At 42.8% G+C, this 138,834-nt stretch overlaps 8 protein-coding genes, 1 non-coding gene and 1 pseudogene across 11 annotated transcripts; 6 read left to right on the plus strand and 4 right to left on the minus strand.

Annotated features, from left to right (window-relative positions):
• Window positions 1-2,019: 2,019 nt before the first annotated feature.
• On the plus strand, window positions 2,020-14,170 carry LOC139380772 (serine/threonine-protein kinase Nek5-like). The gene is made up of 20 exons (XM_071123786.1): window positions 2,020-2,153; window positions 2,294-2,390; window positions 2,487-2,584; window positions 2,839-2,922; window positions 3,040-3,110; window positions 3,309-3,395; window positions 4,416-4,470; window positions 4,604-4,804; window positions 5,401-5,494; window positions 9,852-9,967; window positions 10,129-10,379; window positions 10,498-10,576; window positions 10,721-10,837; window positions 10,930-11,010; window positions 11,207-11,314; window positions 11,433-11,636; window positions 11,779-11,995; window positions 12,665-12,793; window positions 13,041-13,179; window positions 13,286-14,170. Exons 1-20 carry the CDS (start codon window positions 2,025-2,027, stop codon window positions 13,614-13,616), a joined length of 2,688 nt encoding a protein of 895 aa, XP_070979887.1. The 5' UTR covers window positions 2,020-2,024; the 3' UTR covers window positions 13,617-14,170.
• Window positions 14,171-14,325: 155 nt separating this feature from the next.
• LOC139380774 (GDP-Man:Man(3)GlcNAc(2)-PP-Dol alpha-1,2-mannosyltransferase-like) lies at window positions 14,326-16,920 on the minus strand (annotated as a pseudogene).
• A 13,292-nt stretch (window positions 16,921-30,212) lies between these two features.
• On the plus strand, window positions 30,213-49,480 carry LOC139380776 (plastin-2). Its single transcript, XM_071123790.1, has 16 exons — window positions 30,213-30,365; window positions 32,890-32,966; window positions 33,141-33,301; window positions 33,445-33,568; window positions 33,867-33,999; window positions 34,102-34,183; window positions 34,323-34,488; window positions 34,670-34,812; window positions 34,918-35,013; window positions 37,749-37,944; window positions 38,059-38,137; window positions 38,226-38,340; window positions 48,370-48,503; window positions 48,644-48,764; window positions 48,932-49,056; window positions 49,181-49,480. The coding sequence occupies exons 2-16, from the start codon at window positions 32,900-32,902 to the stop codon at window positions 49,311-49,313; spliced, it is 1,875 nt and encodes a 624-aa protein (XP_070979891.1). The 5' UTR covers window positions 30,213-30,365; window positions 32,890-32,899; the 3' UTR covers window positions 49,314-49,480.
• A 167-nt stretch (window positions 49,481-49,647) lies between these two features.
• On the minus strand, window positions 49,648-53,922 carry LOC139380777 (CCR4-NOT transcription complex subunit 11). 2 transcript variants are annotated; one of them, XM_071123792.1, is made up of 7 exons: window positions 53,144-53,922; window positions 52,832-52,996; window positions 52,463-52,615; window positions 51,205-51,407; window positions 50,881-51,083; window positions 50,660-50,756; window positions 49,648-50,410 (listed from the first exon to the last, which is right to left on the minus strand). In XM_071123792.1, exons 1-7 carry the CDS (start codon window positions 53,460-53,462, stop codon window positions 50,213-50,215), a joined length of 1,338 nt encoding a protein of 445 aa, XP_070979893.1. In that variant the 5' UTR covers window positions 53,463-53,922; the 3' UTR covers window positions 49,648-50,212. The 2 variants fall into 2 exon arrangements, with proteins under 2 accessions (XP_070979893.1, XP_070979892.1); XM_071123791.1 differs by having other exon boundaries at window positions 51,193-51,407.
• A 246-nt stretch (window positions 53,923-54,168) lies between these two features.
• On the plus strand, window positions 54,169-58,004 carry LOC139380778 (large ribosomal subunit protein eL31). The gene is made up of 5 exons (XM_071123793.1): window positions 54,169-54,209; window positions 55,009-55,115; window positions 56,445-56,570; window positions 57,347-57,459; window positions 57,771-58,004. The coding sequence occupies exons 2-5, from the start codon at window positions 55,009-55,011 to the stop codon at window positions 57,800-57,802; spliced, it is 378 nt and encodes a 125-aa protein (XP_070979894.1). The 5' UTR covers window positions 54,169-54,209; the 3' UTR covers window positions 57,803-58,004.
• On the plus strand, window positions 56,821-56,957 carry LOC139381035 (small nucleolar RNA SNORA5). Its single transcript, XR_011628504.1, has one exon. It is a non-coding gene; the product is annotated as a small nucleolar RNA SNORA5 (small nucleolar RNA).
• A 1,137-nt stretch (window positions 58,005-59,141) lies between the features above and the next one.
• LOC139380775 (TBC1 domain family member 8-like) lies at window positions 59,142-77,245 on the minus strand. 2 transcript variants are annotated; one of them, XM_071123787.1, is made up of 20 exons: window positions 76,867-77,245; window positions 73,427-73,537; window positions 73,160-73,278; window positions 72,708-72,936; window positions 71,990-72,230; window positions 70,847-71,054; window positions 70,368-70,553; window positions 70,011-70,163; window positions 69,298-69,448; window positions 66,572-66,786; window positions 66,365-66,482; window positions 65,380-65,665; window positions 65,149-65,290; window positions 64,947-65,045; window positions 64,754-64,822; window positions 64,370-64,616; window positions 63,833-63,898; window positions 63,623-63,709; window positions 63,431-63,549; window positions 59,142-60,723 (listed from the first exon to the last, which is right to left on the minus strand). In XM_071123787.1, exons 1-20 carry the CDS (start codon window positions 76,991-76,993, stop codon window positions 60,265-60,267), a joined length of 3,432 nt encoding a protein of 1,143 aa, XP_070979888.1. In that variant the 5' UTR covers window positions 76,994-77,245; the 3' UTR covers window positions 59,142-60,264. The 2 variants fall into 2 exon arrangements, with proteins under 2 accessions (XP_070979888.1, XP_070979889.1); XM_071123788.1 differs by having other exon boundaries at window positions 59,144-60,723; window positions 63,431-63,525.
• A 14,658-nt stretch (window positions 77,246-91,903) lies between these two features.
• On the plus strand, window positions 91,904-94,623 carry LOC139380779 (phosducin-like protein 3). The gene is made up of 6 exons (XM_071123794.1): window positions 91,904-92,152; window positions 92,460-92,592; window positions 92,807-92,897; window positions 93,345-93,488; window positions 93,682-93,890; window positions 94,068-94,623. The coding sequence occupies exons 1-6, from the start codon at window positions 92,147-92,149 to the stop codon at window positions 94,208-94,210; spliced, it is 726 nt and encodes a 241-aa protein (XP_070979895.1). The 5' UTR covers window positions 91,904-92,146; the 3' UTR covers window positions 94,211-94,623.
• A 205-nt stretch (window positions 94,624-94,828) lies between these two features.
• LOC139380780 (neuromedin S) lies at window positions 94,829-97,168 on the minus strand. The gene is made up of 7 exons (XM_071123795.1): window positions 96,976-97,168; window positions 96,714-96,760; window positions 95,928-95,981; window positions 95,797-95,823; window positions 95,607-95,657; window positions 95,252-95,326; window positions 94,829-94,952 (listed from the first exon to the last, which is right to left on the minus strand). Exons 1-7 carry the CDS (start codon window positions 97,046-97,048, stop codon window positions 94,935-94,937), a joined length of 345 nt encoding a protein of 114 aa, XP_070979896.1. The 5' UTR covers window positions 97,049-97,168; the 3' UTR covers window positions 94,829-94,934.
• A 29,286-nt stretch (window positions 97,169-126,454) lies between these two features.
• On the plus strand, window positions 126,455-133,272 carry LOC139380781 (LON peptidase N-terminal domain and RING finger protein 2-like). Its single transcript, XM_071123796.1, has 10 exons — window positions 126,455-127,796; window positions 128,912-129,030; window positions 129,820-129,942; window positions 130,626-130,787; window positions 130,876-131,204; window positions 131,333-131,447; window positions 131,716-131,837; window positions 131,959-132,280; window positions 132,414-132,563; window positions 132,676-133,272. The coding sequence occupies exons 1-10, from the start codon at window positions 127,058-127,060 to the stop codon at window positions 132,832-132,834; spliced, it is 2,340 nt and encodes a 779-aa protein (XP_070979897.1). The 5' UTR covers window positions 126,455-127,057; the 3' UTR covers window positions 132,835-133,272.
• The last annotated feature ends 5,562 nt before the right edge of the window (window positions 133,273-138,834 follow it).

The following is a 138,834-nucleotide window of genomic DNA, read 5'->3' on the forward strand; positions in this document are numbered from 1 at the left end:
CACACACACACACACACACACACACACACACACACACACACACACACACACACACACACAGATGGCAGGGGAACACGTAGACAGGCGACAAGAAGAGACCGATATAGCAGTCTCCTGTCGTAAGCTAGTTCCCTCTGTGAGGAGGGAGATGCCAGCCATCAATAAGGCTGTCAGCCCAGAGTAGGAAGGCTTCCTGTCATAAATTTATGAGGCCTGCTCTGAGTCACTGATTCATGGAATATGCTCTTTGAATTCTGTTGCCTGATATTCTTGAATGGTTGCTGTCACTTCACACCAGAAAGGATGAATGGTTGAATAGCTCTTATGTATGTGGATCCACTGCACTGACAGGTTAGGGATGGGAAGCCTGGTCAAGTCTTGTGGCTTGTGTATTCATATATATTCATAAGGATCGCATCAAATAGATTGAAGTTCAAAATATCTCAGTATGACTTCATGTTTGTTGAGAAAAGGCACAGTACATGTTAGAATCTAAAGTGATGTGCATGTGTGTATTTCGGGCAGTACGTGTTTCCATGTTTGCATTATGGGAACATTGCTCCCAGTTAGAGGAGGAATCTGTGAAGCGCATTTGCACACAGAGGGCTGGCCCTCCACTGACCCTGTGGGAGAGCTCAGCTCTGTTGACAGACCACAGAGATGCTGGTAATGCAGGGGATTACATGGAGTGCTATGAGTCTGATGTCTCCTAAAGAGTCACTGATCCCACATACAGTAGAGGCCTTATGGCTAGCTAGTGTCCTGTGTTTCTGCTCGGAGGCCTGGGCTATAGGGTATAACTTACATTGGCATTAGTTGGTCCAGCTGCACCTTATCCACTGACTGGTCTGGAGCACAAACACACTCCCTTGCATTTCAACTTTGGGTGTGATATAGGCTAATCTTGTAACAGCCATATGATCCCTTGGTCTTGAATAAGCCTAAAAAATTCAGCTGCCATACCAAGTGTTAAAAAGTGACTTGTCTTTGCACTTGCCTCAAACCCATATCAGATTACCAGTCAAAGATAAATTAAAGATAGAATTGCATTATTAATATACATTCCATCAATCATTGATGCATAACCATGTCATCATGGTATGTATTGATATTTATAATGTGGTGTCGACCATTGGAACACATTTGTCCCTCATTAACAGTGTAATAATAACTGAATGCACTGAGGATATATGTATGATACATTTCAGGCTCTTGGCACCACTAGTTTAGATGGCTCCTGTTACCTAATCCATCTCAATGAAGTGTGCTTTCGGTGTTGGTAATTTTGCTCAGTGCTAAACATTTGATTCAGCATTGCCAGAATATTCCATTGAAAGAAGTGTAACAAACAATGCCATAAAATCTCTCTCTCTAATAATTAGCCCTTGAAATATGACACTCCTAGTATTTGGCTCCAGGTAGACAATTGTATTGAAGACATTGCCTACAAGTCCCAGAGTACTTTGCTTTTTTGTGCATTCTGCCATCTTTGTCAACATACTTTTCGGGTTAGATTTAACTCTGTTGAAAAAAACACATCACCACACAGTGTTCCCACAAATGTACATTTGAAAGGGAACGTGTCGTCTTGGTAAGTACCACTTTTGTTTATTTGTTTTTAATGTAAAGTAAAGCCCAATATTACACCAAAGAAGGTTAGTAAACTAGCTAGCAGACAAGCAATCGGCTCTGTGTATCGGTCGCCATGGTAACGGGCTCATGCTGTCCTGGCGTTTTGGCAGCTGATTTTGTGGGTATCATCTGATCCATCCTATCCCCAACCAATGACAGGAATAGTGCTATCACCCGCCATCACGTCTTGCTATAAATAAATGTGGCGTGGTGAATTAAGCATATGAAATCCAAACCATTCTCGTGTGTGTGAAATTGCATTATACAAGTTCATGCACTTAGAGGTCTCATTTTCTGAGAACACACATACGGATGAATTGTAAATGTATGACGATAGCTGTGTGTTTTCAAAACCCTTAAGTTTCTCCCACTGTTTCCTCAGGTGTTGTGTTATGAACCAGTATGAGGTGGTCCATCAGATTGGAGAGGGGGCATTTGGGAAGGCCTTCTTGGCCCTGGACAGGGACAGACACTGGGGTGGTGAGAGCCAGTGCGTGGTCAAAGAGATCAACCTCAGAAAGGTACCAACCATAGACTTATCTGTGATGCTCATCAAATCATAACCAAGCCTCTACACAACCAACTGCATTGTTTTAACCAGTAGGCCAGGAATTTGTTATGAGAATTTCCATCCCCTTTTTTGTTGCAATGTCATTCATAGATGTCACCTATGGAAAAGGAAGCATCCAAAAAGGAAGTCATGCTGCTTGCAAAGATGAAGCATCCAAATATTGTCACCTTTTTCAAATCATTTCAAGGTTTGTATCCAGTCAATATGTCTGTGTGTGTGTGTGCATACATGCGTACGTGCTTGCTTGTGTGTGATGTTGATCAGTTTATCCTGTCTGAAACAGAGAGCAGTAACCTGTACATAGTGATGGAGTACTGTGATGGAGGAGATCTGATGAAGAAGATCAGTATGCAAAGAGGGGTTATGTTTACTGAGGAGCAGGTACAGACACACACACACCACAGGAGGTTGGTGGCACCTTAATTGGGGAGGACTGGCTCATGGTAATGGCTGGAGCAGAATGAGTGGAATTGTATCAAATACATCAAACACATGGTTTCCATGTGTTTGATGCCATTCCATTAGCGCCATTCCAGACATTATTATGAGCTGTCCTCCCCTCAGCAGCCTCCACTGAGACACACACACACAAGGTTCAAGGAAATACTCATGTAAACTATTTTGTTCCCACTCAGATAGTGGATTGGTTTGTACAGATCTGTTTGGGACTGAAGCACATCCATGACAGGAAGGTTTTGCACAGAGACATCAAAGCACAGGTATTAGACAGCTGTCATAGTCAGACAAAAGCCACATAGATATCAAAGCACTGTTACCACTTATAACAACTTGATCTACTCTGATCATTGTTTTGTTTTTGTATTGCTTTCCTCTAGAATATATTCCTTACCATGAAGGGGATGAAAGCCAAGCTGGGAGACTTTGGCATTGCAAGAATGTTAAACAAGTGAGTTTCTATGATAGTGGCAGAAGACTCACAGCCAGGAAAGAGACTACTGGTATTTTCTCCATAACAGCTGCTGATTACAGAGAGCTAGGACATGTTCCAAACCATGTTATTAACATTCCACATTCCACAACCAAACTGTTACATTGTGTATTACAACTCATGTATATTGATGTTCTGATGAATGTGATTGGCTAGTACCATGGAGCTAGCCAGGACCTGTGTTGGGACGCCATATTACCTGTCTCCTGAGATCTGTGACAACAGACCGTACAATAACAAAACGTATGTACCATATTATCATCCCTTCTTTTTATTACTCTCTCTCTCTCTCACACTCTATCGATGTCTTTCTCTCTTATTCACACACAGCCTCCCACTGGACACAGACGTCAGTTCAACGTCTAGTTTTGATTTACATTTGTTGGAGTTGTCTAACATGAATGCAACATGAAATCAACAACAAAAAATCACCATGCTGTTGAAATAAATAGGAAATCCAGTTAGTTTGTCATCACATAGATGTTTTGGGTTGAAATGATGTGGAAACAACTTGATTCATCCAGTGTCTTGGCCTGCAAAAGTAAAAGCCAAAATGTCAGTGTTGTGTTTTGATGAAATGAGCTACTGTACCTCTACCTAGCACACCCACAGGATTTCCTGTTATGCTGTTATGTGTTTAGACAACCCAAAAATAGACCCTGTGTTACTTTCTACCAATAACATATGTCGGCGGTGTCTAATATGGTGATATGTTACCTGATGAGACACTGACTGACTGTAGGGAGAAGTTAACATGTTCATTCAGTATATGGCCATAACTGTTGTGTTGCAAACACCTTGCTCCATCTGAGCAATCAAAACATTGTGTGACATAATGTATTTCGTGTTGGAACTTGTTTGTGTAAACAGTGAAGCAAGCAGACAGGACTTTAGAGCCTTAGCTAGCTGCCTGATCAATCAGCCATGTGGCTGCAACAACGCCACAAGTTTTTCCATCATACTCTCATTCTGGCTAGTCTGAAATGGGTGTCCTCCCTCCATTAATAAGCACACATACACACTTTGTGTAGGCAGCTATTGTTCTGCTTTCTAGAGCTGGGATAGAGAGGGCGCTCCCTGAGTTTTACTGTCACATACATTTTTATGTGTAATTTCCCCTCTATCACGAATAGTTCACAGATCATCATATATATCATAAACTGTCATCCACCATTACCACAGCTGCAAAGTATCCTTGTGCATTTTATAATGATTGCTCTTATATTCAACAGCAATCTTTGACCTGTTCTCTCTGTTCCTCAGGGATATCTGGTCTCTGGGCTGTGTCCTGTATGAGCTCTGCACCCTCAGACATCCAGTAAGCACTGCTACAAACACACAAATGCACACACTCACACGCACTCACACTCAGACAAACACACAAATGCACACACATATGCACATGCAATTCAAAGCCACACTATCTCAATAGTATTTCTCTCCACCTGCAGTTTGAGGGCAACAGCCTGAGGCAGCTGGTAGTGAAGATCTGTAGGGGGCGCTATAACCCACTCTCCACCCGCTACTCCTACGACCTGCGCCTGCTGGTCACTCAGCTGTTCAAGGTCAGCCCGCGAGACCGGCCCTCCGTCAACTCTGTCCTCAAACGACCCTTCCTGGAGAAACACATCAGCAAACACCTGGATCCCCAGGTAACTACTAGGGTACCAAGAAAGGGACTGGAGGCTCGGCCAGAACCCTTTCTAAACGTTCCCCCTTAGGCTTAGATAATTATAAACAGAGGGGTGACTTTCTGTTTACAGAAATGAACATTTAAATATTTTTGGGTTGAAACAGTTAAACAAAACTTGCACAACCCAAATGCCCTAACTACTCACACTTTGTAGTCTTGTGACTTCTTGTCAAGAACAGATAATATTAGCTTGCATGTTTGTGTGTGTGTGTGTTTTTGGTTTTACTATCCTTGTGGGGACCAGAAGTCCTCACAAGGATAATAAAACAAGGAACATTGTGCCAGTCCCCTCAAGAAAACATATTTTAGCCTTAGGGGTTAGGTTTATGGTTAAGGTTACAATTAGGGTTAGAATTAGGGTTAGGAGTTAAGGGTTTGGGGTTAAGGTTTAGGTTAGGTTAAGTGCTAGGGAAAATAGGATTTTGAATGGGAATCAATTGTTTGGTCCCCACAAGGATAGTAAAATAAACATGTACAGTGTGTGTGTTATTGTATTATTGTGTTAACTTCAGGATGTCCTGTGCTGTTTCCTTACTCTGTTCTGGGTGTTTCTAGGTCATTGAGGAGGAATTCAGCCACACAGTGCTGCACAGAAAGAGAGCTGCAGGCCCACTACCTAGAGTGCGGGCCGCACCAGTACAGATCACCGGTACACATGCTTAAGGGACATAAGCGAAAAGACTGTATTGCTGCTGTATTTCTGTCTGAGTCCAAACATCCCCTTAATATAATCATTAGCTTTTCTCAGAATGGTTTCAGCCACACATTACCCAACAACAAAGTTTCCTACTTAAATAGGCTTGGCTCATAGGCTTGGCTTCACAGTAGCTGTGATGAAGTGTTGTCAGTTACACCACCTGGTGGTCAGGGTCATAGCATTCTCTCCAATATCTGTTCATCGTCATCAGAATACATTCACTAAAACTCTTGGCATCAAAACCAGTTACACAGAACTGAACTGTGAGCACAGTTCAAAGATTGCTGGGCATGAAATGTAAATGACTTCAGCCGTGTCTCTCATTCTCAGAGTACAATCATCTGGTCAATGGCAATAGATGTTGTCATTCTATTAGGAAGCATGCCAGTGCTGACGTCAATTCTGGCACCTGTATTGTTATGGTACCATTATAGCAACATTGGCTTGTCTGAGTATGCCAACTCAACATCACAATGATGTCAAATCAAATCAAATGTTATTTGTCACATGCGCCGAATACAACACCTTACAGTGAAATGCTTACTGAATAGCCCTTAACCAACAATGCTTTAAGAAGATTTTAAGAAAGTAAGTGTTAAGTAAAAAATAGAAAATAAAAAACAAAAGTAACTATTAATCAAACAGCAGCAGTAAAATAATAATAGCGAGCCTACAGTTGAAGTCGGAAGTTTACATACACTTAGGTTGGAGTCATTAAAACTCGTTTTTCAACCACTCCACACATTTCTTGTTAACAAAATATAGTTTTGGCAAGTCGGTTAGGACATCTACTTTGTGCATGACACAAGTCATTTTTACAACAATTGTTTACAGACAGATTATTTCACTTATAATTCACTGTATCACAATTCCAGTGAATCAGAAGTTTACATACACTAAGTTGACTGTGCCTTTAAAGAGCTTGGAAAATTCCAGAAAATTATGTCATGGCTTTAGAAGCTTCTGATAGGCTAATTGACATCATTTGAGTCAATTGGAGGTGTACCTGTGGATGTATTTCAAGGCCTACCTTCAAACTCAGTGCCTCTTTGCTTGACATCATGGGAAAATCAAAAGAAATCAGCCAAGACCTCAGAATTTTTTTTGTAGACCTCAACAAGTCTGGTTCATCATTGGGAGCAATTTCCAAATGCCTGAAGGTACCATGCTCATCTGTACAAACAATAGTACGCAGGTATAAACACCATGGGACCACGCAACCGTCATACCGCTTAGGAAGGTCTCTTAGAGATGAACGCACTTTGGTGTGAAAAATGCAAATCAATCCCAGAACAACAGGAAAGTACCTTGTGAAGATGCTGTAGAAAACAGGTACAAAATTATATATATCCACAGTAAAACGAGTCCTATATCAACATAACCTGAAAGGCCGCTCAGCAAGGAAGAAGCCACTGCTCCAAAACCGCCATAAAAAAAGCCAGACTACGGTTTGCAACTGCACATTGGGACAAAGATTATACTTTTTGGAGAAATGTTCTCTGGTCTGATGAAACAAAAATAGAACTGTTTGGCCATAATGATCATGGTTATGTTTGGAGGAAAAGGGGGAGGCTTGCAAGCCGAAGAACACCATGGGGGTGCTTTGCTGCAGGAGGGACTGGTGCACTTCACAAAATAGATGGGATCATAAGGTAAGAAAATTATGTGGATATATTGAAGCAACATCTCAAGACATCAGTTAAAGCTTGGTCGCAAATGGGTCTTCCAAATGGACAATGACCCCAAAGATACTTCCAAAGTTGTGGCAAAATGGCTTAAGTACAACAAAGTCAAGGTATTGGAGTGGCCATCACAAAGCCCTGACCTCAATCCCATTGAAAATGTGTGGGCAGAACTGAAAAAGCATGTGCGAGCAAGGAGACCTACAAACCTGACTCAGTTACACCAGCTCTGTCAAAATTCACCCAGCTTATTTTGCTAAGCTTGTGGAAGGCTACCCGAAACGTTTGACCCAAGTTAAACAATTTAAGGCAATGCTACCAAATAGTAATTGAGTGTATGTACACTTCTGACCCACTGGGAATGTGATGAAAGAAATAATAGCTGAAATAAATCATTTTCTCTACTATTATTCTGATATTTCACATTCTTAAAATAAAGTGGTGATCCTAACTGACCTAAGACAGGGAATTTTTACTAGGATTTAATGTCAGGAATTGTGAAAAACTGAGTTTAAATGTATTTGGCTAAGGTGAATGTAAACTTCCGACTTCAGCTGTATATACAGGGGGTACCGGTACAGAGTCAATGTGTGGGGGCACCGGATGGTCGAGGTAATTGAGGTAATATGTACATGTAGGTAGAGTTAAAGTGAATATGCGTAGATAGTAACCAGAGAGTAGCAGCAGTGGAAAAAAGGGGTTTGGGTAGCCCTTTGATTAGTTGTTCAGGAGTCTTATGGCTTGGGGGTAGAAGCTGTTTAGAAGCCTTTTTGACCTAGACTTGGCGCTCCAGTTCCGCTTGCCGTGTGGTAGCAGAGAAAACAGTCTATGACTAGGGTGGTTTGAGTCTTTGACCATTTTTATGGGCCTTCCTCAGACACTGCCTGGTTTAGAGGTCCTGGATGGCAGGAAGCTTGGCACCAGAGATGTACTGGGCCATATGTACTTCCCTCTTTACTGCTTTGCGGTCGTAGGCCGAGCAGTTGTCATACCAGGCAGTGATGCAACCACTGGTTGCTCTCGATGGTGCAGCTGTAGAACCTTTTGAGGATCTGAGGACCCATGCCGAATCTTCTCGGTCTGCTGAGGGGAAATAGGTTTTGTCGTGCCCTCTTCACGACTGTCTTAGTGTGTTTGAACCATGATAGTTTGTTGGTGTGGACACCAAGAAACTTGAATCTCTCAATCTGCTCCAATAGAGCCCTGTCGATGAGAATAGGGGCATGCTTTGTCCTCCTTTTCCTGTAGTCCACAATCATCTCCTTTGTCTTGATCATGTTGAGGGAGAGGTTGTTGTCCTGGCACCACACGGCCAGGTCTCTAACCTCCTCCCTATAGTCTGTCTCATCGTTGTCGGTGATCAAACCTACCACTGTTGTGTCATCTGCAAACTTGATGATGGTTTTGGAGTCGTGCCTGGCCATGCAGTCACGAGTGAACAGGGAGTACAGGAGGGGGCTGACCATGCACCCCTGAGGGGCCCCCGTGTTGAGTATCAGCGTGGTGGATGTGTTGTTCCCTACCCTTACCACCTGGGGGCGGCCCGTCAGGAAGTCTAGGATCCAGTTGCAGAGGGAGGTGTTTAGTCCCAGGGTCCTTAGCTTGGTGATGAGCTTTGAGGGCACTATGGTGTTGAACGCTGATCTGTAGTCAATGAATAGCATTCTCACATAGGTGTTCCTTTTGTTCAGGTGGGGAAGGGCAGTCTTGAGTGCAATAGATTGCATCATCTGTGGATAATAATGGTGTTGATGTGAGCCATGGCCAGCCTTTCGAAGCACTTCATGGCTACAGACTTGAGTGCTACCTGTCTGTATTCATTTAGGCAGGTTGCTTAAATCCCAGAACAAGGCAGGTTGCCTTAGTGTTCTTGAGTACAGGGACTTTGGTGGTCATACATGTTGGTATTACAGACTATTACAGGTTGAAAATGTTAGTGAAGGCACTTGCCAGGTAGTCAGCGCATGCTGGGAGTACACATCCTGGTAATCCGTCTGGTCTTGTGGATGTTGACCTGTTTAAAGGTCTTACTCACATTGGCTACAGAGAGCGTGATCACACAGTGTTACTTGCCTCGAAGCGAGCATAAAAGTAATTTAGCTCGTCTGGTAGGATCGTGTCACTGGGAAGCCTGCGGCTGTGCTTCTCTTTGTAGACTAATGGTTTGCAAGCCCTGCCACATCCGACGAGCATCGGAGCCAGTGTAGTACGATTCAACCTTAGTCCTGTATTGACGCTTTGCCTGCTTAATGGGTCGTCAGAAGGCATAGCATGATTTCTTATAGGCTTCCGGGTTAGAGTCCCGCTCCTTGAATGCGTCAGCTCTACCCTTTAGCTCGGTTCGGATATTGCCTGTAATCTATGGCTTCTGGTTGGAGTATGTACGTACGGTCACTGTGGGGACGACGTCATCGATGCACTTATTGATGAAGCCAGTGACTGATGTGGTGTACTCAATGCCATCGGGGGAATCCCGGAACACATTCCAGTCTGTGATAGCAAAACAGTCCTGTAGCTTGTGATATTTCATCACAATGATTTACCTCCTATCTGTTAGCTGCATACTGTATGTATCTCCTTTTTGTTTTTTCTAACTTTCCATTTTTTCATCCTCTGTTGGTGTCCAGACATAGCCAGAGTCTCAGAGAGGCCTCCTCCTCGGTCGAAGCCTGGGCCCTCGGTGAAGAAACCGTCCCCCAAACCAAATTGGAAACCCCCTACCAGAGTCATGCCACAGCACAAAGTAACTCACCTGTCTAAAGAACAACTAAATCAGTTACTCCTACAGTAGCCTACTACTGTATAACAGCTACTACATGAAAGCATGTTCCTAGAACTGTACCACTGAAATTCAATTTTATCTTGTTCCATCTTATCTTTTGGGTTTATGTTTTTGTTCCTCAGCCGTTTCATCCACGAGCAGCACAGATTAGGGTTCCAGTGGCCAGACAATGCGGTCAACAGAACCCCAGGTGGGACGGTCAGGCTGAAGTCAACCCTTATGACCACTACTATGCCCAGCTGGACGCCATCCAGAGGAGATACTCTCCTCTACCTCCTCGTCCTCCTCTTCCCTCTCGTCATCCTCCGGTGGTTCAGGAGAGACCTGTGGAGCGCTATGATGACAGAGAGAATCGGCCAGAACCTTATCAACTGTGAGTGTTCATTCAAGTATACCCATAATTATAGAATAATGAAGTGTTCTTCAAACCTGGTCCTTGCAAGATACTGGGTTTGCAGGCTTTTGTTAATTTGTGCGTGTTCTGCCTTCAGGGTGGCCGCTGCTCATGATGAATACCGCCAGAGGAGACAGGAGGCCAACCAGTACAAGCTGAGGGCAGAGAAACAGCTGGTGGGTCTCAGGCTGTATTATGCTGAAACAGCCAGCTGTTTGCTGTCTTCTGTTAAATACTAGACAAACTGGACATGCTGCTGATGTATTGTAACTGTAATATCTGTAAATATGAACCCTGGCTCTTCCCTTTTTCACCCCCAGGGCCTGCGGCCATCCACAGCAGACGCTGAGCGTTACAGACATCCTGAGCAGGACCAGGGGGCAGGGCGACCTGCACACCCACCCACACCTCACGACAGGAGGCAGGATGGGCAGCAGGTAAGACGGAATGGCAGGAGAAGGTGCAGAAAAGTGAATATGTGATTTATTGTTTATTTGTCAAACATTCAGGTTCATGTCTTTATGTGTAGGAGTATCTACAGAAGTTGCAGCACATCAGACAGCAATACTATAATGAGATGAGAGATATCAGAATGAGAGCTGATGCCGAGGTAAACACAATAACATATTGACATAAAGGTTTCTGTCATTCCCTATGCCCTACCATTCTTTATCATAACCACGTGCTATCTGCATAACACCACTGCATGTTTCTAATACCATTCTCACTGTACCAAACACAGATTTTTCCAACATTTAAATCTATACAATGACATTGATATTAACAGAACAGACATATCTTTTCAGCCCCAGCCACAAGTGAAACCAGGCACATACCTGGTAGAAAAGCCCAGACACATAGAGCCACCAACACATAGTGGAGACCAGGACAGAGACAGACCCCAAACTGACCAGGTAAGACCAGGGGCTTATTGCGAACATTCACATAGAAATGGATTGTGTAAAACAGAAGTCTCTCACAATAAATAATCATTTCAGGCCTGTATCTTAAATTTCTATCTGCAACATTTAGGGCATTGAAGGAGCCCTGAGACAGATCAGGCAGGAGAACAGACAGGAGAGGAGAGAGCTACAGAAGAAGCACAAAGACAAGAAAGCTATCATGTTTGAGATCAAGTTAAATGATGAAAGGATTCAAGAGGATGAAGACAAAGAAAAAGAGGAGAAGAGGGATGAGGAGAGAATAGTGGAGGACAAAAAGGAAGACGAGAAAGAGGTAAAAGATGACATGTTACCATGTTGCCTAAGTGAGTATGTTCATTTCAACGTGGTGTGTGACTTCACTTAGGACAATGGTGGGGCTCTCAAGCATCTCACTGTTTACCCGGTGTGTGTGTGTCTGTGTGTCTGTCTGGGAGATGGACCCACTGAACCAGACCCTGAGCTTCCAGGCAGGGGAGGAGCTGAGGCACAGGGATTGGTCCGGGGCAGGATTGGGGGCAGGGCAGGATGAAGGCACACCCAGGTCAAAGGTGAGGAAGGGGTGGGGCCAGGCAGCACCACAGACCCTACTGGATGCCCTGGCTGAGATGGACGTGTCATCAGTGTGTACCACCATGGCTGTGCCTGAAGTGGGTGAGTGGAAGTGACACAATGGAAGAATCTCAATTGTATACTCCTCGCATCCTCTCTCCTCTCTCCTTGTCTCCTTGTCAAAACCCATTGGATGAGAAAGCCAGCGGTCCTCCAATGGGTTTTGAAGCGGCCAGGACCAATCCCTCCTCTGTCCTCTCTCCTTCGTGTCCCAGAAACCGATAAGTGGTCAAGGGGAGTGTCAATTCGTTAGTAGGCGAACCGAGGAGTATGCTACCCTCCTCAATGACCTACTTCGCCAAAGGATCCACAAGAGTATCCTCCCGGCAGCAAGTGTGGATGTGTTTTTTTAATCCGCCACACCCCCTTTGAATCAGCTGTTGTTTTCTTGCAGGAGGAAAGCTTAAACATATTTAAAAACAATACGCTACTTATCCTTTAATCTATAAAATGTCTTGAACAACTAACTTAAATAGTTTTACGAATGTACACATTTATTTTGGGATTCCACCCTGTATATGGAATTGTCCTGATGACACGTGATTGGAGAAGGAGAGTCTAACTTCATACAAGTGCACTTTTGTCCACTTTCCCTCTCCTTGCCTCCTCTCCTCAAGAGAGGACGCAGGAGTTGAAAAACACCCCAATTGAGATCTTCCCTTAGTGTCAGTGTTCAGCAGGGTCAGTACTGTACTTTCTTCCTTCCCCCAGGTGATGCTGCAGATCTCGAAGGGAATGCAATAAGGGAGAGGAGACCGTGGGGAGAGGGTCCCCCCAACACCCTGCTCCATGCTTTGGGCCAGGCTGAGCTAACCTCCACCCTGGACTCTGTAATGCCAGGTCAGACTCCTCTTAGACTTGACCCCAGGGTTTTAGATTGATAGGGAGAATCTCGATTGTATACTCTCTCCTCGCCTTCTCGAAACCCATTAGTTGAGAAAGTCACATGGAAGGGACCTCTGGCTTTGGGTTTTGAGAAGAGGCGAGGAGAGAGGATGCGAGGAGTATGCAATTGAGATTCTCCCCAGGTCTAGAATTCTCAAATACAAGAGCACAGCAATTAGACACATTTCTCCTTCCCTCTTAGAACCATTGACTGAGAAAGACCGCGCCAAGGAGCCGGAGAAAGAGGGAGCCAAAACAGAGGAAAAAGCAGAGGAGGATGAAGACTCAGATGTGGAGATGGACGAGGAGCGTCTAGAGCCCAGATCGGATGATGACGACACGTAAGTGTGACACTGGGCTGATGCTGACAATGAATGTGCTTGTGTTACTCGGCCAACCTTTATGACATTTCATTCTTCCTACATTTTTCAATCTCTCCTTCCTCAGGAACTTTGAGGAGTCTGAAGATGAGCTGAGAGAGGAGGTGGCAGAGTCAATGATGAACCTTTTTATAATGGAGGATGGAGAGAGTGTGAAAGAGGGAGGCGAGAAGGTTGTAACAGATGGAGTAGTGGGGGAAATAGAGTTAGACAGTCAGGAAACTGTAGATCTCCAGCAAATACACCCTGTGATAGAGCGCACTGGTTACACCTCCATAGAGGGTAAACGCTCTCAGACTCAAGCTGCAGGGTGTGAGACTCGGGCAGAGCAACCAAGGAATACCCAGGTTTCAGACGAGGACTGTGAGGCCAATAAGAAGCAACAGCCAGAAAATTAGTGTTCATATTATTGAGATTTAAGTGAAACGATGACAAGGACCTTGTTAATGGATTATTTTCTACAAAAAACAGCAAGTTTGAGTAAGCTATCTCTATAATTTTCAGCAACATAACTTGCATATGTTGTTTTCTTGGCTATAAGTAGACGTCACAGGTGGTTGGTGGCACCTTAATTGGGGAGGACGGCCTCATGGTAGTGGCTGGAGTAGAATGGTATCAAATACATGATTTTGCAGCATTGCAGCCTTTAGTATGCCTTCACTGCCAACCTGTGGCAAGAATAGGTATCACTTGGCCCAAACTTTAACCTAGTAGACCTGTCTTACATTTTTCTAAACTGCAGGTTAGTTTGGTGCTACCTATTCTTGCCACAGGGTGGCAGTATAACATAAGCAGGCAGATAAGTATTTGGGTGTTGAAAATGTTTGTTACATGGAGCAACCTCAAGACTAAATCAAAATAATAAAATACAACACATGGTTTAATGTTTTATTCATCAGACATATGAACATTACATGTACTTTTCCAAAATAAAACATTGTTTGTATATTTACATTTTCTGCACATTAAATCAGTAACATTTCTGAGCCATGGTCCCTTACAGAGGGCGGGAATAAAAATCGCACAGAAAAAAAAAAAGCACAATGATATTTGGTCATTCTTCGCAGGTGAAACCAGTACAGAAACCTCTATTCAGGATCAAATGCTTTGAGTGTAAATGTATAAATAGAATGTCTACCACGTCACTTCACTGTAACTCTATCAAGACAGAGCAGGTAAGATAAGCCTCCTTATTTATTAATAAAGCCAGCAAAGCTCCGATAGACCATCAGCGTTCCAACATTCAAATTGATTCGACCAATCAGGCCTGTGAGTGCTGCAGAGGGGTGGGGCTTCAGTCGGAGGTGGGAGTGATTGGTCTTCCTTCATTGCTGCTGTGTTCCCATCAGAGGTTCCATGGAAGACAGGAAGCTAGAGTCAAACTCATGGTTTGAGAAACGGTGAACGGACCGCCGGGTGTCCCGCCGGATCATCATCGTGCTGCCGACGACAGGGTCAGGATGGTCTCCATGGCGGTGGCGTAACTCTCCTCACTGTCGGCCAGGAAGCCAGTCTGTCCACCCTCGTAGGGAACCACGATGTCCAGCTTGGGGCAGCCGGACTTGTGAACCAGGAGTCCCTGCAGCCATACATTCTACTACACCTGAGACAGAAGAGAAGAGGAGGCAGAGTAGGGACAGGGATCACAAGCGTGGCATTTACAATACTTATCTAAAAGATAAGATGGTAGAGATAAGATTAATACCTAAACCAAAATGCTAGTTCCACATAGTGTGCACGCCAATGGTGGCATCCATCAGCTCCCTCTTTAGCTCCTGAAAGGAAGCTTTGAGTTTAAACTTCACCCTGTCAGTCACACCCAGCTCCTGGCACAACCCCTTAGCATCAGCACTCTATCCTCATTCTCCTGGTTATGGCAGCAACCAATCAACACCAGTCTCTGAGACTCCCGCCCTCGCCCCTTTCCTCTCCAGAAGCTTCTGAAATGCCCTTATCTGTAGCCGGTGGTCTTTTCTGGTCAGAACTGACCCACGGACACTATCGAATGGCACTTCCTGTCTCTGATAACTTCCCCTTTCACCTCATCCTCCAATGGCATGTCAATGAAGGAACGGACGTCACAGGGCGGGTAGACAACGCCGGTGCGGCTGGGGGTGCGCCACAGAGCCGGGATGTGGCCCAGTGTCCAGGTTGAGTTGGGCCGTAGATCAGAGTGAAGGCACAGTAGTACATCACCTTAGCCATACTAAGGACAGGGTTAGTAGAGATGTAGTCTGCATTGTTGAACCTGTTGGGTTTGTAGGAGGGAGTGGATGATTACAAATACTGCAGAGGAAAATCTATTTGATAACTAGGCCTATATCAAAAACACAAACACTATTAAAGAGCACATTATCTTCAGTATCACAATTAATAACAATACCAATATACTTTATGTAATTCAAATAAGCAGTACTGACCTGAGGTTCCTCTCACCACAGAAAGCATGTTGAATTTTGAGTTTATTTTATTTTTACAGGGAGAGTGCACATGAATCAACGTTTCAGTAAAAGAGCCGGTTTTAGCCAGCCGGCTAATTTTCAACCTCAGTCCCTGGGCAGGTTATTGTCAGTACTGACGGTGGAAAAGTGCACATAGCTGCCCACCCTGCGTCCTCCCAGGTAGCTGAAGATAGGCAGAGTGAAGGCATAGCCCATGGAGTCCATATAGAGGTCTGGTATAAAGGATGTGAGGGCCTCCCAGCCCAGGAACATGGTGTCCATGCTCTGCCCCAGCAGGGTGAAGTGGGGGGTAGGAGCTATCCTCAAGCAAGAGATGGTTCTTCAGGAATATGAAAGTCACTGGACGAGGCAAGCTGATGTTGAATCAGTGTCGTGGCACCCTCCAGAATCTATTCCCCCATGACACCTTGGTCACCGGTGTACACAACAACAGAGATGTGTGGGTATCTACAGGAGGGAAGACACAGAAGAGACAACTCAACACATCAGGAGATTAAGTAATGGAAAATACAGGTTATGAAGATCATGAGCACTCTATGAATGCATTAAAATCTAAAAATAGGCTCAGACAGTGTAAAACTACCTATTCTGAAGCGCTCTGAGGGCACACGCTCCCCGCCCCCTTCTGCATTGCAGTAGGGGTGGGAAAAGGCCACCGTTGGGGAGCTGTCCTGAGCCAGGCGTGCTTTCCGACTCCTCTGCAGCCATATTCGGACACCCATGGCCAGTAGAAACAGAAGCAGCGCCAGCACCAAGTTCAGATACATGCGTGGCAGCACCATTGCCCATACTAATCTGTTTAAAGACAGGAAGAATTATACTACTAGCGATAACACCATGGTGGCTGGCTGACTGACTGGTTATCAGTAGCTAGCTAGCTATGAATTTAACACCAGTATTTGACAATGTTATGTCGATACAATGAACTCCGATTTTAAAATGTATTTTCTTAGTCATATATATGGCTACTAGCTAGCTATGACTGTTCTTTCTTCATAGTCATAGATATGGTTATTAACTATCTAACGTTATCTATCTATGACTGTCACTTGTTCTTTCTTCATATAGCCAGTTTCTGTTGGCAATAACTGCAAGGTTAAGATAACTACGATCTGCATTTACTACGACAGGTGTTAGAAACAAAGCAACATCATTTATTAAATGATTATTACCTGATGAAGTCGCATGAGCACAGAGACAGATGATGATGATCATGGCCAGCCATCTTGACAACACAAACTTTGACACCAGAAGTAGTTGTAGCGCTGTCTTTTGAGGTGAGTGTATGTGATTGGTCCATATGTCGTTGTTTACATAGGATGTCAGAATTAAAGCTACACGCTACTTGATGGCTAAAATTTGCATTGGTGGAAAAAGTACCCAATTGTCATTCTTGAGTAAAAGTGAAGATACCTTATTATTAGAAAATGACTCAAGTAAAAGTGAAAGTCACCCAATAAAATACTACTTGAGTAAAAGTCTAAAAGTATTTGGTTTTAAATATACTTAGTATCAAAGTAAATGTAATTTAGCAGTTCCGGGTGCAGCTCTTCCAGAAGTAGGGGTGCATGTAGTTGTTGGACATCCTGAGCTGTGTGAGGGAGAGGCGCAGGGCACCACAGGGCAGGCCAGGCAACTGGTTCCCCCTACACATTCAGGTACTCCAGAGTCCTGCAGCCAGAGGTGTTCTGGTACAATAATAACACAAGGTGGGTACTATACAAAGGTGTTGAAATGGGTGAGTTACCCCCACACAATGTAAGATCTTGGGAAAAGCTCTATATTATGGTCTTTGCAATCTTACTGCCTTCGCTGGACTGTACCTGAGTTTTCTGATGCCATTGGTTAGGGATGAGAGAAGGTTGTAGGAGACATCTATAAACTGCAGAGAGAGCAGCTGGTATAGTCTGTAGGTAGGACAAACAGCACAGGACTCAGATCTGGGACACCGACAGAGACTTCTGACAGCAGGGTAGGTTTATAACACTGTGTATAACAGGTTCCCAACACTGTAGCTCCACATTGTGGCTCTTACTTAGATGGCAGGGAGGTGTTCTTGCAGAAGGACATGATAAAGGTCTTGAGCCTGGTGAGTCTGTGGATGCTGGTATGAATCTCCTCTATGGGGCAGTCTCTCATCTTCAGCACCTCCAACTGTGTGAGCTCATACACCTTTAAAGAGAGTGGGGGAAATACACATTTGGCTATATACATACTTCCCAGAGACATGGAAGTTGTCTTGCCATGGAATTGCAGTGCCATTTTGCGACATGCTTTCAGAAGACCCTTTTAAAATAAATAGGCTCTAAAATAAGCCCCTGTAATTCGGTATGACATGCTTGTGGTTTGTCTCAGTTCACAAGGAATCTCACTTCCACTGTGAAGATAGTGAGGTCATTGAAGGACAGGTTAAGGTACAGCAGACTCTGGTCCAGAGGAGCCAGATCAGGAAGCAGGGCGATGATGTGGGCCTGAGAAACACACTGTGAATCCCTCTGTCAAGGTTCAGAGAGAAAGATAAGCTCTAGCTCACATATTCCTCTTCTACTTCCTGTTATGCTATATTTTAGTGATAGTCGTTATATTTCCTTTTAATGTTAGGTCGGTCGAACAAAGGATGTTTGTGTTTCTGTCACTCTCTAAATTATGCTGCAAAGCCTCAAAGGCAACAAAGGCATAAGGAATAAATAATAATATATAAATAATTGCCAAAGGACACACCCCCACAAAAACACAGTCAACAACACACAGCACATTCAGGGTGAATGCCTTGCCCCCCTCTATCAGACAGTCAAGTATGGCCAGCTCAGAAGGGCTGATGGCCTCTCCAGAGTGCCTGAACAGGGAGTGGTTCTGCCAAAAGTCCCGGAAGTGCTTGAGCTTCAGAGTTCAGGATTACCTCCATTCCTGCTCAAATTAAAAGTGGATTCATTTTCTACAAGAAATTCTGTAGACAAACAACTCATCAAATCAAGCTTTATTTATACAGCACATTTCAGACAAGGAATGCAACGCAATGTGCTACACAGGAAAATAAAAACTGAAATATTTACAATATAACAAACATAAGATGAAAAAAACAAAACAATAACAAATCAAAACTGAACGACTGAAAAGCACGATAAGGAAAGGCACCAATAAAAAGGTGTGTTTTAAGAGGGCTGTTTATGTAGTGTTGGTTATGGTATAGTAAGTGAGAAGGCAAACATGTTCTTGCCTGGGGGTATACGTTTTCCTGCTTCTGAACATATTGTCTTTCCCCTGGTGGTACCCAGATCTCTACAGACCTCTGCTCAGACCTGCAGGTCTCATCTCCCTGACAGCTCAACCGACACATCATCTGAGCCTGCACCTCCATACGGATCAATGCTGTCAGTTTTAATCAGATAACACAACAAATACTAACACACACACACAATACGCATGAAGAAACAGTACACCACTGTAACTTACAAAAGCAAGCATCCTTGTCATACAATACTCACTTAATAATACAATCTGGACTCTAGCCTACTACAATGGCAGGTCATCTTTTAATATATTATATACAGTGTGTTTCACATATGATCTGCCTCTGTGGGATTCTGGTCTTTGCCTCTTGCACTTTCTCAGTGGACTTGGACACTTCAGCTGCTTGGACACTTCAGCCCGCTGCCCTTGGTGCAGTTACATTAGGAAGAACCCAACCAACTTCCTCTAGTTGCAGCGAGACAGGGCCACTTTCTTCAGGCCCTCCAGCAACTGGTGCCCACTGCCGCCATTAGGGTCCCGCAGGAAATCATTGAAGCTAAAGGTAGGGAGAGAAGGGATGCATCTGGGGTCTGTCTTGAGGCAGTCGAGGAGGGGGATTTTAGGGAGGGTGCATAGGGGTTAACAGGAGAAGCCCTCGATTATTTTAGGCATCAGCATCATTGGGACTGAGGTCAGGGAAGTGGGGGCCACTCTGAAGGCTGCAGGGTCATAGTCCCAAAGAGGAAGCACATGGCAACTCGACTTCATCCCCTCTGTGGCACTGTCCCTCAGAGCCTTTCTCTCTGTTGATGGCAATAAGTCTATGATTGTACTTGGAGAAAACAAATACAAATGAATTCACAAGTTTCCCATGACACTTTTAACAGTTGCATCAAACATAGGCCTAGATTAAGAAGGATATGAATTGTATACTTCCTGCAGTTCATTTCTGCAGCTATCAAATGCAATGAGACATGCTCAATGAGGGTAAAGTACTTAACTTACCTGAAAATATAGGTGGAGGAAGTGGTTTCACAATGGGGGGAATCTATTTAAGGGGCAAATGCCACCGAAGAAGCCTTGCGTGTTCTGATGGCATAGCGACTCCACGTTGAACGTTTTTAATTCCTGGCAAAAAGTAAAGTAGCTAAGTTAACTGTAGACATTTAGAGTAGCATAAATGCCTGACAAACCAATCTACAAATATTTCATGAAGCTGTAAATGGGAGCCAATGGTAGCAGTATTATGGGAATAATATAAAAGTCCTAGAGTTAGCTAGCTAGGTAAGTTAGAACCATCACCAAAGTCTTTATAGGCTACCTATCCAGTCCCATCAGCATCAAGTGTGTCTGCCCAATATAACCTAAACGTCATCCCCTGGTTATCAACTGAGGGAGCAAAACTGGCAAGCCTAATGCTGCGTTTATGTGGTAGGCGGTAGACGGCAAACCGGATGCCATTGTTTTCAATGAACATACGATTGTATATGCCGTCAGCCGCCACAGTAGACGGGATTTACCGCCAGAGACAGTTAAAACATTTCAACTTTTTCTGTCTGTCGTAGCGTTGTTTTCTACCGGATGTTGATTTGCACGGTTTGTTTACTAAAATCACCATAGCAACGCATACCATCGTGCTGACTTCCTTTTGTCGTAACCCTCTTTCTTGCTTTCTTGTCCCGCTATACCGACTCTTAAGACAGTTTTTGCGTGCCTTGTCTAAACGCAGCATTGACGCTAACGTTAGTAGTTGACACACATGAAACAAATTCATTAGCTAGCCAGCTAAGCTAACCAACAACCAGTCATACAATAACAGCAACCAATGAATCTACCAAATAATGAAATTTGAAACTCGTTCAAAATTAACATCACATTCGTAATTTCGCATTCAGTTACCTAGTTTACATCATATTGTCAATTTTTGGGGGCAAACTCACCGCTGAGTTTTCCTTGGCAACCGACATATCAAATCAAGGAATCTGAGTCAACCAGGTTCAAAGGTGCATAAAGGTCTGCTACCACACTGCAGTATGTCAATGCAAATATGGCAGAAAAGGTATGTATGACTATGTTAAGTGTGACAAATACGTGTTTTCCAAGTACAGTTCACTGTCTCATAGACTAGACACATCTATTTAGGTCTATATTGTAGCGACCCGCACAGACAGCTGTGTGTTAGGCTATTAGTTGGTTGTGTTGTACTTACCAGTAAGTACCCAGTGTTCGCGGGGTCCGACATGCCAATCAACCTGCTATCTGCCAATCACGGGAATGCCTGGAATGTTCTGATGCCGGGCATCCTGGTGGTTGGCGGAGTAGCGTGGATGGAGCATTGGAAGTTAAAACCAGGTTTAGCCATTGTTCTCGCTATTACGTCTGATTGTTTTATAGGGTATGGTTGTTTTACAGGGCATCCTTCATTTATTTGACGTGGGCTACGGCCAAACAGTAGCCTGTGTGAAGTTGGGTTAATAAACCGTAAATTTGTAAACTCAATCTTCTGCCTGGACAATTGTTCCTTTATGATCTAGTCAGGTCATTACAATATAATCCAATCAAATTTTATTGGTCACATACACATGGTTAGCAGATGTTATTGCGAGAGTAGCGAAATACTTATGCTTCTAGATCCGACAGTGCAGCAGTATCTAACAGGTAATATGTAACAATTCCACAACAAAACCTAAATACACACAATCTAGTAAAGAATGGGATAAGAATACATAAGTATAAAATATATGGATGAGTAGTGACAGAGTGGCTAAGATGTAACAGATATTAAAGAATAGATAGTGAAGGATACAGTATACATTATATACATATGAGATGAGTAATGCAAGATGGGTAAACATTCTTAAAGTGATGAGTGTTCCATTTATTAAAGTGGCCAATGATATCAAGTCTGTAGGTAGGCAGCCGCTTCTATGTACCAGTGGTGGCTGTTTAACGAACGGATGGCCTTAAGATATAAGCTGTTTTTCAATCTCTCTGTCCCAGCTTTGATGCACCTGTACTGACCTCGCATTCTGGGTGGAGGCAGGGTGAACAGACAGAGGCTCGAGTGGTTATTGTCCTTGATTATATTTTTTCCTTCCTGTGACATCAGGTGTTGTAGGTGTTCTTGGGGGAAGGTAGTTTGCCACCTGTGATGTGTTTTGCAGACCGCACCACCTTCTGGAGAGCCTTGCGGTTGTGGGTGGTGCAGTTGCCATACCAGGCGTTGATACAGCCCGACAGGATGTTCTTAATTGTGCACCTGTAAAAGTTAGTGAGGGTTTTCAGTGACAAGACACATTTTTTCAGCCTCCTGAGGTTGAAGAGGCACTGTTGCGCCTTCTTCACCACACTGTCTGTGTGCGTGGACCATTTCAATTTGTCGGCGATATGAACACAGAGGAACTTTTCACCTTCTCCACTGCTGTCCCGTCGATGTGGATGGGGGGTGCTCCCTTTGCTGTTTCCTGAAGTCCATGATCATCTCTTTTGTTTTTCTGACATGGAGTGAGAGGTTATTTTCCTGACACCACACTCTGAGGGCCCTCACCTCCTCACTGTTGGCTGTCTCGTCGTTTTTGGTAATCAAGCTTACCACTGTTGTGTCATCTGCAAACTTGATGATTGAGTTGGAGGCATGCATGGCCACGCAATCATGGGTGAACAGAGAGTACAAGAGGGGGCTGAGAACGCACCCTTGTGGGGCCTCAGTGTTGAGGATCAGCGGAGTGGAGATGTTTCCTACATTCACCACCTGGGGGTGGCCCATCAGGAAGTCCAGGACCCAGTTGCACAGGGCATCTTCAAGACCCAGGGTCTCAAGCTTAATGATGAGTTTGGAGGGTACTATGGTGTTGAATGCTGAGCTGTAGTCAATGAACAGCCTGTCGTTGAACCCGAGCTGAGGACCTCAGGAGCGCTGACTGAGCCCTCTTCCAGGTCCGGCGGCAACGAGAGATGAGGCGTTGAGCGGAAGGGACCGCCACTTCAATCTCCTGACCAGGAAACGGGGGGCAGGTAACCTTACAACACCTGGAATGGTGACAGGCCAGTGGAGAAACACTGGAGAGTGTTGTGTGCATACTCCACCCAGGGAAGGTGCCGACTCCAAGTGGCGGGGTTGGTGGACACACAGCACCGTAAGGCGTTCACCTGCTCCGTTTGACAGTTGGACTGAGGGTGATATCCCGAGCACAGACTGGCTGATGACCCCAGAAGAGGACAGAATGCCCTCTAGAATCTGGTGGCAAACTGGGGGCTCCGGTCGGAGGCGATGTCCAGAGAAAGTCCGTGAAGGTGGAAAACATGCTGAATGACTAGCTGAGCAGTCTCACAGGCAGATGGATGCTTAGGCAGCGGAATGAAAATGTGCCACCTTGTAATAGCGTTCCACAATGACCAGGATGACCATGTGGCCCTTTGAGGATGGAAGGCCCGTGATGAAATCCATAGATCCATAGACCAGGGTCAGGAAGGTGTTGGCAGCAGATTAAGAAGCCCCAGAGGCTGCTGACGAGAAAACTTGTTCTGGGCACAGGTCGGACAAGCAGCCACGAATGTCCGAGTGTCCGCCTCTGGCGAGGTCCACCACAACCTCCTCCTCAAAAACTCTAGCGTTCGCTGCCCTCCCTGATGAGAGATGAGACACGACAAGTGAGCCCACTGAAGTACCTTGGACCATGCCCCAATAGGGGCAAAAGTCTGTTAGGTTGACAGCCGTCTAGAACTGCCTCCCTACCATGCACCTCGCTCACTACAGTCTCTATACCTCAGGACACCGGCGTGAGGATGAGCGACCTGGGGATGATAGAACCAAGTGGCCGATCCTCACTGAAGCTGGGAAACTGGTGAGAAGGGCATCCGGCTTCACGTTCTTAGTCCCCTTACGGTAAGATAACGTGTATCTGATCCGAGTGAATAAGAGCCTGCCGGGGACTGAGGCATTAACCTCCTGGATGTAGGCCAGGTTCTTGTGGTCAGTCCAAACCGTAAAGGGGTGTTCCAAACCCTCCAACCAGTGTCGCCACTCCTCCAAAGCCAGTTTGACTGCAAGAAAATCCAGATTTCTGACATCATAGAGAGATGCCTGGAGAAAAAGGCACAGGGATGAAGCTTTTGGTCTTTAGCCGTGGGATGAGACAGAACCGCACACACGCCAACGTCAGAGGCGTCCACCTCTACTACGAAGGGAAGAGAAGGATGCGCATGAACAAGAATGGGTGCAGAAGAAAACCGATGTTTCAGGTACTGGAATGCCTTCTCAGCAGCAGAGGTCCAGCATACATGCCCAGCCGAGTCCTTGGTGAGCGCTGTCAATGGCGCAGCCACAGAACTAAAAAGTCACTCACAAATCTCTGGGAGAAATGAGCAAAAACCCCAAAACACTGGACTTGTTTGACTGTGTTGGGCATCAGCCAGTTGCCCACTGCTTCTATATTTTGGGAGTCCATACTTACACAGCCTTGAGACACGATGTACCATAGGAAGGATATCTGAAGAACGTGAAACTCACTTTTCGGCCTTCATGAACAAGTGATGAGAGAGGAGTCTTTGAAGGACCTGGAAGCATTAGTAAGTCCAAAGATCTGGTACTAATAATGTCCATTAGGGGTGTTGAACGCTGTCTTCCACTCATCTCCCTGTCTGATGCGCACCATATTGGATTTACGGATTGCGTACAATTTTGAGAAAGCCGTAGCTCCCTGGAGTCTCTCAAAAGCTGACAAGAGGAAGAGGGTAACGGTTCTTCTTCCCAACAAAGAAAAAACCTGTTCCTGCAGGTGAAGTGGACAGCCGAATAAAAATCAACCACATGCCTCCTTAAGATAACTATTAATGGTTGCAGTCTCTGGACCTGAGAGAGAATACATCCCTCCTCTCGGAGGAGTGGTGCAGGGCAGGAGGTCAATGGCCCAATCGTAGGACCTGTGAGGAGGTAGTTCGCTGGCCCTTCGTTTGCTGAAGACCTGACCCAGATCCCAGTAATCCCGAGGTACGCGAGAAAGATCAGGCTTGTCATCCCCAGTCGGGGGAACAGGAGAGTCGGAAACCTAAAGACGAGCAGGACCGGAAAGAGGTGGAGAGAGTTGCTGGCAGGTAAACTGGCATGAAGGATTCCATTCCAGAACTTTTCCAGAGGGCCAGTCAATTTGAGGATTATGGGTGGAAAGCCACAGATGTCAAAGAACCAGGTGGAGCTCAGGGGATTCCACTAGATGTAACTGTATAAGCTCCACATGGTAATCCAGAACTCGTAGCTGAATAGGCATGGTACATTGCTTCACCTTCCCCAGACCCTAGGGGTTGACCATCCAGCGCAGTGATCGAAAATGGAATGTCCAGTTTAGTGAGAGGCAGCCCCTATTGGAGATCTAACGTGCAATCTAGAAAACAGCCGGTAGCCCCCAGAGTCTATGAAAGCAGGAATGTACAACTGACCATTGTCCCACTGCAGGTTGGCCGGAAACAAGGCGCGTACTGTGTCAGCAGCTGGAGACTGTATCTGACTCACCAGTATTCTTCCATGTACTGACGAGTCATCCCGTTTCCCATCAGCTCGGGACAGGAGGCACGGAAATGTCCAGACTGTCCATAGTAAAGACAACGTTACTCGTTAATCCTGCACCTTCTCTCCAGAGCGTACAGTCTGGTGCGTCCCAATTGCATCAACTCCTCTGAAGGATATGAAGGAGGCCCGGAGCTGAATTGAGAACACTGACGGGGTACAGGACAAGCATACGCAGCATTATGCAGTGCAAACCAACAAAGAATCAACTCCCTCAGCAGAACCCAAAACCCTGGAACCAACACTTAACTCCTCCGTCCCCTCCCGACAACGTTCCCGAACCCGGTTGTCAATCTGAATGGCCAGAACGATACGCTCATCCAGCGTGTCAGGGTTGTCCCGGGAAGCCAGTTCATCCTTGAGAACCTCGCTGAGTCTGTTCAGAAAGGCTGAGTGAAGTGCCTCTGTATTCCAACCGCTCTCAGCGGTGAGCGTCCGAAAGTCAATGGCGTAATCAGCTACGCTCCGGCTGCCCTGCTGCAGCTCAATGAGTCTTTGGGCTGCATTCCTGCCACTGATGGGGTGATCAAAAACCTGTTAATTTCCTGGCTGAAGCTTTGCCAATTAAAACAAATGTCTGATTGTTGCTCCTATATGGCTGTGGCCCAGGCCAGAGCCCGTCCTGAGAGCAAGGAGATGACGTATGCTACTCTGGAATGCTCGGTGGGAAACGTTGATGCCTGCAGCTCAAAGACCAGCGATCAATGGAGCAGGAACCCACGACACCTCCCAGGATGCCCCTCCTAGCGCTCCGGTGCCGGGAGATGAGGCTCTCGAGGGAAGGAAGACGATGAGCTGGTAGGGAGTGGAGGGTAAGGAATCGTCACAGGTGTAGCAGCCGTTGCTCCCTTCTGTCCTGTCTGCAGAGCGGACACAAGAGTTCTTAAATCCTCCGACAATGACTTCAGCCGTGCCTCATGACGACTAATCATAGTTCCATGGTGGGCGAGAGCCGACCGTAAATGGTGGAGCTCAGTGTCCCTCGGATGATGGAGAAATCTCTGCTGGGTCCATTGTGGCTTAGGTCTATTGTGACAATAATGCTAGTACGAACTCAGACCCAGGCGCAGAGAAACACAGCAGGCAGAAGTAAGGGTAAATCCAGAATATTTACTAAGGTCCTCACAGAAAACACAAAGCAAGAGCACACTAATTAAAACATGAGACTTAAGCAAAGATCCCTGCCCACAGAAGAACTTAAATAGCCAGGCAACAGGTGAACCGAGAGGGCAATCAACCACAGGTGAAACCAATAATAACAATCAGGGTAACCTGGACACTAGAAACAAAGTAAGGGTGCCCTCCAGCAGTAACCTAAGGGAGCACAATCAAAAATGAAACTCTCTGACAGTTTCCATGTTTCATTTTAAAACATGTATCTTACAAAGGAGTTGTTTAATCTAACTTTAATCTATTTATCTGTACATGGAATTGTATTTTTTTTTTTATATGTACTCATTTTTTCCTCATCTTTACAGGAAAATGCCACGGGCACTATCTGATGTGTGGAGACATTTCACTGCAGCTAATGTAGAAGGAAAAGCTGTGTACATTTGCAAATACTGTGCCAAATCATATGTGAAGAATGCAACAAAGATGCAGAATCATCTGGCCAAGTGCATAAAGTTCCCTCAGCGCTCACAGCAAGCAACCTCTGACAAAAGTCCCTCTATTTATATTCAAGGTGAAAATGATGAATCAGACACCTTATCGATAGCAACAGCTCATGGTCCTCCTGGAATCAGAAGTTTTTTGACTCAATGGAGGAATGTAGTCAGAGAAATGCTGATGAATGTCTTGCTCAAGCTATGTATGCAACTGGTTCACCTCTGATGCTCACAAGCAATGTGTATTGGAAGAGATTTCTGAATGTTCTTCCCCCAGCATACATCCCTCCAACCAGACATGCATTATCTACTCATTTTCTAGATGCAGAGTTCAACAGAGTTCAAGTGATGGTCAAGCAAATCATAGAGAAAGCAGAATGTTTTGCAATCATCTCTGATGGGTGGTTGCATGTTCGTAGCCAAGGAATAATTAACTACATCATCTCCACCCCTCAAGCAGTATTCTACAAGAGCACAGACACAAGGGACAACAGACACACCGGTCTCTATATTGCAGATGAGCTGAAGGCAAACATCAATAACCTTGGACAACAGAAGGTATTTGCACTGGTGACAGACAATGCTGCGAACATGAAAGCTGCTTGGTCTAAAGTGGAGGAGTCCTACCCTCACATCACACCCATTGGCTGTGCTGCTCATGCATTGAATCTGCTCCTCAAGGACATCATGGCACTGAAAACAATGGATACACTCTACAAGAGAGCCAAGGAAATGGTTAGGTATGTGAAGGGTCATCAAGGTATAGCAGCAATCTACCTCACCAAGCAAAGTGAGAAGAATAAGAGCACCACATTGAACTTGCCCAGCAACACCTGTTGGGCTGGTGTTGTCATCATGTTTGACAGTCTCCTGGAGGGGAAGGAGTCTCTCCAAGAAATGGCCATATCACAGTCTGCCGATATGGACAGCCCCATCATAATCAAACTTTATTTGCCACATGCGCCGAATACAACAAGTGTAGACTTTACCATGAACTACTTACCTACAAGTCCTTAACCAACAGTGCAGTTCAAGAATAAAATATTTACCAAGTAGGCTAAATTAAAAAGTAACACAATAAGAATAACAATAACGAGGCTATATACAGGAGGCACCGGTACCGAGTCAGTGTGCAGGGGTACAGGCTAGTTGAGGTAATCTGTACATGTAGGTGGGGGGGTGAATGTAAATTGTCCGATAGCGATTTGTCTGAATTGTTCAGCAGTGTAATGGCTTGTGGGTAGAAGCTGTTGAGGAGCCTTTTGGTCCAAGGCTTGGCGCTCCGGTACCGCTTGCCATGCGGTAGCAGAGAAAACAGTCTATGTGACTGGAGTCTTTGACAATTTTATGGCCTTTCCTCTGACACCGCCTATTATATAAGTCCTGGATGGAAGGAAGCTTGGCTGGGGAAAATGGGGAAAATAAACGACACCTGGAGGGGGTGAAGACAATCACAGGGACATGTGAAACAGATCAGGGCTTGATAGTAAGAGAAGAAATCCGTACTGCCCTGCCCACTTCACTGTTGCTCCAAGCAGAGGAAGCTGTAGTTCTGAAATACATCAAAACGCGTGAAGACTTCTGCTTGAAGCCCAAACACGCCGCAGCATACATGTTGGATCCCAAGCAGGCTGGCAAGAGCATCCTGTCTGGTGCAGAGATCAACAATGCCTATGGTGTCATCACTACCGTGTCTCGCCACCTTGGCCTGGATGAGAGCAAGGTTCTTGGCAGTCTGGCGAAGTACACTTCCAAGCAAGTACTTTGGGATGGAGATGAGATATGTTGGCACGACTGCCATATTGCATCAGCCACCTGGTGTAAGGGACTTTGTGGATCTAAGGCTCTTTCCCCTGTTGGCTCAATAATCCTCCAAATCCCACCAACCACAGCTGCCACAGAGCACAACTGGTCCTTGTTTGGAAACACTCACACCAAAGCATGCAACAGGCTGACTAATACAAGGGTTGAAAAATTGGTGGCCATCCGGGCAAATTTGAGGCTCTTTGAGCCTGACAATGAGCCATCCTCAACAAGGTTGGAAAGTGACAGCCGCAGAGTCCATGATGAGATGAGGCCTCAGAGTCCAACAGGTTCAAGAGGTGGACATTGAGGAGGTCCAGGGAGAAGACATGGAAGCCTGAGAGGAAAACAACCTAAGCTTTAGTTTCTAGACTATCATTAGTACAGATGTATGTTGAAAATGTTTTTGGGAGATGCAATGGATCATTGGGGATGATTCAATATTCCCTTTATTTTGTTGCTCAGTGAAATCATTCCATGTGAAGAGTCAACTCATTTAATTAAAGTTCAATTCGTAACTAAATTGTTTTTACATTTCTATTGGAAGGATTTAATCATTTGCAATTATGTCTACTTATGATAAGGTTTATGCTTCTGTCTCCATATGATATTGTAAATATATCTAATGCAAAAAACATCTACATTTGAATGGTATTAATATACATTTGCATATATTTTTGTTAATTACCATATATTCCTGTTAATTCCCACGGAAAGTTTCCACCTCTGAATATTCCCCAAAATGCGCAACCCTAGTTGTCACTAAAGTCATCATAAAATACATCACTAGACTGAATAGAACATACACAATATGATGTATTGTTGTCCCTACCTTCTTGACCTTTGTGCTGTTGACTTTGCCCAATAATGTTCGTACCATGTTTTTGTGCTGCTACCATGTTGTGTTGCTACCATGTTGTTGTCATGTTGTGTTGCTACCATGCTGTGTTGTCATGTGTTGATGCCTTGTTATGTTGTTGTCTATGGTCTCTCTTTATGTAGTGTTGTCTCTCTTGTCGTGATGTGTGTTTTGGCTTATATTTATATTGTATTTTTATTTTAAAATCCCAGGCCCCGTCCCCGCAGGAGGCCTTTTGCCTTTTGGTAGGCCGTCATTGTAAATAATAATTTGTTCTTAACTGACTTGCCTAGTTAAATAAAGGTTAAATAAAAATAAAACAAATGCACAAACCTACACAAACACAAAACTGAGTAGAATATTATTTCCAGACTGATCACTTTGATAGGCCCGTGGCAGACAGCAGATTGCCATATAAAGACATTCCTCTTTGTGAAGTTGTGTTGGTTCGCGTGTCACTTCCTTCCTCATTTATTTGAATAGATTCATTGTCGCTTGACTTCTGAGGGAGAGACAGTGCACTGCCTGCCTGTCAAGCAGTGAGAGCAGCAGACACACTGAAGGAAGGAAAGTGACACAGACAGACTCACAGACAGATCCGCCAGTCAACTCACCTCCCTCAGGTAATTCAATCTCCTGACCTAGGGGCCTCTCAGTGTCACTGTGTTCCTCTGCATGTGTCGTTATTACGTTGAATCTACTGGGAAAATGGTCTGTGACTGCACGTTGATTCTGATGAGGATGAATGATGATGATGATGCATTTCTGTTGCTTTAACAGTCCATAAGGGTTCACAGATAGTCCTGTGTGTGTTAATAGATCGTGTCGTCCTGGAATCTGAGGGCAGCATGTGTAGTAGACATGCTGATCAATGCGCAGCATTGCCATGTCTTGACTGTAAAGTCAGCAGACTATGGTGACAGAGAGCAGAAGTAAACCATTGCACAGTGATTAAACAGGAAGTACGTTGGGATGTGGTTAGCCTTGCTGCAACTACTGAAAAGTATTCTAACATGTGAAAGCTAACAGTAACTCAGATATGAATGTACATTTTCTATAAGTTTCCAACATATCTTCACTATTCATGGAATAACATGTGCATCAGCATATGGAATTGACTGACACGTGAATTTGTCATCTTTGGAACTCACACTGCTGTAGCCATTTGAAAATGATGAACAAAATATAGTATATATATATTTTGTCTTTCAATTGTGCTTGAAGAATCCATAACACACACTACACTTAAAGGAATGTGCCTTTGAATACAAAACAATTGAGAGAAACCGAGGACGCACAATTGATTGCTGTATAAAGATTATTTGGAGTGACAGACATTGGCTTTGATAAAGGTCCACATCATAATATTGTTCCAATAAACCTCTCTTCCTATATCTAATCCATGCAAATATACCTTACTGTTTGATTCTTTTCTTACTACATAATGAATAAGCTGTTTGTTTAAAAGAGAACAAGATTTACATGTGAAATCTGCGGTACCAATGATTGATGTTTGTGGGTATTGCAGTTTTATTTCCATACAGGCCCTTGATGATTTTTGTGACTGAGTCCACAGGCAATTATTGATGACAGATGAGGGTTTTAGGGATTTCAAATCAAGTAACTGGATTTGCCTCATGAAAGATAACGCCCCTCATGATCAAAATGCAAAGACAAATTTTACTTCATCATCAAAAAGTAAAGTCTGGGTAAATGTCGCCCTAAAAAGACAATACAATCCTATTGTTAGATTAGTGAACATCACAGTGTCATTGTGTCATCCAGTGTGTGGTTTACTGAATCATCAGTGTCTCACTGCTGATTGAAATGAAATGCTTGTAAAGTGACAAAGCTGGTCATTTTGAAACTTGGTGTAAAAATACATCAGTTTCGCTTCTGCTTCTGACCTCTATAGCAATGGTGGGAGAAAGGTAACAAAACCCAGAACTCCTTGTTCTTACTTATTTTAGAATTTAGAAGTGTGCTACTGGGCCTCACGAGTGGCGCAGCAGTCTAAGGCACTGCATCGCAGTGCTAGAGGTGTCACTACAGACCCGGGTTCGATCCTAGGCTGTATCGCAACTGGCCGTGATCGGGAGTCCCATAGGGCGGAGCACAATTAGCCCAGTGTCGTCCAGGTTAGGGGAGGGTTTGGCTGGGGGGCTTTACTTGGCTCATCGCGGTCTAGCGACTCGTGCTGCGGGCCGGGCGCCTGCAGGCTGACCTCGGTCATCAGGTGAACGGTGTTTCCTCCGACACGTTGGTGCGGCTGGCTTCCGGGTTAAGCAGACGGGTGTTATGAAGTTCGGTTTGGTGGCTCGTGTTTCGGAGGACGCATGACTCAACCTTCGCCTCCTGAGCCCGTTGGGGAGTTGCAGCAATGAGACAAGATTGAAATTGGGGAGAAAAAGGGGGTAAAAATATAAAAAATACCAACAAAAACTCAACCCAAAACTTCACACCTCGGAGGCAAGCAGAGCAGACCTAGTTTAAAGTGGGTCTTTGTATCTAAAGTGACCTTTTATCTCTCGCTGAGTCTGTGGTTTACAGCCATAGAGCTCTCAATGAAGCCACACAGTAAAATGGCAGACATTCTCCCTGTCTGTTATCACTATAGCAACCTGTACTCCACTCTCAACTCAGACTGAGGCCTAGAATGTATACTTCGTCCTAAGGCAGATGAGGAAGAATTCAGAGGAGTTTCTGATAAACACATACTCACGCACAAACTTTGAGTTGGTCTGGCTAACCACACAGAATGTCACAAGACAAACTTCTCTGAATTGCATAATAGATTATTCTCCCTATTTCACACAAGTCTTAAGCAATAAACTCATTATGACTTTGTATGTGTGTTGTTGGGGATACTTGGAAATGCTAGTTTTGTGATAATGACTTGCAGTTGCAAAGGGGTGTAATAAAGACACATGAATGGTGTGAATTACCTCACCAGAAAAAGCATAAAGCAGCTCACTAGAAGCAGGATACTTTAGAACGAAATAGACATCAGAGCCCAGAACCACTGGGTACAGCAAATCACATTTTGTAGCAATTATCACAGTGACAACATGCAGAAAGTTCCTCCTTGTTGAGTATGTTCAGTATTGTATGGGTTTATAAAGTTGAAGTTGTGTTTGATGGTTTCAGATCCCACAAAATGGCTGCTCCACCACAAATTTCTCAAGATGAGTTGGAAGAACTGAGAGAAGCCTTTGCTAAGATCGGTGAGGGCCTGAACCAACTCCAATCCTGATTCCCCCATACTAAGACGGAAACTGAAACATAGTTGATAAATCATAGACTCACTTCACTCTCTCTTTTATTCTGGGTCACTGACTCATTATGTATTCAACAAGGCTACATTTTACATTACCTTTGATTTATCCATCCTGTTCCAGATGTGGACTCTCATGGCCACATTGGCACAGAAGAGCTCAATGACCTGTTCAAAGCTGCCAACCTGCCATTGCCGGGATACAGAGTCAGAGAGATCATCCAGGATCTCACCAAGACAGGAGACCTGCATGACGGCAAAGTCACCTTCGACGAGTTTGCTAATGTAAGTTCAGAGGTCAAGAGGTTAAAATCACCGGCATTTACAAAAAGTCAATGTCAAAGAACAGGAGAACATAGCTTAATACATTTTCACATGACACCAGAGATACATGGTCTCATCTCACCACTATTTTTCCTTTCACTAAGGTGGTCCATGGACTGAAGAGTACAGAAGTTGCTAAGACCTTCAAGAAAGCCATCAACAAGAAGGAGGGCATCTATGCCGTAGCAGGAACTTCAGAGCAGTCAGGCACACAGCACTCCTACTCAGGTGACTGCCCCTACTTGTTTCACTGAAGGAGAATGCCCCCAAGCTACCTATTTGAGTCACTCTCTAGATATGTCTGTAGCCAACATGACACAGGAAGCACTAATCATTCAAATGAGACATACAGAACCACATCTATCTCTATGTCTGGAACAATCCATAAGTACAACAACTATTCCTTGTCTGTGAAGTCACATATCTGAACGTCTCTGATTAGCTAATGTATATAAATATTTACCATAAGTACAAATACTGTATATTGTGCATCCACCCCCATACCCACACCTTTCTCCACTGACAGAGGAGGAGAAGGTGGCTTTTGTGAACTGGGTGAATAAGGCCTTGGAGAAAGACCCAGACTGCAAACATGTCCTCCCCATGGACCCCACCACTAATGACCTGTTCACCGCTGTCGGAGATGGGATCGTTTTATGGTACTTTCTAACTGGTCTCATAGACTTACTTTAGAGTAAAAACCAATCCCTATGGCAATATTCCATTGATATTTAACTATGCATCTCTCCTTCACCTGGTAGTAAGATGATCAACCAGTCTGTTCCGGACACCATCGATGAAAGAACCATCAACAAGAAGAAGCTCACACCCTTCACCATCCAGGTAACCTTTTACAGACATTACTGTAACACCACATGCAGCTTTGTATAACCCATTGACACAGTAGTTTATTTTCTTTTTCATTATATACACTATGTCATACACATCTACAGTATGCTGTGTGTGTGCTGTGCTCTAACAGGAGAATCTGAACCTGGCTCTGAACTCTGCGTCGGCCATTGGCTGCCACGTGGTGAACATCGGAGCAGAGGACCTGAAGGAAGGCAGACAGCATCTGGTCCTGGGCCTGCTCTGGCAAGTCATCAAGATCGGTTTGTTTGCTGACATCGAGATCAGCAGGAACGAAGGTGTGTGTGTGTGTGTGTGTTAAATGTTTATTTGAATATAGGCTTTCAATGTGTATGTGTGTTTTATAACTTTTGAACACGAGGGTGTCTATATATCTACAGTACTGTACATCACTTGATCTCTGTAGCCTTGTTTGATTTTATGTGTGTGTATAATAATATCAATGGTGTGTGTGTGCAGCTCTGATAGCCCTGCTGAGGGATGGGGAGAGCCTGGAAGACCTGATGAAGCTTTCCCCAGAGGAGCTGCTGCTGCGCTGGGCCAACTATCACCTAGAGGAGGCCGGCTGCTCCAAAATCAACAACTTCAGCTCTGACATAAAGGTGGGTCACACACGTTATGTCGGATCTGGATTGTCATATGACTGTGTCGCTCCTGGATCTTCTTGTGCATTTGTGATTGTATTAATTTTCTGTTTTGCATTATAGGATTCCAAGGCCTACTACAACATCCTGAACCAAGTGGCCCCTAAGGGAGATGAGGAGGGAATCCCTCCTATTGCCATTGACATTTCAGGGATAAGGGTACATGCTCTTCCTACACTAGAAACATCAACCATTGAAGGTGCAATATTTCCGCCATTTCCTGGTTGCTAAAATCTGAATAGTTCGCCAGGGACAATACAAGCAATGTATAGTGTAGAGCAGGTGTTCCCAATCTGGGGTACGCGTACCCCGACGGGGTATGGGCAATGCCATCGGGGGTACGCCAAATAAAAATGTGATTCACATTTAAAAATGTTGCCTAATTTCACTGCCAAAAATACAATTTAACCATCTAGTGTTCAGCGAAATAACAACACAATGTCAAATACAGGTAGCCTAGTCAAATAATTAACATCCAATCACAATAACCGTTACTCTCTCGCGTGAAACCTTCACTCTTGCGCAGACATTTAGAAACAAAATTACAATTTGAAAAATAAGCAATGGGAGTTTTTGGAGCGAGAATAAAGACGACTTTCGAGTAGTAAGACATATATAAAAGCAACAGATTACATTAATAAGGAGGGGCTAGAAGTGTCTTATATGGTGAGCTACCAAGTGGCTAGGACAGGCAAGCCCCATACTATTGTGGAGGACTTAATTCTTCCTGCTGCTGCGGATATGGTTGGGACAATGCTGGGGGAAATGGCCCAAAAAACTATACAGAAAATGGCTCCATCAAACAACACTGTTTCATGACGCATCAGTGAAATGGCAGGAGATGTTTAGAAAATATTACGGCTTCGCATACAAGCCAGTGAATTATATGCGTTACAGCTGGATGAGTCAACAGACGTGGCGGGCCTAGCACAGCTCCTGGTTTATGTCCGTTACATTTATGGGGGGTCAATTAAGGAAGACATCCTCTTCTGCAAACCACTGTAAACCAGGACAACAGGAGACAATATTTTTAAAATAATAGACAGGTTTGTGACATCAAATGGACTTTGGTGGTCAAGATGTATCTGTACTGATGGCGCAAAAGCCATGACAGTGAGACCTAGTGGAGAGGTAATGCACGTGCAAGCAGTTGCTCCCAACGCCACTTCAGTACACTGCAGCATCCACTGAGAGGCTCTTGCTGCCAAGGGAATGCCTGACAGCTTGAAAGACATTTTGGACACTACAGTGAAAATGGTTAACTTTGTTAAAGCAAGGCACCTGAACTGATGATGATATGGGCAGCGTCCCATGTAACGCTTTTACAACATACAGAAGTGCGCTGGTTATCAAGGGGCAAAGTATTGACACGTTTTTTTAAATTGAGAGACAAGCTTAAAGTTTTCTTTACTGACCATAATTTTCACTTGTCTGACCGCTTGCATGATGACGAGTTTCTCACACGACTGGCCTATCTGGGTGATGTTTTTTCTCGCCTGAATGATCTGAATCTTGAATTACAGGGACTCTTCGCAACTACTGTATATTCAATGTGCCGGACAAAATTGAGGCTATTATTAAGAAGTTGGAGCTCTTTTCTGTCTGCATTAACAAAGGCAACACATACTGTAGGTCTTGCCATCATTGTATGATTATTTTGTGTGCAAATGAACTCAAGCTGTGTCAAATGTCAAATGTGATATAGCGAAGCACCTGAGTGAGCTGGGTGCGCAATTACGCAGGTACTTACCGAAACGGACGACACAAAAACTGGATTCGTTATCCCTTTCATGCCCTGCCTGCAGTTCACTTACAGATATCACTTACCGATAGCCTCATCAAAATTGCAACAAGCGGTTCTGTGAAAATTGAATTTAATCAGAAGCCACTGCCAGATTTCTGGATAGGGCTAAAAAAATTGATTCGTTATCCCTTTCTTGCCCAGCCTCTATTCCACTTACCGATATCTGAACAAGAGAGCCTCATCAAAATTGCAACAAGTGGTTCTGTGAAAATTGAATTTACTCAGAGTGTCCTGCCTTGGCAAATCCGCTGTTAAGACACTGATGCCCTTTGCAACCACTATACCCATGTGAGAGTGGATTCTCGGCCCTCACTAGCATGAAAACTAAATACAGACACAGGAAAATGATTTAAGACTGAGACTTTCTCCAACACAACCCAACATTACAGAGTTAATATTCTATGAACAAATAAGGTTTTATATGTGAGATTATGATTTGTGCCCTGGTCCTATAAGAGCTCTTTGTCACTTCCCATGAGCCGGGTCGTGACAAAAACTCACACTCATTCTTATGTTTAATAAATGTATCGTATAGTGTGTGTGTGGCAGGCTCACAATGATGGCAAAAAAACAACATTTGAGAGTGCGCTGGCCCTGGTGCTAGAAGGGAGTATGCAGCTGGAGGTTGAATGTTTTAAGGGGTACGGGACTATCAAAAGTTTGGGAACCACTGGTGTAGAGAATCATTGTACAATCTAAACTGCAGTGAAGTATTTTTTCAATAACAAAGAATATTGTGTTTTCAGCTGTTTGAAGCTTGGTGTACAAAACTGAAAATTAAAGATGCAGAAACTAAACTTAAGAACGGGAACCATATAAATAGTGCACTTAGAACATATCTACCTACCCCTTCTTAGACTTGCTATCAATGAGAATGATACATCTATTACTAACATTTCTATGTGAATTTGGTCGGGTCACCCAAAAAGTTACATGTTGCAGCTTTAAATTTAGATTTCAGCCAACCTGATCAACAGACAGTGTTGTTCTTCTAGCCACCTAGGTTAAACATGCCTGCTAAATTGACCATATTGTCAATGAGTGATACATCAGATGTTGCTGTTAAAGATCTCCCTACCACCCCCTGCAGGAGAAAGAGGACATAAAGAGAGCAGAGTGCATGTTGGAGCAGGCTGACCGTCTGGGCTGCCGGCAGTTCGTCACGGCAACCGACGTGGTCCGCGGCAACCCTAAGCTAAACTTAGCATACATTGCCAACCTGTTCAACAAGTACCCTGCCCTGAAGAAGCCTGAGAACCAGGACATCGACTGGAGCTCCATCGAGGGTCAGTTTTGGGACCAGACCATAACCCAGTTCCTGAGCATCCCCTCTTCCTGATTATAATATAAACCATATATAGGCCTAAACCAGTGTGTAATGCTGTCTCGGCCACTTCCAGGTGAAACCAGAGAGGAGCGCACCTTCAGGAACTGGATGAACTCACTGGGGGTCAACCCTCGTGTCAACCACCTCTATGTGTAAGTACAGGTCACTCCATCTTACTACACACCATTTCCAATCATTTGGAAACCGCACTCATTTAAATTGTGTGTGCATGTTTTACAGGGACATAGATGATGCTTTGGTCATCTTCCAGCTCTATGAGAAGATCAATGTGCCAGTGGGTTGGGACAGAGTAAACAAACCCCCTTACTCCAAACTGGGCAGCAACATGAAGAAGGTGAGACTAGGAACAATACGAGTTCTCCCAAAGTGCGATCATGATTAAAACGACAATTTAAACAGTACAAAACGTACACATACAGATGCACACAAATATCAACGACATCACACCTACCCAGACCTGCTCACACCCCCATCTCCAGCACCCACATCATTATCCGCCACATAGCCTCAAACTGCACCATTTTGTTTCTCTCCGTCACCCACGCACTTTCAGCATTTAGATAAGAACGTGTTTTACCTTTCCATTGTGTTAACGATGGAGGTTTGGTTGATTTCCAGGTTTTAAGTTTACGTTTTTTTCAAGATGATTGATGAGAAAAGTATCATCCAACCACTCGGGTATCTCACTGCACTTTCATATGCTTGAAATATGCAGACAGATTAAAAGTGCATTTACATTGTAATACTTATGACAGCCAACTTTCTAACTCCGCTGATAACTTTTGGACTTTATAGCATTCCCAGAAGGCATTGATTATTGAGTTATTGTTAGTTTTACACTTAATACATGACTCTGTCGCTGTGCTGTAGAATTTGTGAATTTTGTATTTTGTATAAAACATTTTATACATTAGTTTAAACTGGAATAAGTGTACATTTTCGTTAACCTGTAATTTTGTTAGATACGTTCCAATATTCCCTCCATTTTGTGCCAATATCAGTTCTTTTTAAGTCTTGGTTCCAATAGATCTTTTTTCTAAGAGATTGTCTGTTGGATAGGCTCTCTGCAAAGAGAGTGCCTTCGGAAAGTATTCAGACCTCTTGACTTTTTCCACATTTTTTTAGGTTTCAGCCTTATTCTAAAATTCATTAACTTGTTTCCCCCCCTCATCAATCTACACACAATACCCCATAATGACAAAACAAAAACAGGTTTGCAAATATATTCAAAATAAAAAACGGAAATATCACATTTACATAAGTATTCAGACCTTTTACTCAGTACTTTGTTGAAGGGCATTTGGCAGCGATTACAGCCTTGTGTCTTCTTAGGTATGACTCTACAAGCTTCGCACACCTGTATTTGGGGAGTTTCTCCCATTCTTCTCTGCAGATCATCTCACGCTCTGTCAGGTTGGATGGGGAGCGTTGCTGCACAGCTATTTTCAGGTCTCTCCAGAAATGTTTGATCGGGTTCAAGTCTGGGTACTGGCTGGGCCACTCAAGGACATTCAGAGGTTTGTCCCGAAGCCACTCCTGCGTTGTCTTGGCTGTGTGCTTAGGGTCGTTATCCTGTTGGAAGGTGCACCTTCACCCCAGTCTGAGGTCCTGAGCAATCTGGAGCAGGTTTTCATCAACGATCTCTTTGTACCGCTGAAGAAATGCCCACAGCGTGATGCTGCCACTACCATGTTTCACCGTAGGGATGGTGCCAGCTTTCCTCCAGATGTGACACTTGGCATTCAGGACAAAGAGTTCAATTGTGGTTTAAAAATACCAGAGAATCTTGTTTCTCATGGTCTGAGAGTCTTTAGGTGCCATTTGGAAAACTCCAAGCGGGCTTTAATGTGCCTTTTACTGAGGAGAGGCATTTGTCTGGCCACTCCACCATAAAGGCCTGATTGGTGGAGTGCTACAGAGATGGTTGTCCTTCTGGAAGGTTCTCCCATCTCCAAAGAGGAACTTGAATTTACCACAGGTGGACTCCAATAAAGTTGAAACATCTCAAGGATGATCAATGGAAACAGGATGCACCTAAGCTCAGTTTCGAGTCTCATAACAAAGGGTCTAAATACTAATGCAAATAAGTTATTTCTGTTTTTGCAATTTCTAAAAACCTGTTTTCACTTTGTCATTGTGGGGTATTGTGTGTAGATTGCTGAGGATTTTTATTTATTTAATCTATTTTATGAATATCATTTTCTGACTCAAATAGGATTCCCTCAAGATGGCTCTGACGCCCAAAAGATTTCAAATAGAAATTTCACAAATATGAAACTTTTAAGTTGCATGTTTTTAAAAATATCTACATTGTTCAGTCCAAAATTCCCTTTTAATTCTGTCATGGAAATACATGTATTTCCTATTACCAAGTAGTTTACGGTGTTTATGCCTTTAGTTTTCCATGTGGACAAATTTATCTGTGAATTCTGAAAAGCTATCCAAGGATTGTTCCACAGGGTTGTGATTTTATGGAGTAATATTGGTTCATGTAGAACACGTTTAATTTTATTCCGTATTGTTATAGTGTTCTTAGCTATGAAGATGTTACTGTTCTTAGCTTTATAGACATGTAAAAATATTCTGGGGATGAGCATGCACATCTTCAATATGTACCCATTGGTCCTCTTTAGTGCATTTAACTACAATGAGTATCCAAAACATTAAGAACACCTGCTCTTTCCATGACATATACTGACCAGGTAAATCCAGGTGAAAGCTATGATCCCTTATTGATGTCACTTGTTAAATTCACTTCAATTAGTGTAGATGAAGGGGAGGAGACAGGTTAAATAAGGATTTTTAAACCTTGAGACAATTGAGACATGAATTGTGTATGTGTGCCATTCAGAGGGTGAATGGGAAAGACAAAATATATAAGTGCCTTTGAACGGGGTATGGCAGTAGGTAAGCGCACTGGTTTGTGTTAAGAACTGCAACGCTGCTGTTTTTTACACGCTCAACAGTTTCCTGCGTGTTTCAAGAATGGTCCACAACCCAACGGACATCTTGCCAACTTGACAAAACTGTGGAAAACATTGGAGCCAACATGGGCCAGCATCCCTGTGGAACGCTTTCGACACCTTGTAGAGTCCATGCCTAGACAAATTGAGGCTGTTCTGCTTATTTGCCCATCTGTTATGACCGAATATACTTTTTTAAAGAATGTCTTCGGTGAGGTAATTGGTATTACAAAGAATAAATATAAATACTTTGGGAGCCATGCCATTCTGAAGAGGTTTATTCTACCTGTAAGATTTTAGTAGTTTTTTTTAACCTTTATTTAACTAGGCATGTCAGTTAAGAACAAATTCTTATTTTACAATGACGGCCTACCAACCTCCCCTAACCCGGACGACGCTGGGCCATAGTGCACCGCCCTATGGGACTCCCGATCACGATGTTTGAGTATTCTGAAGATATTTTTAGCAGGGGGGGCATTGAGTTTTCAATATTGGCCAGGTATATCAGGAGATCATCTGCAAATAAGTTTAGTTGATATTACCAATGCTGATACAGTGCCTTGCGAAAGTATTCGCCCCCCTTGAACTTTGCAACCTTTTGCCACATTTCAGGCTTCAAACATAAAGTTTGTAAACTGTATTATTATATATATATATTTTTTAATTTTACCCCTTTTTCTCCCCAATTTCGTAGTATCCAATTGTTGTAGATTTGCAGAGATTGGTAGATTTGCAGTGGTCTGATATTCCTTCCATTTCAATATTATCACTTGCACAGTGCTCCTTGGGATGTTTAAAGCTTGGGAAATATTTTTGTATCCAAATCCGGCTTTAAACTTCTTCACAACAGTATCTCGGACCTGCCTGGTGTGTTCCTTGTTCTTCATGATGCTCTCTGCGCTTTTAACGGACCTCTGAGACTATCACAGTGCAGGTGCATTTATACGGAGACTTGATTACACACAGGTGGATTGTATTTATCATCATTAGTCATTTAGGTCAACATTGGATCATTCAGAGATCCTCACTGAACTTCTGGAGAGAGTTTGCTGCACTGAAAGTAAAGGGGCTGAATAATTTTGCACGCCCAATTTTTCAGTTTTTGATTTGTTAAAAAAGTTTGAAATATCCAATAAATGTCGTTCCACTTCATGATTGTGTCCCACTTGTTGTTGATTCTTCACACAAAAATACAGTTTTATATCTTTATGTTTGAAGCCTGAAATGTGGCAAAAGGTCGCAAAGTTCAAGGGGGCCGAATACTTTCGCAAGGCACTGTACATGTTACATTTGGGTCCTGTCTAATTCGTTCTGAAAGCAGTTCAACTGCCAGGGCAAACAGGAGGGAGGATAGAGGACATACTGTCTTGTGCATCTTTCTAAAGCAATTTCAGCAATTCATGTATTATTTGTGTAGATTTTTGCATAAGGACATTTATCCATATATATTTTAAATTGATTATTTCTGCTGGAAAGTTGAACGCTTCCAAAGTTTTGAATAGAAAAGTCCAATCAAGACAGAGGAAAAGCCTTTTCGGCATCAACAGACATTATTGATTGTTCTAAGATGGCGTAGCAGTCAGACGTCTTTGTCCTCGTCGTGTCCCGTGTATATCTTTTTACATATTTTTTCTTCGCATATATTTTTTAAATATTTTGAATATTTTTCTTAACCTCAACTTCAACATGCTCTCCTGCAATCCGCCTCACCCAATGTGGTATGGATCTGCTATATTCTTTACTTTTGAACCGGATCCCCCAACAGATGCTAGCCAGCTAACTAGCTACTAGCTAGTAGTCAGCCAGCCACTGCTAGCGGTCTTCAGCTAACCTTTAGCCAACAACTCTTGCCAGTCTGCACAGCGCGATTCAAACCAGAGCAAATCTGACTTATTTTTCTCCATATCTTCGGATTCCTACCGCAAGCTCTGAACCTTCTCACCTGGATCATCTCAGCTAGCTATCTGCTATCCGAGTGGCCACTCCTGGCTAATATCTCTGTCCCGAAGCAAGAACCAATTAGCCTGGAGCTAGCCTTTGCTAGGCCCATCTCTCGGCTAGCCGACAGCCACTCCTTGGGCTACAATACCTATTTTGCAAATTGGCCTGGACCCCTTTAACTGCCAACATGGAGCCCCACCGATCCATCACGACTGGACTACTGACGTAATCTGCCCGAGGGGGTTTTCAACTGGCTCCTCCGTCGCGACGTTCACTGAATGCACTAGCAGCGGCCCGCAGCTGTCTAGAGCATATCGGACTGTGAGCTGAAGAGAACCATCGGACAAATTCTTTGGCCACAATACCTATTTTGCCAATTGGCCTTGACCCTTTTACCACACGGAGCCCTGCTGATCTTTCAGGACTGGTCTGCCGACGTAACAGCACGAGGGGGCTACAACAGGTTTCTTCCGTCATGACGTCCCTCTAAGGCCCTTCTGCTAGCTTGCTAGGGCCCGCCCGCTAGCTGTCTGAATTGCCGTGTTTCCACCCCCCGATCTACTCACTGGACCCCTATGATCACTCGGCTACGCATGCCTCTCTCTAATGTCAATATGCCTTGTCCATCACTGTTTTGGATAGTGATTATTGCCTTATTTCACTGTAGAGCATCTAGCCTTGTGCAATACGCCTTAGCTAACCCTTTAGTTCCACCTCCCACACATGCGGTGAGCTCACCTGGTTTAAATTATGTTTCTAGAGACAATTTCTCTCTCATCGTCACTCAATGCATAGGTTTACCAACACTGTATTCACATCCTACCATACCTTTGTCTGTACATTATGCCTTGAATCTATTCTACCATGCCTAGAAACCTGCTCCTTTAGCTCTCTGTTCCGAACGTACTAGACGATCAGTTCTTATAGCCTTTAGCCATACCCTTATCCTACTCCTCTTCTGTTCCTCTGGTGATGTAGAGGTTAAACCAGGCCCTGCAGTGCCTATCGCCACTCCCATTCCCCAGGCGCTCTCATTTGTTGACTTCTGTAACTGTAAAAGCCTTGGTTTCATACATGTTAACATTAGAAGCCTCCTCCCTAAGTTTGTTTAATTCACTGTTTTAGCACACGCTGCCAACCCGGATGTCATAGCCGTGTCTGAATCCTGGCTCAGGAAGACCACCAAAAACCCTGACATTTCCATCCCTACCATAACATTTTCCGACAAGATAGAACTGCCAAAGGGGGCGGAGTTGCAATCTACTGCAGAGATAGCCTGCAGAGTTCTGTCTTACTATCCAGGTCTGTGCCCAAACAATTTGAACTTCTACTTTTAAAACTCCACCTTTCTAGAAACAAGTCTCTCACCGTTGCTGCTTGCTATAGACCACCTTCTGGCCCAGCTGTGCCCTGGACACCATATGTGAATTGATTGACCCCCATCTATCTTCAGAGCTCGTAATGTTAGGTGACCTAAACTGGGACATGCTTAACACCCCGGCCATCCTACAATCTAAGCTTGATGCCCTCAATCTCAACCAGGATCTCAGCGATTACTGCATCATTGCCTGCATCCGTAATGGGTCTGCGGTCAAATGACCACCCCTCATCCCTGTCAAACGCTCCCTAAAACACTTCAGCGAGCAGGCCTTTTTAATCGACCTGGCCCGGGTATCCTGGAAGGATATTGACCTCATTCCGTCAGTAGAGGATGCCTGGTTATTCTTTAAAAGTGCTTTCCTCACCATCTTAAATAAGCATGCCCCATTCAAAAAAAATTAAACCAGGAACACTCTAGACCTGACTGCCCTTGACCAGCACAAAAACATCCTGAGGTGTTCTGTATTAGCATTGAAAAGCCTACGCGATATGCAACTTTTCAGGGAAGTTAGGAAGCAATATACACAGGCATTTAGGAAAGCAAAGGCTAGCTTTTTCAAACAGAAATTTGCATCCTGTAGCACAAACTCCAAAACGTTCTGGGACACTGTAAAGTCCATGGAGAATAAGAAATCAAATCAAATCAAATCAAATTTTATTTGTCACATACACATGGTTAGCAGATGTTAATGCGAGTGTAGCGAAATGCTTGTGCTTCTAGTTCCGACAATGCAGTAATAACAAGTAATCTAACTAACAATTCCAAAACTACTGTCTTGTACACAGTGTAAGGGGATAAAGAATATGTACATAAGGATATATGAATGAGTGATGGTACAGAGCAGCATAGGCAAGATACAGTAGATGGTATCGGGTACAGTATGTACAAATGAGATGAGTATGTAAACAAAGTGGCATAGTATAGTATAAAGTGGCTAGTGATACATGTATTACATAAGGATACCGTCGATGATATAGAGTACAGTATATACGTATGCATATGAGATGAATAATGTAGGGTAAGTAACATTTATATAAGGTAGCATTGTTTAAAGTGGCTAGTGATATATTTACATCATTTCCCATCAATTCCCATTATTAAAGTGGCTGGAGTTGAGTCAGTGTCAGTGTGTTGGCAGCAGCCACTCAGTGTTAGTGGTGGCTGTTTAACAGTCTGATGGCCTTGAGATAGAAGCTGTTTTTCAGTCTCTCGGTCCCAGCTTTGATGCACCTGTACTGACCTCGCCTTCTGGATGATAGCGGGGTGAACAGGCAGTGGCTCGGGTGGTTGATGTCCTTGATGATCTTTATGGCCTTCCTGTGACATCGGGTGGTGTAGGTGTCCTGGAGGGCAGGTAGTTTGCCCCCGGTGATGCGTTGTGCAGACCTCACTACCCTCTGGAGAGCCTTACGGTTGAGGGCGGTGCAGTTGCCATACCAGGCGGTGATACAGCCCGCCAGGATGCTCTCGATTGTGCATCTGTAGAAGTTTGTGAGTGCTTTTGGTGACAAGCCGAATTTCTTCAGCCTCCTGAGGTTGAAGAGGCGCTGCTGCGCCTTCTTCACGATGCTGTCTGTGTGAGTGGACCAATTCAGTTTGTCTGTGATGTGTATGCCGAGGAACTTAAAACTTGCTACCCTCTCCACTACTGTTCCATCGATGTGGATAGGGGGGTGTTTCCTCTGCTGTTTCCTGAAGTCCACAATCATCTCCTTAGTTTTGTTGACGTTGAGTGTGAGGTTGTTTTCCTGAGAGCACCTCTTCCCAGCTGCCCACTGCGCTGAGGCTAGGAAACACTGTCACCACCGATAAATCCACGATAATTGATCATTTCAAGAAGCATTTTTCTACGGCTGGCCATGCTTTCCATCTGGCTACCCCTACCCCGGTCAACAGCCCTGCTCCCCCCACAGCAACTTGCCCAAGCCTCCCCATTTCTCCTTCACCCAAATCTAGATAGCTGATGATCTGAAAGAGGTGCAAAATCTAGACCCCAACAAATCAGCCGGGCTAGACAATCTGGACCCTCTCTTTCTAAAATGATCTGCCAAAATTATTGTAACCCCTATTACTAGCCTGTTCAACCTCTCTTTCGTATCCCCAAAGATTGGAAAGCTGCCGTGGTCATCCCCCTCTTCAAAGGGGAGACACTCTAGACCCAAACTGCTACAGACCTATATTTATCCTACCCTGCCTTTCTAAGGTCTTCAAAAGCCAAGTTAACAAACAGATCACCGACCATTTTGAATCCCATCGTACCTTCTCCGCTATGCAATCTGGTTTACGAGCTGGTCATGGGTGCACCTCAGCCACGCTCAAGGTCCTAAACGATATCATAACCACCATCAATAAGAGACAATACTGTGTAGCTGTATTCATCAACCTGGCCAAGGCTTTCGACTCTGTCAATCACCACATTCTTATCGGCAGACTCAACAGTCTTGATTTGTGAAATGACTGTCTCGCTGGTTCACCAACTACTTCTCAGACAGAGTTCAGTGTGTCAAATCAGAATGCCTTGTCCGAACCTCTGGCAGTCTCTATTGGGGTGCCACAGGGTTCAATTCTCGGGCCGACTCTTTTCTCTGTATACATCAATGATGTCGCTCTTGCTGCTGGTGATTCTCTGATCCACCTCTACTCAGACGACACCATTCTGTATACTTCTGTTCCTTCTTTGGACACTGTGTTAACTAACCTTCAGACGAGCTTCAATGCCATACAATTCTCCTTCCGTGGCCTCCAACTGCTCTTAAATGCAAGTAAACTAAATGCATGCTCTTCAACCAATCGCTGCCCAGACCTGCCCGCCTGTCCAGCATCACTACTCTGGACGGTTCTGAATATGTGGACAACTACAAATACCTAGGTGTCTGGTTAGACTGTAAACTCTCCTTCCAGACTCACATTAAGCATCTCCAATCCAAAATTAAATCTAAAATCGGGTTCCTATTTCACAACAAAGCATCCTTAACTCATGCTGCCAAACATACCCTCGTAAAACTGACTATGCGACCGATCCTTGACTTCGGCAATGTCATTTACAAAATAGCCTCCAACACTCTACTCAGAAAATTGGATGCAGTCTATCACAGTGCCATCCGTTTTGTCACCAAAGCCCCATATACTACCCACCACTGTGACCTGTATGCTCTCGTTGGCTGGGCCTCGCTTCATATTCATCGCCAAACCCACTGGCTCCAGGTCATCTATAAGTATTTTGCTCCTTTGCACCCCAGTATCTCTACTTGCACACTCATCTTCTGCACATCTATCACCCCAGTGTTTAATTGCTATAATTGTAATTATTTTGCCACTGGCCTATTTATTGCCTTACCTACCTTATTTGCACACACTGTATGTAGACTTTTGACTGTATGTTTATTAATTCTATGTGTAACTCTGTGTTTGTGTCGCACTGCTTTGCTTTATCTTGGCAAGGTCGCAGTTGTAAGTGAGAACTTGTTCTCAACCAGGTTAAATAAAGGTGAAATAAATAAAAAAATGAAATTGATAAATGTATATTGTTTTTCAGCGTATTGTATTAAACTGAAACATGTTATTGTGTTTGTTTAAATGTCTATTCTTAATGAACTCTGTTTGATTGATATGGATCAAGTCTGGTAAGACTTTTCCCATTCTATTGCTTATGAGTTTTGTTATTTTTTTGTCACAATTTATTAAACTTACAGGTCTGTAATCAGCAGTGGACTCTCCAGATTATCCTGGTTTTAATATAACTGAAAACCCTTTTTGATACATGGAACTAGAAGCACTGAATTGAGTGACCTGTGTTGTCATTTGTGAAATAAGGGTGATACTTTGTCCCAAAATGTTAAATAGAATTCTATGAGAAAGCCGTCCATGCAAACATTTTAACAGTATCTAATATTTGTTTGAGGGGTGATATGTTTTTAGTAATATTTTTTTTTCTGCTGATAATTGCTTCAGGGTTGTTGAGTCTAAGAAGGTTGTAGGATCAGTCCAACTGTTGTTTATTTCTGATTTATATAGATTTTCATAGAAGCTTTTCAATTGATTGACTGATTGATTGATTGATTGCGTTTGTCTGTTCCAGTTGGAGAACTGTAACTATGCAGTGGAGCTGGGGAAGAAGGAGGCCAAGTTCTCCCTGGTTGGCATCGCTGGACAGGACCTGAATGAAGGCAACAGAAAACTCACCCAGGCCCTGCTGTGGCAGCTGATGAGGAGGTAATGCAACAGAATACTGTTAAAATGCTACAGATTATACATTTTTCCTGTTCTGGTCATGTGATCAGGAAAAAACCCTATGCAGGCCCAATGCATACTCCATAATTCCACATTTAGAAGGATCCATCTCTTTCTCTCAGGTACACACTGAATATTCTGGAGGAGCTTGGTGATGGGCAGAAGGTGAATGACGACACCATCGTCACCTGGGTCAACGATACACTCACACAGGCTGGCAAAGGCACCATCTCTGGATTCAAGGTAGGCTGTACCTCTGCTGTTTAATATTTTCCTGACCATGGTACCTTTTTTGAAGTTCTAGACTTCATTTAGTCACTAAGCAGTAAAGGAAATACAAATACAGCACCCTCCACAGCAATAGCTCAGTGTGTGTGTGTGTGTGTGTGTGTGTGTCTGTGCCTCTGTAGGATGGGTCCATTGCCACCAGTATGCCAGTCCTGGACCTGATTGATGCCATCCAGCCAGGCTCTATCCGCTATGATCTAATCAAAGTGGAGGACCTGACTGAGGAGGAGAAGCTCAATAACGCCAAGTACGTACTATGTGATGATAATCAAATTTAGGTATGAGCTTGATGAAAGAGAGGAAACGTTCAAGTTAACAGATGTAAAGATATCCCCACTAACACATCTCCTCTTAATCCTACCTGTTGTCAGGTATGCCATCTCCATGGCCAGGAAGATCGGAGCGCGGGTGTACGCCCTGCCTGAGGACCTAGTGGAGGTCAAACCTAAGATGGTGATGACGGTGTTCGCCTGCCTGATGGCCCGGGGCATGAAGAGGGTGTAGGGGTCACGACACCACAGAACACATCACCTGAAGCTGTTATCAGCACAACAACCAGAATCAGGGAAAAGAGGATACTAGCTCACAAGACAATTTCAATAATATAGCTAGTATGTCAGGAAATCAGGGATTCAAAACTCAGGCCTAATATAGCAAAGAGCAGATAAAAATAGATAATACTAGAAATATACCACAGATATCAGAAAGTCGAGCATCTTATTTTGATACGAGATTAAGCTCTTTCTAACTTTACTTTTTATTTCTTTAATTGATGCTATTAATGATTTAATTAGAGACCATTTTGCTTTCAGACTGAAAATAAAGACATCAGGGAAAATGATGATTTTTTTTTGTATTAAAAAATAATGTTGTTACTTGGTTTTGTTCACACGCATTGTAATACACATACTCTACACCTGTACAGTATGAGCAGTCTACTTACAAATAGTTGTTCTGCATTAAGAATTTACTCATGTGATAAACCATCTAGTTCACTTAAAAACTGAGAACACATTCAAAACAGAACCCACCAATCCTATATTTGCATGTACAGTATTACTCACTATAGAAAATATAAGCCAAAAACCCAGATGATTCATCACATATCCATTTAATGAAACAAAACCGACAAGCTTCAATCTCTGAAGGGGGAAAAAAAACACTGTTTCAAAATGAATTTTCAAAATATCTTTGTCCAGAAAAGAGAGGGGAAGAACAGTAACTGAGTTCAAACCTGACTCCAGGTGGGTACTGGTGAGGTCGTGAGGATTGTCTGGCTGTTTATACAGCCTTGGTCAGTATCTCTTGGTTGGGGCGCTATTTAGCGGATAGTGCCTCTGTGGGCTTACTCCCTTGGGGTGTTATTTGTCAGGTCAGGCTAGTGCCACGTTCTCTATGTACTGTTATTTGGCCGGTTTCGCCTCAGGGGGGGTTTCTCCTGTATCTAGGGTCTTGAGAAGGCGGAAGAGGCCAGCTGCCTCACGTATACGGCTGAACTCAATGCAGAAGGCCTGCACCTCGATGAACAGGTCCTGCACATTGATGATCTTGTTCCGGATCAGAGACTGTAGGAACACACACACCAGGCGCACCAGGCGGTTCTGCCAATGGAAACAGATAGGTTTTACACAGACACATCTGGAACACTGGAAAACACAGTGGAGAATTGACTCACATTAGTAGTGAACAGTCACCTTGAACGGGGACAACCCACAAATTAACTTCCTGTTACAATTTTCTGAGAATGGAAATGGCATGCATCCTCCTGTAAGACAAGCTTTTCAATGTGACTGACAGGTCAAACAGTAAGCTACAGGCTCCTGCCATGGCCCTTCCACAGTCCTCCTTACCTGCATGTACTTGTCTTTGATCTGTTCACATGTGGAGATACAGTTGGAGATGTACAGATGAATGAACTCTGGTGGGAGGTCCACAGCAGTTGTCAGCCTGTGCACACAAAGAATAACCTCATAAATAAACAGAAAAATAAACATTTTAAAACTATACCTATATTGAAAACTGATTCTAGACAACTGAATTGTATAAATCAAATTCTATCCAAAGTCCCCACCTGTTGACCACCTCCATGGAGTGCAGGGACATGTCCATGTTGACCAGGACGGAGAAGTACTCAGTGATCTGGCTGGACTGCATTAGTTTGAGCAGCATCTCAATGGCCACCAGAGGGTTGTTCTCCACCAGGTCGGGCAGCTTGGCCGGGGTCAGACCGATGTGGTACACCAGTTTAGGATCCTTTTCCAGCTCACCCAGGAGCTGTAGGGAAAGAAGCAGCAATATTAAGAGAGACATTGTGGTTGAATTCACGAATGAAGGTTAAGGATATTAGAAATATATAAAATACAGTTTTGAGTAGACAGTGTACCTGTCTACTCACCTGTGACTGCTGCTGGGCAGACAGCGGGCTCTTGAATGCCTTGGCCATGATGCGTTTGATCTCCACGCCCGTGCTGTTCTTTACACACATAGAGCGGTCCCACTGCACACTGTGGTCTGGCTCCGTGGGGTTCAGCCACGCCAGCTCGTCTTCACACACGTGCAGCGGAGGGGGCGGCCGGATGAACTCCGGACGGAAGTGACCTGGGGAGAGGGAGGGTCACAGGTAGCTGTTACAGAACGGGTATGTGGCTTGGCTTACGTGATACTTGGAATATCCTATATACACTCAGGGGCCAGGTTTATTAGGTACAAAACCCAGTTCACAAAAATGGTTCGCTCCTACAGACAGTGAGTCACATGGCCATGGCTTGCTATATAAAGCAAGCAGACAGACACCAAGGCATTTAGTTACTGTTCGATTGAACATTAGAATGTGCAAAATGAGTTCCCTAAACAACGTTGAGAGTGGTTTGATAGTCGGTGCCAGGCACGCTCGTTCCAGTATCTCAGAAATGTCCGGCCTCCTAGGCTTTTCACACACGACAGTGTCTAGGGATTACAGATAATGGTGCGACAAACAAAAAACATGTGGTAGTCCTGTGGGCGAAAACAGCTTGTTGATGAGAATAGCAAGATTCGTGCAAGCTAACAGGCGGGCCACAAACAGTCAAATAATGGCGCAGTACAACAGTGGTGTGAAGAAGGGCAGCTCGGAAGGCACAACTCGTCGGTCCTTTTCACGGATGAGCTATAGCAGCAGACGACCACACCGGGTTCTACTCCTATTAGCTAAAAAGAAAAAGAAGCGGCTCCAGTGGGCACGCGATCACCAACACTGGACAATTGAGGAGTGGAAAAACATTGCTTTGTCTGACGAATCCCAGTTCCTGTTGAGTCATGCTGACGGCAGAGTCAGGATTTGTCGTAAGCAGCATGAGTCCATAGCCCCATCCTGCCTGGTGTCAACGGTGCAGGCTGGTGGCAGTGGTGTAATGGTGTGGAGAATGTTTTCCTGGCACACGTTAGGTCTCTTGATACTAATTGAGCAACATTTTTGTTTAAAACTTTGTTGGTTACTACATGATTCTATATGTGTTATTTCATAGTTTTGATGTTTTCACTATTAGAAAATAGTAAAAATAAAGAAAAACCCTTACACGAGTAGGTGTGTCCAAACTTTTGACTGGTACTATATGTCCTCCATAAACATAACTGATAGACTCATAACATCGTGATTGATTAAACGCTCCACTTACTCTCCAGTGCAGGTCGAGGCCCAGTGACCAGGGACTCTGTGATCTGATTGGCCACTGAGCTGTCAAACCCAGAGTTGGAGGAATCTGGGTCCGGGTCACTGAGGATACTGGGGAAGCTGGCCTTACTCTGGGTGGGTAGCTCTGACTGGCGCTCTGCAGGGTCAAGAAGAGAGAAAGAGATAAGATAGTTTACACATTAAGTGTTAGAAATGCAACAGTAAAGAACTGTCTGTTGTACTACAGTAAGGATATAAGAGGTGTTATGTCTCAACACAGGCAAATAACTATTTTTGAGCTGCCTAAAATTATTGAGGTTCTATAACCATCCTCAATACAACAAACATGAGTGCATACATTTTGGTTCAGTACCTGCCAAGGCCAACTGCAGCCCACTAATGTCTATGGACTGTGGCATGTTCCCCATGTCCATGCATGACACCTGTCTGGGGGTCTTCTTGAAGAGTTCCCTTGGAGGTGCCAGCATCAGCTGAGAGAGGAAGAACTTCTCAGGCTGTGTTATGGGTGGCAAGAATCCTGTGGACAGTAAAATGATCAGTAAGTACTTGAAATGTCGATGTTCAGCATAGACCTGGGTTGAGACATTACTTGTGGATGAAAGAAACACACACTTTTAACAATACTTATCACTATGCACACTGATAGGAGTCTAGACACACTCACCTGACAGTTGTTTTTCCTGTTCCTCCCCAACTGGTGAGGGGTTCAGCAAGTGAGCAAAGACAGCGGCAAAGGGGTTGGCGGCAAGAGGCTCTGTGCGGTACATCTCCCAGAGAAGGTAGAGGGCGGTGAGGCGCTGGGCAGAGCTGGGCAGAAGATCTGGCTGTTGCAGCAGCATCACCAACACCGAACCCACTCGGAAATGTTCGGCCTTTGCGAAGTAATGATGAAACGCGGTTGACAGACTTTCGAAAGTGTTGGTGCAAGCTTCCTCAGAGATGATTCCCAAGAGGTTGGACAGCTCCTTCGGGGCGAGTGTCATTTTTCCTATGTGTAGTGGGGGCTACAGTAACAAGCTGCTAGCTTTTAGCTACGTGACTAAAATGATCAATCACTGCTTGCTATTAGTCTTTAATAATTACAGGTAAATAGCATTATTCAGTTCATACTAAAAAACGGAAAAATAAGCTTGTTACATTTCCATTAACTCCACCGGAGTGCAGATGTGGACAGCTAGGTAACGTTAACAATTAACGTTAGTAAATGTTATTAGCTCTTGCTAGTTAGCTTGCTAGTTTGTCAGTAAAGACTAAAGTCATTATAAAACAAAATTATACGTCTTAACAATATCGACCTTGGTCAAAAAATTTACATAACAATCTTAATGATCTAAAATCATTCATTTGCTTATTGTCAAATGTTAAATAACAAGTAAATTAGCTAGCTTTTCTTAGCTGTCAAATTTTTCATCAGTTTCCACTTCGTTCACAACATTGGAGCGTAGAGTTTTGACCTTTGACACGACCCCGGTAACAACGTGCATTCTGGGAGATATAGTACAGTAGATTATTCGTGTTTTTGTGCTTGTTCTGGACCTTTCGTGGCTACAACAACACTTTACAGATTACAGGTAATGCATTTGTTACAAATTGTGTGTCAATTAATTTTAGTTTGCAAACGCACTGCAGCAAATGACGTATGTTATTATTAACGACGCGGATGTGAACCTATTATTCTCTTTAGTGCCCACAAGCCCTTGCAACTTCCTTTCCGACATTTCTCGGGCAGTGTGAGTATTGTTTTGTGAAATTTGTTTTAATTATCCAACTTCATCCTGGCCCTGCGCTTATCTATTCCATCGGTTTCCTCACATAATTACAATATGAGACACTGAACTCCTTAAACGATGTAATTGCGATGGGTTATGCTCAAATGATCAATTGTAAATGTATATGGAAATGTGTAGCCACCAGTATGCTAACCAGTAGTCAGCTAAACGAAGCTATTCTGTCACAAATGTCTCGGTTATAGAGCGCATTCGTGCTATGTTTAACGTTTTGTCTGAGGCCCACAATTTCTGGTTCACAGTTTTTTGTCAATGTGCAATCACAGTGAAACCAGCTAATTAGATCAAAATATGCCGGCATCATTAGCTAGCTGAAGTTGGCCATAGCACCTGGCGTCACCAGACAAAATTGCCATATCAACACTGGCTCAATTGTTATCCGAGGCGGATTCTGTAGCAAAAGTTTTGCAACGAAAACCTGAGTTTCTATTGGACATTCAGGTAGAATGTCGGTTTCCGTTTCAAAAACGTTTTGAATCCAACTAATGAATACACCACAGGTAAACCCATGACATATATTTTATATAGTAACTTAATGTACCATTACACTTCACTTGTCACTGTTTACTTACATGGCAAAGCATAACCAGTCAAGTAGCCACAAGCTCAGTCAGTGGCTTGGTAGAAATCCCACACTGTAGTGAGTCAAATAAACAGTGGACACTAAAGAAATGTGTGTCTTCCAAGCTGAATGTAAGTGAGCTAAAGGTTTATCAATGTTTTATGTTATGTATTTTCATAGATGGCGCCAAACAAGAAAGGAGGTGAAAAAAAGAAGGGGCGTTCTGCCATCAACGAGGTTGTGACCAGGGAGTACACGGTCAACATCCACAAGCGCATACATGGCGTGTGAGTACACTTGACTGGGGCCATGACACCACTCCGCTACTGTTGAGTTATGAAAGTGGGTTCTCTGCACTAGGTTTTCATGAAGTGCTGTATGTTTACTTCCGCTTGCAAGATGTCTTTGCTGCTGTGATTGCTGTTCTTTGCTGGATAGTCAATTTGCTGGGCTGTAGCACTAAACAAGTAGTTTTAACAGTTGTCGGGGGTCTTTTGCTCAAATGCAAGTAGGAAGTCTCACCTTGACCAATTGAGATTAAGGTCTGAAAGGCACTTGCCCATCAGGCATATCAGGAGTATTTTTGGGGGTTGCCTAAAGTTTATGATCAGAAAAATGTTAACTTATTTGCGTGAAGAAATGCCATATATGTTATTGCCTGCCTTTCACTTACACACATGGGAGGAACCAGAAAGATCAGTTCTGGAATTATTTTATGTTGGTTGTCAGTAGAATAAAAAAATCACTAGGCTCCGCTTGCCCGACTGCCATAAATGCCGTACATTTTCTGTCTTTCATTTATTATGATTTTTTTTATGGGATAGAACGAGATCAGTTTTAGGTTACTGGAATAATTTGCAGTTTGGTTGTTTTCACTGAATTTTGTAATTAGATTTGTATCACATGCCCAATGTGGCAACCTTCGGCAGACTCAACTAGCACAACTGCTCAGTTCACTTGCAATAGGGAAACTCTTAATGTCCAGCCTTGCCTCAATGTAAAGTGCTAATGCATTTAGCATTGTTTTGATTGTGTACATGCTGTATGCTGATCCCTGTGGGAAAGGGGTGCCAATGTTATTGGGCTTAGGCTGCTGAAAATGTTGTGACTCTACTTTTGGAGGTGTGGCTGGAGAAAAAGAGCTTATGCTGTGTAGTTAATTGTTGGATGCTTGTTTTGGAATGCAATTATGGGCATAGTCATCAATATTTTTTCCATGGCAAAAATGAAAACACGAAGCAGAGCTAACTATTTGGTCCTTTAAAAACCTGCTGTATGTAAAATATTATGTTCTATATCTTGGAATATAAATAAATGTGACTAGATGACAACAGGAGAACATTTTGGTAAAACCGCTGTTCTATGATTTGGTTGATGGATAGTATAATTCGTTGCAACATTTTTGATGGACAGACACAAAGACCTTCTCACAATGCACTACTCCAATTGAATTTGTCTGGTTTGAATGCACGCTAATGGCTTTCCTTGTTATGTTGCTCATAAAAGTTGCCTTTGCTTGCTTTGACAAGTGATACTTTGTATCAACCTCTTTTGATAATTCAGTGCAGTGTTTTGTGATGCAACTAACATTGCTGCTTGTTCCTGTGTCCCTTCAGCTCCTTTAAGAGGAGGGCACCTCGCGCTCTCAAGGAGATACGAAAGTTCGCCATGAAGGAGATGGGAACCCCTGACGTGCGTATCGATACTCGCCTGAACAAGGCTGTGTGGACCAAGGGGGTGAGGTAAGCAAACCCTTGTTTCTTACATCAGAGGCCACAAGCTTTTCTGAACCAGGGACCAGCTGGCTATGGACTTTCCTTGATGATCTGCTCAATTTGAAAACTAATACTTGATAACTGTCATCTAACACTCTGAGGGACCATGAGTTTCAGGTACAGTCTACTACAGGTTAATGCTGTGGCTGCAAGGAGTGTTGTGATGACATGCACTTAACTTGAATATGAACCAGACTATGCTAAATTCTGAAGTCTTTGCAGCCTTGTCAAATTCAGTGCTTCCTCTACATTGGACTGTACTGGCCAGAATGGCTGCCACAGTGAAACTGTAGTTCATGGGCCTCACATTCCTTTTCTATGGATGTTGGGGATACATTTGTGCTATAGACAAGTTGATTGTTGATTTCAGTGATAGTGATAGTTAGTGATAGTTTGACATTCTGTCAAATTTTAATTCTAAGGGATAGTTGAGCATCAGGATCTCTCTGTCTCTCTCCCCCTCCATCTCTAGGTCAAATAAAAACCACTCTCCCTCCTATCTGCTTTATGTAGTATTGTCCCAATATCAAATGGTAGAGGCTAGTTACACCAACAGCTGACCAGTCAGTGCTGGCTTTAGAGAGAACTGATATCCTGGTATTCTTGGCGATGGGTGTAGAGTTGGTGCAAATAGTACAAGTTGATGCCTGTATAAATTGTTCTGCAATGCCATGCACTTAGATGCAATGCACTAAAACTAAGCACAGTTTCTTCATGCCAACTGATAATTTCTGTTATTTCAGGAATGTCCCATACCGTATGCGTGTGCGCCTGTCAAGGAAGCGCAATGAAGATGAGGACTCTCCTAATAAACTGTATACCCTCGTCACATACGTTCCTGTCACGACATACAAAGGTAAGCCCAAGACCTGCTTGACCGTGTGCTGTGCTGACTAGTATCCAGAAGTGTACCCTGACATTTCTGAGGTTGGTGATCTGGTGTGTTTGAAATTAGCTATACTTTTGTAACGGACAAGGTGCAAAATATCCCTGTGTGGGTGACACTGAAGAACAAGTTGTGGCAGCCTTATTTTCAGATCATCTGCATGCAAATGGGTATACAAAGTAGAGGATCTGTGAACTTTACTTCGGTCAGAATGAGTTCTGTGCTGTTATTTTCCTTATTTGCCTGTTAAAGACTTATTCAGATTTTTCTTTCCTCTACAGGTCTGCAGACAGTCAATGTGGATGAGAACTAATTATTCATTGGTGTCGAAATACATTTATAAGACTGCAGTCTTGGATTATATACAAGTTTATACAATCAATAATTGGGATTCTTGATGGAGCAATTTATGCTTACATAGTTTCAAGTTTTATTAGTTGTATGTACGGGATACACATGGTATACACCACGTCCAATGAAATGCTTACATGAAAATAAATTATTTCTACAGCGTCTGGTATAGTGTTTGGATATACACTGAACAAAAATATTAACGCAACTTGCAATAATTTCAAAGTTTTAACTGCGTTACAGTTCATGTAAGGATATCAGTCAACTGTAATAAAGCCGTATATTCATAAGATTATGCATCTGTTGGTCCCAACGGTGTGGATCAGAAAACCAGTCAGTATCTGGTGTGACCACCATTTGCCTCATGCAGTGCGACACATCTCCTTCGCATAGAGTTGATCAGGCTGTTGATTGTGGCCTGTGGAATGTTGTCCCACTCTTCAATGGCTGTGTGAAGTTGCCTGATATTTGCAGGAACTGGAACACACTGTTGATCCAGAGCATCCCAAACATGCTCAATGGGTGGCATGTCTTGTGAGTATGCAGGCCATGGAGGAACTGGGAAGATCTCAGCTCCCAGGAATTGTGTACAGATCCTTTTGACATAGGACTGTGCATTATCTTGCTGAAACATGAGGTGATGGCGGTGGATGAGTGGCATGACAATGGGCCTCAGGATCTCATCATGGTATCTCTGTATTCAAATTGCCATCGATAAAATGCAATTGTGTTCGTTGTCCATACCATAACCCCACCGCCACCATGGGGGCACTCTGTTCACAACGTTGACATCAACAAACTGCTCTCCCACACAATGCCATACATGCTGTCTGCGGTACAGTTGGAAACCGGGATTCATCCGTGACGAGCACTTCTCCAGTGGCCATCGAAAGTGAGCATTTGCCCACTAAAGTCGGTTACAACGCTGAACTGCAGTCAGGTCAAAACCCTGGTGAGGACGAAGATGAGAATTTCCAATACTTTTTCAGACAGTTTGTGTAGAAGTTCTTCAATTGTGCAAACCCACAATTTCATCAGATGGCTGGACTCAAGACGGTCCCGCAGGTGAAGAAGCCGGATGTGGAGGTTCTGGGCTGACACGGTTACACATGGTCTGCGGTTGTGAGGCCGGTTGGACATACTGCCAAATTCTCTAAAATGGAGTTGGCTTATGGTAGAGAAGTTTATCTTATGGTACAAATTATCTGTCAATAGCTCTGGTGGACATTCCATTACACAATGGGCTTTTGAGGGTCTAAAATCTCCTTAGTGAATCAATCTTTGAAAGACAGAACAAGACATGGATGAGGCATATTGTTTTAATAATTTACAAACAAACCATGTTAGACTGTGCAGCAGACATGAAATTGATCAAAGGTCACATTTATAATGCACCTCAAGTGAACTTCAGTGCACTAAAAATGTAAAGGAAAAAAAAGGTGCATCAGTGAACTGGACAGTCAGGTTCTGGAATAACCCAAAGCTAAATGTCATTACTGATTTTATTGGCAAAATCAAGTTCTCTCTATAGAAGACCCCTTTAACCAAATCTGAGGCACAGCGGTATCGTTTGTGTAGTTGGTATCTCAACTGATTTTGAGAAGGTGTGTAGGACTTTGGTCTATAATACAATACTGGTCACTAACACTTGAATTAAGAAATATGCTTGGTAGAATAACAGGCTCAAACAGTTACAGAACACTTAACATAGGAATTCTTAAAGAACAAAATACATTAGATCAATACAGGACAAAATATAAGTACATTTACAATGTTACACACAAAGGTGACATTCCAATGTTCCATTATTGTATGACAAACATTGCGCAGTAAATAGAGGCAAAATATTTGGCAGGAAAATAACACTTGTCTGCTCTCCTTGAGGTTGGAAGATATGGCAAACAAGATCCTGCCTAGGCTGTATTACCAACCACGCAGCCAATGTCAGAAAATATTTGAATTTGTTCCCATTTGATAGACTGGATGAAGGAAAATGAAAATGTCTACAAATACTGAGAAATGTTAATATCCCTTTTCATGGTGTTTCATGTAGTGCATCGTGTTGGATGTTCTCACAGTAGTATATATATGATTGACTGGTTGATACATGTAGTCATTGATTATCATGCACGTCTCAGCCACCTCCGGTTTGGTAAACCTGTTTTCAAACTGAGCGGCTGGTCCCAGTAGACGAGGCCACATTTCATCAGGATAGGAAGACCTACACATCTACAGTACTTCTCCCTCGTGCTTAACAGACCTACAACTCAATATAGGCACATATGGACTCTTGGTACCCACTCATCCTTGTAGGACGGAGGACACAGACAACTTATTGGCGACAAATCTGCCTGGCATCTAGACAAGCAACTAGATTAGAAACCCAGTATTGGGTCACATGGTCATTCTCTTGGTCATGTTAAATCAGCTGGTTCCTTGCTGAAGCATAAGCAGACCGGCCCTTTCATGGTACTGTTTCACCTTTGCTACAGCCACCTTTGCTGACAGGTCCAGTGGTTTCTCAAAGAAGTTGACCAGCTGCTGTTCTGTGAGGAGCGAGGCCAGGATCTGAGCGTAGCTGACCGTCCACTCGCTCGAACTCTCAGACCGCTCGGAACTCTTCCTGGTCCCCTCCTGCCTCTCTCCATCTCCTTCTTTGGTGCTGAAGACAGGGTGGTCTTCTTGACTCCCCTCCCTGTGATCCTCCTCTACCTCGTCTCCGGCCCCGCCCTCGCTGCTGACCTCTGACCGGCTGCGGTGGCCGACCTCACCGATCTGCAGCACCAGGCTGGTCACTGTAGCGATGGCCTGAAAGAGCTCGTTCTCATCTGGGTTGCCATGGAACATGCTGTAGAGGGTCTTACAGAACTGGATGAACTCCCTCTGTAGAAAGCAATGCAAGTTTATTATACCTTTGTTGTGACTTAATGACTGTTTATTGGGTCCCTGATTTAATTCCTTCCTTATTGTACAGTGCATTCGGAAAGTATTCAGACCCTTTGACTTTTTCAGGTGTCTCCAGAGATGTCCGATCGGATTCAAATCCAGGCTCTCCCCAGAGCATGGTGCCAGGTTTTCTCCAGACGTGGCGCTTGGCATTCAGGTCAAAGAGTTCCATCTTGGTTTCATCAGACCAGAGAATCTTGTTTCTCATGGTCTGAGAGTCCTTTAGGTGCCTTTTGCCAAACTCCAAGCGGGCTGTCATATGCCTTTTACTGAGGAGTGGCTTCTGTCTGGCCACTCTGACATAAAGGCCTGATTAGTAGAATTCTGCAGAGATGGTTAACCTTCTGGAAGGTTCTCCCATCTCCATAGAGGAACTCTGGATCTCTCTCAGAGTAACCATCGGGTTCTTGGTCACCTCCCTGACCAAGGCCCTTCTCCCCCGACTGCTCAGTTTGGCCAAGTGGCCAGCTCTAGGACGAGTCTGGTGGTTTCCAACTTCTTCTATTTAAGAATGATGATGGCCACTGTCTTCTTGGGGATCTTCAATGCTGCAGAGAGGTTTTGGTACCCATCCCCAGATACAGTGCCTTGCGAAAGTATTCGGCCCCCTTGAACTTTGCGACCTTTTGCCCCATTTCAGGCTTCAAACATAAAGATATAAAACTGTATTTTTTTGTGAAGAATCAACAACAAGTGGGACACAATCATGAAGTGGAACGACATTTATTGGATATTTCAAACTTTTTTAACAAATCAAAAACTGAAAAATTGGGCGTGCAAAATTATTCAGCCCCTTTACTTTCAGTGCAGCAAACTCTCCAGAAGTTCAGTGAGGATCTCTGAATGATCCAATGTTGACCTAAATGACTAATGATGATAAATACAATCCACCTGTGTGTAATCAAGTCTCCGTATAAATGCACCTGCACTGTGATAGTCTCAGAGGTCCGTTAAAAGCGCAGAGAGCATCATGAAGAACAAGGAACACACCAGGCAGGTCCGAGATACTGTTGTGAAGAAGTTTAAAGCCGGATTTGGATACAACAAGATTTCCCAAGCTTTAAACATCCCAAGGAGCACTGTGCAAGCGATAATATTGAAATGGAAGGAGTATCAGACCACTGCAAATCTACCAAGACCTGGCCGTCCCTCTAAACTTTCAGCTCATACAAGGAGAAGACTGATCAGAGATGCAGCCAAGAGGCCCATGATCACTCTGGATGAACTGCAGAGATCTACAGCTGAGGTGGGAGACTCTGTCCATAGGACAACAATCAGTCGTATATTGCACAAATCTGGCCTTTATGGAAGAGTGGCAAGAAGAAAGCCATTTCTTAAAGATATCCATAAAAAGTGTTGTTTAAAGTTTGCCACAAGCCACCTGGGAGACACACCAAACATGTGGAAGAAGGTGCTCTGGTCAGATGAAACCAAAATTGAACCTTTTGGCAACAATGCAAAACGTTATGTTTGGCGTAAAAGCAACACCCTGAACACACCATCCCCACTGTCAAACATGGTGGTGGCAGCATCATGGTTTGGGCCTGCTTTTCTTCAGCAGGTACAGGGAAGATGGTTAAAATTGATGGGAAGATGGATGGAGCCAAATACAGGACCATTCTGGAAGAAAACCTGATGGAGTCTGCAAAAGACCTGAGACTGGTACGGAGATTTGTCTTCCAACAAGACAATGATCCAAAACATAAAGCAAAATCTACAATGGAATGGTTCAAAAATAAACATATCCAGGTGTTAGAATGGCCAAGTCAAAGTCCAGACCTGAATCCAATCGAGAATCTGTGGAAAGAACTGAAAACTGCTGTTCACAAATGCTCTCCGTCCAACCTCACTGAGCTCGAGCTGTTTTGCAAGGAGGAATGGGGAAACAATTCAGTCTCTCGATGTGCAAAACTGATAGAGACATACCCAAGCGACTTACAGCTGTAATCGCAGCAAAAGGTGGCGCTACAAAGTATTAACTTAAGGGGGCTGAATAATTTTGCACTCCCAATTTTTCAGTTTTTGATTTGTTAAACAAGTTTGAAATATCCAATAAATGTTGTTCCACTTCATGATTGTGTCCCACTTGTTGTTGATTCTTCACAAAAAAATACAGTTTTATATCTTTATGTTTGAAGCCTGAAATGTGGCAAAAGGTCGCAAAGTTCAAGGGGGCCGAATACTTTCGCAAGGCACTGTATGTGCCTCGACACAATCCTGTCTCTGAGCTTTACGGACAATTCCTTCGAGTTCATGACTTGGTTTTTGCTCTGACATGCACTGTCACCTGTGGGACCTTATATAGACAGGTGTGTACCTTTCCAAATCATGTCCAATCAATTGAATTTACCACAGATGGACTCCAATAAACTTGTAGAAACATCTCTAAGGATGATCAAGGGAAACAGTATGCACCTGAGCTCAATTTTGAGTCTCATAGCAAAGGTTCTGAATACTTATGTAAATAAGGTATCTGTTTTTATTTTTAATAAATGTGAAAAAATGTTTAAAATACTTTTTACTTTGTCATTATAGATTGCTGAGGGGAAAAACATATTTAATCTATTTTAGAATAAGGCTGTAATGTACCAAAATGTGGAAAAAGTCAAGGGGTCTGAATCCTTTCTGAATGCCCTGTATGTACCTGGTTCATTAGAGGTAGCGGTTTCTCCACATTCTTCTCCTGAGCCAGGTCCTTCAACATCTGCTTCAACTGCTCCTGATAGTCTCTGATCTCCTCTTCAACATGAACACACACAGGAGCTACATCAACGTGATCATCTGAACAGGACAGAGCTAGAAACGTGAACCTGGAACACTTGAAGCATGAAGTTACCATTAGGCATCTCTATATGGAGTGGTCTGGTAGTGGACAGCAGAGGGCTCTTCAGTGGAGGAGAGTCATCCTCACTCTCAGTCAGAGCTACAGGAGACAGTCGCATTACGATGAATGTTAATGGATCTCTAGTCAAAGATAGTTGCATGTCCAGCTAAAGTACATGTCTGAAAGAGGAGTAAAACACCGTAGGAAGGCTATGTGACTCACCTGGAGGTATGTGCAAACGATACAGAAGTCTGATCTTCTCATTCAGTTCCTCACAGTATAGTGTGTCTGATGCCGAGAGAGACACAGAATTGTCACCATTACAATTGGCTTTAAATCACAATGTGTGTCAGTTAGTGTTAATACTGTCTTTCTAAAGGATAGAGGACCACAGAGGGAGCCCTTCAGCTCTGAGTTTAAGAGGTGAATTTACATATTTTCTCTACTTCAGTCAATGTACTGTACACAGCAGTGGCAGCTCCTCCTAAAAGCCTTGGCTGCATATTGATTCCCATAAAACCCTGGTGGGCTGAATTCCAGATGCCCATGAAAGCATAATATGAAAGCACTCATATTACACACATTATCTCTTCAGGCATACACATACTCACTCTCCCTACCTCTTTTAAACACACACACACCCTCCCTCTCTTGTTCTCACACACACACACACACAATATGTAAATTAGCTCAATCTGGTGCAACGCAACCCTTCTCACTTCTGAGACTTGTGTTTTGTTGTACATTTAAAATAAATACCCAGCCACCCGGCAAACTTTCTGAAGGTGATGAGTAAGTCTCTGTCCTGGTCCAGCAGTGTGAAGGTCCGGTGAGCCACGGTGTCAGTGTGGAGGCCACACAGCCAGGGAACCAGTAGCACGTACAGGCTTTTGAACTGGGCCCGGTCCACTCTGTACTGCTCCACATAGGGCTGGCCTTGGTCATGGTGCTGGAGAGCCACAGTGGTGCTCCCATCACCCCAGTACAGGTTGATGAAGTGCTCTGTCTATAAGAGAAACAGACACAGATGTGTTGTTGTACAGTTGGACTATATGTGGAGGACGTTATCATCGTGCTCTGGCAATGCATTTCTTAGTGGTCCTGGGAAGATAAATAACGGTGTATTGAATTGAACTGAAGTACCTTGAAGAGGTCGTAGACATCAGCCAGGATTTCAGGGGAGAGAGAGACATCTGGGGTCACCACCCTGAGCTACACACAGAGAGACGGGAAGGGTCAAGCAGTTTGGAGCGGAAATGTGTACGATTTCAACCTTTGGTCATGGTGTATTTCATGCATGCGTGTGACTGTTTGAGATGTGATATGAAAGACCCACTGCGTTCTCCTTGGTGATGTCCTCGTGTGCTTGGAGAACCTGGATCCGGTGTCTGCATCGCAACCACTCTAATTGTCTCACCGTCAGGTCTCCAAATTTCTGACAAAACAGGACAGGGACACACAACGAGAACAAACATCAGTGCCACATTTTCACAACTACGCTCTGGTGGTGTGGAGGGAGTATTGCAGTGCTGTCTTACCTCATAGGAGTCAATGATGAGGTCTGTGATCAGGGTGTGTAGTTCTACAGTCGTGCTGCACTCCTCCTCCCCCCTCGGAGACGAGGGAGGGTGAGGGGCAGGTGGAGACGGATTCTCATCGTACTTCACGTGGTCCAGAAAGCTGCAGGCAGAGAAGTTTGTGTGAGAATGTAGACTATGCTCAGATGTGAACTGTGTGTAGACATGCATGCATTCCTCCATATGCATTACCCAGTGAGGATCATGAGGGCCTGGCCGTCATCTGCACTAGCACACAGTGCCGCAGCGTTCGCATCCAGCACAGCTAGCCCTAGCTGGAAGATGGCTTTGATGCCGTGGAAGAAGAAGCAGTCTACCACACAGACGGCGCTGCGGAAGGGAAGCACACTGAGGAAGAGGGTGAGGAACCAGGACAGGGAGAGGGAAGAGAGGGGGGAGAGGTCGGGAATGTGCTCAGCCAACTCGGGAAGACGCTCCTGGATCAGCTCTTCAAACACTGACTGGTCCACCTGAGCACCTGCAAACACAAGTGAAAATCTACATTAATATAGATAAACTCATGAACGTACACCTCTATAGAAGTACAGAACATCCTTTATCATCCCATAGAGGGAATTTAATGGTCTCGTGGATGTATGCTCTATACACGTGTATACTCATGATGTCTTGACTTCCACACGTGTGTGAGAATGACATGCTCTCATTGTGTAATATCCCAGATAAGTGATCTTTTAAGACTTTATTTGAACCAGGAAGCCACATGGAGATGAAAAATCTATTTTCTAAGGAGAATAAGTAAACAACTGCAATTTCAAAGCAGAACAGAAGAGGAAATTACTTTGAATGCATTTCATATGCGCCAGAAATAAATAGTGGCACAAAGCACAGGAAATTAGCTTGTGTTTCAGCACACGCTTCACGCTGGCTAAAGAAAGCCTTGAGTTATTGTTGGCTCTGTTGCGGTTAGGGCAGAAAAACAGCCCTGACGGAGAAAAACCCCCACATTCAAATCACCTAAACACCAGACCGGCTACTATTAGACCTACTAATGTTTGATCTGCTATGATTTTGATAGTTCTATTTTTAGTACTTCATCTAATGTACAGTACTAGCTATAATGTCAGTAAAAGTGGAAGTAGACGAACCATCGCTGTAGTAATAGCAATGTAGTAACAATAGCAGTGGTAAACCTATGCAGGTCAGTTTGACCTCTCACCTATGACTCTGCGGTTGAAATAGTCAGGCAGCATTCTCTCACACACAGCCACCAGCAGCCAGAAGGCCTCCTCCTCTTTAGTGTACAGCAGCAGCACAGATGCCAGGATATTCATTGACTAGGAAGAATGATAGGCAGTCAGTTATACTCTACCTGCACTGTATACACATTGTGACATAGGTTACTGTATGGTAGTGGATACCTTACCTGGCAGTAGCCAATCTTGGGGTTGCGGTGGGCATATGCGGTGAGGACGCGGCGTAGAGCAGCGATGCCCGTGACGTTCTGGAAGGCGGGGTGGTCGGGCAGCGAGCGGTGCAGATCTCTCTCGATCTCCTCCGTGGCCAGGCTGCTGTGCCCTATAGACTCCGTCACCAGCCCCGAGTAGTAGTCTGGGTGGGAAGCCAACTCTGACGATGAGTCTGTATTTCCAGGGAGAATGGTGTCGGTGTTACACAGCAACAGCATATAAGCACTTACATGTACATAAAGGCCTGGTTGGAAAACATCCCCTAGGCCCTAACTCTTCTCTTTTGTTCCTACCCGGAAGTGTTTGCAGATCTGAAAGGAATGGATAAGTTACCTATCTGGTTTCTTCAGATCTGGAAACACCAAAAAGATAGGGGTTACTTTGGGACAAGGCTTGTTTGGAGCTCTTGCCCTTTGTTGACTCCCCCTGGAGGATGTGATGTATGTAGAACATTGATAGGGAGTAAACAGGTGACTGGGGATAGTTTGACATGGGGGCAAAGAAAACAGTCTGTTCAGGTCCATCACAGTGGAGTGGAGCCAGTCTGCTGCCAGTCTGTTTCTGGTGCAGTCTGTGCAGTGTGTTCACACAGGCCTAATTGCTTGTTTTCATTGGAGATGAGGTCACAAGCTATTTGTATGCCCACTGAATCCTACTGATCTGGATTCCATATGACATCAACTCTGACATTAACAGAATAAAGCAAAGCAGGATCCCTGAGAATAGACTACAAAGTTGCATCAAGACTTCTGGTTTTGAAAAAAGGGAACTGCTTGCCTGCTAAAAGCCCCTCACCAAACTCTAAGATAAAATGGGAAATACCATAAATGCTAGGCATTGTACATAGGAACGGAACTGAAAGCAGGCAGTCGAGCAGAACACAGAACAGTACTCGCTCTCCCTCCTTTGAGGATATACAGATATCTACCCTAAAGATAACCCCACCCTTAAATAGAGTACCAGTCAAAAGTTTGGATACACCTAGTCATTCAAGGGTTTTACTTTATTTTTACTATTTTCTAATTTGATGAAGACACCAAAAACAGTATTTTAAAAAATCAAAATATATTTTATAGTTGAGATACTTCCAAGTAGCCACCCTTTGCCTTCATGACAACTTGACACTTTTCGCATTCTCCCAACCAGCTTCATGAGGTAGTCACCAGGAATGCATTTCAAATAACAGGTGTGTCCATCTAAGATATGAAGGTCAGTCAATTTTGAAAATTTCAAGAACTTTGAAAGTTTCTTCAAGTGCAGTCGCAAAAACCATCAAGCGCTATGATGAAACTGGCTCTCATGAGGACCGCCACAGGAAAAGAAGGCCCAGAGTTACCTCTGCTGCAGAGGATAAGTTCATTAGAGTTAACTGTACCTCAGATTGCAGCCAAAAATAAATGCTTCACAGAGTTCAATTAAGAGACACATATCAACATCAACTGTTTAGAGGTGACTGTGTGAATCAGGCCTGCATGGTTGAATTACTGCAAGAAAAACACTACTAAAGGACTCCAATAAGAAGAAGAGACTTGCTTGGGCCAAGAAACACGAGCAATGGACATTAGACCGGTTCCAACCGTTGTGTCTTTGTGAGAAGCAGAGTAGGTGAATGGATGATCTCCGCATGTGTGGTTCCCACAGTGAAGCATGGAGAAGAAGGAACGATGGTGTGGGGGTGACACTGTCTGTGATTTACTTAAAGGTCAAGGCACACTGAACCAGCCTGGCTACCACAGCATTCTGCAGCGATACGCCATCCCATCTGGTTTGCGCTTAGTGGGACTATCATTTGTTTTTCAACGGGACAACGACCCAAAACACACCTCCTGGCTGTGTCAGGGCTATTTGACCAAGGAGAGTGATGAAGTGCTGCCTCAGATGACCTGGCCTCCACAATCACTCGACCTCATCCCAACTGAGACGGTTTGGGGGCGAGTTGGACCGGTGAGTAAAGGAAAAGCAGCCAACAAGTGCTCAGCGTATGTGGGAACTCCTTCAAGACTGTTGGAAAAGCATTCCAGGTGAAGCTGGTTGAGAGAATGCCAAGAGTGTGCAAAGCTGTCATCAAGGCAAAGGGTGGCTACGTTGAAGAATCTCAAATATAAAATATATTTTTATTTGTTTAACACTTTTTTGGCTACTACATGATTCCATATGTGTTATTTCATAGTTTTGATGTCTTCACTATAAATTCTACAATGTAGAAAATAGTACAAATAAAGAAAAACCCTTGAATGAGTAGGTAGGTGTGTGTCACGACTTCCGCCGAAGTTGGTCCCTCTCCTTGTTTGGGTGGCGTTCGGCGGTCGACGTCACCGGCTTTCTAGTCACCACCGATCCATGTTTAATTTTCGTTTTGTTTTGTCTTCATTATACTCACCTGGTTTCCATTCCATAATCAGTGTTCCTTATTTAACCCTCTGGCTTCCCCTGTTGTTTTGTGCGTGATTGTTTTTGTCAAGTGGTTCCGTGTACGTGATCTAGATTGTTTATGTTTATCCTTGTTGGATTATTGTTGAATTTGAGTAAATATCGTGGCTTTACTCATACCTGTGTCCTGCGTCTGACTCCGCCTTATTCCATTCACCTAGAACATTGACAGTGTGTCCAAACTTTTGACTGGTACTGTATATTTGACCTGTTGTTATAGCAACCAATGACCTCAGACTCCTCCACCGCTCACCAGAGAAGGTCATCCATAGCTCTCCCCGTAGCGACTCTGGTATTCCCATGGCAACCAGCTTCTGGATCTTCTCTGTGCGGAACATGTGGACACCTCGACCATACGCAGAGAAGTGGTCATCCCACAGACGCTCTTTCACCTGCTCCATGGTCTACAGGACGCACACACACATACACACACACACACACACACACAGGACACACAGGACACACACACCCTTGAGCAAACAGAGTATTGTAGTACTGTAAGCACATTCTCAACAATAGCCTTGGGAGGTAAAGTTGCCCAGTGTGCCAGTCAGGGGGGGAACAGGGATCAATATATGTTTAAATAATGAAAAAGGTGTAACAGAATCACAACCTCATCCCAGAACTACCACTATATCACATATACCATACCCTGGTTACCAGTCTGTTTCTAATAGGCTTGAAGTTTAGTTGCCACTTTTGGTTAAAGCAACTCCTTTGTTGTTGTCATGCTAAACATTTAGAATTCTAATTTAGTCTAATATTTAGCATGACAACAACAAAGGAGTTGCTTAAAACAGAAACAGGCAACCAATGCTAAATGTCAAGCCTAGACACATTGGCCAATGTGGCCCTGCTATCCCTGCAGCCACCATTATTATGGTATCTGCTATGTAAACATCATAATAACGGAGGCTCCAGCCATATCAGGGTTGTGGCCGACGGTGCACTTGTTTCCATACTCACAGCCGTGCTATTGTTGAGGTCAGGTTGAGATTGGTGGTAGTGTGCCATCAGAGCCTCTGTATTCACTGTGTGACGTAGTGGTCTCTCCTCGATCTCCTCCCCGTCACAGTACATGGTGTCATAGTAGAAGGTATAGTAGGGAGACGAGGACGTCTGGAGCACCCAAACACCAGAATTTGTCAAATATACACAATGAATGACTAACTTGTGTGTAAAAATACTAGCAGTAATCATATATGTCCTTGCAGTGCAGTTGCATTCTGCTTCTTGGACTAGGCCTGTTGGGCATCACCATGAGATATGATGTGCGAAATTGACAACAGGCATTTATGGGCTCGTAGTATTGCTGTAGCATACCAGAGATTTCTTGCTGTGGAACATGGAGTGTTTCCATTGCAGGGCTCTGAGCCGTGACATCAGACTATCCACCAGGCTGTCTCTGTCCTGCAGCTCGATCACCTGGAAGGCCTTCTTACTCCTCACACTGACGATCACTGGGTTGGGCAGCAGGCTGGTGCTCTCAGCCTTCTCTATGGAGATCACCTGGCAGCACAGGAAGAAACAGAGGTAAAAGGTCAAGATCCAAGGAAATGTTGGTAGTATGGTACAGTAAGGAAAAATATATGGTAAAATGGTATTAACACAGTAATAAACTTTGAATAACTTGTTTATGTATGCAAGAGCCATACATCTCATACACGACTCTGGTGTATAGCAACTAATGTAGTTCACCATGGTAAAGCTAAAGATGTAAGCTCTAACACTTCCAACAACACTTATACACTGTAAACAGTGGTAAGCCAGCAGAGTCAACTGCAGTATGATACGATGGATACCTCTGAAAGGGGGATGAGCAGGCTGCAGTGGCCCTCCTCTCGACTGGCGAAGCATAGATAGCTGTCGGTGGTGTAGAGTGTTCCAGCTGTGTGACAGCGGGCATGGGGCGTCCACACTGAACACAGAGCCACCTCCTGGAGACACTCGGCCCGCGGTAGCCGGAAAAGAGCCAGGACGTACGCCCTCAATGCCTGCTCCTCCAGAACCCTGAGGGGAAAGGGGAAGAGTTAGAGTGTGACACTCATAGAAAGTTAATTAGCTGACAGGGGGAAGAGTTAGACTGACACAGACAGAGATCTGTTCTGTAGAAAACGAGTGACAGTTAGGAATTCTCCTCCAGGATAGAGAGAGAGAGTAAAAGAGGGACTGAGGGTGAATCCTCATGGCCTCGTTACCTTTAGTGACTCAGACATTTCTGACTGACAGCTATGATAAGGAAAACTTATAAAGAATCCAGATACACTCCGATCCAGGCAGACTATTTTGGTCACTGCAATTTAGGTCAGATCATTTTTCACTTCCTGTTATGGTGATGAGGAATTTACACTATGCTGAATGATGGGGGAGGGACAAAAATATCACCCACTTGGCAAGTGTTGCATGTGAGGAAGTTACCAAATAAATAATACAACTAAACAGTCTGTTACACTCATAGAAATATTTAACTGAATGCTTTAGCTCAGCTCTAAAGTACAATTTTACCACTGAAAACTGTCATTTTACACACAAAAACCTGAAATTGAAAATGATGGTGAATGTACTACAGGTGGAACTAAAACACACACATTCAGTCACACTATTATGCAAGGTTATACAGAGGATGGTAGAAAACTAGAGGGAAGTAAATTAGTCAAGATATCAGGGATTTTCAGGAAGTGCTTGATGAGGTTTCTTTTGACCAAAGCAGATAACAATGAGACAAACTTATTAAATTACTGTTTATCAAACTATTTAATCAGGAAAGCAACCGATCAATCAGATTGCTGACACCAATCCAATCCTCTCAGAACTGTGAGGTAAGTCAACAAAGAACAGATAATATGAATCTGAACAAACCGAATGACACACCCACAAAAAAATCACCTGCCCTCCTTTACACTACAATACAACTTCATCTAACTTATTCTGCGTTGCCCTCTGACCTCTTGGTGATGTTGGAGGACTGCTGGAGGACTTGATCCAGTTCTAGACCTCCACTGTCCAGCAGGCGTCGCAGTGCGATGTCAGCCAGCTGACCCATGACCCCGAACGCCTCATCCAAGCTCAGGAACATAGAGAAGTCCCGCTGGCGCCGCCGCGTTGTCACACGCACCATGTCCGTCATGAGGCCAGTGGAGACCCGCTCCAGCCTCGTCACCTCCACCCACGGGATCACAAACTTCACTGAGGGAGAGAGAAGTGGTCAAAGGTCAGGGGTTAGGTTTAGAAGACAACTGTACACTGAAGAGATTTCAATGGTTAAAGAGATTGAACAGGATCTTCAGCACTTAAAAATGTGTAAGATATTATACAAATTGGAATTCTTAAATATATTGTACAAATTGGAATTTGTAACAGATAATACCCATTTCTATTTTATTTTTGTAGGACGTTACATATCATACGAAATTAATGACATTGTACACAATTACGCACAATTTTCAGGGACACGTTTTTTCTCGAGGGCTACTTTCAAAACTACTGGCTGAAGTTATACAAAACCTCTGCAGTATCACTTTAACTAAAAAGGCACAATGTTTACTGTGGAAAGTATGTCACAGTTCACAAGACATATAAAGGGCTTGTCATCTTTACAACTGGAAAACAGAGGTTAGAGTTTCTAATTAACAGACACAACCAGTTCAGACTAAGGGGATAGACCTTCCTTTCCCAGCAGGAAGGAGTAGAAGGCCATGTGGTTGATGCTGAGGTAGAGCCAGCCATGCCGGGGGACGCGTCCCTTCCAGCAGCAGCAGGAGTAGGTGGTGACCAGCTTCTCTGAGGAGGGCAGGCCGAAACGCAGCTCAAACTTCAGCAGTACCTCCCGGAACTTCTCTGGGTCCTCCTCTTGAGCCGCCTGCTTCCCCCTCACCTCTTCTGCTATCAGACCCTGGGGGAGAAAGAGAAATAAATGGGCAATGAGAGAAAGAAAGAGGAAGAGAAACAAAAATGCAAAACAGAGTGAGAGCAAGATACACAGAAATAGAAAAGAAAGTCAAGAGACAACATTTGAGTCAGATTAAGTTGAACACAGTAGTTGTTGATAGTAGGCCTACATAGTATTTACAGAGTATCACAGGTATATAGTTAATCTTATTCTAATAGTACAGTACCTTGACTTTCCCTTTGACGAAGCTGGCGACATCCTCCTTGTTCTCAAATACTGAGAGAGAGTGGAGTAGATTCTGGACCAGCCAGTCCCAATGCCTGTTCATGTCCTCAACAGCAGCACCTGTATAACAACAGACACACGCGCACACACATCAGAGAAATAGATACACAGAGAGAGAGCCAGAGGAAGAGAGTAGAAGCAGGGACCTACCGACCGACAAATATGAGCATCGGCGAGAGGAAAAGGAGAGACATTTCTCAGAGCTTACCACAAGCTATAGTCCAGCTGACCTGTGACCCAGGCACCTGTAGCAGGATACGGAATGGTGTGACCCGGGCGTTGGAGTCCAGCACTGTGTCCAGAGCTCCCACCAGAAGACCTGGACAGACCAGAGCAGTCAGACACAGAAAAAGACCAGAAATGACTGAGAAATACCCTCTGACAACACACACATATCAATGAGCTCATTGACACATGGGAAAGAGGCAACATTATACCAACCCATATGAACGGTTATATCATATATTTTCATATGGTAAGACAACAATTGTACTAAGCTCATAAGGCATTTTCTACAATAATCAATGGTTATCATTTGTTGGACAGCAGGAAGTTTTACAGATTGTGCCTTTAAGCAGATGGGGCACAACGGCACCTATTGGACATAACGCCAGAAAGCTAAAGACATTATCATGTGTATAACAGACTCAGACATTCCACAGTGAGCACTGGATGCCAGCCTTGAGGCATTACAAAAGAGATTGGACATAAACTGGTACCACTAATGGTCACTAACAGTCTCATAATGGCCACATTATGTGAGAACATAACATAGAACATAAAAGCTATTAAGGAGTTTCAACATAAGTATTGTTATCCTCTGTTTGTCACTACATTGGTCCACTAGAATCATAGGGTAACAGTATTGGAATCGAGACCCCTCCCTCTCCACAAATCCTCCACATGTGAAGCCCCAAAGCCATGGCATAAAAACTACAAACTTCCCTAACATACCAAACTCATTTGTATTATTAGGTGTTGAGAAGGCTAAATTAAACCTGGAACAACCTCCTCCACCCCACCAGTCATCACCTTAAAGGAACCAGATACACGCTCTAACAATCTCTAATATCCTGAGGTACCATAACAGAGCCAAGACTCATCATCATAGTATCTCTAACTCCACCGCTAATCAGGATCATGGTTTTCCACTGAGGCCAAAGCCACCAAACACTAGTCCCTCTTGTCTAGTTTTAATTCTGTCTTTCCTTTGCTAAGCACAGCCATTTTCAACAGAATGGAGCATTTAGGGAGAGCTGGGAAAAACAGTCCCATCAAAGTGCAAGTAACAGTCAGCTGCAGCATATGGCCTCAGCTACAATTTTTTTTTAAATACGTTAGCAAGAACAGTCTGTTAATGATTTGACAAATCAAATATGTAATAAGCACACAGCAGGCAAGACAAGGCATTAGGCTTACTACTTTCATTAGGCTACAGTCTGGTCGCTGTGAGATCACTATCTAGTGTTTGGCATTCCCACCCCCACCCAACCGCTCCGCCACAAAAGAGGAGAGGGATGGAAGACAAACTGAACACCAGACAAATAACTCTCTCCTGGAGCACTGCCCATCCCAGACCACACCACAACTATTAAGCTCTGCCTGTCTGCCGCTCTGAACCATTGTACCCTGGCAACTCAAACCTATTCGTCACCTAACCGCTTACTTCAACAGTGTACATTGTAAAATGTAAGCGCTGTAAATCATGTATTTTGTTCGGCTTATATTGTTCACTGAGTTTGTATGTCTGTGGACAATGGACATGTACAGTGTGCTCAGAGGTTGAGAGAAAGGAAACCTTAAATGTCCCTCACAGGAAAGTGTTCTTTGTGCAATAGGAAGCAGAAGTTATTTTAGCTAGTGACAGAGTACTAGACGTTGCAGATGTTTCAGTGCTGCTCAATACCCTTTTTATGTTTTATCTTAATCAAATTATGGATATAAAAAAAAATCAAATTGATATTGTACTTGTTCTTCTCTTCCCATAACAAAAGTAGGGTGTGGTTTTGTAAGAGCCAAAAACTAGGGCTTCTTCTGACCTTTCGTCCCACAGATGAATCGACCTGGCCCGGGTATCCTGGAAGGATATTGACCTCATCCCGTCAGTCAAGGATGCATGGTCATTCTTTAAAAATTATTTCCTCACCATCTTAGATAAGCATGCCCCGTTCAAAAAATGCAGAACTAAGAACATATATAGCCCTTGGTTCACTCCAGACCTGACTGCCCTTGACCAGCACAAAAACATCCTGTGACGGACTGCCATAGCATCGAATAGTCCCCGCGATATGCAGAAATTCGCTTCCTGTAGCTCTAACTCCAAAAGGTTTTGGGACACTGTAAAGTCAATGGAGAACAAGAGCACCTCCTCCCAGCTGCCCACGGCTTTGAGGCTAGGTAACACGGTCACCACTGATAAAACCATGATAATCGAAAATTTCAATAAGCATTTCTCAACGGCTGGCCATGCCTTCCTCCTGGCTAACCCCCCCCCCCCCCCCTCCCTGATAGAGACATACCCCAAGCGACTTACAGCTGTAATCGCAGCAAAAGGTGGCGCTACAAAGTATTAACTTAAGGGGGCTGAATCATTTTGCACGCCCAATTTTTCAGTTTTTGATTTGTTAAAAAAGTTTGAAATGTCCAATAAATGTCGTTCCACTTCATGATTGTGTCCCACTTGTTGTTGATTCTTCACAAAAAAATACAGTTTTATATCTTTATGTTTGAAGCCTGAAATGTGGCAAAAGGTCGCAAAGTTCAAGGGGGCCGAATACTTTCGCAAGGCACTGATATATATATATATATATATATATATATATATATATATATATATATATATATATATATATATATATATATATATATATATATATATATATATATATATACACACACACTTTGGAAACCATGGCAACAAACAAATACTCTAAACTCTTGCCAGTAAATGTTATAATTGTTTTTACGAGATGATACTCCCTATCCTCTCCTGTGCCTGAGGTATACAGTTCTATCTTAAAGTGAAAATCCCAATGAAGATTACACAAAAACAAGACCAGGTGACACCTTATCATGGTCCATCATCAGACAAAAACTGACCAGGTGACACCTTATCATGGTCCATCATCAGACAAAAACTGTATGGAATTGTAAAGAACATATGAAGACCTGAAAGAAAATACAGTCCAAAAAACAAGTGATATGTTAACAAGTTGCCTGTTATTGCTCCAAGGCTTCATGGCACATATTATTTTAAGTTACAAAGAAAACATTGTTTTGATAATCCCAAATATGGGGAGAAAAAAAAATATGGGAAATATGTTTCCAAGCTTTGCAAAACCCGGATCCTACACTGTAGCCAAGGCTATGGCAAGTTGCAACATACGGTAGCTGCAATTCAACCAAAAATTGTCTTTCGACATTATGCTCGGAGACATGCTGGGAGTCACTCTGGGATACATACTCCCAGCACAATATCAACCCAAAAAAATATTGGTTGAATCGCAGTTATTTGCAACATTGTTTATAAATTAGTTGTTACTGTGTTGCGTGGTGTAGACTGGTGTGTCCAAGTGGTAATATAGGCTACTAAAGCTGCTGAAATCAGACGAAAGACAGTTAGATGAATGGGAGTAGATGGCGTATTACCTGTAAATTTTCCCCCTGAATCCCCATGTCCTCTTCGGCGCTGCAAAATGAAGAAATCGTTTGATTTTTCGGTAACCCAAAGCTTCAGCGCGTTTTTCAGCAAAACTTCCTCTGGATTCAACCACATTCTTTTAAAGGAAGAGATTGAAAAAGAGAATAGAACGAAAACAAAATAACGCAGATCGTCGTTGCTGTTGATAGCATGCACACTTCTTCATTAGTTCCAAGCGCATTAGAAAAATAAAAGATTTTCAGTATCATCCATGACTGATCTCAAGCGCTGCCCGAGAACGCAAGCGTCTTCTGTTGATATTTTCTCTCACCCTCCCGATCGCAACTGTACAAGTACTCCTCACAGTGAGAGTCTCATTTCCGCATTCAACCTTTCCTTCCCATATTTCCGGCGAAAGCGAGGAAGTTTAATTTCACTGGCCCTTTGTGATTGGTTATAATGTCTAGTATTAATTGAAACAGTTTACCATACAAAACTCGATCTGGCAATAAAATTGGATTGTAAACACACTGTTTGTTTGTCCATAGTAAATGGGTTTAGTCATGTGCAATATGCTGTCTGTCTGGTGTGCACAAATAAATCAGAAGATGAATGTTGACATCTTTTGTATCAATTCTGCATTATACTTACAATTACTTATTATCATTACTACTATGCATGTCAGTTAGATGACCTAGTAACCTACTGTCAAAAACAACTATTATAAGATACTCTACCTACTCATCACAATAAAGAAACATTGTTTTTAGAGCAACCATATCATTGATCAGTGAAATTCATAAATTCATTGTAACGGCTCTTGTCGAAAGGAGTGGACCAAAGCGCAGCGTGGAAAGTGTTCATGATTTTTAATTTTCAAAAAACACTCAAACAAAATAACCAAAGTGAAAACAAAAGTACACAGTTCTGTCCGGTACAGACACTAAACAGAAAACAAGATCCCACAAAACCCAAAAGAAAAATGACAAACCCAACCAAGGAACATCAAAAGTCGTGCTATAAATTCACAGACAACACAAAGATTCCTCTGTCTACCCAAGGATGTCAGAGGACAAAAATCAGTTAACCACCTAACTGAGGAACTCAATTTAACCTTGCGCAATACCCTAGATGCAGTTGCACCCCTAAAAACCAAAAACATGTCTCATAAGAAACTAGCTCCCTGGTATACAGAAAATACCCGAGCTCTGCAGCAAGCTTGCAGAAAATTGGAACGGAAATGGCGCCACACCAAACTGGAAGTCTTCCGACTAGCTTGGAAAGACAGTACCGTGCAGTATCGAAGAGCCCTTACTGCTGCTGATCATCCTATTTTTCCAACTTAATTGAGGAAAATAAGCTAACTAAAAATCAGCATTCCCCAAGAGAGGATGGCTTTCACTTCAGCAGTAATAAATTCATGAACTTCTTTGAGGAAAAGATCGTGATTATTAGAAAGCAAATTACGGACTCCTCTTTAAATCTGCGTATTCCTTCAAAGCTCAGTTGTCCTGAGTCTGCACAACTCTGTCAGGACCTAGTATCAAGAGAGACACTCAAGTGTTTTAGTACAATATCTCTTGACACAATGATGAAAATAATCATGGCCTCTAAACCTTCAAGTTGCATACTGGACCCTGTTCCAACTAAACTACTGAAATAGCTGCTTCCTGTGCTTGGCCCTCCTATGTTGAACATAATAAATGGCTCTCCATCCACCGGATGTGTACCAAACTCACAAAAAGTGGCAGTAATAAAGCCTCTCTTGAAAAAGCCAAACCTTGACCCAGAAAATATAAAAAACTAATCGGCCTATATCGAATCTTCCATTCCCCTCAAAATTTTTAGAAAAGGCTGTTGCGCAGCAACTCACTGCCTTCCTGAAGACAAACAATGTATACGAAATGCTTCAGTCTGGTTTTAGACCCCATCATAGCACTGAGACTGCACTTGTGAAGGTGGTAAATGACATTTTAATGGCATCAGACTGAGGCTTTGCATCTGTCCTCGTGCTCCTAGACCTTAGTGCTGCTTTTGATACCATCGATCACCACATTCTTTTGGAGAGATTGGAAACCCAAATTGGTCTACACGGACAAGTTCTGGCCTGGTTTAGATCTTATCTGCCGGAAAGATATCGGTTTGTCTCTGTGAATGGTTTGTCCTCTGACAAATCAATTGTAAATTTCGGTGTTCCTCAAGGTTCCGTTTTAGGACCACTGTTGTTTTCACTATATATTTTACCTCTTGGGGATGTCATTCGAAAACATAATGTTAACTTTCACTGCTATGCGGATGACACACAAATGTACATTTCAATGAAACATGGGGAAGCCCCAAAATTGCCCTCGCTAGAAGCCTGTGTTTCAGACATAAGGAAGTGGATGGCTGCAAACTTTCTACTTTTAAACTCGGACAAAACAGAGATGCTTGTTCTAGGTCCCAAGAAATAAAGAGATCTTCTGTTGAATCTGACAATTAATCTTAATGGTTGTACAGTCATCTCAAATAAAACTGTGAAGGACCTCGGCGTTACTCTGGACCCTGATCTCTCTTTTGACGAACATATCAAGACTGTTTCAAGGACAGCTTTTTTCCATCTACGTAACATTGCAAAAATCAGAAACTTTCTGTCCAAAAATTATGCAAAAAATTAATCCATGCTTTTGTTACTTCTAGGTTAGACTACTGCAATGCTCTACTTTCCGGCTACCCGGATAAAGCACTAAATAAACTTCAGTTAGTGCTAAATACGGCTGCTAGAATCCTGACTAGAACCAAAACATTTGATCATATTACTCCAGTGCTAGCCTCCCTACACTGGCTTCCTGTCAAGGCAAGGGCTGATTTCAAGGTTTTACTGCTAACCTACAAAGCATTACATGGGCTTGCTCCTACCTATCTTTCTGATTTGGTCCTGCAGTACATACCTACACGTATGCTACGGTCACAAGGCGCAGGCCTTCTAATTGTCCCTAGAATTTCTAAGAAAACAGCTGGAGGCAGGGCTTTTTCCTATAGAGCTCCATTTTTATGGAATTGTCTGCCTACCCATGTGAGAGACGCAAACTCGATCTCAACCTTTAAGTCTTTACTGTAGAATCATCTCTTCAGTGGGTCATAAGATTGAGTGTAGTCTGGCCCAGGAGTGTGAAGGTGAACGGAAAGGCTCTGGAGCAACGAACCGCCCTTGCTGTCTCTGCCTGGCCGGTTCCCCTCTTTCCACTGGGATTCTCTGCCTCTAACCCTATTACAGGGGCTGAGTCACTGGCTTACTGGTGCTCTTTCGTGCCGTCCCTAGGAGGGGTGCGTCACTTGAGTGGGTTGAGTCACTGATGTGATTTTCCTGTCTGGGTTGGCGCCCCCCCTTGGGTTGTGCCGTGGTGGAGATCTTTGTGGGCTATACTCGGCCTTGTCTCAGGATGGTAAGTTGGTGGTTGAAGATATCCCTCTAGTGGTGTGGAGGCTGCGCTTTGGCAAAGTGGGTGGGGTTATATCCTTCCTGTTTGGCCCTGTCCGGGGGTATCATCGGATGGGGCCACAGTGTCTCCTGACCCCTCTTGTCTCAGCCTCCAGTATTTATGCTGCAGTAGTTTATGTGTCGAGGGGCTAGGGTCAGTTTGTTATATCTGGAGTACTTCTCCTGTCTTATCCGGTGTCCTGTGTGAATTTAAGTATGCTCTCTCTAATTCTCTCTTTCTTTCTCTCTCTCGGAGGACCTGAGCCCTAGGACCATGCCTCAGGACTACCTGGCATGATGACTCCTTGCTGTCCACAGTCCACCTGGCCATGCTGCTGCTCCAGTTTCAACTGTTCTGCCTGTGATTATTATGATTTGACCATGCTGGTCATTTATGAACATTTGAACATCTTGGCCATGTTCTGTTATAATCTACACCCGGCACAGCCAGAAGAGGACTGGCCGCCCCTCATAGCCTGGTTCCTCTCTAGGTTTCTTCCTAGGTTTTGGCCTTTCTAGGGAGTTTTTCCAAGCCACCGTGCTTCTACACCTGCATTGCTTGCTGTTTGGGGTTTTAGGCTGGGTTTCTGTACAGCACTTTGAGATTTCAGCTGATGTACGAAGAGCTATATAAATACATTTTATTTTATTTGAACTTATATGTGATCCCCAATCAAAGACAATGATAGACAGCTGCCTCTGATTGGGAACCACACACACACACACACACACACACACACACACACACACACACACACACACACACACACACACACACACACACACACGGCCAAAAACAAAGAAATAGAAAACATAGACTTTCCCACAGGTCACACCCTGACCTAACCAAACATAGAGAATAAAAAGGATCTCTAAGGTCAGGGTGTGACATTCATAGCCTATACTCGTAACTACATTGAAAAAAATTATGGATTTTTTAAAATAATAATTATATATATATACATGGTACTGGTCAAAACTTGACACACCTACTAATTCAATGGTTCTTCTTGATTTTTTACTATTTTCTACATTGTAGAGTAATAGTGAAGACATCAAAATTATGAAATAACACATATGGAATCATGTAGTAACCAAAAAAAGTGTTAAACAAATTAAAATATATGTTATATTTGAGTTTCTTTAAAGTAGCCACCCTTTGCCTTGATGACAGCTTTGCACACTCTTGGCATTCTCTCAACCAGCTTCATGAGGTAGTCACCTGGAATGTATTTCATTTAACAGGTGTGCCTTGTTATAAGTTAATTTGGGGAATTTCTTTCCTTCTTAATGCGTTTGAGACAATCAGTTGTGTTGTGACAAGGTAGGGGTAGTATACAGAAGACAGCCCTATTTGGTAAAATACCAAGTCCATATTATGGCAAGAACAGCTCAAATAAGCAAGGAAAAATTACAGTCCATCATTACTTTAAAAAATGAAGGTCAGTCAATCTGGAACATTTCAAGAACTTTGAAAGTTTCTTCAAGTGTAGTCGCAAAAACCATGAAGCACTATGATGAAACTGGCTCTCATGAGGACGGCACAGGAAAGTTACCTCTGCTGCAGAAGATATGTTCATTAGAGTTAACTGCACCTCAGATTGCTGCAAAGAAACCACTACTAAAGGAAACCAATAATAAGAAGAGACTTGCTTGGGCCAAGAACAACGAGCAATGGACATTAGACCAGTGGAAATATGTCCTTGGTCTGATGAGTCCAAATTTTAGATTTTCGGTTCCAACCGCCGTGTCTTTCTAAGACACAGAGTAGGTGAACGGATGATCTCCGCATGTGTGGTTCCCACCGTGAAGCATGGAGGAGCAGGTGTGATGGGGTGCGGTGCTTTGCTGGTGACACTGTCAGTGAATTCAAAGCACATTTAACCAGCATGGCTACCACAGCGTTCTGCAGCGATACGCCATCCCATCTGGTTTGCGCTTGGTGGGACTATCATTTGTTTTTCAACAGGACAATGACCCAAAACACATCCAGGCTGTGTAAGGGCTATTTGACCTAGAAGGAGAGTGATGGAGTGCTGCACCAGATGGCCTGGCCTCCACAATCACCGGAACCTCAACCCAATTGAGATGGTTTGGGATGAGTTGCACTGCAGAGTGAACGAAAAGCAGCCAACAAGTGTGCAGCATATGTGGGAACTCCTTCAAGACTGTTGGAAAAGCATTCCTCATGAAGCTGGTTGAGAGAATGCCAAGAGTGTGCAGAGCTGTCATCAAGGCAAAAGGTGGCTACTTTGAAGAATCTCAAATATAACCAAAATATATTTGTGCCTTTGGAAAGTATTCAGAGCCCTTGACATTTTCTACATTTTGTTACATTACAGCCTTATTCTAAACTTTTTTTTTAATCGCAGCATTCTACACACAATACCCCATAACGAAAAAGAGAAAACAGCTATTTTGAATTTTTGGCAAAATTATACAAATAAAACAGAAATACCTTATTTACATAAGTATTCAGACCCTTTGCTATGAGACTCGAAATTGAGCTCAGATGCATCCTGTTTCCATTGATCATTTTTGAAACTTTATTTATTTAACCTTCATTTAAGCAGGTAGGCCAGTTGAGAACAAGTTCTCATTTACAACTACGACCTGGCCAAGATAAAGCAAAGCAGTGTGATGAAAACAACAACACAGAGTTACACATAAACAAACGTATAGTCAATAACACAACAGAAAAGTATATGCACAGTGTGTGCAAATGTAGAAGAGTAGGGAAGTAAGGCAATAAATAGGCCATGGAGGCTAAATAATTACAATTTAGCATCAACACTGGCGTGACAGATGTGCAGATGATGATGTGCAAGTAGAGATACTGGGGTGCAAAAGAGCAAGAAGATAAGTAATAATATGGGGATGAGGTAGTTGGGTGTGCAATTTACAGATTGGCTGTGCACAGGTACAGTGATCGGTAAGCTGCTCTGACAGCTGATGCTTAAAGTTAGAGAGAGAGATATAAGACTCCAGCTTCAGTGATTTTTGCAATTCGTTTCAGTTATTGGCAGCAGAGAACTGGAAAGAAAGGCGGCCAAAGTAAGTGTTGGCTTTGGGGGTGACCAGTGAAATATACCTGCTGGAGCGCGTCCTACGGGTGGGTGTTGCTATGGTGACCAGTGAGCTGAGAGAAGGCGGTGCTTTACCTAGCATAGACTTATAGATGACGTGGAGCCAGTGGGTTTGGTGACGAATATGTAGTGAGGGACAGCCAACGAGAGCATACAGGTCGCAGTGGTGGGTAGTATTTGGGGCTTTGGTGACAAACAGAAACATCCAATTTGCTGAGTAGAGTGTTGGAGGCTATTTTGTAAATGACATCGCAGAAGACAAGGATCGGTAGGATAGTCAGTTTTACGAGGGTGTGTTTGGCAGCATGAGTGAAGGAGGCTTTGTTGCGAAATAGGAAGCTGATTCTAGATGTAATTTTGGATTGGAGATGCTTAATGTGAGTCTAGAAGGAGAGTTTAAAGTCTAACCAGACACCTAGGCATTTGTAGTTGTCCATATGGACGGTTCTGACTTGTGGACATTTGTAGTTGTCCACAAGTCAGAACCGTCCAGAGTAGTGATGCTAGTCGGGCGGGAGAGTGTGGGCAGCGATCGGTTGAAAAGCATGCACTTAGTTTTACTTGCATTTAAAAGCAGTTGTAGGCCTCGGAAGGAGTGTGGTATGGCATTGAAGCTTGATTGGAGGTTTGTTACCACAGTGTCCAAAGGAGGGCCAGATGTATACAGAATGGTGTCATCTGCGTAGAAGTGGATCAGAGAATCACCAGCAGCAAGCTGCAGCAAGAGCGACATCATTGATATATACAGAGAAAAGAGTCGGCCTTGAGAGGATTCTACAACTTGATTGGAGTCCACTTACGGTAAATTCAATTGATTGGACATGATTTGGAAAGGCACACACCTGTCTATATAAGGTTCCACAGTTGACAGTGCACATCAGAGCAAAACCCAAGCCATGTGATCGAAGGAATTGTCCGTATAGCTCTGAGATAAGGATTGTGTCGAGGAACAGATCTGGGGAAGGGTACCAAAAAAGGTCTGCAGCATTGAAGGTCCCCAAGAACACAGTGGCCTCCATCAATCTTAAATGGAAGAAGTTTGGAACCACCAAGACTTTTCCTAGAGCTCTCCGCCCGGCCAAACTGAGCAATCAGGGGAGAAGGTCCTTGGTCAGGGAGGTGACCAAAAACACGATGGTCACTCTGACAGAACTCTGGAGTTCCTCTGTGGAGACAGGAGAACCTTCCAGAAGGACAACCATCTCTGCAGCACTCCACCAATCAGGCCTTTACGGTAGTGCGGCCAGACAGAAGCCACTCCTCAGTAAAAAGACATATAACAGCCCTCTTGGAGTTGAAGACTCTCAGACCATGAGAAACAAGATTCTCAGGTCGGATGAAACAAAGAATCAACACTTTGGCCTGAATGCCAAGCGTCACGTCTTGAGGAAACCTGGCACCATCCATCCCTACATGGAAGCACAGTGGTGGCAGCATCACGCTATGGGGATGTTTTACAGGGGCAGGGACTGGAAGACTAGTCAGGATCGAGGCAAAGATGAACAGAGCAAAGTACAGAGAGATCCTTGATGAAAATCTGCACCAGAGTGCTCTGGACCTCAGACTGGGGCAAACGTTCACCTTCCAACAGGACAACGACCTGAAGCACACAGCCAAGACAATGCAGGAGTGGCTTTGGGACAAATACATTTCGACTCAGTTTTTCACAATTCCTGACATGTTATCCTCGTAAAAATTCTGTTTTAGGTCAGTTAGGATCATCAATCAATGTCAGAATAATAGTTGAGAGAATGATTCATTTCAGCTTTTATTTCTTTCATCACATTCCCAGTGGGTCAGAAGTTTACATACACTCAATTAGTATTCGGTAGCATTGCCTTTAAATTGTTTAACTTGGGTCAAACATTTCAGGAAGCCTTCCCTTAGCTTCCCACAATAAGTTGGGTGAATATTGGCCCATTCCTCCTAACAGAGCTGGTGTAACTGAATCAGGTTTGTAGGCCTCCTTGCTCGCACACACTTTTTCAGTTCTGCCCACAAATTTTGTATAGGATTGAGGTCAGGGCTTTGGGATGGCCACTCCAATACCTTGACTTTGTTGTCCTTAAGCCATTTTGCCACAACTTTGGAAGTATGCTTGGGGTCATTGTCCATTTGGAAGACCCATTTGTGACTAAGCTTTAACTTCCTGACTGATGTCTTGAGATGTTGCTTCAATATATCCACATAATTTTCCCTCCACATGATGCCATCTATTTTGTGAAGTGCACCAGTCCCTCCTGCAGCAAAGCACCCCCACAACATGATGCTGCCACCCCCGTGCTTCACGGTTGGGATGATGTTCTTCGAGTTTGTAAGCCTCCCCCTTTTTCCTCCAAACATAACGATGGTCATTATGGCCAAGCAGTTCTATTTTTGTTTAATCAGACAAGAGGACATTTCTCCAAAAAGTGTGATATTTGTCCCCATGTGCAGTTGTAAACCGTAGTCAGGCTTATTGATGGTGGTTTTGGAGCAGTGGCTCCTTCCTTGCTGAACGGCATTTCAGGTTATGTCGATATAGGACTAGTTTTGCTGTGGATATAGATACTTTCGTACCTGTTTCCTCCAGCATCTTCACAAGGTCCTTTCCTGTTGTTCTGGGATTGATTTGCACTTTTCGCACCAAATTACGTTCATCTCTAGGAGACAGAACACATCTCCTTCCTGAGCGCTATGACGGCTGATTTCTTTAGATTTTCCCATGATGTCAAGCAAAGAGGCACTGAGTTTGAAGGTAGGCCTTCAAATACATCCACAGGTACACCTCCAATTGACTCAAATTATGTCAATTAGCCTATCAGAAGCTTCAAAAGACATGACGTAATTTTCTTGAATTTTCCAAGCTGTTTAAAGGCACAGTCAACTTAGTGTATGTAAACTTCTGACCCACTGGAATTGTGATACAGTGAATTAAAAGTGAAATAATCTGTATGTATCAATTGTTGTAAAAATTACTTGTGTCATGCACAAAGTACATGTCCTAACCGACTTGCCAAAACTATAGTTTGTTAACAAGAAATGTGTGGAGTGATTGAAAAACGAGTTTTAATGACTCCAACCTAGGTGTATGTAAACTTCCAACTTCCACTGTATGTAAATGTAATATTTCATTTTTTTTTTTTTTTTAATCAATTAGCAAATATTTGTAAAAATCAGTTTTTGCTTTGTCATTAAGGGGGTATTGTGTGTAGATTGAGAGGGAAAAAACTATTTCATACATTCTAGAATAAGGCTGTAACCTAACAAAATATGGAAAAAGTCAAGGGGTCTGAATACTTTCCGAAGGTCACCCTTTATCAGGGCACAAGGCAAGACCCAAATGCACACACAGGAGGCAGATGGTAGAGCTCTGATATTTATTATAACAAAGGGAGTAGGCAAAGGCAGGTCGGGGGACAGGCGAGAGTTCATAAACCAGGTCAGAGTCCAAACAGTACCATACGATAGGCAGTCTCGAGGTCAGACCAGGCAGAGGTCAGAAACCAGATCCGAGTCCAAAAACAGTACAAGAGGATAGGCAGGCTGGTAGTTAGAACAGACAGAATGGTCAGGCAGGTGGGTTCGGAGCAAGGAAAACCGCTGGTTGACTTGGCAAACAAGACGGACTGGCACAGAGAGACAGGAAACACAGCGATATATACACCGGGGATAATAAGCGACACCTGGAGGAGGTGGAGACAATTACAAGGACAGATGAACCAGATCATTACGACCAGATATATTACGGTGGCAGCATAGCTTACTAGATGAAAAATCTGTCAATATGCTTTTGAGCAAGGCACGTAACCCTAGTTGTTCTGGAAACGAGTGCCTGCTACAGTGGGGCAAAAAAGTATTTAGTCAGCCACAATTTGTGCAAGTTCTCCCACTTAAAAATATGAGAGAGGCCTATAATTTTCATCATAGGTACACTTCAACTATGACAGACAAAATGAGAAAAAAAATCCAGAAAATCACATTGTAGGATTTGTAATGAATTTATTTGCAAATTATGGTGGAAAATAAGTATTTGGTCACCTACAAACAAGCACGATTTCTGGCTCTCACAGACCTGTAACTTCTTATTTGAGAGGCTCCTCTGTCCTCCACTCGTTACCTGTATTAATGGCACCTGTTTGAACTTGTTATCAGTATAAAAGACACCTGTCCACAACCTCAAACAGTCACACTCCAAACTCCACTATGGCCAAGACCAAAGAGCTGTCAAAGGACACCAGAAACAAAACTGTAGACCTGCACCAGGCTGGGAAGACTGAATCTGCAATAGGTAAGCAGCTTGGTTTGAAGAGATCAATTGTGGGAGCAATTTTTAGGAAATGGAAGACATACAAGACCACTGATAATCTCCCTCGATCTGGGGCTCCACGCAAGATCTCACCCCGTGGGGTCAAAATGATCACAAGAACGGTGAGCAAAAAATCCCAGAACCACACGGGGACCTAGTGAATGACCTGCAGAGAGCTGGGACCAAAGTAACAAAGCCTACCATCAGTAACACACTACGCCGCCAGGGACTCAAATCCTGCAGTGCCAGCCGTGTCCCCCTGCTTAAGCCAGTACATGTCCAGGCCCGTCTGAAGTTTGCTAGAGAGCATTTGGATGATCCAGAAGAAGATTGGGAGAATGTCATATGGTCAGATGAAACCAAAATAGAATATTTTGGTAAAAACTCAACTTGTCGTGTTTGGAGGACAAAGAATGCTGAGTTGCATCCAAATAACACCATACCTACTGTGAAGCATGGGGGTGGAAACATCATGCTTTGGGGCTGTTTTTCTGCAAAGGGACCAGGACGACTGATCTGTGTAAAAGAAAGAATGAATGGGGCCATGTATCGTGAGATTTTGAGTGAAAACCTTCCATCAGCAAGGGCATTGAAGATGAAACGTGGCTGGGTCTTTCAGCATGACAATTATCCCAAACACACCGCCCGGGCAACGAAGGAGTGGCTTCGTAAGAAGCATTTCAAGGTCCTGGAGTGGCCTAGCCAGTCTCCAGATCTTAACCCCATAGAAAATCTTTGGAGGGAGTTGAAAGTCCGTGTTGCCCAGCAACAGCCCCAAAACATCACTGCTCTAGAGGAGATATGCATGGAGGAATGGGCCAAAATACCAGCAACAGTGTGTGAAAACCTTGTGAAGACTTACAGAAAACGTTTGACCTCTGTCATTGCCAACAAAGGGTATATAACAAAGTATTGAGATAAACTTTTGTTATTGACCAAATACTTATTTTCCACCATAATTTGCAAATAAATTCCTTAAAAATCCTACAGTGTGATTTTCTGGATTTTTTTTCTTCTAATTTTGTCTGTCATAGTTGAAGTGTACGTACCTATGATGAAAATTACAGGCCTCTCTCATCATTTTAAGTGGGAGAACTTGCACAATTGGTGGCTGACTAAATACTTTTTTGCCCCACTGTAAATGTAAATGTAAAAAGTAATGTAATTTCTTACATATACTTAAGTATCAAAAGTAAAAGTATAAATCATTTGTAATTCCTTATATTAAGCAAACCAGACGGCACCATTTTCTTATTTTTTAATTTACGGAAAGCCAGGGGCACACTCCACACTTACAAACAAAGCATGTGTGTTTAGTGAGTCAGGGATGACCAGGGATGTTCTCTTGATAAGTGCGTGATTTGGACCATTTTCCTGTCCTGCTAAGCATTCAAAATGTAATGACTACTTTTGGGTGTCAGGGAAAATGTATGGAGTTTGTCACGCTCTGACCTTAGAGATACATTTTATTTCTCTATTTGGTTAGGTCAGGGTGTGATGTGGGGTGGGCATTCTATGTTTTGTTTTCTATGTTTCTTTATTTCTATGTTTTGGCCGGGTATGGTTCTCAATCAGGGACAGCTGTCTATCGTTGTCTCTGATTGGAAATCATACTTAGGTGCCCCCCCTACTTCAGTGTGGGTAGATAACTTTGTTAGAGGCATTCATAGCCCTGTTAAGCGGCACGGTTGTTTTGTATTGTTTATTGTTGGCGACATTTCTAATAAAGAGGAATATGTACGCTCCCCACGCTGCACCTTGGTCCGCTTCTTACGACGCCCGTGACAGGAGTAAAAAGTATATTATTTTCTTTAGGAATGTGGTGAAGAAAAAGTAGTCAAAAAATATAAATAGTAAAGTAGAGATACCCAAAAAAACAAAATAAATAGTACTTTAAAAACGTTTTACTTAAGTACTTTACAGCACTGAATGTATTAGGACAGTGGTTCCCAAACTCTTTATAGTCCCATACCCCTTCAAACATTCAGCCTCCAGCTGTGTACCCCCCTCTATAGCACCAGGGTCAGCGCACTCTCAAATGTTGTTTTTTGCCATTGGAAGCCTGCCACACACACACTATACAATACATTTATTAAACATAAGAATGAGTGTGAGTTTTTGTCACAACCCGGCTTGTGGGAAGTGACAAAGAGCTCTTATAGGACCAGGTTCACAAATAATAATATAATAATCAATAATTTTGCTCTTTATTTAGCAGTCTTACATAAAACTTTATTTGTTAATAGAAAAGTGTGAAAAACTCACCACAGGTTAATGAGAAGGGTGTGCTTGAAAATCTACTCTCACATAGGCACGTGGTTGTAAAAGGGCATCAGTGTTTTAAAAGCACGATTTGCCAAGGCAGGATACTCTGAGTAAATTCAATTTTCACAGAACCGCTTGCTGCAATTTTGAATCATGAAAGGGATAACGAATCCAGTTTTTGTGTCATCCATACCTGTGTAGTTGTGCACCCAACTCACTCAGGTGCTTCGCTATATCACATTTGACATTGTCCATAAGCTTGAGTTCATTTGCACACAAAAAATCATACAATGATGAAAAGACCTGTGTGTTGTCCTTGTTAATGCAGACAGAAAAGAGCTCCAGCTTCTTAATCATAGCATCAATCTTGTCCCGCACATTGAATATAGTTGCGGAGAGTCCCTGTAATCCTAGATTCAGATCATTCAGGAGAGAAAAAACATCACCCAGATAAACCATCGTGTGAGAAACTCGTCATCATGCAAGTGGTCAAACAAGTGAAAATGATGGTCAGGAAAGAAAACTTTAAGCTCATCTCTCAATTAAAAAACGTGTCAATACCTTGACCCCTTGATAACCAGCGCACTTCTGTATGTTGTAAAAGCTTTACATGGTCGCTGCCCATATCATCATCAGTTCAGGTGCCTTGCTTTAACAAAGTTAACCATTTTCACTGTAGTGTCCAAAATGTCTTTCAAGCTGTCAGGCATTCCTTTGGCAGCAAGAGCCTCTCAGTGGATGCTGCAGTGTACTGAAGTGGCGTTGGGAGCAACTGCTTGCATGGGCATTACCTCTCCACTATGCCTCACTGTCATGGCTTTTGCACCATCAGTACAGGTACCAACACATCTTGACCACCAAAGTCCATTTGATGTCATAAAGCTGTCCATTACAAAAATATAGTCTCCTGTTGTCCCCCCATAAACTTAAAGTACTTGTACCAGGCCCGCCATGTCTGTTGACTCATCCAACGTAACGCATAGAATGCACAGGCTTGTAAGCGAAGCAGTAATTGTTTCTTAACATCTCCTGCCATGTCACCGATGCATTATGAAACAGTGATGTTTGATGATGCATTTTCTGTAGTTTTTTTGGCCTTTTCCCCAGGTGCTTTCCCGGGTAAGGGGGGAAGTAACTCTTAGGCTGCATCAGATTCACAACTGTCAGTGTCCATGCTAGCTGGGCTAACAACAAATGTAGAATTACTGATGCTAGCATTGGATGTGCTCGTGGAAGCAGAACAACTTGTGTTGTCGACAGGTGCAGGTGTAGTACTGCTGGTATGTGTCTCTATGGACGCGGACCTTACTTTTTTTAAACCATTTATACATTTTCGCAGTTGGCTACATACGGACCGTTATCGGAATTCCCGCGAGAGAGTAACGGTTAATGTGATTGGATGTTAATTATTTGACTAGGCTACCTGTATTTGACATTGTGTTGTTGAAATAATAACACAATGTCAAATACAGGTAGCCTAGTCAAATAATTAACATCCACACTAAATGGTTTAATTTTATTTTTGGCTGTGAAACGAGGCTACTCAGGCGAGAAAAACAACTCACCCAAATGTGTAGCCCAGTTTGAAAATATACATTAACTGTTTGAAAATGTGAAGAAATGTAAAAACAATAAAATAAAATAAATGTGAATCAAATTTTTATTATGCATACTCCCGACCGCATTACTCCAGTTTCGAGTATATCATATTAGAGCACAAAAACAGGCCAGCAATGTTTATAAATGTTTTGGACCTCTGTGTAACCCCACCCCTATAAGCCTGGTCACCCCAGAGTGACAGCACAGCGTGATTTTTAGGCGCAGCTGTTGTCTCACTCAGATGCCACATATGGAAAGTAGCTTTCCCACTCCTTATATGGACATATTAGCAATGCAAAACGGATGTCGGTGCAACCTTTATTATGGTCCCTTGACTTTCTGGCTGGAGCCAGTTTTCTGATAAGAATGCATAATAAACACCGATAAAATATGATTCGTCCTCAGAAAAATACGTTATTGTTCAATTACTCTGAAATAAGTTTACAGTTGTGAAAACTGACAACGATTTACGTTTTATCATATTTAAAGATCTTGTTTTACTCCGGAAGAAATGTGGGTGAGGTCCTTATATTTCCGTGTCTGGGGAGATAAGTGGTGTGATTTCAGCGTCTGTCTTGAACAGTTAAAAAATGCAGGTTTGTGAAATTATAACACCTTTTCTAGCTAATGAAAAAGTAGTAATGAAGGTCATAGCTGACGTTTTGAGCAGTATATGTTCGCACGCCACCTTGATTGGGACATAGCTAACGTTAGCTGCATTTAAACGTTCGCTAACGTTAGCTGTAATACCACAGATACAAGGTGGTTGGTTACCTGTAGTTATAAGTATCTTTGGTAATGCCAAAGAGCCTAGCTATAGATGGTTTAAAAACTATGTGGCAAACCAACAACACTTTGAGTGTTTTAAATAAAACTCAATGATCTGTTATTTCTCAATCTCAGGACCCTGACGCAGATACCGAGTGGAATGACATCCTGAGGAAGAAGGGGATCCTTCCTCCCAAGGAGAAAACTCAGGATGAGGTTGATGAGGACGCTCTAGAGCAGCAGATTCTTCTTCAGCAAGAATCTGTTGGTAAGAGGTGGCTATTAATATCATATAGATACCTCTGTGGGATTAGGTTTCTCCTGAACTGGTCTAGAAATAGTTTTTATGTTATTCTTAATTTAACTAACAGGACATGGTTTTGGAAGGCTGATCCTTGGCCAACATCATCCTCTGTTAGTAGTTTGAATACCTTAAATGATACTTTTTCTGACTTGTATTTCCTGTGGTGTTTTGTGACCAGTAAAAACCTATGAGAGTATGACTCTAGACCAGCTGGATGAGAACGAGGATGACTTCAGTGAAGAGGATGAGGCCGCCATCGAGATTTACAGGTTTCAAAGCATTACTAAGATGGTACATTATACATACAACTGGTATTGGCTGCCATATGGCCCGGGGCCATAGCTGAGCAATCGGGCAAGTTCAGCCGGCTCTGTGGTTGCCCCATTGGGCATGTTAATTATTCTATTGAAAACAACCTAAGTGCAAAGAATTTCTGATTCCTCCCCTATGTCTGTGTGTAAACAGCACATTTTAAGTCTTTGGGGAACTAAAAATACTCACTTGATGGGTAAGTGCTTTTCAGACCTTAATGTCAGTCCCTTAATACAACCTAATGCCATTAAAATAGATGCTGAAAATATAAAGCTCCATTGTGGCTACCATGTTAATGGTGATATAGCCTTTTGCGTCCCATATAGAAAATGACAATGTTATGACCTTGTTATTACCAGAATTAACCTACATTGCCTTAACTCTCTCCATTTCGTTCTCACCAGGCAAAAGAGGCTTGCAGAATGGAAAGCCACCCAGATAAAGAATTGCTTTGGAGAAGTAGTGGAGATTTCTGGTCAGGACTACATCAAGGAGGTGAACAAAGCTGGAGAGGGCATCTGGGTTGTGCTGCATCTCTACAAACAAGGGTGAGAGTTTTGTTAGATTTTTTTTAGATCTGATAACTTTATTGGCCAAGACCTTATTTGTTGTTCATATAAGCCTGGTTAACAGTGTTCCTTTTTTAAATTGCACTGAATAGACCTATCTGCCAAATACATAGATTTAACTAATTGACCCATTGTAATCAAATCTCTCTGTTCCATTCTCTCATCCTCCCAGAATTCCTCTGTGCACCCTGATAAACCAGCATCTGTCAGAGATGGCCAGGAAATTCCCCCAGACCAAGTTCCTCAAGTCCATCTCCACCACATGCATCCCCAACTACCCAGACCACAACTTACCCACCATCTTTGTTTACCACGAGGGAGAGATGAAGGCACAGTACATCGGGCCTCTGGTCTTCGGGGGCATGAACCTCAAAGTTGAGGGTAAGAGACAATCGCCTCAGCTAGACTTTCATTGGATACTATTAGCGACATGATATGGTAGTTTGCTGTCCAGTGTGTATACTTCTCACCCTCAGATTTGTGCATTGTCAGTTTTGAATGACAATTTCTTACTTACTCTACTAGATATTTAAATCTGCTTTATCCTATCATCCTCAGAGCTGGAGTGGAGGTTATCAGAATCTGGTGCTGTCAAGACAGACCTGGAAGAAAACCCCAAGAAGCAGATTGAAGACAAGCTGATGTCGTCGATCCGATCCACTCTCCCCACACGGAAAGACAGTGACTCCGAAGAGGACTAGCCGCTTAACACCAAATAACATTACTCTTAACGCTCAACCATCACTGTGTGTGAGGATGGCTCTCTCCTGTGGTGATGTGGTAAACTGCACACCTCTCCCTCTCTCTATGCTACCTCAGTCAGCAGAGAGGCTCCATCAGAGTACTATGCCTCCCCGGTTGAAAGATCTCTTATGTTATGAGATCATTCTCCTAAATCAATCTGAACTTGTGTTTTTACAGAACATTTGGTTGAAGATTGTCCTTTTTTTATTTAACATATACGTTTCATAATAAATGACAATAGAAATTAATACATTTGTAATTGTTTAAATTAAATGTAAGTAGCCATTCACCCATGCCGTAATTAGTTGACGCTTTTTATAGTGTTCACCCTGATCTGTGTAGCCATCACATAAAGGGCTCCTTTGATGTATTTGACTGTGTTCAGAGGTGTTCACTTCATAGATAGTGGTCTGTATTTGTGTATGTGCAATTGTCTACAAAATGGCAAAGTACAGAATCCTCATCTTAAATCACTAAATATTTACATTTACCAACTGAAATCAGGAAGACACTTCACAATCTGCAATAATTTATTTCTCAAAAATATCAAGTCCATTGCCAGAGAACACTGAGGATGCTGCTTCTGTCTGTCCCTCAGTCTGCCATTTTGTGCTCCATGTTCAGGGGGGTTGCAGTATGCTGATGTCTTCTGTCCAGTTATTCCAAAGTCAGATTTTTACATCACACATCAGAGTGCTTCTGTGTAGCAGGGAACAGAGAGAACCTCGGTCATGGTTTGTGGTATTTGTTCTAACTTTTAATTGTGTAGATTCTAGTCGGGGGTAGTGTATATACTATATGTCTAAAGTACATATTGAGCCTTGCGGACTTGCCACAGAAAGACTGTGGTCTTCAACCTCTAAGAGAAAGGCACTGGAGAAGGTCAGGGTTAAGGGTTTGGTTAAAGTTAGTCGGTCTTGCAGGTCAGAAGTGCCCTTGTCTCCTGCTTCAATATTGACATTCTGCTAATCAAGGTTGAAACAGCACAGGGTCCTTACCAAAAGCATGAGCTGCTTCTTTCTCCTCTGAGACAGTTTGGGTGACAGGCGCATCAGCGGGTGCACTGAATGGGACTAGAGAGGGGAATGCCTGTTAGATTCCAATCACATGTAATTACTAAATAATCAGATCAATAAAACATGTTATAACAAATACAGCATGCTCATCTAAAGACAAAATCCCATACTGTGCTGTCCAGGAAATCCAAGGACACCTTTGCTTATATGCCTGAGACATTGTACATGGTTGTTTGAGGGTGTGTACATAGTTCTAATTTGCTGTCAGACATAATTCACTGACATTCTGAAGCAATTTGGAAATACAGTTTGCATCAAGGAGTCTTTCTCTACTTACCGCATGCTGTACAGAGTCTACCGAGTTGGCCTTTGAATAGTGAAACAGGAACTGACGAAAATAGCATATACAAAGTCAACACTGTTCCAAAGACAATGAATATTGTTCCTGCAAGTTTACCTCAGTATTGTGAGGAATAAGGTATAAACAAGTATTTAGTAATAGGGTGTGATATTGTTGAGGAACTTACTCTTTTGAAAACATTCTGAACTTGCTCCTGTGATAGGGAGAGGGACAGGGAGAGAATAATTACACTGGCGTCAGAGCTGCTATCATATATAATCTGTGATAAGATTGAGTCATACGGTAGCTAAGCTTTACCTCATTCTGATCTCTCCCCATCATATCACCAACATCAGTCTGGATCCCAGAACCCTGCAGCAGACAAATCAATGGTCAATGATAAAACACAAGTCTATAACACATCTAAAGGCACTAAACCCAAGCAAACATAAAAGCTGTTGTACATGGCATCCATTGTCTACTGTATACTGTACCCATTGCAAAGTAATGATTGTGTCTCTGTCGTCAGTGCGTCTAGTTGATAGGAGTGGGGGAAGTCCTATATATTCTTATTCCCTCATCATGTCCCCCACCAGTCTGATTTAAGTTAGAGTGACTCATTTGTGTCTCCAACCCCCTCTCCACGTATAGCCTAGCCTAGCCACCACAAGTAACAAGAGGCACCATATAATTTGGTTGGAATCACCTGCTGACCCCTTATCAGACACAGATGCGATTTCTCCAGTGGTGCAAACAAAGTAGACAACACTAATGCCATCTGTAACCAGAACTCTCCTCTGATGGACGCAGTAGAGGACTGAGATGTTTAAACAGTGAAAGACTGACACACAGAGATACAGAGAGTGATACACATTCAAGGCATATATTGAATGATTTGGGTCTAGAATGCATTCGTACTACATTTTAACACTTTGCCTCTGGTATCAGATAAGGACATCTATCATTGTTGTCAATCTAATAATCCATTCATAAATCATTCATAATTTATTTAAAAACTAATTTCACAATATTTGTTTGAATTACACAATTGCCTTTTATTTGCACTTTTCAGGTATAGGCATGCAAAAAAACAAAGTCCCATACCCTTCTGAAAGCAATTCCATGTTCACACTCTTTGTATGGACTAGCCTCTACAGAAAGAAAAAAAGTAAGTTTCAAAAGTATACATTTATTTTATCAATCTATTACATACAATAAATGTACATGTAATAGCCAACAATATCAACAATATAAATAGCTAATTCAAAAACAACAAAAACATCGATTTCAGATTTTAAGATTTAGATAGCCTAAATTATACAGAAATGTTGAAGTTCATTTAAATTATATAAATAATCTCTCTCACCTGTCGCCTTCCAACATCCAAGGCACCAGACCAATTGAAGTATGCAAAGTTGTTGAAGATACGAAACGCTCATCTCGAGCTATGAGATTCTAATGCGCTTTGGTGAGGGTATAGGCGCTCTGTGTTTGGTTTGGTGGTCTGCCCTAGGAAGTATTGTTATATTGCCACGTCACGGTACAGAATTGAACTCTACTGACTATCTCACCCGACATAATTATATAGGCTATAACTCTGATGGGAGAAGCATCATTTCCCACGCAGAGGTGACCAATCAACGTCCCACTGGTCTCCTTGGTCATCAGCTGAGGGTTTGTGCGCAAGTCCCCTCTCCCTCGTCATTTTGAACGGTTTTAAGATACATTTAGATATGGAAACTAAATCAAAGAAATCCATCAAAAACAGGATGTCAACCAAACATAAAATCGGAATGGAAGTTATACAACTGGTATCAAATATTTTTTCAGTACACTTGATTATAGGACATGGTGATGAATAATGACCCCGGGATGTTCAAATTCATTGAAAACCATAAACAACCAAGTAAATGTTGGGGAGTAACAGATTACATGCAATCTCTTACATGTAAGGGATTACAAAAAGCTGTAACAGTAATACTTTACATTACCAGCAAAAATATTGTAACCAGATTACAGATACTTTTGAAAAACTAGATGATTATGTCGAAGATTACTTTTAAATTCAGAAATAATTTCTGCCAAAAAAGTATTTGACACTTCTCTCTTTTCTCAATGACATTCATACATCATTGAAAATAGGTGCAAATTTAAATTTGTTCAAGGTGAGCAAGTCTGACCATAAATCAGAGACCACTATGAATTTTAAATAAATTACTGACAGTGTCACCAACAAAGCACCCCCACACCATCGCACTTGCTCCTCCATGCTTCACGGTGGGAACCACACATGCGGAGATCATCTGTTCACCTACTCTGCATCTCACAAAGACATGGCGGTTGGAACCAAAAATCTCAAATTTGGACTCATCAGACCAAAGGACACATTTCCACCGATCTAATGTCCATTGCTCGTGTATCTTGGCCCACAGCAAGTCTCTTCTTCTTATTGGTGTCCTTTAGTAGTGGTTTCTTTTCAGCAATTCAAGCATGAAGGCCTGATTCACGCAGTCTCTTCTGAACAGTTGATGTTGAGATGTGTCTGTTACTTGAACTCTGTGAAGCATTTATTTGGGCTGCAATTTCTGAAGTTGGTACCTCTAATGAACTTATCCGCTGCGCAGAGGTAACTCTGGGTCTTCCTTTCCTGTGGCGGTCAACATGAGAGCCAGATTAATCATAGCGCTTGATGGTTTTTGCGACTGCACTTGAAGAAACTTTCAAAGTTCTTGAAATTTTCCAGATTGACTGACCTTCATAACTTAAAGTAATGATGGACTGTTGTTTCTCTTTCATTATTTGGAAAGAAATTCCACAAATTAAGTTTATACAAGGCACACCTGTTAATTGAAATGCATTCCCGGTGACTATCTCATGAAGCTGGTTGAGTGTTCAAAGCTGTCACCGAGGCAAAGGGTGGCTACTTTGAAGAATCTCAAATGTAAAATACATTTTGATTTGGTTACTACATGATTCCATATATGTTATTTCATAGTTTTGATGTCTTCACTATTATTCTACCATGTAGAAAATAGTAAAATAAAGAAAAACCCTTGAATGAGTAGGTGTGTCCAAACTTTTGACTGGTACTGTATATATTATATATATCCATTGATTCTTGAAGAATATCATTTATAAATGCCTCATGATGTAATGGGTGTGTGTTGGTGGCAGGGAAGTCAGGCGCAGGAGAACGAACTTGGTAGAAACGGAGTCGTTTAATAAGTGCTGACCATACTCCCAAAAACAAAATACATAAACTAACAATAGTGGGTACAAAACCCGTCGCACACCAACACATTACTAGCACAATCAAACAATCTCCGACAAGGACATGAGGGGAAACAGAGGGTTAAATACGCAACATGTAATTGATGGGATTGGAACCAGGTGTGAAGGAAGACAAGACAAAACCAATGGAAAATGAAAAATGGATTAGTGATGGCTAGAAGGTCGGTGACGTCGACCGCCTGAACACCGCCTGAACAAGGAGAGGGACCGACTTCGGCGGAAGTCGTGACACATGAGCTTAGTTCAACTGTCACACTCCACAAGAACCCAAATATAAGCTTGTTTTTCTCCAATGTTTGTAATCATTGTAAATGTAAAGAAACACTGTATAGCATCCTAACATGGTTAAAACAATAATTTTGATATCATGGATGGTCAGTCCTTGCATCCATAGCTCTGTCTATTCATCTGAGAGTGGTTACATTTCTCCAGGCCCATCCCTCAGCTTTTACCAAAACAGAGGCTGGGCGGCAGTTTTGTTATTGTTTCATCTGTGGATTTGCCCTTTAAACAGCTGCATATTTTCAACATATTAAAGTGTCACCAACGTAAAGGTAAACAATAGGCCTATAGCAAATGCAGCATATGGCATTCATTTTTCACATGTAAATAACACTTTTCAGTGGTGCTGAAAGCATGCCGTTCCATGAGTGCAGCATTTATTTTTCAACTCAAATCAATGAGCCAAATCAGTCCTCCATGACAATAAAATCATAAACAACAGAGTAGGGCTGGCTAATAAGTCCATAGTTTTGGGGCTATGCTCAGGTAAAACAATTTTGCTAATATATACTTCCATATTTCCAAGTCCTATTCTTGAAGATTAAGAGGTATAACATTTATTGGAATGACTGGAATTCTGATAGACTTTGGTTTTTAATGTAAAGATATAATTGAATAATATTATTATATGTAGTAGAAAGCGATGGGTTAGAAGAAGGCTACATAACAAACCCATAAAGTAAAATTTAACATCCATATATGGCCAGCTATGTAAACTTTGACATAGATTTTTCGAGAAATAGATGTCTTTCAATTGGTAACACACATTTTTGTATTCTTCTAATGCCTCTTAAGAGGAAAGTAATCCTAAAGTAACTGAATGTAATCAGATTACATTACTGAGTTTGGGTTATAGAAAAGTTACGTTTCTGACTACAGTTTTGGACAGGTAACTAGTAACTGTAACGGATTACAATTAGAAAGTAACCTACCCAACCCTGATGTCACATATCTGTGCGTGTATCTATTTACCAATATTTTCAATCTGTGATCTTGAGAATGAAATCTGTGAATTTTTTTAGAATGAAAATGTGTCATCTACATTTACATTTTTGTCACTTAGCAATCGCTCTTATCCAGAGCAACTTACAGTTAGTGCATTCATCTTAAGATAGCTAGGGGAGACAGCCACATATCCCAGTCATAGTACAAGTAGCTTACAGTTTTCCTCAATAAAGTAGCTATCAGCAAAAACAAGGGCCAGGGTTATCTTAAGAAAAGCAAGGGTGTTAGTCTCATTTGCCTCTTCTAATCTCACCTAACTGAAGCTACATGAATTTCAGTGTTGTCTGTATACATTTAATGATATTTAAGTGTAATTTTTCAGTCTTCATTAGTTTGACCACAGAGAATGACTGTGATTGCTGGGTCCGGTTTCCGTATGTAAGTGTGAAAGCTGAAAGTGTGGGTCGGTGTATCGAGTTTCACCTGGAGACAATATTCCAGAGAGGCTGTGGATTTGCTGTACCTGTTCGATTGACCATGGATGGAAAATAGGGCAGAACACTCAAGGAGACCCAGACACCCGCCTTGGAACATGTAATACATGTAAATTCTCCATGCTGTCTGTTTAGTCTATGTTAATTAGTAGTTATGATTGCTTATAACATTGTTATGAATGCTTATTACATCCTATAACATCCTGCTTCTGACAGAGTCACTATGCTCTATGATGGAAAAACAAAAGCTTTTGCAGTTAGAACCCAGCTTAACATATCCTTACTGTGTTCTAGGTTCCCTGAGCAGTGATTGTATGTTGTATCGACCATATTATACTGAACAAAAATATAAACGCAACATGTAAAGTGTTAGTCCCATGTTTCATGCTGAAATAAAAGATCTGAAATAAAAGATCCCAGAAATGTTCTGCATGTACAAAAAGCTTATTTTTCCTCAAAAGTTGCACACAAATGTGTTTACATCCCTGTTAATGAGCATTTCTCCTTTGCCAAGATAATCCATCCACCTGACAAGTGTGGTATATCAAGAAGCTGATTAAACAGCACGATCATTACACATGTGCACCTTGTGCTGGGGACAATAAAAGGCCACTCTAAAATGTGCAGTTTTGTCACACAACACTATGCCACTGATGTCTCAAGTTGAGGGAGTGTCCAATTGGCATGCTCACTGCAGGAATGTTCACCAGAGCTGTTGCCAAAGAATTTAATGTTAATTTCCCTAGCATAAGCCGCCTGTAATGTCGCTTTAGAGAATTTGGTAGTACGTCCAACCGGCATCACACTGCAGACCACATGTAACCATTCCAGGACCTCCACATCTGGCTTCTTCACTTGCGGGATATTCTGAGACCAACCACCCGGACAGTTGATGAAACTCTGGGTTTGCACAACCCAAGAATTTCTGCCCAAACTGTCAGAAACAGTCTCAGGGAAGCTCATTGTCGTCCTCACTAGGGTCTTGACCTGACCACAGTTCGGCATCGTAACCGACATCAGTGGGCAAATGCTCACCTTCGATGGCCACTGGCACGCTGGGGAAGTGTGCTCTTCACAGATGAATCCCGGTTTCAATTGTATCGGGCAGATGGCAGACAGAATGGATGGAGTTGTGTGGGAGAGCGGTTAGCTGATGCCAACACTGTAAACAGAATGCCCCATGGCGGCAGTGGGGTTATGGTATGGGCAGGCATAAGCCACAGACAACGAACACAACTGCATTTTATCAATGGCAATTTGAATGCACGGAGATACCGTGACAAGATCCTGAGGCCCATTGTCGTGCCATTCATCCACCGCCATCACTTCATGTTTTAGCATGATAATGCAATTCCTGGAAGCTGAAAATGTACTACTTCTTCCATAGCCTGCATACTCACCAGACATGTCACCGATTGAGCAGGTTTGGGATGCTCTGGATCAACATGTACGACAGCGTGTTCCAGTTCCCACCAATATCCAGCAACTTCGCACAGCCATTGAAGAGGAGTGGGATCACATTCCACAGGCCACAATCAATAGCCTGATCAACTACGAAGGAGATGTGTCGCGCTGCATGAGGCAAATAGTGGTCACACCAGATACTGACTGGTTTTCTCATCCACGCCCCTACCTTTCTTTTAAGGCATCTGTGACCAACAGATGCATATCTGTATTCCCAGTCATGTGAAATCCATAGATCAGTGCCTAATTTATTTCAATTTATTGATTTCCTTATATGAACTGTAACTCAGTAAAATCTTTGAAATTGTTGCATGTTGCGTATATATTTTTCATCATTGTAGAAAGGACAGTACATTTCAGAGATGAGCCTCAGAGACAGGTGGGAAGATTTATATCTCTAATAAGCCATTGTATTGATTTGCCAACACTGTAATCTGGATTGAGGGATCAACTACAGCCAACCTAGAGGCATGGCTCAAAAAAGGGTTTAGGCGGTGGCCTTGTCAGGGGGCGTGGCAATAGGCATGGTCAGCCCGTCGGCACGGTTGAACTGTAAAGAACATTTTGGCGGTGTAGAAAACATATTGAAGTTTTAAAGCTAATTCCCAGCAATTCTTTGCATTTTGCCATGTCAAATCAAATCAAATTTATTTATATAGCCCTTCTTACATCAGCTGATATATCAAAGTGCTGTACAGAAACCCAGCCTAAAACCACAAACAGCAAGCAATGCAGGTGTAGAAGCACGGTGGCTTGGAAAAACTCCCTAGAAAGGCCAAAACCTAGGAGGAAACCTAGAGAGGAACCAGGCTATGAGGGGTGGCGAGTCCTCTTCTGGCTGTGCCGGGTGGAGATTATAACAGAACATGGCCAAGACGTTCAAATGTTCATAAATTACCAGCATGGTCAAATAATAATAATAACAGTAGTTGTCGAGGGTGCAACAAGTCAGCACCTCAGGAGTAAATGTCAGTTGGCTTTTCATAGCCAATAATTGAGAGCTCCTGCTGTCTCTAGAGAGTTGAAAACAGCAGGTCTGGGACAGGTAGCACGTCCGGTGAACAGGTCAGGGTTCCATAGCCACAGGCAGAACAGTTGAAACTGGAGCAGCAGCACGGCCAGGTGGACTGGGGACAGCAAGGAGTCATCACGCCAGGTAGTCCTGAGGCATGGTCCTAGGGCTCAGGTCCTCCGAGAGAGAGAATTAGAGAGAAAGAGAGAATTAGAGAGAGCATACTTAAATTCACACAGGACACCGAATAAGACAGGATAAATACTCCAGATATAACAGACTGACCCTAGCCCCCCGACACATAAATTACTGCAGCATAAATACTGGAGGCTGAGACAGGAGTGGTCAGGAGACACTGTGGCCCCATCCGCTGATACCCCCGGACAGGGCCAAACAGGCAGGATATAACCCCACCCATTTTGCCAAAGCACAGCCCCCACACCACTAGAGGGATATCTTCAACCACCAACTTACCATCCTGAGACAAAGGCCGAGTATAGCCCACAAAGATCTCCACCACGGCACAACACGTCTATTGCTGTGTTATTTTGCTCAAACATAATAACAAAATAAATACTGCTAAATTAATAGTTTTTGTAATTTTCATTCTCCCCGACTCTATAACTTTTATTGTGGTGATTGTAAATTCTTTGTAAATTGTAAAAAGATTATATTATTTAAAAAAATATATAGGTCCATTATCTTTTCTACATACTTTAATTTCATTTTACACTGAAATAATTTTCCATCCTGAAAATGAATGTAAAAAAAATAAAACATATATATATATATATATATATATATATATATATATATACAGTGCCTTGCGAAAGTATTCGGCCCCCTTGAACTTTGCGACCTTTTGCCACATTTCAGGCTTCAAACATAAAGATATAAAACTGTATTTTTTTGTGAAGAATCAACAACAAGTGGGACACAATCATGAAGTGGAACGACATTTATTGGATATTTCAAACTTTTTTAACAAATCAAAAACTGAAAAATTGGCCGTGCAAAATTATTCAGCCCCCTTAAGTTAATACTTTGTAGCGCCACCTTTTGCTGCGATTACAGCTGTAAGTCGCTTGGGGTATGTCTCTATCAGTTTTGCACATCGAGAGACTGACATTTTTTCCCATTCCTCCTTGCAAAACAGCTCGAGCTCAGTGAGGTTGGATGGAGAGCATTTGTGAACAGCAGTTTTCAGTTCTTTCCACAGATTCTCGATTGGATTCAGGTCTGGACTTTGACTTGGCCATTCTAACACCTGGATATGTTTATTTTTGAACCATTCCATTGTAGATTGTGCTTTATGTTTTGGATCATTGTCTTGTTGGAAGACAAATCTCCGTCCCAGTCTCAGGTCTTTTGCAGACTCCATCAGGTTTTCTTCCAGAATGGTCCTGTATTTGGCTCCATCCATCTTCCCATCAATTTTAACCATCTTCCCTGTCCCTGCTGAAGAAAAGCAGGCCCAAACCATGATGCTGCCACCACCATGTTTGACAGTGGGTATGGTGTGTTCAGGGTGATGAGCTGTGTTGCTTTTAGGCCAAACATAACGTTTTGCATTGTTACCAAAAAGTTCAATTTTGGTTTCATCTGACCAGAGCACCTTCTTCCACATGTTTGGTGTGTCTCCCAGGTGGCTTGTGGCAAACTTTAAACAACACTTTTTATGGATATCTTTAAGAAATGGCTTTCTTCTTGCCACTCTTCCATAAAGGCCAGATTTGTGCAATATACAACTGATTGTTGTCCTATGGACAGAGTCAGCTGTATATCTCTGCAGTTCATCCAGAGTGATCATGGGCCTCTTGGCTGCATCTCTGATCAGTCTTCTCCTTGTATGAGCTGAAAGTTTAGAGGGACGGCCAGGTCTTGGTAGATTTGCAGTGGTCTGATACTCCTTCCATTTCAATATTATCGCTTGCACAGTGCTCCTTGGGATGTTTAAAGCTTGGGAAATCTTTTTGTATCCAAATCCGGCTTTAAACTTCTTCACAACAGTATCTCGGACCTGCCTGGTGTGTTCCTTGTTCTTCATGATGCTCTCTGCGCTTTTAACGGATCTCTGAGACTATCACAGTGCAGGTGCATTTATACGGAGACTTGATTACACACAGGTGGATTGTATTTATCATCATTAGTCATTTAGGTCAACATTGGATCATTCAGAGATCCTCACTGAACTTCTGGAGAGAGTTTGCTGCACTGAAAGTAAAGGGGCTGAATCATTTTGCACGCCCAATTTTTCAGTTTTTGATTTGTTAAAAAAGTTTGAAATATCCAATAAATGTCGTTCCACTTCATGATTGTGTCCCACTTGTTGTTGATTCTTCACAAAAAAATACAGTTTTATATCTTTATGTTTGAAGCCTGAAATGTGGCAAAAGGTCGCAAAGTCCAAGGGGGCCGAATACTTTCGCAAGGCACTGTATATATATATATATATATATATATATATATATATATATATATATATTGCACTGTTTGGACTTATACTTAGGCGAATAATGCTTAGGCGGCCAATAATTTAGTGTATTGTCTCAGATGGCTTGACCAGCAGCATTGATCTGCCCTCTGCTTTGAACCAATTAGCCCATCTGATTTTAATCCCTGCTAGCCAACAGGAACCTTTCCTGTTCAACTGTGTTGATGACTCCCACTGTTCCCACAGGTAACTCCAAAGAGATACCATACATAAAGCTAAAGCCTCACATGAGAGTGATAAAGGGGGAGATAGAAGGCTGTACAGAGAGAGAAAGATACAGTAGATGAAATGAGAGGCAGAGAAAGAAATGCCCCAAAAAAGAGAGGTGGAATGAGAGAGAGAGCAGTCACCTGATAGCCGATGCTCATATTCTCCATTAAGTAAGAACCTTGTTTTGTATGAGTATCGCTGCGACTGCGTCAGGGTCTGAAGAGTCCTCTAAAGAGGGCCACAATCTATCTCATAATGAGCCTCAGAACGGCACACTGGGTCGGACGCTTTTAAATGGCCTCTTCATCCCTAGTTTCCTATTTTTGCTGTTGCTGTTCTTTTCAGGGCAATCACACTAGACAGTTGATGATTACAACACTTACATATGCATGAAACTCTGCGTATGCATGACACCCTGCATGACTACAGACACAAGTGTTTATGACATGGAATTCATCTCTCCTCTGTTAGATGAAAGCACACTTGGTCCTTTGTAAATATCAGAATACCTATTAAACCAGGGTTAGGGTGAATGCCATTTTAATTGCAGTCAATTCTGAAAGCAAACCAAATTCCAATTCCACATTTTTTCTCATGGTTTGGAGTTTCTGGGTGCTCTCTGAATTTACTGGAATTTACATGGAATTGATCCCAAAACTGCATTGAACCTGGTGATTTTTGCATGAAACCCAGCCTAAATCTCCAAACAGCAAGCAATACAGATGTAGAAGCATGGTGGCTAGGAAAAACTCCCTAGAAAGACAGGAACCAGTACATGGACAGTGTGTGTGTGTTACAGTGAGTGCGAGCGAGAGTGTGTATATCTGTTTTTCTGTCAACACATAACGTTTGTTTACTTGAAATGATTTTTTGTTGTTGTATTGTGTGAGTGTATCGCAATGTTGTGCTCTCTAGTAATGATTAGGTTAGCCATCCCTTGGGCAGACATGTCAAACAGCGAGCGACCAACAGCTGGGGGGGAGATGGATGCGCAACAATACATAACACAAAGTGATGACCAAACCCACTTCAGGGAAGGACTTAAAGGTCAGTGATACACCTCACCAACAGTGCTGTAACCCAACATGCTGATGCTAGGCTGGATCTGGAGTCCCTCATTGGCCGTGGGCCTTTATAGACCTTTGGGGACAGCTGAGGAGGATTTGCATCAGACACTCCACTGGAATCAATCAATCAAATGTATTTATAAAGCCCTTTTAACATCAGTCGATGCCACAAAGTGCTATACAGAAACCCAGCCTAAAACCCCAAACAGCAAGCAATGCAGATGTAGAAGCATGGTGGCTAGGAAAAACTCCCTAGAAAGGCAGGAACCTAGGAAGAAACCTAGAGAAGAACCAGGCTCTGAGGGTGGTCAGTCCTCTTCTGTCTGTGTCGGGTGGAGATTATAACAGTACATGGCCAAGCGTTCAAACGTTCATATATGACCAGCCGAGTCAAATAATAATAATCACAGTGGTTGTAGAGGGTGCAACAGGTCAGCACCTCAGGAGTAAATGTCAGTTGGCTTTTCATCCTGAGCATTCAGAGTAAGAGACAGCAGGTACGGTAGAGAGAGAGTGTCAAAAACAGCATGTCTGGGACAAGGTAGCATGTCCGGTGAGCAGGTCAGAGTTCCATAGCCGCAGGCAGAACAGTTGAAACTGGAGCAGCACCACGACCAGGTGGACTGGGGACAGCAAGGAGTCATCAGACAAGGTAGTCCTGAGCCATGGTCCCAGGGCTCAGGTCCTCTGGGAGGGGAGGGAGAGAGAGAGAATTATAAGGAGCATACTTAAATTCACGCAGGACACCGGATAAGACAGGAAAAATACTCCCAACACATAAACTATTGCAGCATAAGTACTGGAGGCTGAGAGAGGAGCGGTTGAGAGACACTGTGGCCCTGTCCAATGATACCCCCGGACAGGGCCAACCAGGCAGGATATAACCTCACCCATGCAGGATATAACCTCACCCACTTTGCCAAAGCACAGCCCCCATACGGCTAGAGGGATATCTTCAAACCACCAACTACCCTGAGACAAGGCTGAGTATAGCCCACGAAGATCTCTCCCACGGCGCAAACCTGAGAGGGGCGCCAACCCGGACAGGAAGATCACGTCAGTGACTACACCCATTCAAGTGACGTACCCCTCCTAGAGACGACATGGAAGAGCACCAGTAAGCCAGTGACTAAGCCCCCGGGTTAGAGGCAGAAATTCCCAGTGGAGAGAGGGGAACCGGCCAGGCAGAGACAGCAAGGGAGGTTTGTCGCTCAAGTGCCTTTCTGTTCACCTTCACACCCCTGGGCCAGACTCCACTCAATCATAGGACCTACTGAAGTGATGAGTCTTCAATAAAGACTTAAAGGTTGAGACCAAGTCTGAGTCTCTCACATGGATAGGCAGACCATTCCATAAAAATGGATCTCTATAGGAGAAAACCCTGCCTCCAGCTGTTTGCTTACAAATTCTAGGGACAATAAGGAGGCCTGTGTCGTGTGACCGTAGTGTACGTGTAGGTATGTACGGCAGGACCAAATCGGAGAGATAGGTAGGCGCATGCCCATGCAATGCTTTGTGAGTTAGCAGTAAAACCTTGAAATCAGGGACTCTGCCATGAGGATTCCCTTTCTGTTGCATTCTACACTACTATTTGATGTGATCCTGATCTCCTAAGCACACTCAGATGAGTAAGTAGTAAAAGATATTGGCTCATTATAGTGAGTTTCCTTTATCTTGTACTAATTATTGGCTCCAAATCTTTTCATTTCCTGTGTTTCCCTGTTGGTACTTGAAAATTACGTGACAATATCCACCTCCCTCTCCCTTTCATTGCTTGGTATTAACCTCTGAGGGAGTAGAGTGTAAATGCCTATCTTAGTGAAGGTGTGAGGCCTTTAGCACCGTGCTAATTCACCTCACAGAGAGACATGGCTACGGCGAGATATGACGTTAGCACACAGCCACATGCCCAGTTCCAAGGATCCTATGAATCACAGTCAAATGTCAGGGGACACACTAGAAGGTGTCAAATAACCTGTCCCTAGATTAGACGGTTTTATGGGAATTAGTGGGACATAAAACATCACTATACAGGCATTATAGGGGGCAGCGTGACGGGGATTGTCAATGCCTGACAGTAGGGCCCAGTAAACCCACATATCCTTCTCAGGATCTGAAGGATCCCCCTTGACTGTTTTTTTCTCCAATGAAAAGTGGTAAATGTGAGTGTTGATGGTGATACGGTTAAAACAACCCACTGCTGTAGTTTAATGTTTGAATTAATATCCTTTAGAATGTTTTTCTTTCAGACAGTGAATATTGTTTTATTGACTAAATGACTACTATAAACACACTATATCACAGCTGAACATTTAAATTCTCCTACTTTAACTTATTTGGTCTTTCGTCTTTTAAAAGTTAGGGGACAACAAAACGCTGTCTTGCACACACAATGCTGTGTATTCTCACTGAAATGTGTCTATGAGCAAATTAGGTAGAATTTAATGTTTATCTATTCAGCTGTAGTTAAACTTTCATTATTGACAGTACTGGTCAGGCTCGACAGGGATGGGACAAATCTAGATTTTATGATTTAGTTTATGGACCGTCATAGATCTTCCTTCCAGGAATTTAACACTGTGACGCTATGGTTGTGAGTCTGTAATAGATTGACTAGGCTTGTCATCCTAGCCCAATCAATGACAGACTGAACACTTCACTCTTCAACCAAGGTCATATTCTCAGTTAATGCTGGATGACTCGCTAGGATGGAACCTACATGTCTGTTGATGACTCAGTAGATTGTCTTACAACCAACGGAAAAAAAGGGTTAAAATTTTTTTATGAGAACGAAACTGGAATAAAGCTGTAAAGTACAGGGTGCCATCTTGTGGTGTATAATGGTAGCAGACAAACATCTTCTGTATAGAATCAGATAATGAACAAGTTGAAAATCCTGAACGAGTACTAGTGTCTACTTGAGCTATGGTCAGACTTGCCAGCTGTCTCACTAAAGCAGAATAAGTGCACGTTCATTACTATGAGGGACAGAGGATGATAATAAATTAATTCATTATTATTACTGTGCTGTGTTCCACTAGTTGTTCTTTTGTTTTGATCAATCAAATCAAATCTTTTCACTTCAGATCTTTTCTACAGCTGATCTGATTGGTAAAAAGACCAATTAGTGGAAAAAATATCAAAATTGGGTTGACTGTGTAAAAGCAGCAGTTTATCCATGTTCCATGCCTTAAAGAGGGGCACTGCATGAGCAGAGACTAGGCACTACATAGAGTGAATCATTAATGAGCCTATTACAGACTACATGTACGCAAGCCTACCAGATGAGCTAAACTGCTACTCACTTCGAGGCAAATAACACTGAAACATGCATGAGAGCACCAGCTGTTCCGGAAGACTATGTGATCACGCTCTCTGCATGTGAGTAAGACCTTTATTAAACAGGTCAACATTCACAAGGCCGCAGGGCCAGACGGATTACCAGGACGTGTACTGCAAGCAACCAACATGTTTTAAGCCGACCACCATAGTGCCTGTGCCCAAGAACACTGAGGTAACCTGCCTGAATGACTACTGAACCATAGCAATCACGTCTGTAGTCATGAAGTGCTTTGAAAGACTGGTCATGGCTCACATCAACACCATTATCCCAGAAACCCTAGACCCACTCCAATTTGCATACCGCCCCAACAGATCCACAGATGATGCAATCTCTATTGCACTCCACACTGCCCTTTCCCACCTGGAGAAAAGGAACACTTATGTGAGAATGCTATTCATTGACTACAGCTCAGCGTTCAACACCATAGTGCCCTCAAAGCTCAACAATAAGCTAAGGACCCTGGGACTAAACACCTCCCTCTGCAACTGGATCCTGGACTTCCTGACAGGCCACCCCCAGGTGGTAAGGGTAGTTAACAATACGTTTGCCACGCTGATCCTCAACACAGGGGCCCCTCAGGGGTGTGTGCTCAGTGCTCTCCTGTTCACTCATGACTGCACGGCCAGGCACGACTCCAACACCATCATTAAGTTTGCCGATGACACAACAGCGGTAGGCCTGATCACCAACAACGACAAGACAGCCTATAGGGAGGAGGTCAGAGACCTGGCCGTGTGGCGCCAGGACAACAACCTCTCCCTCAACGTAATCAAGACAAAGGAGATGATTGTGGACTACAGGAAAAAGAGGACCGAGCACTCCCCCATTCTCAACGACGGGGCTGCGTGGAGCAGGTTGAGAGCTTCAAGTTCCTTGGTGTCCACATCACCAACAAACAACATGGTCCAAGCCCATGGTCCCGTCTTGAAGAGGGCACGACAAACCTATTCCCCCTCGGGAGACTGAAAAGATTTGGCATGGGTCCTCAGATCCTCAAACGGTTCTACAGCTGCACCATCGAGAGCATCACTGCTTGGTATGGCAACTGCTCGGCCTCCGACCGCAAGGCACTTCAGAGGGTAGTGCGAATGGCCCTGTGGCAGTGTCAGAGGAAGGTCCTAAATATTGTCAAAGACTCCAGCCACCCTAGTCATAGACTGTTCTCCCTGCTACCGCACAGCAAGCGGTACCGGAGCGCCAAGTCTAGGTCCAAGAGGCTTCTACCCCCAAGCCATAAGACCCCCCCCCCCCTCTTTTACACCGCTGCTACTCTCGGTTGTTATCATTTATGCATAGTCACTTTAAAAAATATATATATATTTCACCTTTATTTAACCAGGTAGGCTAGTTGAGAACAAGTTCTCATTTACAACTGTAACCTGGACAAGATAAAGCAAAGCAGTGTGACACAAACAACAACACAGTTACACATGGAATAAACAAACATACAGTCAGTAACACAATAGAGGACTTTACTAACTCTACCTACATGTACATATTACCTCGATTAACCGGTGCCCCCGCACATTGACTCTGTACCACTGTATATAGTCTCGCTATTGTTATTTTACTGCAGCTGCAGTTATTTTGTTACTTTTATTTCTTATTCTTATCCATTTTTTTTAACTGCATTGTTGGATAGGGGCTCGTAAGTAAGCATTTTACTGGAAGGTCTACACCTGTTGTATTTTTGGTGCATGTGACGAATTGGATTTGATTTGATATATACAGTGTGGTCCGAAATTATTTATACCCTTGATAAAGTTGAGAAAAAACGACTGTATACATTTTTTAATAAAAAAAAATAAAAATCGGAGCTATATTTTATGACCAAAATAAAGGGGAGAAATTATATAACTTTATACTAATACAATTGCTCAAAGAAAGAGATTTTGTTTTTCTCTAAAAGGTAGGTGGCAAGATTACTGACACCCCTGTTGTGAATACCTATCAAAACCTCACCGTGCAAGGATAACAGCACTGACCCTTTTTCTAAAATGTTTTATGAGTTAGAGAACACATTAGGAGGGATCTTAGACCATTCCACCATACAGATCCCTTCCAGATCCTTGATATTCTTTGTCTGCGCTTATGGCCTGCTCTCTTCAATTCAAACAACAGTTTTTCAATGGGCTTTATGTCCGGAGACTGAGATGGCCATTGCAAAATGTTGCTTTTGTGGCTAATTAACCATTTATTTGTGGATTTTGATGTGTGCTTGGGTTATTATTTTGCTGTAAGATCCACCTGCGATCCACCTGCTAAGTTTCAGCTAGGTCGTTCCACCTCAAAAGGCACAAGAAAGAGGATCTCAACACCCTTTCAGATGTTTCTGAAAACGTTTCTGTTGTTAGAAATAGATAAGATTAGCATTCCTGCAACATTATTTTGTATGAATATAATTTGATCTTTGAGAAATTAAGCTAATTGATTGCATCCAAATTGGCGATTTTTATTGATAGGATTCATATAATATTCAATAAATATAGTACCTAACATCCGATTTGGACCAAACTGTTTTCTAACAATGAGTTAGAATCCAAAGGAATGGTCAAAAGCAACCCACAGACCCTCCACATCCCACACCAATCCCACCCAAACAATGAGTATATAGTATCAGTTCTCTGTATCAGACAAGTAGTATGGAGCTGAGGCTCAAAGTATTGTTTCTTCATTCTATGCAATGTATTTTCAGTGATTTTGGTGATGTTTTTGTCCCCTTAAATTAGTCAATGAAGTTGATAGGCTTATGTCCCATTCTACATCCTGATATTACCAGGTTCTGACCACTATATGGTGCTGTTCCTGCTATTAGATGAAAACAGTTTGAAGATCCCCCTTCAAAGTTAAAGGGATAGTTCACCCAAATTACAAAATTACATTGGTTTCCTTACCCTGTAAGCGGTCTATTACCAAGATATGACAGCAACTCATGCTTTGATTTTGTTGGCAACTGTTTCCAATGTTTAGCATTTGTTGCACAAATCCAATGCAAGTGAATGGTACCTACAGTGCATTCAGAAAGTATTCAGACCCCTTCCCTTTTTCATTTTTTTTGTTACGTTACAGCCTTATTCTAAAATGGATCGAATATGTGTCTTCACAATCTACACACAATACCCCATAATGACACAGCGAACCCAGATTTGTAGACATTTTGGCAAATGTATTTAGTCAGGGAGATGACCAAGGACCCAATGTTCAATCTGAGCTCTGGAGTTCCTCTGTGGAGATGAAAGAAACTTCCAGAAGGACAACAGAGAGGACTCTCTGACCATGAGAAACAAGATTCTCTGGTCTGATGAAACCAAGTTTGGCCAGAATGTCAAGTGTCACATATGGAGGAAACCTGGCACCATCCCTACGGTGGCAGCATCATGCTGTAGGGATGCTTTTCAGTGGCAGGGACTGGGAGACTATTCAGGATCGAGGGAAAGATGAACGGAGCAAAGTACAGAGAGATCCTTGATGAAAACCTGCTCCAGTGTGCTCAGGACCTCAGACTGGGGCAAAAGTTCACCTTCTAACAGGACAACGAGACAAAGCACACAGCCAAGACAATGCAGGAGGAGCTTTAGGACAAGTCTCTGAATGTCCATGAGTGTCCCAGCCAGAGTCCGGTCTTAAATCCAATCTAATATCTCTGGAGAGACCTGAAAATAGCTGCGCAGCGATGCTCCCCATCCATGCTGATAGAGCTTGAGGGGAGAAGAATGGGAGAAACTCCCCAAATATAGCTGTGCCAAGCTTGTAGTGTCATAGCCAAGACGACTCAAGGTTGTAATCACTGCGAAAGGTGCTTCAACAAAGCACTGAATAAAGGGTCTGAATACTCATGTAAATGTAATATTGCTTTGTCATTATGGGATATTGTGCGTAGATTGATGAGGGAAAAAACGATTTAATTAGTTTTAGAATAATGCTGTAACGTAACATTTGGAAAAAGTCAAGGGGTCTGAATACTTTCCGAATGCAATGTATATTAGCATTTTCAAAATGTCATCTTCAAATCATCCTAAGGCATTGAATAATGTTACGTTACGTAATGTTAATTATCGATGATTTGGAAATGAAGCGTGAATATGCGAATATAGGTACCATTAACTTTCCTTGAATTTGAAGCACAAATGCAAAAAAAAAAAAAACATTTGAAACAGTGGCAAGGTAAACAAAACCAAAGCTATGGACAGTCATATCTTGTCCATAGAGTACTTACATGGTAAGGAAACCATTTAGATCAGGGTTCATCAACTAGATTCAGCCGCGGCTAATACTTTTTTTTGCGGATGGTCAGGGGGCCAGAACATAATTACAAATCATTTCTAGACTGCAAATTGACTGCAAGAAGACCAAACAAATACACCTTAGCCAAATATATTTAAACTACGTTTTTCACAATTCCTGACATTTAATCCTAGTAAAAAAATCCCTGTCTTAGGTCAGTTAGGATCACCACTTTATTTTAAGAATGTGAAATGTCAGAATAATAGTAGAGAGAATGATTTATTTCAGCTTTTATTTCTTTCATCACATTCCCAGTGGGTCAGAAGTTTACATACACTCAATTAGTATTTGGTAGCATAGCCTTTAAATTGTTGAACTTGGGTCAAATGTTTTGGGTAGCCTTCCCACAAGCTTCCCACAATAAGCTGGGGGAATTTTGGCCCATTCCTCCTGACAGAGCTGGTGTAACTGAGTCAGGTTTGTAGGCCTCCTTGCACACACACACTTTTTCAGTTCTTCCCACATATTTTCTATAGGATTGAGGTCAAGGCTTTGTGATGGCAACTCCAATACCTTGACTTTGTTGTCCTTAAGCCATTTTGCCACAACTTTGGAAGTATGCTTGGGGTCATTGTCCATTTGGAAGACCCATTTGCGACCAAGCTTTAACTTCCTGACTGATGTCTTGAGATGTTGCTTCAATATATCCACATAATTTTCTTACCTCATGATGCCATCTATTTTGGGAAGTGCACCAGTCCCTCCTGCAGCAAAGCACCCCCACAACATGATGCTGCCACCCCCGTGCTTCACGGTTGGGATGGTGTTCTTCGGGCTTGCAAGCCTCCCTCTTTTTCCTCCAAACATAATGATGGTCATTATGGCCAAACATATCTATTTTTGTTTCACCAGACCAGAGGACATTTCTCCAAAAAGTGTGATCTTTGTCCCCATGTGCAGTTGTAAACCGTAGTCTGGCTTTTTTATGGCGGTTTTGGAGCAGTGGCTTCTTCCATGCTGAGCGGTCTTTCAGGTTATGTTGATATAGGACTCGTTTGACTGTGGATATAGATACTTTTGTACCTGTTTCCTCTAGCATCTTCAAAAGGTCCTTTGCTGTTGTTCTGGGATTAATTTGCACGTTTCGCACAAAAGTACATTCATCTCTAGGAGACAGAATGTGTCTCCTTCCTGAGCGGTATGACGACTGCATGGTCCCATGGTGTTTATACTTGCATACTATTGTTTGTACAGATAAACGTGGTATCTTCAGGCGTTTGGAAATTGCTCCCAAGGATGAACCAGACTTGTGGAGGTCTACAAATGTTTTTCTGAAGTCTTCGCTGATTTCTTTTGATTGATTTTCCCATGATGTCAAGCACAGAGGCACTGAGTGTAACAGTATAAATTTATACCGTCCCCTCGCCCATACCCGGGCGCGAACCAGGGACCTTCTGCACACATCAACAACTGACACCCACGAAGCATCGTTACCCATCGCTCCACAAAAGCCGCGGCCCTTGTAGAGCAAGAGGAACAACTACTTCAAGGTCTCAGAGCAAGTGACGTCACTGATTGAAACGCTATTTAGCGCACACCGCTAACTAAGCTAGCCGTTTCACATCCGTTACATGAGTTTGAAGGTAGGCCTTGAAATGCATCCACAGGTACACCTCCAATTGACTCAAATGATGTCAATTATCAGAAGCTTCTGAAGCCATGACATGATTTTCTGGAATTTGCCAAGTTGTTTAAAGGCACAGTCAAGCTCCCGCGATGTGTTCTCCAACTCATAAAACATTAGAAAAAGAGTCAGTGTCGATATCCTTGCAAGGTGAGTGTTACGAATCCCTTTTTGGCCCGACAGTCTAGGGGGGATGGTAGTGAGACGCGTAACATAACTCATGTAAATTATAATTGTGACAAAGTACGTGTGAACGAAATAACCAGGACAACTGAAATAATACCGTCAAACTCAGGGTTTATTGTAAAACACACGGTAATGGGGGGGAGCAGGAAAAGGGGCTGAGCTGGACCCAAGGAAAGAAACAAATATGCAAAAACACCCCTAAGCTAGACTAGCCTATTTCAACAACAGCTAACTAACTAACCAAAATACAGTGGGTGGTCCGCCCAGTTCTAACTAGTGTGTGTTAACAAAGTTTACCTACGGGTAGTGTATGCCCATGGGCGACTTGTCTTGGTTTCCCCCTTTTTCCCACCAGCAAACACCATAAGCAAAAACAATACTCACAGGAGATGAAAGTGATTTGGAGGTGCTCAAACAAAAGAAGAGGTTAATTAATACACAAAGAGAGAGATCTACATACATGGCATTTACAAAGAGATTGTGCTACTGAAATCTATCAAGAGCAGAGATCTACATACATGGCATTTACAACGATTGAGCTCTCCTGAAATCTACAAAGAACAGCTATCTACCAACATGGCATTACAAAGAGATTGAGCTACTGAAATCTATGAAAAACAGAGATCTACCAACATGGCATTACAAAGAGATTGAGCTCTTGAACAAACAAATGATGGGGTTTTTAAACCATGGGGAAGGAACTGTGATAGGGTAGGAAACAGGAGGAGGTGTGTCTTCTGATTGATGGGTTGATTGTTGACTGATTGGGGAGTAATGATTTTCACCTGTGAGGGGAGAAGGAGAGAAAAGAAACACACACAGGATACACACAGACACAGGATACCTGTATCCGTAACAGTGAGGTATTGAAAAGTACTGAAAACAGTGGTGTCAATAATCTTTACCCCTTACTTTTTGAGAAAAAATATTATTACTTGAATTTTGAATATTATTACTTGAATTTTTTATCAAGGATGTCAATAATTTCAAACTCCACTGTATATATGAAAGTTTGTTGGAAAAGGGATGGATCATTGTTAGAACAGGGATGGCTTTGGTTCTCAGTGAAAGTGTTGAGAAATCATTTTTCAAATGAAATATAAATGTCATATATTAAACTGTTAACTCAATTACATTGCGATCACTGACAATCAAAATAATAACTATGTCAATGGCATTACGCAAATCCAACTAAATCTTTCTGAACAAATTATGCAACCAAATAGACATAGCGGCCTTGATTAGAGGGGATTACATGGGGCCAGTCCAACCCAGGTGGCTAAGCCTTCACTTCCTCCCTGAGAGAGAGAGAGGCCTGACCTCTGGGATTCAATCCAACCAACCCTAACAATGTTTAGACAGTGTCTTTGTTTACCTACTACTACCCATGCACACTCTGTATTCTGGAAGTATCTGCATGTGAGGGTCTCTACCCGGCTCGTAGTGGTGGTAGTATGTTTTTAAAGTAAAACCTGTCATTTTATTTGAACATGGGAAAAATAACTAATGCCCTTAAAGGAAGTATAGCTGTCTTCAGACTCAAGCCATCTAACAGCCCAGCCAGCAGAGCTGACCGTTACGTGTGGCCACTCAGGGTATACTCCAACCCTGGCTAATCACCTCATCAAGTGGTCACAGCCGGCTATTTGAGGCCAAAGAGGCGCAAAACCAGTATGACTATTGTTATCAAGTATCCCTGTTTGCATCTTAAGCTCAACAACAAGCCCCAAGTTATGTTGTTTTCCTTCAGGGGGAGATGGTTATTGCATCTCTCACAAAACTAAACAAATGAGAGGTTGTCTGGGAAGCGCTTTCTCTTGTGTTAGAGTAGAGGAGGACTCCTTATTTTAGATAATTTAATTTATTGATACCAAGGAGAAGACTGTTTCTTTGAATTGACAATTGCGCATTGAAAATAGAAACAAAGTCTCTTGGGGCTGTTTTGAATCAATAGCGAGAGTGGAAGGTTTGCATGCATATATATACGTCATCCACACAACCGAAAGGTTGCTGGTTTGAATCCCCCCCCGAGCCAACTAGGTGAAAAATCTGTCGATGTGTCCTTGCCCAAGGCACTTAACACTAGTGTTGCTCTGGATAAGAGGGTCTGCTAAATGGCAGAAATGTTAAAAATGTTCAAAGAAATATGTCATGAATCTTGCATGAGTGCAAATGAGTTATTATTGTATAATGACTTTTTTAACCAACAGGTATGTTCTGTTTTTTTATTCTAGATAAGTAACACCTGGAACTTTTCCCGAATACTGTGATATCATGAATGTAATTTAGCTCTGGCAAATCCTGACCAAGGTGGCCCAGATCCTAGGCATAAACATCCTACATAATCCTGACAATGTCAACGGCCTGTTCTGTGTTTCTGGTCCCCAAATACCAGTATATGATATGATCAATAACCCTAACTGTATTACTGGACTTTTTTTGTGCAATTTAATGGCCCAAATACGTCACTTTGCTCACACACATTCAGCACCTCTTGGCATGATCTTATCCCAATTCTTATGCCAACATAACTCTTATGAAATATAACTCATATGTCAACATTTTATAACATCACTAGTCATGGTGACTCATGAGATACTGTTTTGATACTCTTTACTTAACTATGGTGAAACGTGCATAACATACTGGGAGGCCTTTCCACTCTGTCAGTGAGTTTCATAACAGTGAGTTTCTTCCTGAGCGGGAATCCTATAGATTACTCTTCTTAACCAGAATCTCAGGTTAGCCACGGATTATTATGCTTCAGGGATTAAATGGTTTTACAACAGAGGTTTTGGCTTTTCTTCACCTCTTTGATGTCTGCATGGATGCTGACCAGATGAGACTCTAAGAGCCTGTTCTGCTTTTGCCTTTGTCAGAGTGTGCTCTGCCCTTATTGATGTAATTTGTTAAATACACTTCAATTCATCTAGATGAAGGGTTTTTCATGTTTCAGAAGGATTTTTAAGCCTTTAGACCAGTGGTCACCAACCGGTTGACCTCCAAGCCATTCCTAGTCGATCACCAAACATTTCTGTAAATAAAACAACAATAAAGCATTGCGTTCCAATTATTTTTATTAGTTTCACACTGTATTTGTATTTATTATGGATCCCCTGCTGCCAAGGCGGCAGCTACTCTTCCTGGGCTCCAGAAAAATTAAGGCAGTTTATACCATTTTAAAAACATTACAATACATTCACAGATTTCACAACACACTGTGTGCCCTTAGGCCCCTACTCCACAACTACCACATATCTACAGTACAAATTCCATGTGTACGTGTGTGAATAGTGCGTATGTTATCGTGTGTGTGTGTGTGTATGCATGTATCTGTGCCTATGTTTGTGTTGCTTCACAGTTCCCGCTGTTCCATAAGGTGTTTTTTTTATCTGTTTTTAAAAATATAATTTTACTGCTTGCATGAGTTACTTGATGTGGAATAGAGTTCCATGTATTCATGGCTCTACGTAGCACTGTGCGTCTTCCATAGTCTGTTCTGGACTTGGGGATTGTGAAGAGACCTCTGGTGGCATGTCTTGTGGGGTATGCATGGGTGTCCGAGCTGTGCGCCAGTAGTTTAAACAGAGCGCTCGGTGTATTCAACATGTCAATAACTCTCATAAATACAAGTAGTGGTATTTGATATTTTATTAGGATCCCCATTAGCTGTTGCTAAAGCAACAGCTACTCTTCCTGGGGTCCAACACAAAACATGAAACATAATACAGAATGACATAATACAGAACATCATTAGACAAGAACAGCTCAAAGACAAAAGTACATTTTAAAAAGGCACACGTAGCCTACATATCAATGCATACACACAAACTATCTAGGTCAAATATGGGAGAGGCGTTGTGCCGCGAGGTGTTGCTTTATCTGTTTTTTGAAACCAGGTTTGCTGTTTATTTGAGCAATATGAGATGGAAGGAAGTTCCATGAGATAAGGGCTCTATATAATACTGTACGCTTTCTTGAATTTGTTCAGGATTTGGGGACTATGAAAAGACCCCTGGTGGCATGTCTGGCGGGATAAGTGTGTGTGTCAGAGCTGTGTGTAAATTGACTATGCAAACAATTTGGGATTTTCAACACATTAATGTTTCTTATAAAAAGAAGAAGTGATGCAGTCAGTCTCTAATCAACTCTTAGCCAAGAGAGACTGGAATGCATAGTGTTAATATTAGTCCTATGATTACAATTAAGAGAAAAATGTGCCACTCTGTTCTGGGCCAGCTGCAGTTTAACTAAGTCTTTCCTTGCAGCACTGGACAATAATCAAGATTAGACAAAACTAGAGCCTGCAGAACTTGCTTTTGGAGTGTGGTGTCAAAAAAGCAGAGCATCTCTTTGTTACGGCTAGACCTCTCCCCATATTTGCAACCATTGAATCTATATGTTTTGACCATGACAGTTTACAATCTAAGGTAACACCAAGTCATTTAGTCTCCTCAATTTGTCAATCTCTCCTCCACTTTGAGCCAGGAGAGATTGACATGGATATTATTAATATTAGCTCTCTGTATACATCTAAGGGCCAGCCATGCTGCCCTGTTCTGAACCAATTGCAATTTTCCTAAATCCTTTTTTGTGGCACTTGACCACACGACTGAACAGTAGTCCAGGTGCAACAAAACTAGGGCCTGTAGGACCTGCCTTGTTGATAGTGTTGTTGAGAAGGCAGAGCAGTGCTTTATTATGGACAGACTTCTCCCCATCTTAGCTACTGTTGTATCAATATGTTTTGACCATGACAGTTTACAATCCAGGGTAACTCCAAGCAGTTTAGTCACCTCAACTTGCTCAATTACCACATGATATATTACAAGATTTATTTGAGGTTTAGGGTTTAGTGAATGATTTGTCCCAAATACAATGCTTATAGTTTTTGAAATATTTAGGATTCATTTATTCCTTGCCACCCACTCTGAAACTAACTGCAACTCTGTGTTAAATGTTGCAGTCATTTAAGTAGCAGTAGTTGGCATGTATAGTGTTGAGTCATTCGCATACATAGACACTCTGGCTTTACTAGCCACCGTGCTTCTACACCTGCATTGCTTGCTGTTTGGGGTTTTAGGCTGGGTTTCTGTACAGCACTTTGAGATATCAGCTGATGTACGAAGGGCTATATAAATACATTTGATTTGATTTGATTTACTCAAAGCCAGTGGCAATTCATTAGTAAAGATTGAAAAAAGTAATGGGCCTAGACAGCTGCCTTGGGGAATTCCTGATTCTACCTGGATTATGTTGGAGAGGCTTCCGTTAAAGAACATCCTCTGTGTTCTGTTAGACAGGTAACTCTTTATCCACAATATAGCAGGGAGTGTAAAGCCATAACACATTCGTTTTGCCAGCAGCAGACTTTGATCGATAATGTCAAAAACTGCACTGAAGTCTAACATAAAAGCCTCCACAAACTTTTTATCATCAATTTCTCTCAGCCAATCATCAGTCATTTGGGTAAGTGCTGTGCTTGTTGAATGTCCTTCTTGATAAGCATGCTGAAAGTTTGCTATTTTACAGTAAACAAATTGACAACATTGTATCTGGTCAAACACAATTTTTTCCAAAAGTTTACTAAGGGTCGGTAACAGGCTGGTTGGTTAGCTATTTGGGCCAGTAAAGGGGGCTTTACTATTCTTGGGTAGCGGAATGACTTTTGCTTCCCTCCAAGCCTGGGGGCACACACATTCTAGTAGGCTTAAATTTCAAATATGGCAAATAGGAGTGGCAATATCGTCCGCTATTATCCTCAGTAATTTTCCATCCAAGTTGTCAGACCCTGGAGGCTTGTCATTGTCAATAGACAACAATAAAAAAAAAATAATCTATTCTACACTAACTTAACAGAATTTAAAGTTACAATGCTTGTCTTTCATAATTTGGTCAGATATACTGGGATGTGTTGTGTCAGCATTTGTTGTTGGCATTACATGCATAAATTTGCTAATCTTGCCAATGAAAAAAATCATTAAAATAGTTGGCAATATAAATTGGTTTTGTGATGAATGAGCAATCTGATTCAATGAGTGATGGAGCTAAGTTTGCCTTTTTCCCAAAATGTAATTTAAGGTGCTCCAAAGCTTTTTTACTATCATTCTTTATTTCATTTCTTTGTTCCATAGTGTAGTTTCTTCTTTTTATTCAGTTTAGTCACATGATTTCTCAATTTGCAATTTTTGCCAATTGGTTGTGCAGCCAGACTTAGTTGCTATTCCTTTTGCCTCATCCCTCTCAACCATACAAGTTTTCAATTCCTCATCAATCCATGGGGATTTAACGGTTTTACAGTCGTTTTCTTAAATGGGTGCATGCTTATTAGCAACTGGAATAAGCAATTTCATAAATGTGTCAAGTGCTGTGTCTGTTTGCTCCTCATTACACACCACGGACCAACAGATAGTCATTGCATCAATTACATAGGAATCACTACAAAACGTATTGTCTCACCTCTGATACAGTATATTAGGTACAGCCTTTGGAACTTTGGATTTCCTAGATATGGCTACTATATTGTGATCACTACATGCGATGGCTCTGGATACTACTTTCAAGTACATTTCTGCACCATTAGTAAAGATGTGATCGATACATGTTGATGATTTCATTCCTGCGCCAACTACCCTGGTAGGTTGACTGATAACCTGAACCAGGTTGCACACACTGGTTACTGTTTGAATCTTTTTCTTGAGTGGGCAGCTTGATGAAAGCCAGTAATATTTCAAATCACCCAGAAAATATACCTCTCTGTAACGGTTCTCTTGGGGTGAAGTAGAGGCGGACCAAAACGCAGGGTGGTGAATATTCATGGTTCTTTAATGAAGAAACTATACATGACTAGACTAACAAAAAACGTGAAAACCTAAAACAGCCCTATCTGGTGCAAACACAGAGACAGGAACAATCACCCACAAAACCCAACACCAAACAGGCTACCTAAATATGGTTCCCAATCAGAGACAATGACTAACACCTGCCTCTGATTGAGAACCATATCAGGCAAAACATAGAAATAGACAAACTAGACATGTAACATAGAATGCCCACTCAGATCACACCCTGACCAAACAAAACATAGAAACATACAAAGCAAACTATGGTCAGGGTGTGACACTCTCTGTTGATATCACATACAGTTGAAGATGGAAGTTTACATACTCTTAGGCTGGAGTCATTAAAACTCATTTTTCAACCAATCCACAAATTCCTTGTTAACAAACTATAGTTTTGGCAAGTCGGTTAGGACATCTACTTTGTGCATGACACAAGTCATTTTTCCAACAATTGTTTACAGACAGATTATTTCACTTATAATTCAGTGCATCACAATTCCAGTGGGTCAGAAGTTTACATACACTAAATTGACTGTGCCTTTAAACAGCTTGGAAAATTCCAGAAAATGATGTCATGTCTATAGAAGCTTCTGATAGGCTAATTTACATAATTTGAGTCAATTGGAGGTGTACCTGTGGATGTATTTCAAGGCCTACCTTCAAACTCAGTGCCTCTGTGCTTGACATCATGGGAAAATCAAAAGAAATCAGCCAAGACCTCAGAAAATAAAATTGTAGACCTCCACAGGTCTGGTTCATTATTGGGAGCAATTTCCAAATGCCTGAAGGTACCACGTTCATCTGTACAAACAATAGTACGCAAGTATAAACCCCATGGGACCATGCAGCCCTCATACCGCTCAGGAAGGAGACGCGTTCCGTCTCCTAGAGATGAGGAAGGCTATGTTACCATAGCCCATAAAGGCCCATAGAACAAATCAAGTGTACCTATTCGCCTACCTCTGGCCAACCAGATAGCTCAGATCATCATGTCTGCACAGTTTCCTCGTGCAATAGACTGGAAAATTAAGCCTGGAACGCACATCAAAGTTGATAATGTGAGATTTCAAAACTTTTAAAACCAAGACCACAGAGTGACTCAACAAATATAGCATCAAGCTGCTATTTGTATGAGTTAGTTCATGTTTAAGTTGTTATTCAGCACTGTCAACACTTAAACAGTTTTATAAGCCATAAACTGCATGTGTTGCATAGCTATTATTGGCGGCTTGTGTATTTTTTAATATTGAAGAATATTTCACTTTCTCTGGTCATAGGAGTAACAAAATTAATTGGTGCATGATGCAGAATAAATGCAGTGCGACTTAAGTTTGCCATCAGCTGGAAGACTGTCCCATTTTCTCAGTGGAGGGAGGGAGGGAGACTGGAGGGATGGTGAGTACGGTGAGAGGCAGCCTCGCATTCCAGGTGACTACCTCATGAAGATGGTTGAGAGAATGCCAAGAGTGTGAAAAGCTGTCATCAAGGCAAAAGGTGGCTACTTTGATGAATCTCAAATATAAAATATATTTGGATTTGTTTAACACTTTTTTGGTTACTACATGATTCTATGTGTTATTTCATACTTTTAATGTCCTCACTATTATTCTACAATGTAGAAAATATTGAAAATAAAGAAAAACCCTTGAATGAGTAGGTGTATCCAAACTTTTGACTGGTACTGTATATTATGCTCGCTCAGCTGTGAGTAACATGTAATACAACAAATGATTTATACCAGTGTGATCATATACCTACAATTTTGAAATATAATTTCAAAATGGTCTGAGAAGAACAACATTGGCATGGCAATTCAAGCGTAGCCAATATGCAATGATAATGTATTGGGCCTATAACCTACTGTACAAACTTCATTGCTACAGAACTGTTTTTAATTGGTTAATGTTGCAAAGGCGTATGTTTTGTAAGCATAGGGTTACGTTTAAAAAAAATCTGAATGGTAGATCTCGGCTTGCATTTCAACTCAAAGTGATCTCGACTCAGAAATGGTCGGTAACCACTGCTTTAGACAATTGAGTCATGGATTGGGTATGTGTGCCATTCAGAGGGTGAATGGGCAAGACAAAATATTTAAGTGCCATTGAACAGGATATGGTAGTAGCTGTCAGGCTACTGGTTTGTGTCAAGAATGGCAATGCTGTTGGGTTTTTCACACACAAACAGTTTCCTGTGTGTATCAGGAATGGTCCACCACTCAATGGACTTCCAGCAACACAATATTAGGAAGGTGTTCATAATGTGTTGTATTAAGTGTGTATAGTTCTATATAACTGTTGTACATTCAGGAAAATAACCCTGAGTGTTTCACAATATGAGATGTGAGCAATAGACACAGTGTTCCTATGACAGATGGATTGTGTCATAGACTAGACAGGTCAAACCAAATGAGACTTTTAAAGAGTTTAAAAGTCTCATTTTTACCTTGAGAGGTGCAACAACTGTGTGATATAATCTCAAAACAAAACATTCTCTCTGAAAGATAAAGGATGTACTTTCGTAATGTGATAATTCCTATTTTCTTTGTTTAGTTTAGACCATTGAGGTGGGTAGAGAAGCAGCCAGTTGTTAACATTCACGAGGCCCCCCTTACAAGGGCGGAGCAAGCGCCCCCCAGATTACTTCCGGTAATCCTACACATGGGGGAGACAGAACATTTTGTATCAGAACGAGTTTTATAACTAATCTCATGCTATAAAAAAATCCCATGAGGTTGATAGAACATGTTACCGTTTTAAAGCTAATTTCATATTATTATAACAATTTTGCTAGTGGCAGCATCATCGTACGAATGCGAAACGTTGGGAGATGTAAATCAACATAAAAGCGGAGCCTTTATACAACTTTCAAATGACACAAACGCTATTGTTACCTGGCTGAGAGAGTAGGAGATAGTTAGGGAGAGTCTTCCACAGCCATTACACATTTTGTAGCTACTTAGCCTGCTATCTGAGTTGGTCAAATTCTTGTTATTATCATATCGAATAATGCCTAAGTTAAATTTCTGTTTTGAAAATGGCATCCACCAGCAATTTTGACCACATTTTCAAAGGATAGGATTATAGTTTTCCGTGTCTTAAATCACCGCAATATGTTTTGAAAGTGTTCTCAAAACAAATGTATGGGTTATTCTCGCTTTGCTTCTTATGTACATTATTACATAAAACAATGTATCCCACTGGTTGTTACATGAATTGAGTGCCGGGCGATTTACAATGTTGACGGTATTGGGGTATTTCCAATGTTGCGTCGTAACCTTATAATGGACCAATGACGTTTTCGAGATAACGACACGTGCTTATGTGCGCGGCGATGCAGCTCTGAAATTGAATTCATCAATTGATCTGCAAGATAGAGTACAGCGAGGACCAGATACTTGCCTTTTAATTGCATTTTTCCTAACAGTTAGAAGTTAATTTGGCTATTTAAACGGAGTGGGACATTTGCAAACCACCGATGAAGGATTTGAGCTGCCAACAATGTTTTGCTAGCCAGCAATTACAGACCGCCTTCTTGCTGTATTTTGAGGAGGCGTAGCTAGCGAAGTTAACGTTATGTCACAGATTGGAGGTTTGGTTATGTCAGCCAACTAACGTTAGGCACATGGGAATTACGGTGCTGTAATATAGAATCTGTATATATAGGTTGACAAAATGGGAAGTCTTCATACGAGCTATTTTGACGTTAGTCACCAGCTCGGTGCATGTTCTATTCGGATCTCGCGGAATAAGGCCTACTAGTTCTTCTCTTGGAAAACAACACGGGTCTTTCACAATGGGACAGGTAAAAGAGTCTGACGTATTTTTCTGATGAGTAAGGAGTGTTTTTGTCCGAATAACAGTTAAGTTGTCAACACCGCTAGCTAGCTATACGTTTATAGTCCGAGACGAAAATGGAGACGGGAATCCAAGCCCACCAGTTTGTCCACGCGGTATCCAGCCCTAGAGCAGCGGGTATATCCACTGAAATGCTCGAGGTGGCAGCGGAAGCAACCCGGGCAGGTGACTACGACCTTGCCGCGGAAATCTATAGCTCTCAGCTGGTGGACCTCCAACATCCAGACCGGGGTATCTGTTTGCTCAAAGCTGACGCTCTTGCCCAGGCCGGGCGAATAGCGGAGGCGCTTGACTCGTACTGCACCGCGGCCAACATTGGCAAACTTCGGCCGGACGAATTGCAGCTTTTGGTTGTAAACATAGCACGGACTCTTCGCGAGAAGGAGCTAAACATTCATGGGAAGGCAACGAGTAGTCATAAAAGTGGGAATGGAGACGATGGTGTCGATGCCGATACAGAGGCATTTGAGGACGAACCCCTGGACTTATTTTCGTGCCGCCTTTGTAGGTGTTTACTGTCAGAACCAACCACCATGGAGTGCGGCCATACGTTTTGCAAACATTGTTTAGAAAAAGAAACTGTCAAAGACTGCATACAATGCAAACATAAACTGAACAAAGACATACAGATCCTACCCATTGGGCTTAGAATAAATGTCATCCTCAGTAGTTTGTTGGATAAATGGTTCGACTCTGAAAGTAAAGCCAGGAGGCATTGGATAGAAGGTGAGGTCTCACAGAAGAAGCACGACTACACAGATGCTTTGGAGAAGTACAACAAAGCCTTACAACTGGGTAAGATAATGTCACATTTACAGTTGGGATAAGCAATTTTCGGATTCGTATGTTTATCAACAGATTATGTATTTTATGTAACCCTTTTACCGATTTAAAACCAGATAGATCTGGTAGACCAGATGACCTACTTTTCACTATTTCACATCGTGTCACCGATAGGGGGCGACACTGCACTGCATCTTTCGAAGCAATTATTTCATAAACCCGGTAGTCCCCACTCCCCGATTACCTAACCCACATTTCTACTCTGACTCCGAGTCTCATACCCCATGGATTGATATAATATTTATTGCATAATGGTTGTGCTGTTACATTAAAATGGACTGAACTCCCCACCATCTATCATTTTACCAACATGCTCCATGTGTTTCTTATTTAGGGAAGCTGCCGGATTTAGGTCGCTCCCTCCTCCTCCGCTCTACCTTTGAAACACCCGATCAGCCCTGAGCAGTTCACTCCCTATAGATATGGACAGGAGTTGTTTTCCCCAACTGTGTGACCTGAGATTGACCAAGAAAAACTCAGGCCCCTAATTAGTCCCTTAGAAAAAAAACTTTTGTCCTGACCCTTAATATAGAGAGAGCATTGAGTCACAGTCAGGAGTGAGAGTGAGCCAGCATCAGTGTGATTAAATCCTTTGGCGTTTCAGTGGAGGCTGGCCGCAAAGCAGCTCTGATCGACTCCGTTCTTTCTGCTTTAATGTCAGCTACTGACCCGGTTGTGTAAATTGGGGCACAGCGGAGTCATGTCATCCAGAGATTAGCCAAAAATAGACAATCATTAATCAGAATGTTGACCTTATCATCTCTCCCCTCCCCACTAGCCAGAAGGGTGATACATGATATTGTAGGCCTAATTCCCAGCACAGATTGTGCATGGGAGATTCCAATGCAATATTCTAATTCAAGGAAAATGTTTTCTTCTGTTTGCACATGGTAAAAGCATTTGGTTGTTGTCTGACTCACTGTATGATTGTCTGTGCATTTACATGCTGGCTGCCTTCCCAGTAGCAAATGTCATACTGTGATAAACATCCAAAGTCACAACAATGTACCTGTTTGAAAGGGTGTAAATTCAATTTTCTCATTCTGCGTGTCCTCTCTGTTGTGCAGCGCCATCTGTAGGTCGGCTACTGGGACAGCGTGCTGAGCTACACTTGGAGAGTAAGAACTACAGCCAGGCCATCCAGGATGCAGAGAGCCTGTGTAGACTCAACCCTCTCTGGCCAAAGGTGAGAGAAATAGATATGCAACTCAATCTACCCAGCAGAGTATAGACCACTAGATGTCCTCTGTATTTGTGGGCCTGAAATATTAACGTCTCTGTCTAGTTATTCACATTTTAGTCATTTAGCAGAGGCTCTTATCCAGAGCGACTTACAGGAGCAATTAGGGTTACTTACAGGAGCAATTAGGGTTAAGTGCCTTACTCATGGGCACATCGACATATTTTGTACTTAGTCGACTCTGGGATTCGAGCCAGCAACCTTTTGGTTACTGACACAACGCTCTTAACCGCTAGGCTACCTGCTGCGGTTATGTAATGAACACCCACTACCTCTCCACAGCCACAGGCTGACCCAGCTAACACCCAACACATACATGCTTAGGACTGTGTAGCTATGTATGTGTTAAAGTATGATTTGGAGGCTGCTGTGTGTTAACAGGTGAGATAGGATGCTTGTGTGCATGTTAATATGCAAATTACCACTGCTGACAGACATGCAAAATAGAACAGATGGAACAGATGTGAATAGGGAAGAGCTTATGTTGACCTGGTTGAAGAGCTCCTGGATGTTATGACAATAATTACCAAGTTGGGGATTTAATTCCCATGTTTTGCCGTTTTTAAAAAGTTAACTTAAATTGTTTAGGAAGGTCATTAACAATATTCAGATTACTCGTTATCAGTGTTTTGAAAATATACTTTAGATGTATAATTGAAATGCCAATAGAGTAGTTCCTACTCTCTTTTGTGTGTCCCTACTCAAAATGTTTTTCCTCTCGCTGTGTTCTCCCAGGCCCACTACATCAAGGCCTCAGCCCTGAGTAAAGCCAACCGCAACGATGAGGCCTTAAAGGAGTACTTCATGTGTGTGGCACTGAAACCTGATTGGATGATGGTGAAGCTGGAAGCCCAGAAGGTAATACAGAATTTTACCCCCCTTCAATTCAGCATTCCAGTTGAAGCTAGTTCAAAAATATAAAAGGTTTCAAACTCTTTTTTCCCATTTATTTCCATTACACAGGCCCAACCACAAACATAATGCCCTTAATGTCACATCACAATAGTATAAAAAAAATCTCAGTACAATCACAGTTGCTATGGTACTAATGCAGTATCACTATGTATGATATGACAGTGTAAATCTGTCTCTATGCTTACCAGACAGGATTAGTTTGGTTTTAAATCCTGCTCCACAATAGGTGATGACGCAATGCCCCCATTCCAGCTGTCTTAGCTGGGGAGCTATGCCAACCCTATCCCCTGCTGTCACTGTGGCCTGTTTTAGTATCTCCACTGTTGTTACATTCACTGCAATATGTACTGTCACTATGACAAGACCATCTGTTCAGTATGTGAGCCTTGTCCTTTATTTCCACTGTCACATATTCCCTTTACACTATGGATACTATTTCAAGTTCCAAGTTTTTATTGGCACTTGCACAAGTACAATGAAACACCTTTCTTACAGAGAGAGCATTGAGGCAAGTCAGGAAAGAGAGCGAGCCAGCGTCAGAGGGTGATTAAGAGTTATAAGCTACTTATGAGTGCTATGACATTGTATGAGCATACTTACTGACAGTGTGTGTTCTGTTTTTGTAGGTGCTTAGTGAGCTGTTCTCGTCAGTGTTTGAGAAGGATGGTCAGCCCACTCCCATACATCCTCTACAGGGTGGTCCCTCCACTCGCCTCCTTAAGCCCCCCGCCCTGTACGGCTCTCTAAACCCCTTCACCATGCCACAGAAGCCTGGCTGCTCCTCACAGGTCAGTACATGCATACATGCATACATACACATTTACACCCCCACACTCCTATTTCTCCTAGTAACCCCTCTCCTTTTCCATTCTCCAGGACTTAGAGTTCAGAGTGAGTAAGAGTTCTTTGTGCGATGGTCCCTCAGACTCCTCCAAACATCCCCTGTCCCCCAGCAGTGAAGCTGAGAAGCCCTTGCTAGAAGATGCCAAGAGCCTGGCCAGTGTCCTGGCTGCCCAGCCTGCCCCCCCAGGCAGCCTCAAGAGGAGACACAGTGGGGACGGCATAGCCTTCAGCCCTCCCTCCAAACTTCTCAGACCAGATGAAGCCTGCTCCTCCTCTCACCTTCCTGCTGCTTACCTCTGGGGAAGGACGGTGTCCAAAGACCTGCTCGACAGTAGAGATATGGAGTGCTCCCTATGTATGAGGTAAGAGGACCATCAACCAACCACCACACAATTATATCTTTACGGTTAGCTACTCAAGATGTTTGATTTTCTGTCAATAGTGATAATTACCTCTACTGATAAAGCTCCTGTTATTGTGTTTCTTCCAGGCTGTTCTTTGAGCCTGTCTCCACCCCCTGTGGACACACCTTCTGCCTCAAGTGTCTAGAGCGCTGTCTGGACCACAACCCCAACTGCCCTCTCTGCAAAGAGAACCTCTCCGAGGTGTGTGTATACACATACATACACACACGCACACAGAGGAAGTAGCTCTATATGTGTATGGAAGGCTTAGGGCAGAGCTGGTGATTATGAAAATGATGGCTGTAATTTCTGTCTTGTGTGATAGATGGTTTAGCGTGACAAAAACAAAGTTGGCACAAAGCTTCTGCTGACACGGGTATTAAACTAGGATATTGGACCAATGTAAAGAAAAATGCACAAAGACGTGGATGGTCAAATGTAAATGTCCTATTCTGCTGTGTAATTCCAGTATCTGGCCACAAGAGGGTTCAACAAGACCCTGCTGATGGAGGAAGTGCTGCAGCGTTACCTGGGAGATGAGCTGGCAGAGAGGAAGAAGATCCACGAGGAGGAGATGAAGGAACTGGCAAAGTGAGTCACAGATTTGATAATTTTACTTAGCCATTGACTTAATGATAAATGAATCCTTGTAGTCCTGCTTTTTATGCTAATCACTGACCAATCTCGTGTCCCATCCCTCCTTCCACCCTAGCTTGAACCAGGAAGTGCCGATCTTTGTGTGCACCATGGCCTTCCCCACCATCCCCTGTCCACTGCACATCTTCGAACCACGCTACCGCCTCATGATCCGCCGCTCCATGGAGACCGGTACCAAACAGTTTGGTATGTGCATCGCTGACGAGTTGAAGGGTTTTGCTGATTACGGCTGCATGCTGGAGGTCCGGGACGTCAAGTTTTTTCCTGATGGGAGGTCTGTGGTCGACACCATCGGTGTGTCCCGCTTCAAAGTACTGAGCCACGGCCAGAGAGACGGATACAACACGGCAAAGATCGAGTACCTGGAGGATAAGAAGGTGTGTACTGGCAAACACTGTGTGAGGAAGGTCATGTATGTGGATACATAAAGTGCATTATAGATATTTGTATCCTCACTTTTGTAAGTTTGGTGTGTGTATGCTAACTGTTTTATATTGTGTGTGTGGTCAGGTGGAGGGCCAGGAGTTTGTGGAGCTGCAGAAGCTTTATGTCTCTGTGTACGACCAGGCCAGCGGCTGGTTCACCTCCCTTAAAGACAACATGAAGAGCCAGATAATCAGCCACTTTGGACACCTACCCGGGAAGGACCCTGACCCACAGGTACGACACTAACCTAACCATCTCTCTTTCACACGTCGATCTTGGTGAGACTCATGTCATAGTGATTGAGTGTGTTGCTGTTATCAAGTTGACTTCCTCCCTCTCCCTCCAGGGTAATCCCAGTGGTCCAGCGTGGGCTTGGTGGCTGTTGGCAGTGCTGCCTCTTGACAACCGTGCCCAGCTCACCATCCTGGCCATGCCCTCCCTCAAGGACCGCCTCATTGCCATCCGCAGGGTCCTGATCTTCGTCACGCGCAAGAGACCCCGATGACCGCTCAGCTGCCACCACAACCGCGTAGACCATGCATGGTCATTCACTCATTCAGTAAACCCACTCAGCTTTCATATGAGGGAAATGCCTTTGACTCCTTTACAAATGGCGCTCTCTGAATCTGAAGAAGCCATTGGGTTGGATTGTAGGGGGTGGGATAGGGAGGTCATTGTTTCTGGTTATCCATCCACCTATCAATGTCCAGTTCACCTGTCCTCTGTCACAATAACTCACTGAAATTATGGACTTCTGTCACGCTCTCTCAACTTCTTATGTCCCCTCAAGGGAGGGAATAAGAGAGCACGAAATCAGACTGGTGACTGTCATGATGTGCCAGAACTGGGCCGACCAATTAACGGTGTTGCGTCCACAATGTTGTGACTTGGTGTACATTTCTATTTTAAGAAAAATAAAAAGACCTGCCAAGTACCAAAAAAATGTGTGACTGAAAAAGCCAATAGTAAATGTATTGTCTTCAGTTTGGGTGTTATGTTTCTGTTTAACCCCTGCTGACTATGTTGAGACTCATAAAACCCAGAGCGATAGAAACCTCCAAATGGAGTAGAAAGTGTACCTATGAGAATGTGCTCCTGCTTAAATTTCTACATGACTGGGGAAATGGATGCAAAACCAGATGTTTTGCATCTAGCCCAGTCATATGTACAGTTTAAGTTTGAAGTTTACATACACCTTAGCCAAATACATTTAAACTCAAGTTTTTCACAATTCTTGACATTTTAATCCTAGTAAAAATTCCCCGTCTTAGGTCAGTTAGGATCACCACTTTATTTTAATAATGAAATGTCAGAATAGAGATTTATTTCAGCTTGTATTTCTTTCATCACATTCCCAGTGGTTCAGAAGTTTACATACACTCAATTAGTATTCGGTAGCATTGCCTTTAAATTTAACTTGGTTCAAACGTTTTGGGTAGCCTTCCACAAGCTTCCCACAATAAGTTGGGTGAATTTTGACCCATTCCTCTTGACAGAGCTGGTGTAACAGTCAGGTTTTTAGGCCTCCTTGCTTGCACGCACACACTTTCAGTTCTGCCCACACATTTTCTATGGGATTGAGGTCAGGGCTTTGATGGTCACTCCAATACCTTGACTTTGTTGTCCTTAAGCCATTTTGCCACAACGTTGGAGGTATGCTTGGGGTCATTGTCCACTTGGAAAACCCATTTGTGACCAAGCTTTACCTTCCTGACTGATGTCTTGATGTTGCTTCAATATATTCACAATTTTCCTCCCTCATGATGCTATGTATTTTGTGACGTGCACCAGTCCCACCTACAGCAAAGCACCCCCACAACATGATGCTGCCACCCCTGTGTCACGGTTGGGATGGTGTTCGAGTTTGGGAGTCTCCCCCTTTTCCCTCCAAACATAACGATGGTCATTATGGCCAAACAGTTCTATTTTTGTTTCATCAGACCAGTGAACATTTCTCCAAAAAGTACGATCTTTGTCCCCATGTGCAGTTGCAAACCGTAGTCTGGCTTTATGACTGTTTTGGAGCAGTGGCTTCTTCCTTGCTGAGTGGCCTTTCAGGTTATGTGGATATAGATACTTTTGTGCCTGTTTTCCTCCAGCATCTTCACAAGGTCCTTTGCTGCTGTTCTGGGATTGATTTGCACTTTTCGCACCAAAGTATGTTCATCTCTAGGAGACAGAATGCGTCTCCTTCCTGAGCGGTATGACAGCTGCGTGGTTCCAGGTCTTGGCTGATATCTTTTGATTTTCCCATGATGTCAAGCAAAGGGTCACTGAGTTTGAAGGTGGGCCTTGAAATACATCCACAGGTACACCTCCAATTGACTCAAATGATATCAATTAGCCTTTCAGAAGTTTCTAAAGCCATGACATTTTCTGGAATTTTCCAAGCTGTTTAAAGGCACAGTCAACTTAGTGTATGTAAACATCTGACCCACTGGAATTGTGATACAGTGAAATAACCTGTAAACAATTGCCCTAACCGACTTGCCAAAACTATAGTTTGTTAACAAGAAATGTGTGGAGTGGTTGAAAAACAAGTTAATGACTCCAATCTAAGTGTATGTAAACTTCCGACTTCAACTGTATATGTCTCAATAAGTGGTAAAGTAATAATTGCGCTTATCAAATAAATGCTAAAGAGTCCTTAAATTGGTTTAAATGCAGATTGAAGAGATTTGGGGTTAAATTCAGACATTTTTGTAAACTGTCAGTAAAATAGAGACATGCATTTCTCCACTGTAATTTGACATGGTTTATGAACATACTTTTGTATGTGTGTGTAGAGAGCAGCGCCGAGGTCTTGAGGTTGCAAGTGGAGGGACCACCCTGCAGAGGGTGTATGGGAGTGGGCTAGCGAGGGTGTACAAAATCAAGCACACAGCCATGCAATATCCATAGATTATCTGTGACTTTCAACATGGCACCATCATAGGATGCCACCTTTTTAACAAGTCAGTTCGTCAAATGTCTTCCCTGCTAGAGCTGCCCCATTCAACTTTAAGTGCTGTTAATGTGAAGTGGAAAAGTCTAGGAGCAACAACGGCTCAGCCGCGAAGTGGTAGGCTACACAAGCTCTCAGAACCAGACCGTTGAGTGCTGAAGACGGTACAAATAGTCTGTCCTCGGTTGCAACATTCACTACCGAGTTCCAAACTGCCTCTGGAAGCAACCTCAGCACAATAACTGTTAGTCGGGAGCTGAATGAAATGGGTTTTTATGGCCGAGCAGCCGCACACAAGCCTAAGATCACCATGTGCAATGCCAAGCGTCGGCTGGAGTGGCATAAAGCTCGCCGCCATTGTAGTCTTGAGCAGTGGAAACACGTTCTCTGGTATGATGCTTCACCATCGCAGTCTGACGGACAAATCTGGATTCGGTGGATGCCAGGAGGAGAACACTACCTGCCCGACTGCAATGTTTGGTGGAGGAGGAATAATAGTCTGGGGCTGTTTTTCATGGTTCGGGCTAGTCCCCCTTAGTTCCAGTGAAGGGAAATCTTAATGCTACGACATATGACATTCTAGACCAGGGGTGGGCTACTCCAGTCCTCAGGGGCCTGATTGGTGCCACACTTTTTCTCCACCCCTAACAAACACCGAAGATGAATCAAATTGCATTACAAACTGAATATCATGATTAGGTGATTATTGGAGTCAGGTGTGTTAGCTGAGGTTGGGGCAAAACTGTGACACCAATCAGGCCGTTGAGGACTGGAGTAGCCCACCCCTGGTCTAGAATGTCATAGCGTTAAGATTTCTCTATATATACAGTGCCTTGCGAAAGTATTCGGCCCCCTTGAAATTTGCGACCTTTTGCCACATTTCAGGCTTCAAACATAAAGATATAAAACTGTATTTTTTTGTGAAGAATCAACAACAAGTGGGACACAATCATGAAGTGGAACGACATTTATTGGATATTTCAAACTTTTTTAACAAATCAAAAACTGAAAAATTGGGCGTGCAAAATTATTCAGCCCCTTTACTTTCAGTGCAGCAAACTCTCTCCAGAAGTTCAGTGAGGATCTCTGAATGATCCAATGTTGACCTAAATGACTAATGATGATAAATACAATCCACCTGTGTGTAATCAAGTCTCCGTATAAATGCACCTGCACTGTGATAGTCTCAGAGGTCCGTTAAAAGCGCAGAGAGCATCATGAAGAACAAGGAACACACCAGGCAGGTCCGAGATACTTTTGTGAAGAAGTTTAAAGCCGGATTTGGATACAAAAAGATTTCCCAAGCTTTAAACATCTCAAGGAGCACTGTGCAAGCGATAATATTGAAATGGAAGGAGTATCAGACCACTGCAAATCTACCAAGACCTGGCCGTCCCTCTAAACTTAAAGCTCATACAAGGAGAAGACTGATCAGAGATGCAGCCAAGAGGCCCATGATCACTCTGGATGAACTGCAGAGATCTACAGCTGAGGTGGGAGACTCTGTCCATAGGACAACAATCAGTCGTATATTGCACAAATCTGGCCTTTATGGAAGAGTGGCAAGAAGAAAGCCATTTCTTAAAGATATCCATAAAAAGTGTCGTTTAAAGTTTGCCACAAGCCACCTGGGAGACACACCAAACATGTGGAAGAAGGTGCTCTGGTCAGATGAAACCAAAATTGAACTTTTTGGCAACAATGCAAAACGTTATGTTTGGCGTAAAAGCAACACAGCTGAACACACCATCCCCACTGTCAAACATGGTGGTGGCAGCATCATGGTTTGGGCCTGCTTTTCTTCAGCAGGGACAGGGAAGATGGTTAAAATTGATGGGAAGATGGATGGAGCCAAATACAGGACCATTCTGGAAGAAAACCTGATGGAGTCTGCAAAAGACCTGAGACTGGGACGGAGATTTGTCTTCCAACAAGACAATGATCCAAAACATAAAGCAAAATCTACAATGGAATGGTTCAAAAATAAACATATCCAGGTGTTAGAATGGCCAAGTCAAAGTCCAGACCTGAATCCGATCGAGAATCTGTGGAAAGAACTGAAAACTGCTGTTCACAAATGCTCTCCATCCAACCTCACTGAGCTCGAGCTGTTTTGCAAGGAGGAATGGGAAAAAATGTCAGTCTCTCGATGTGCAAAACTGATAGAGACATACCCCAAGCGACTTACAGCTGTAATCGCAGCAAAAGGTGGCGCTACAAAGTATTAACTTAAGGGGGCTGAATAATTTTGCACGCCCAATTTTTCAGTTGTTGATATGTTAAAAAAGTTTGAAATATCCAATAAATGTCGTTCCACTTCATGATTGTGTCCCACTTGTTGTTGATTCTTCACAAAAAAATACAGTTTTATATCTTTATGTTTGAAGCCTGAAATGTGGCAAAAGGTCGCAAAGTTCAAGGGGGCCGAATACTTTCGCAAGGCACTGTATGTATGTATATATATATATATATATTTATCCCCTTTTTATGAGGGGTGCAAAATTACTTCCATTCATTTTTGGTACTGGTACCGGGTTACCTTCATACTAGTCCCGTGACACCTGTGGGGGTCATAGAGCAAAACAGAGAACGCCATCTTGTTTGTGAGAGTGGTATAGTAGTTTGGATGCTAGACGTTTTCGTGAGAAGACCGATTTTCGGGATGTCTCTAAAAGGCGCTGCATGGTCAATCTGACGTCTGCGTTGGCCGTGCAGCATTTATGGTGATATGGCCTCTGCAAGAGTCAGGGCATTGATACGTATTGTGCTTTGCCGAGCAGCGTAGAGCTGTTATGAAGGAAGTTCGTGGACCTCCTGTCCTCACCTACCTTCAACCAATCATGGCAGTACGGAGCCCTCCGGATTGGTACAAAATTTGAGAGGTGCACAGCAATGCAGAGCTCAATTTGGCCTCTGGATGCCTCCAGGGGCTCCGCTATTGCATCACACCATCCATACGGCTCCTCCGACCACATTTTCGGATCAAGCTTAAATGGTATTTTAGTCTGACAAACAATGCTGTAGCTCTGCCTTTTCCCACCGCAGATGGGGAAGGCAGACATAGGCGGTTGTGATGGATTGAGACGCAGCTCGCAGCAAAAAAAAAATGACATTTTGTATTATGTTAAATAGATTGAATGATTAAATAAAAAATCTTCTGTTTTGGAACTCTTTCTGACATAATCTGCTGCTCCCTTTGGCTTTTCCCTCTTAAATATATATTTTTATAACATGTTTGCTTGGTGTTGTCTGTTTATCCTGGAAGAGCTTATGAAATGTTATTTTCTGGCCTTGATGTGGACCCTCTGCTTTTACAGGTTTCTGTGCCAATGCACCACACTGTTGACATAAGAGTGTAAAAACACCAGCAAATCAGCTCCAAGTGATTTTAATTTGAGAAATCTGTTCTAAATTATTCCCACACAGAGAGACATACAGTAGGCTATGTGATCGTATACAAATGTAAGCAAGGTTTGAAAATATTATGTTTTAGTCAAATATAGTGCTGAGCGAGTAACCAACATTTTGGGGGGGGGGGGGGGGGGGGGGGGGGGGGGGTTA

The sequence above is a fragment of the Oncorhynchus clarkii genome, chromosome 22 (genome assembly GCF_045791955.1).
Source record: "Oncorhynchus clarkii lewisi isolate Uvic-CL-2024 chromosome 22, UVic_Ocla_1.0, whole genome shotgun sequence".
In the NCBI taxonomy this organism is placed as follows: Eukaryota; Metazoa; Chordata; class Actinopteri; order Salmoniformes; family Salmonidae; genus Oncorhynchus; species Oncorhynchus clarkii.

Coding starts and splice junctions, on each gene's coding strand:
- LOC139380775 (XM_071123787.1), bottom strand. CDS start 76,993: ATGTGGTTGAATCCAGAGGAAGTTTTGCTGAAAAACGCGCTGAAGCTT. Junction 66,787..69,297: donor GCTATGGATGACCTTCTCTG/GTGAGCGGTGGA, acceptor CTGGAAATACAG/ACTCATCGTCAGAGTTGGCT. Junction 65,046..65,148: donor TCATCATTGACTCCTATGAG/GTAAGACAGCAC, acceptor CTGTTTTGTCAG/AAATTTGGAGACCTGACGGT.
- LOC139380772 (XM_071123786.1), top strand. CDS start 2,025: ATGAACCAGTATGAGGTGGTCCATCAGATTGGAGAGGGGGCATTTGGG. Junction 10,577..10,720: donor TGAGGGCAGAGAAACAGCTG/GTGGGTCTCAGG, acceptor TTTCACCCCCAG/GGCCTGCGGCCATCCACAGC. Junction 13,180..13,285: donor AGATCGGATGATGACGACAC/GTAAGTGTGACA, acceptor CTCCTTCCTCAG/GAACTTTGAGGAGTCTGAAG.
- LOC139380780 (XM_071123795.1), bottom strand. CDS start 97,048: ATGAGCGTTTCGTATCTTCAACAACTTTGCATACTTCAATTGGTCTGG. Junction 96,761..96,975: donor TGGATGTTGGAAGGCGACAG/GTGAGAGAGATT, acceptor TTCTTTCTGTAG/AGGCTAGTCCATACAAAGAG. Junction 95,824..95,927: donor TGGGGAGAGATCAGAATGAG/GTAAAGCTTAGC, acceptor TCCCTATCACAG/GAGCAAGTTCAGAATGTTTT.
- LOC139380779 (XM_071123794.1), top strand. Junction 92,593..92,806: donor TCTTCAGCAAGAATCTGTTG/GTAAGAGGTGGC, acceptor TTTTGTGACCAG/TAAAAACCTATGAGAGTATG. Junction 93,891..94,067: donor CATGAACCTCAAAGTTGAGG/GTAAGAGACAAT, acceptor TATCATCCTCAG/AGCTGGAGTGGAGGTTATCA.
- LOC139380781 (XM_071123796.1), top strand. CDS start 127,058: ATGGAGACGGGAATCCAAGCCCACCAGTTTGTCCACGCGGTATCCAGC. Junction 129,031..129,819: donor TCAACCCTCTCTGGCCAAAG/GTGAGAGAAATA, acceptor GTGTTCTCCCAG/GCCCACTACATCAAGGCCTC. Junction 129,943..130,625: donor TGAAGCTGGAAGCCCAGAAG/GTAATACAGAAT, acceptor CTGTTTTTGTAG/GTGCTTAGTGAGCTGTTCTC.
- LOC139380777 (XM_071123791.1), bottom strand. CDS start 53,462: ATGACACTCGCCCCGAAGGAGCTGTCCAACCTCTTGGGAATCATCTCT. Junction 52,997..53,143: donor ACAGGAAAAACAACTGTCAG/GTGAGTGTGTCT, acceptor TACTGTCCACAG/GATTCTTGCCACCCATAACA. Junction 51,084..51,192: donor AGTCACAGGTGAGTAGACAG/GTACACTGTCTA, acceptor CTTTCCCTACAG/CTCCTGGGTGAGCTGGAAAA.
- LOC139380778 (XM_071123793.1), top strand. CDS start 55,009: ATGGCGCCAAACAAGAAAGGAGGTGAAAAAAAGAAGGGGCGTTCTGCC. Junction 55,116..56,444: donor CACAAGCGCATACATGGCGT/GTGAGTACACTT, acceptor GTGTCCCTTCAG/CTCCTTTAAGAGGAGGGCAC. Junction 57,460..57,770: donor TCCTGTCACGACATACAAAG/GTAAGCCCAAGA, acceptor TTTCCTCTACAG/GTCTGCAGACAGTCAATGTG.
- LOC139380776 (XM_071123790.1), top strand. CDS start 32,900: ATGGCTGCTCCACCACAAATTTCTCAAGATGAGTTGGAAGAACTGAGA. Junction 34,000..34,101: donor GGAGATGGGATCGTTTTATG/GTACTTTCTAAC, acceptor TTCACCTGGTAG/TAAGATGATCAACCAGTCTG. Junction 38,138..38,225: donor CGTGTCAACCACCTCTATGT/GTAAGTACAGGT, acceptor CATGTTTTACAG/GGACATAGATGATGCTTTGG.